The sequence below is a fragment of the Biomphalaria glabrata genome, chromosome 2 (assembly GCF_947242115.1).
Source record: "Biomphalaria glabrata chromosome 2, xgBioGlab47.1, whole genome shotgun sequence".
NCBI lineage: Eukaryota > Metazoa > Mollusca > Gastropoda > Planorbidae > Biomphalaria > Biomphalaria glabrata.
In genome coordinates, this window is record NC_074712.1 from 5,397,809 (window position 1) to 5,541,987 (window position 144,179).

General features: G+C 37.5%; 3 protein-coding genes across 3 annotated transcripts; 1 reads left to right on the forward strand and 2 right to left on the reverse strand.

Moving 5' to 3' along the window:
- Window positions 1–10,011: 10,011 nt before the first annotated feature.
- LOC129924378 (basic proline-rich protein-like) lies at window positions 10,012–11,845 on the reverse strand. The gene is made up of 2 exons (XM_056018589.1): window positions 11,804–11,845; window positions 10,012–11,667 (listed from the first exon to the last, which is right to left on the reverse strand). Exons 1-2 carry the CDS (start codon window positions 11,843–11,845, stop codon window positions 10,012–10,014), a joined length of 1,698 nt encoding a protein of 565 aa, XP_055874564.1.
- Window positions 11,846–59,876: 48,031 nt separating this feature from the next.
- LOC106053413 (pituitary homeobox 2) lies at window positions 59,877–110,768 on the reverse strand. Its single transcript, XM_013208959.2, has 4 exons — window positions 110,350–110,768; window positions 107,338–107,939; window positions 73,108–73,310; window positions 59,877–63,576 (listed from the first exon to the last, which is right to left on the reverse strand). The coding sequence occupies exons 2-4, from the start codon at window positions 107,618–107,620 to the stop codon at window positions 63,034–63,036; spliced, it is 1,029 nt and encodes a 342-aa protein (XP_013064413.1). The 5' UTR covers window positions 107,621–107,939; window positions 110,350–110,768; the 3' UTR covers window positions 59,877–63,033.
- LOC129924445 (uncharacterized) lies at window positions 90,810–94,263 on the forward strand. Its single transcript, XM_056018831.1, has 2 exons — window positions 90,810–92,680; window positions 92,832–94,263. The coding sequence occupies exons 1-2, from the start codon at window positions 91,756–91,758 to the stop codon at window positions 93,770–93,772; spliced, it is 1,866 nt and encodes a 621-aa protein (XP_055874806.1). The 5' UTR covers window positions 90,810–91,755; the 3' UTR covers window positions 93,773–94,263.
- Window positions 110,769–144,179: the final 33,411 nt, after the last annotated feature.

Below are 144,179 nucleotides of genomic sequence, written 5' to 3' on the forward strand. Positions count from 1 at the left end.
TTAAAAGATTCTTAAGTTTCGGAGCAAAACGTTTACAAATAGCTTCAGCGTACTCTGGAAGAATATCTCTTGTTCGCCCTGCTTTCGAATTTATGGTACGAGACGTCGACGCCATCTATGCTAATTATTATTATAGCTTTTATATAGCGCTACTTTCATGCTTATAGCATGCCCAGAGCGCTTTGGTCCAATCTCATTTGTGGACCAGTGGGGGGGAGGGGGTATCTAGGAGTTGGTTTTCCGTGCTGCCTTTAGGTGCTCAGTAAACACAGCTCAGCCCGAGTCGGGTGTCGAACCTCGAGCCCCCTTCTAGGTAGCCAAGACAAGCAAAGTTCAAGCGCACTTAGCCTCTCGACCACCTCAAGACGTCAGCTGCTATTTAACCAGGCGTCCACTGTTATTTAACCAGACGCCCTACGCTAATTAACCAGGCGTCTACTGTAATTTAACCAGGTACCCTACGCTATTTAACCAGGCGTCCACTGTCATTTAACCAGGCGCCCTATGCTAATTAACCAGGCGTCCACTATTATTTAACAAGGCGCACAGTGTTTAAGAAAACAAAACAACAGCTTAATAAGCATTTATCTAAAACAAACTTAAATCTCATTGAAATGAAGTAGGCGACTACATAGACTTGAGTTACTTGTGAATTCCGTAAGGACCAACTGTATATACTACAACACATACAAGGAACGGGCGCACCGAGACCCAAGCTTATTACAGCATATTAAAAGATTATCACCTTATCGCAACAAAACGAAATTAGCGTGGCGGGAAGGGAGGTGACTGTTGTAGAAGCGATTGTGAAATAGGCCCGGGGGGGGGGGGGTCACATTGGGGTGTATCTGCGAAGCGAAGATTCTGCAATAATTATTCTTTCCCCTACAAACAAAGAATTTTATATTTTTTTCCAATATTTTGTCTGAAATTAGGTTGTCGGCGGTGTTGTTTTTTTTTGTTCTTTTTTTTTAAAGTTTTATTTCGTCTGAGACACTGATACACTCTTATTGTTAGCACGATACACTAGATTGATACTCTAATAATGTCAGTTGCTGTCTGAGATACGACGCTAAAGTTCAATTATCTCCCCCAAAAGCGGTCTCCTGGTGGAGTAGGGCTATATCTTATCTCTAGACTCTAAATTTCCTGGGACAAGGGAGGAGAGAGTTAGAAGGGCGGCCGGGCTATCTGTGGTCAGAAGTAGACTGGTCAGAGTCATATTCCTGTCGACAAGTGACCATCTCGAGACCGTGATGGCAACGGAATGGGGCTAATGGAATGTATGGGGCACCACTAGAGATCTTGTCTGAACTTTATCCTCTATTTCTTGCAGTGGAAACACGAGACATGGAATTTGAAAGAAATTGTAAATAGGCTCTAGTGAGATTTGTCCTCGTGGGGCATCACCAGATACTGCCAACCATTTCCTTCAAAGCTCCATACTCTCTCTCGAGGCCTGAACAAGACATTGCTCCCAAAGCACCCCCATAGAATACAAACTATATTGAAAGTTGCCAGATCTGGAAACCTTTGCGCAGTTTATCTCAGGACTGCTAGTTTGAACTGTCTAATACATAAATGAACTGTCTAATACATAAATGAACTGTCTAATACATAAATAAACTAATACTAAAGGAACTGGGAACTGTCTAATACATAAATGAACTGTCTAATACATAAATAAACTGTCTAATACATAAATGAACTGTCTAATACATAAATAAACTGTCTAATACATAAATGAACTGGGAAGTGTCTAATACATAAATGAACTGTTTAATACGTTAATGAACTGTCTAATACATAAATGAACTCTAATACATAAATGAACTGTCTAATACATCAATGAACTAATACATAAAGGAACTGGGAACTGTCTAATACATAAATGAACTGTCTAATACATAAATAAACTGTCTAATACATAAATGAACTGGGAACTGTCTAATACATAAATGAACTGTTTAATACATTAATGAACTGTCTAATACATAAATGAACTGTTTAATATATAAATGAAATGTCTAATACATCAATGAACTATCTAATACATAAATAAACTAATACATAAAGGAACTGGGAACAGTCTAATACATAAATAAACTGTCTAATACATAAATAAACTAATACATAAAGGAACTGGGAACTGTCTAATACATAAATGAACTGTCTAATACATAAATAAACTGTCTAATACATAAATGAACTGGGAACTGTCTAATACATAAATGAACTGTTTAATACATTAATGAACTGTCTAATACATAAATGAACTGTTTAATACATAAATGAAATGTCTAATACATCAATGAACTATCTAATACATAAATAAACTAATACATAAAGGAACTGGGAACAGTCTAATACATAAATAAACTGTCTAATACATAAATAAACTAATACATAAAGGAACTGGGAACTGTCTAATACATAAATGAACTGTCTAATACATAAATAAACTGTCTAATACATAAATGAACTGGGAACTGTCTAATACATAAATGAACTGTTTAATACATTAATGAACTGTCTAATACATAAATGAACTGTTTAATACATAAATGAAATGTCTAATACATCAATGAACTATCTAATACATAAATAAACTAATACATAAATAAACTAATACATAAAGGAACTGGGAACAGTCTAATACATAAATAAACTGTCTAATACATCAATGAACTCTAATACATCAATGAACTCTAATACATCAATGAACTATCTAATACATAAATGCACTGTCTAATACGTACGTAGTGCCGGTGGTGTGTAAATGAGAACTAAGAAGAAGATTTAAAAAAAAAATTTTTGTTTGTTTTGTGTTAGCTTCACGCTACGTGTAGGTTAAGGAGGTTAAAACCAAACACTATTAAGCTCAATGTTTATCTACCTTTGAGTTTTTAAACCAATATTTGGGTTGATTTGCAGGGTTTGACATAGACTGGCGCGTTTTATTTTTATTTTCTGAATGTGTGCAAACTAAATGGTACCATAGCATGTAGCCGTCTTCAAAGCGTTAGTTTTCAGGGAAAGAGGGTACCTCTTCCTCTGGGGCACCAATGTGTATGTGCAAAAGCTACAGCAATGGTTTTTGTGACCACAAACACAGAGATGTCATAGATGTTATAATAGATGTTATAATAGGTGTCATAGATGTTATAATAGAGGTCATAGACATATAAAAGATGTCATAGATGTTATAATAGATGTTATAATAGGTGTCATAGATGTTATAATAGGTGTCATAGATGTTATAATAGAGGTCATAGACATATAATAGATGTCATAGATGTTATAATAGAGGTCATAGACATATAATAGATGTCATAGATGTTATAATAGAGGTCATAGACTTATAATAGATGTCATAGATGTTATAATAGATACATATATGTTATAATAGATGTCATAGATATTATAACAGATGCCACAGATGTTATAATAGATGTCACAGATGATATAATAAATGCCATAGATGTAAAGAAGCTGTGACCTAAGACAAGCAAAACTAAATGTTGTCTCAACCAAAGTTACGCTATTTTTAAAAAGACACCATTTCAATAAATAGAACACCTACACATTCCGTCTGTTACATAAATAAGTCTACATGCTTGCTACATCTAGTCTGAAGAGGTCACCGGTTAAATAATGTATTGTGTAACATTTGTCGAGTCGACATTTAAAAAAAAAAAAAAAAAAGTCGCGTACCTTCCGTCAAGAAGAGATACGACTTGAAACTATTTGAGTTATCTTAAAACTATAAGAGATACGACTTAAACCGCGAAAGTTGATGTAATTAATGGCCGAAGTTTTCCGGGCACATCCGGGTCTTAACAGGTAAAAGTTACAACGAACTAAAGGGAGTGATGAAAAAGATTAACAGACATATAAAATCTATGGAACAAACCAATAAAATGTTAACATTCTTTGTTTCATTGTATTTTTTGTGTCATCGCTTTAGTTTTTTTTATATAACCACAGGGACTTTGAGAACAAAGATAAGTCTACATACCTGAAACGTGGCCAGTTACTTGACTAGTTTATTAAGACAGTTTATGAAGTCAATGAAGATGGGCGGTGGCTTTGAGAAGCGAGTGTCAAGGTTGGTAGGGCAATGTCAAGGGGGCAGGGGCTGCTGACATCTTTCGTTCTTTTTCTTCTTTCTCATTTTTTATGTCGGAGGGTTCAGATCAGTAATCCTATATCCGAGATGAACCGCGCGGTGGTTTCCAGATCAAGCAGTTCTCCGTATAGTTTTTGTTTTATAGGAGGGTTTTGGGGCCAGAGTTGTGTTCGGGCCTCTTGATATAGTATGCAGCTTTCAATCTTTGACGGACATTGTAAATAAAATAAATGAGAAATGGACGAGCTCTCATCCAAATCACAAGAAAGATGACGCTTACTATAAGGTATCCCGAAAAAACACAACGTCTAATCTTTCGACTCAGGACCGGACACAACAGAATGAGACAACACATGTACCGGAAGTTCAAAATTGGAACCAGTGAAATCTGCCCATGTGGAGTATCACCAGAGAATGCCGACCACGTCCTCCAAAACTGCTCTCTTTACCAAGAGGCCCGTATAAGACACTGGCCCCAAAACACCCCAATAGAAAGAGAACTATATGGAGAGCTCCCTGATTAGGAAACCACTGCGCAGTTCATCTCATGTATTGGTCTAGTCATCTGAACACTCCAACATAACAATGAGAACGAAGGAGAAGAAGAAGGTCATGGTCAGCATTCTCTGGCGATGCTCCCCACAAGGGCAAGTTTCACCAGCTTCAGGAAGTTCAGAAAACATATTTTAAAAAAAACAACAACACATAGTGCTATAAATATATGCGAAACACAAACTGACCTAATTAAACTACACCATGTAACTATTGTATAGAAGTCTTTCGACCGACAAAACGTATTGCTTTGATACCCCGCTCCGTCATTGAAGAGTTACTTTTTAATACATTAAAAAAAACAAACAAGCAAAGCAAAAAAAAAAATCCTTTTAAAAAAACAACAAAGCTTCTATAAAGGAAAGTGATCCACACTTACAACTATATCTCTCAATAATGTAGATGTCATTTCCCTTATCTAAATTCAAACAAAATAATTAATTACTAAAAATTAATTGTCTAACGATTAATTCTTTAATAGATTCATGTTTTATTAAGAACAATAAATAATCGTTGGAATTTTCAACCTGATCCGAGAATGGTTGTGGGAGAAATAATGTGTACAAACTTTTTTTACAAGACAGACAGACAGAGATAATGGGTCACTAACACAAAGGAGGCCATAGCCTGGTTGCGTGGTATTCGCTCTGGATTCTCGTCTCGATGCTCTTGGGGTCGAACCCTGTCCAATGCCATACCAGATGGTCCAGCAGGAGGTATGGGGTAGGACGTAATGATTTTCAATTTGAATGAGAGTGTGAAAACAAACAAACAGATATCGACTTGGCTAAAAGACAGTTTGAGTTCGTTATTTTATTGGTTAATATGCTATCGAATTCGATTGTTTAAAAAACATAATAGTCGTTAATGATTAATAAAAACACGCATTTTTAAACTTCACATATCGAAAGGCCAAAAAAAAAAAAAAAAAAAAAAGCAAAAACAACAACACATGATTGACCAGTCTGTCTCCCTCGCCATCTATATATGTATATGCGAAAACAGGATTTTAATTTGAATGTCAATTTTTAGAATGGGTCAATTAAAAACTGTTTGTCTATTAAAAGAAGAAATTTAAATATGTCATTCTGATTCAAATCATTCTGTTTCAAGTCATTTTTATGTCATCCCGTCATTCTGTTTCACGCCAATCTGTTAGGAGTAATTTTTCATGACATTTTGTTTCAAGTAATTTTTCATGACATTCTGTTTCAAGTCATTTTTCATGACATTCCGTCATTCTGTTTCCAGTCATTCTGTTTCACGTCATTCCGTTTCAGGTCAATCTGTTATAGTTATTCTTTTCCAAATCATTCTGTTTCAAGACATTCTGTTTCAAGTCATTCTGTTTCAAGTCATTTTTTATGACATTTAGTTTCAAGTCATTTTTCATATCATTCCGCCATTCTGTTTTGCGTCATTCTGTTTAAGATCATTCTGTTTGATGCCATTTTGTTTCAAGTCAAAACAGTTATTTTAAATCATTCTGTTTTAAGTCAAAACAACGTTTCAAGTCAAAACAACGTTTCAAGTCAAAACAACGTTTCAAGTCATTCTGTTTCAAGTCATTCTGTTTCAAGTTATTCGCTTAAGTTTCACGTCAATTTGCAGACGTCCAAAGTTTACCGTGTTGTCCTAATCCTGCTACACAATTAATATTTGGCTGGCTTTGGCTTTGATTTTGGCTGGCTTTATTTTGGCTTATCAATGTACATAACAACGTCAGTGCCAGGAGTTAATTTCACCCTAATCCGAAACATAAGCTCTCCACACCGCTGCAAGATTCTCAACCATTTCGCACCAGAAGTCACAGCGGTCCATTAGCAACACGAGAGACACAGAGCCCAACACAAATAAACAACAACAATAATGTCAAACATAATAATTATCGCGGATTTTGGGCGGATTATGAGCCAAATCCCGTGGAATACGAAAAAAATGAACCGTTTCTCTGGTAATTTGCACGAAATGCACTCTGGGAAGGGTTATAGGTCAAAGAGTGAATAAGAACATCCTAGCTACCTGGTTCTTGGCCAGTACCATGGTGACTTATGTCCCTAAGAGGGTCCACATAGTTTACCAAGCAAGTACCCAAAATGTCAGGAACAATTGAGTTATGGCGGGTCACACAGTACGCCTGATAATCCAGATGGCCTAAATCTCTCGCCAACGTAATGGTTTGACTTGAGTCACTAATCCATGCAGGGCTAGACCATGTGCTGGATTGTTGACCTACACTGCAAAGTCCTTCAGTACGTCATGGATAAAAAAAAATGTATCCGATTTATGACTTTGGGATATTTGTTTTAATGTTCTACCTATTTCTTTTTCATTTTTTTTTTTTGGTTATAGTCAAAACCAGAACTTGATGACAACTGAAACTAAGATTCTATAATCTATTTTATTTCTGTATTTAGACAATGGGAAACGCATAGACATAAATGGATATAGACTGGCCGATTAAAGAGTTTTATGAAACGAAAATTTGTGACTTGCAATTTTGTGTACTTTATTATACAGCATTTATGAGCCTATATATATTGTTGATAAGGAGGCAGTGTAGTTTTGTTTAATCTCTAAGAATGAAGATCATGCAATTTTTCATAATTCGGAAATCCGAATACAATAGATATACATGTTTTCAAGTTACATGAAGTTACTTCCTTCGGGCCAGTCTATATTTATTTATGTCTATGGGGAAATGATTTGAAATGTGTCTTTGACAATACTGTTACGACCCTGCATTGCACACAAGGGCACACTAGTGCACACAGTTACAAAGCGAGAACTAACGCACCATTCACAAAGAATCCTTAACACCATGTTATGACATAGAAATTGAATGAGTTCAGTCCTGGAGTAAAAATACTAGAACAAAGACTAGAAATAAAGAGTGTGTCCAACTCCGGCCAGTAGAGAAAAGACAAGAGACTATCGCCACTAGACATGCCAGATGAGAAAAAAAGACATGGGGCTATTACCGGTGGACATGCCAGAGAAAAACAAGGCACGAGACTTTCGTCAGTGGATATATCAGAAGAAAACAAGACACAAGAGACTATCTAAAGTAAAGTAGCAATCATACATAAAACACTGAACCATAATCTTCAAATACAAAAACAAAATTTAATAAAATACTCTGAAAGACACAAAGATAAAGGCACATTCCTCGTCCCATATGCTAGGACAAATTTGTACAAATACTCTTTCTTCCCTAGTGCTATTAGAGCATGGAATGGGTTGCCTGAGCTAGCTAGGAAAACCAGTGACTTGGCAGAATTTAAGTCATTGGTTAATATGCATGACTAAATGCATGACGCGTAGGACGTAATCATCTTTTTTTTTTTAAGTAACGTCTGTATTATATAAGATAAGATAAGATCTACAGTGGACAGATCAGTAAAAGGATGCTAGATCTGATTACGTAGGATCATGGAAGCCAATAGAGCTTGACTTGTAAGATCATTTATAGTAAGCGGAAGACGATCCAGGGATTTGTTTGAATGCAATATAAATGGAGTTAAATAAACATACAACATTTCGAAAACATCTAAACACTTGAAAATATTTAATGAACACAAGGAAACGTATCGTTTTGAATGCGATGTCATGGCGTCAGGTGTGCGGAGAAAGGGGCAGAAATACCTCTTGCTGGAGGAAGCCCTCTCCTTTAAAACATATCTTATTATAAAATCGTTAATGTGATCGTTCGGTAGTGGAATTTGTTTTCGTTATCCGGTGCAAACTTAAAAAAAAAATTCGATTGTTATCCGAAATGTATGCTTATTGAAGATGTTTGCTAGTCAATGTTCCACTGTAGAAAGTTTTGATGCTGAATGTTAATAAATTGATTTTCCAAAGAACAGCTTCCTTTCTTTTATCGATAAAGCTTAAGTACTTACACCTTCCACCCCTCCACCATATAAAAACATTTACAAAATTAACCCATTAGTATAAAACATTTTGGAGGTGCGATTGCTGCGTGGTCAAGTGCTTGGCTTTCGAACCGGAGAGTCCCGGATTCGAATCCTGGTGAAGACTGGGAATTTTCATTTCGGAATTTTTAAGGTACCTGATATTAGTTGGGGAAAAGTAAAAGCGGTTGGTCGTTGTGCTGGCCATATGATACCATAGGCCACAGAACAGATGACCATTACATCATCTACCCTATAGACCGCATGACATTAGAAGGGAACTTTTTACATAACATTTTATCCTTTGTTACTACAGGGAAAAAAACCTTGTTAAGCAATGTCCATGTTTCCGCCGTTGCCTATTGTATTTGTATCACACATAAGGTATTAATTCTTCCTTAATACTTTAATAATACTTCGTTAATCGGGTATTAAAACTTCATCTATTTTCTTTTCAATACTTCTTAAATACTTCATTAATACTGACTCTATTTTTTTTTCGCTTCACACATTAAAAAATTAACAAAAGTCCCAGCTACGCTCTTGACTCGGGCGCGTGTTCAAGTAGATGGTACCAGGTCCATGTTAGAACTTGTTAAATATTCCAGACACGTGTCTAAAAGATAAATAAAATTTAACAATGACAGATCCCTAACTCAATTTAACAATGACTGATCCTCAATAAAATTTAACAATGACAGATCCTTAAACTTCTGAATATGACTACGAGAAATAAAAATGAATCAAAGAAATCAGCGTCACAATATCCCCAATTAGAGGAGACCCCTGCTGAATGCTGGGTACGTGCTGGACTTAAACACGTGACCTATCTCTGTTGACATTTGATCTGAGACTCGTGACCTATCGTCAGTGAAAGTCGGGACATAATGAAATCTATTCTATCCACCCCCTCCCTTTTTTTCCCCACACTTTATTCTGTGTGTGTCTTCTAGTACTTTAGAATTGTTTTGTTATTAATTGTATCTATGTATCAAACAAAACAAAACGGAATGTCAACGAACGGCGCTAAAACAGACCAAGAGACCCGTGGCCTGCATGCGAATGATAAATCACGAAACACAGATTGATTGATTTCCCAATGTTTACACTAGGGCTCCTTGTATTAAGTCATTATTTGGATATGTGAAGGAAATTGTTATTTAAAATAACGGCAATAGTATTTCTAAAAAAATAACTATGGTATTTTTATAAGATAAACTAAATCATGTCAAGGACTCTAATAGAACTGCAATGCTGCCAACTAAATTTTAAAAAAGAAAATGAGCTAAAAGCAAAAGAGCTTAGAGAATTTGATTTTAGAGCTAACAAGTGCAAAAAAAAAAAAATAATAATAATTCAACTTGAAAATGAAAAGCTTTTTAACAATTCCTTTTTTTTTCCTTTGCACTGGATACACTAAGAAGTAAGTTGTTTATACTTTTTCCGCCATGGATGAGTCTCTAATAAAAAGGTGAGTGGTCTAGGAAGTTGTCTAGGAAGTGGTCTAGACTGTGGTCTAAGAAGTGGTCTAGGAATGGGTCTAGGAAGTGGTCTAGACTGTGGTCTAGGAAGTGGTCTAGACTGTGGTCTAGGAAGTGGTCTAGACTGTGGTCTAAGAAGTGGTCTAGGAATGGGTCTAGGAAGTGGTCTAGACTGTGGTCTAGGAAGTGGTCTAGACTGTGGTCTAGGAAGTGGTCTAGACTGTGGTCTAGGAATGGGTCTAGGAAGTGGTTTTGGAAGTGGTCTAGGAAGTGGTCTAGGAAGTGGTTTTGGAAGTGGTCTAGACTGTGGTCTAGGAAGTGGTCTAGACTGTGGTCTAGGAAGTGGTCTAGGAATGGGTCTAGGAAGTGGTCTAGACTGTGGTCTAGGAAGTGGTCTAGACTGTGGTCTAGGAAGTGGTCTAGGAAGTGGTCTAGACTGTGGTCTAGGAAGTGGTCTAGACTGTGGTCTAGGAAGTGGTCTAGGAAGTGGTTTTCGAAGTGGTCTAGACTGTGGTCTAGGAAGTGGTCTAGGAAGTGGTTTTGGAAGTGGTCTAGGAAGTGGTCTAGGAAGTGGTCTAGGAAGTGGTCTAGGAATGGGTCTAGGAAGTGGTCTAGGAAGTGGTCTAGACTGTGGTCTAGGAAGTGGTCTAGGAATGGGTCTAGGAAGTGGTTTTGGAAGTGGTCTAGGAATGGGTCTAGGAAGTGGTTTTGGAAGTGGTCTAGGAAGTGGTCCAGGAGGTGGTCTAGGAAGTGGTCTAGGAAGTGGTCTAGGAAGTGGTTTTGGAAGTGGTCTAGGAAGTGGTCTAGGAAGTGGTTTTGGAAGTGGTCTAGGAAGTGGTCTAGACTGTGGTCTAAGAAGTGGTCTAGGAATGGGTCTAGGAAGTGGTCTAGGAAGTGGTTTTGGAAGTGGTCTAGGAAGTGGTCTAGGAAGTGGTCTAGGAGGTGGTCTAGGAAGTGGTCTAGGAAGTGGTCTAGGAAGTGGTCTAGGAAGTAGTTTTGGAAGTGGTCTAGGAAGTGGTCTAGGAGGTGGTCTAGGAAGTGGTCTAGGAAGTGGTCTAGGAAGTGGTCTAGGAAGTAGTCTAGGAAGTGGTCTAGGAGGTGGTCTAGGAAGTGGTCTAGGAAGTGGTCTAGGAAGTGGTCTAGGAGGTGGTCTAGGAAGTGGTCTAGGAAGTGGTCTAGGAAGTGGTCTAGGAAGTGGTTTTGGAAGTGGTCTAGGAAGTGGTCTAGGAAGTGGTCTAGGAGGTGGTCTAGGAAGTGGTCTAGGAAGTGGTCTAGGAAGTGGTCTAGGAAGTGGTTTTGGAAGTGGTTTTGGAAGTGGTCTAGGAAGTGGTCTAGGAGGTGGTCTAGGAAGTGGTCTAGGAAGTGGTCTAGGAAGTGGTCTAGGAAGTGGTCTAGGAGGTGGTCTAGGAAGTGGTCTAGGAAGTGGTCTAGGAAGTGGTTTTGGAAGTGGTCTAGGAAGTGGTCTAGGAAGTGGTCTAGGAAGTGGTCTAGGAATGGGTCTAGGAAGTGGTCTAGGAAGTGGTCTAGGAAGTGGTCTAGGAATGGGTCTAGGAAGATGAACCAGACTGTCATGATGTTTGGTAAATTGTTTCTGAAGTTCAAGTGATTAATTTAGTTTCAAGTTCTATGTGTGGGTGCCTGTTGCGTATGGTTGGAATTTTTTTTTCGATTTAAAATCGTATGATCACACACAAAAACCACAGAATTACTCACATATAACCCCTCACGCGTCCACACTCACGCATTCCAATCTCATACACTCCACACATATTAACACTCACACAACACCGCTAAAACACCCAGACACACATAATCTCCCCACATGATATATACAGCCCACACTCGCAGGCCTACAGCAACCCCTTCACACTCATTCACATCACACGCACGAAGACTCTCACACACCCTAGACACATCCACACAAAATTTCTGACACACACTCACACACACACACGCATGCATCGACCTTACCTTTTACCTTTACCTATCCCTTAGTCTGTTGGACCGTTGGGGCACCATGCAAGACTCGTGGACCGTCTTTCTCCATTCCTCCCTGTCTTTTGCCTTGTTTAGAACCTTTTTCAATTTCAGGCCCGTCCATTCTTTAATGTTGTCCTCCCATAGCCTTCTCTGTCAGCCTCTTCTTCTTTTTCCTGGTACTGTTCCCTGAAGGGAGGTCTTTGCGAGCCCCAAAGATCTTGTAATATGGCTATAGATTTTAAGCTTGCGTTTTTTTACTATAGTTTGCAGGTCGTCATGGGGTTCGATCGCTGCAGTAACCCAGTCTCTAATCTCTTCGTTTGCGATCCTGTCTTTAAATGTGATACTTAGGATCCTTCTGTAGCATCTCAGTTCCATTGCTAGGATCCTCCGCTCTAGCTCTGCAATCAGCGTCCAAGACTCACAAGCATATAAAAATGTGGCCATGACCAGGGAGCGCATCAGTCTGATTTTGGTGCTGAGGGCTAAGCCTTTATCTTTCCATATTATTTTAAGTTTTGAAAGGGCTGCTGTGGACTGTGCAATTCGGGCCAATAGTTCTCATCTGAGACAATAGCTCCGAGGTACTTAAAGCTGCTAACACTAGTCAGTCATGCATCGACAGCCACCTATAAAAAAAAATATTTTTAAAAAAGAAGTTGTAGTGAATAAGATACTTCAATCACATTCAGTTGCTTGTTAGCTCAATAGCTCATAGATGAAGATACTTCAATCACATTCAGTTGCTTGTTAGCTCAATAGCTCATAGATGAAGATACTTCAATCACATTCAGTTGCTTGTTAGCTCAATAGCTCATAGATGAAGATACTTCAATCACATTCAGTTGCTTGTTAGCTCAATAGCTCATAGATGAAGATACTTCAATCACATTCAGTTGCTTGTTAGCTCAATAGCTCATAGATGAAGATACTTCAATCACATTCAGTTGCTTGTTAGCTCAATAGCTCATAGATGAAGATACTTCAATCACATTCAGTTGCTTGTTAGCTCAATAGCTCATAGATGAAGATACTTCAATCACATTCAGTTGCTTGTTAGCTCAATAGCTCATAGATGAAGATACTTCAATCACATTCAGTTGCTTGTTAGCTCAATAGCTCATAGATGCTGATACCAGAGTTCCGAGTTCGATTCTTCGACAGCATCGATGCGGTTCTGTCTAACGATCTGAAGTCTACATTTGAAATCATTTGGGATAGAAATTAGCTTACTATGGACTTCACGAAATCAGCTTCAAAGATCGCTAGGAATTGTTGCTAGTTAGCGAGTAGAGCGAGCAGGCAGCGGAATTGAGTTGACTTTTTCCAAAGTCGGTTTTAGATAGCGACGAAATGACCAGTTTTTAGACAGTGTAGTCGGCACTAGGGCGTGATCAGTGATACAGGCGGGCACTCTGTAACCATATCGCTTCCACTGAACTTTGTTGCCTGTACAATTACAAAAGTTTGTTCATTCCGGACACCTGAAGAAAGTCCAAGATCCGGACACCTGGAGAAGTCCAAGATCCGGACACCTGGAGAAAGTCCAAGATCCGGACACCTGGAGAAAGTCCAAGATCTAAATGTTGCGTTTCAGTAATTCACTAATGAAACCAGACCATACACTTTTGTGGGGGGTAGGGGAGGGGATAGGAGTAATGTTCATTTTTATTCGACTGGACACCTACGCTGCTAGGGGAGGGTGAGATTGGGTGGAGTGTTTTTTTGCATTGCTCCGACGCCTTCCTGACAAGACTATATATACTGGACAGCCCTTCTTGGCCACAGAAAGACACTGTTGATGAATAGCCAGAGAAACGAGCAATGGCTCGCTGGAGAGATTTATTAGACCTTCTGCTGAGTTTTGTTTCGTTAAATGTTAAAACTTGTTCACTTTAGCTTTTAATTTTGATGTTGGTGGGTGCGGGAGTTGGAGGAGGGGACAAGACTTGACCAGGCGGGGGGTTAACCCACAGCAGCTGAATCGGAAGTAACTTTATTTATTTTAATTTTATTTATTAATTTTAATTTAAAAAAAAAAAAAAACGGTTGCACCAGAGTTTATTCAGTGTGGACAATGAGATAGATAGTAATTTTTGTTTTCCCAAAAGATATACATGAGCTGTCAAATTTCTAGGAAAATCGTTGGTGCCGTTTTCGATATCCGTGTCCACTTAGGTATTACGTATGTTATACATGAAGAGTTTGCATGGTAAAACAACAAAAATAATACAAACTGAAAGTATATTCTTGTATATAAAACTCCATAATTAAAATCAAAGAATTAAGAAAAACATTTATACATTTTCAATTAAAACTAAATTTGAAAAATTTACTCCAATCCAGTGGCTGGGGGTGCGGGGGTGCACTGGGTGGCACCCATCCTAGTCACGCCACTGCTTCAATCATTTAAATACGTGAACATCTAAAAACTATATTTCCAGATTCGACTCATTATATGATACATACTGAATAATTTGGAGTAGAAGACATGAGTTGACATTGAACAAATCAGCAAGGTTTTTGGTCTGTTATAAATATCACTGTGACAAAAAACTAATCAGGAGATTAATCATTAAGTCAATACATAGTGAAACAAGACCAGGTAAGACTCGGGGTGCCAGTGACAGTAACCACATCTCACCCCACACACACAGACCAGTGGCGTAACTAGGGTGGAAGGGGTCCAATTTCGAGAGTCCCCCGGGCCCCCAACTGAGGTTCCCCCAAAATGAATGTCATAAATTTATTTTGCATTAAATATTAAATATTACGCAACTGCCATGCAATTTAGCTATTCACTTTAAGTCGAACATACTAGACAGCATTGATCTAGATCAGCGGTTCTCAACCTTTTATGCTCGGCGACCCCTTTTTACAATCCCCCACTTAGCCGCGACCCCCCACCTCCCCCGCACACACACAGCAATTGAAGAATAGACAATAACAATCCATTTTTTCAATGGTCTTTGGCGACCCCTGGCAAATTGTCAATCGACCCCCAAGGGGGGTCGCGACCCACAGGTTGAGAACCCCTGATCTAGATAATGTTATAGATGTCTTGGCTGCACGGAAAGCATCACGTGAGGCGATGTGAAATTGAGACTTTGTCACGTGTGCATTATCTCGCCAATGTACAGTGGTATTACTCCTTAAAAGAGTCTTAATGATTACTTTTTCTTAAATTTACTTATATAGTGTACATATTGGAATTTCTAGACTTATATATTTATTAAGTACATTATTTTATGAATGTCGCAATGCAGGGGGCCCCTCAAAAAGGCCAAGCCCCTCTCCGGGCCCCCTAATCCTTAGCTACAACACTGACAAACACACCATGCAGAAAAAAACAAAATAACACACACACAAAAAAAAATCGCGTCCAAAAAAATAAATCCTAATATTAAATCTACATGACAGTTAAGCGAAGACTGTCCAATCTGGCCTAAACAATGCGATTCTAACACGAAATCAAAGCGGAATCACACCTTTTGTTTTGTTTTTAGTTATGCATCATCAGTTTTTTTTTTTTTTGTTGTTTTTTGTTTGTCACACATTCTGAATACGTTTTCTAAAGTCTATTTCTAAATTTTCTCTTTTTTTTTTTTTCCCTTTCTTTAAAAGTTGACAACGCTTGTTCAGTCATTCTGTCCCAAGGATTAGAGAAATAACTTTGAAAGAGAGGACAAAAAAAAAAAACGCCTGATTTGGCACATTTCTTGGCACATGACAACTTAGAGACTTTAACGCTGATTGTTCTGCATAGTTAATATTCATGACAGTCTTAACAGTAAGCGCTAAGTCTGGAGTTTTAAAATGAATATATTGGCGTTACGTTTGGCAGGATTTCTTTCCCGCGCTGAGTAGTTAGATTATCTTTATAATTATTTTCAGTATTGTCTGTGCTTAGCGAAAAATTGTGAATTTTTTTTATTTTCGTAGTATGATGCATAGAAAGATTAATCGTGACATGCGCCGTTGATTAAGATGTACATGGCTTGAATTAACATGTCTAGAGTAAAAAAAAAAATGTATTAAACGGTCAAATAACTTCTAATCGCGAGGTGCAAAGCAATCAGACATATAAAGAAGCAGAATTATTTTGAAATAGTGTTGATAAAAATAAAAATAATGACAGATTTCAATCGACAAGATCTACTTTTTTTTTTTTATTGATAAACAGGGAAAAAAAATCCTCCAATAATCATTAACATCACGATGTCATGATGTCACTATATCATAACGTAATAAAAAAACAACAACTGAAAAACATAATAAAAATGAAACAAAAAGTTTTAGAAAAATCATTTTCTCATTTATGAATCTGATAGAAGTTTACAATCCTCATTCTAGTTATTTCTCGTAATGCTTCACTCTTGCAAGGGTCTTACTAGTGAGCTTTGTACAGTTAAGATATTAACAGTTCAGCTAGTAGTTTTTACATGAGAAATTCTATTAACAGGTCAGCTAGTAGTTTTTACATGAGATATTCTATTAACAAATAGTTCAGATAGTAGTTTTTACATAAGATATTTTTTATAAACAGTCCAGCTATTGGATTTTACGTAAAACGTTGCGAAAAATGTTTCATTAACTTGTATTTATATGTTGACATCTTTACTTACTATCATGGAACATTTGAGTCGAGTGCGGGAATTTCCGATTAATTCATGTTAAATGTAAAAAGACGTATTTATTTAATTTTTAGATGAGTCTATTTTGAAAAATTATATCGTCAAACCTGAGTTTTTACCGTAGACCAATGACAGAATTATACTTTTTTTCCAAAAAAATATACATTAATTGGCAAATTAGTTTTACGTTGTATATTAATTGTTGCAAATTCGATAAGTATAAAACTTGACGATGTTTATATAACAGTACAAATAATAGTAAACCAACAAACAATAGAATATATTGAACTCTGCGGGCTCAGTTATAAAAGAGTTTTAGAACACCAGTTCGATATAACTATTGTTTTTTTTTCTTCTAATTATTTAATAAATAGAGTGACAACATTAATTTTAATTAATTGATGAAAAATTTGCACTAAAAAAATATTTATATAAACTATTTCACTATTAACAGTAAACTAACATATAAATGACCTTCTCCGACATGATCGTATGTAAGATAATATATTTGTATAATTTTCAACCTGCTTTGATGGTATGTATAGACCAGTGGTTCTCAAACTATTTCTCTAACGGACTACTTCCCACATTCTGAGTATTTATCGGAACACATCTTTTAGAGAGATAAGTTCACTTGGTGGCCTACTAGTTAAATATTCCAGTATTTCGTGGAACACCTATTCAGGCCTTGTGGAACACTAGGGTTCCGCAGATCAGAGTTTTTGGAAACACTGGTCTAGGACTCTAGGCCAGTGATGCCCAAGCTACGGTTCCAATCCGTCCAGCCGAAATGCCAGCACAAAGTGTAGAAAACACCCTATACAAAAAAAAAAATAAAAATAAATGACAAATTGACAAAAAAAAAATGTTTCCCTACTTTAGGGTAAATGGATTAGTACAGCTAACCCAACAAGTTTGTTTTATATTCACATTTGACTAGAGTAACACTTTGAGAAAAATCACTAAATTTAGAAAGCCTTCAGGACAGAAGACTCAAAAGTAAAGTAGCAATAATACATAAAACACTGAACCATAATCTTCAAATACAAAAACAAAACCTTAAAAAAAATACTCTGTAAGACACAAAGATAAAGGCACATTCCTCGCCCCGTATGTTAGGACAAATTTGTACAAATGCTCCTTCTTCCCTGGTGCTATTAGAGCATGGAATGGGTTGCCTGAGCTAGCCAGGAAAACCAATGACTTGGCAGAATTTAAGTTTAAGTCATTGGTTAACATGCATGACTAAATGCATGACGCGTACGACGTATTTATCTTCTTTTTTTGAAGTAACGTCTGTATTTTATAAGATAAGATAAACCCTTATAAAAGGTTTTAAACAGCTTTAGGAAGTTAAAGAATTAATGTAAGAACTAGATCCATGGGCTTTTAATAAAATTGATTTAAAGTCAATTTTGTTTTTTACCTTTTTGTTGGTGTGGCCCTCGACACAAGTGTTGGAAATTAAAATGGCCCGCCGGCCGAATAAGATTGAGCAACAATGGTCTAGACTCTAGACAATATTTAAGGGGAGTAAGGCGACACTACATCAATAGTTATTACATCAGAGAGAGAAGAAGAAGAATGACTTTCAGCCTTTACTTCTGTTAATGCATTTTCCACTCAGGAGTCTTTGATCATTCAAGCGTGTCTACCTGGTAAGTCTTGATTACAGGTAGTCAAGAAATCGCCAGCCCGTCGAAACACGAGTTCCACTTATTGGGGCCGCCAGGCGTGGTCAGGAATCACAGAAATAGATCTGGATATATAGGTGTTGTAAATTGTTTAAGAGTCGACACTTTCTCTTTTCTCTTCTTTTCTCTTTCTCTCTACTCTCTTCTCTCTCTATACATCAAAAGTACACACAGTTGGAGAGGAAAGAGTGACTCCTGCAGTATTACTAGCTGCCAGAGAGACCTACCGCCGTTGTGACTTGCACAACTGTAGGTCACTTTAATAAAAATTACACCAATCGACTTCACCTATTGTTATGGAGTGTGCGCTTGTGTTTCTATGGTGACGGTGGGAAGAGGTTAGCGATTGGTTGTGAATGATGCAAGATAGGTGGCTCTGTCGTCACTTGGTCTTAGTTAGGGGGAGACGATTCCAGAACGTGAGACTGAAAGGTTGTGTTATTGTAGTGAGTTCGATTTTATTAAAATATATTATTACTAGAGTCTGCTACAATTATTTCATTTATCAAAAGTAGATTTTGTCTATGTTATAAAGTTATATTTAGTTTTGTTCACAAGGAAGTTATTCAAGTTATTTTAAGTTTCGTTAGTTAAGATATATTACGCCTACAGCGGTTTAGTTGTCTACCAGCAGGTTGGTGCTACAAATCAACGACCGTCAACAGCACCTATCCTTTAGTCTTTCAGACTGTTGGGGCACCACACAAGATTCGTCAACCGTCTTTTCCCATTCCTCTTTGTCCTTTGCCATGATCAGAATTTCATTCAATGACAGGCCTGTTCATTCTTTGATGTTGTCTTCCCATCACTTCCTCTGTCTTCCTCCTCTTCTCTTCCTGGTACTGTTTCCTGAAGGAAGGTCTTTGCGAGCCCTGAGGACCTTGCGATGTGGCCACAGACCAATAGAGCTACCAATTTATTAGCTTTCTTCAACAAGATTCATCTCAACACTAACACTTCGAATGGTTTCCAATTTGAGTCTACGACTTAAGGGAACGCTGGCCTCATTCTTCAGTCGTGAGAGACACGGAAGTTAGACAGTTTTCACCAATGAATGTGGTCATTATGACATAGTTCCCCCCGCCCACCAAGTGCAATGTCCTCGGTTCCAAAAAGCTTGTTCACGAGACAAAGGGTTCAAGATCCAGTCGAGTAAATCCAAGTGAAGAATGTCTTCAAAATCTTCCATTTATATTGTCATAGAATAGTACTTAAGATACATATTAACTCTATCTCTCCGTAATTATTTACCACATTCTAGTGGAATCAACGTTGGTATCGTCAGTTAGGAGAGAAAGAGTTAAACAGTAGTGATGGATGAGTTGATTAGTATTCTATATATACGATCGGATCAACTGTATTTCAATTTTAATTGTATACAAATTTTATCTTTCTGCGGACCCCTTTTCGTTCGTCTCACGGACCTCAGTTTGAGAAACACTGCCATAGACGGTTCCTTTTTTTTTTTATCAGTAAGTCTCAATATTTCCACCCAAAAGTTGGGTGGACGCTTTACAAGGTGTCTGGGTTTTTATATGAGACAAATGTTTTATAGGGTGGTCACGTGATGTACGCGTCAAGGTTGTTTTATTTGTAGAAGTGATAATCAAAACGTGTTTACATTTCAGGAAACAGCAATTGAACTAAAAATAGCACAGAGGTTAAAGGAAGAAGACATCTTTTCAGTAGGAGATTCAAATTCAAAATCACAATCTTCAACGAGATTCGAACCCGAGACTCCCTGGTTCGGAAGCCAAGCGATTTACAACTCAGCCAATACGACCCCATTTTAAAAGAGACATTGGAGTCCATTATTATAAAAAATGTCTTACCTTCGCCAGCATTTTATTTCGCCATCAAAAATAATGTTTGATGATAAGTGCAATAGTTTGGGCGCCAACTTATCCGCTCTAAATAGTGTCAAGGACGGTCTATTAATAGCTCACTGTTGCCAACTAAAGAATACAAAATATTTAGTCGTATAAGTAAAAGAGACTAGAACTTTGACACAACAGTATTAGAAAAAAGTATACCATATGTAGGCCCTATTGTCTACCATCTGGGTTACATTGCTAATCAAAGCTTCCTATTATCTGTTTAACCCTATACACCAAAAAAAAACTAATTTTGTTTTAATTATCCACTATAAACGGGGGCATTCAATAAAGTAGACGGCTTAAGGAAATTAGAGCGCATAATTGAGTCTTTACATAATTATTATAGCTTTTATATTGCGCTACTTTCATGCTTATAGCATGCTAAGAGCGCTTTGGTCCAATCTCATTTGTGGAGGGGAGGGGGTATCTACAAGTTGGTTTTCGTGCTGCCTTTCGGCGCTCAGTAAACGCAACTCTGCCCGAGTCGGGTGTCGAACCTCGAGCCCCCTTCTAGGTAGCCAAGACAAGCCAAGTTCAAGCGCACTTAGCCTCTCGACCACGCTTCTAACCAAGAAAAAAGATTTGTCTATAACATTAAAATAATTTATTGAGTTTTGATCTCTGTTGCGAAGTGGAAAGAATAATTATGCAAGAACATTAAAAGTTAATTAAAAACAAGAAATTATTATCTTCGGTTAGTGTCTATGAAGAGAGGAAAACAATGGAGGAAATTCCATAACGCACCAATCCTAAACTTAACCCCTCCTTTAAATACATACATCTCCGCCCATGTTAATTCTCCAATTACGGAAATTCTCTGAAACAATCCCAGAATTCTCAATTCTGTTTCGGGTCAACTTGGCGTCAAATTTCAGAAATGCCAGTTAATTAATTCCCCCTGCATTACCCCGCAACCCCCCCCCCGCCCCCCCCCCTTTTTATTTTTAAATGCTTGGGAAATCATCGGCACGGAAGCACTGAAGCGTGAAACATGACGGCAGACTTTTCGGACCAAAAAGACGTAAGCCAATACTCAATACTGACGTCAGGAATCTGACAAGTCGATAGCAGCGGCTCACGGGTAGACAACTTGTCTTATCTCCTGGCGTCTTTATCGTCTAACAGTTGTACGCTAAGGGAGCTAGTCTGCAGGCCGAAGACCAGGAGGGAGAAGCCGCCAACGAGCGAGTTTGTTTTTGGGGGTATACGAAACTTTTAAGACAATGAAACAGCGTTGAACGGGAAAAGTAGTCAGGGCGCCGAAGGTTAGGAAAGTTTGGGATTGGTGTGTGTGTGGGGGGGGGGGGGGGGGCGCCGAGAGTTTTTTTTTAAAAAGGGGGGGGGGGGAAGTAATACACCGGCATGAGCACAAAGACTAAGAACAAATAATTAATTAAAATAAGTTTAAAGTAATGGTGAGTGTGTGTGTGTGTGAGAGAGAGAGAGAGAGAGGGGTAAGGAGAAAACAAAAGGGGGGAGGGGAGTGTGTAAAAATGGGGAGGAAGTTATGAGCAGCAGACAAATTTCCCCCAGGCCGGAGAGTCTTTTTAACTACAACTGTAAAAGTCAGAACGCCTTGATGTATGGTCGTCATCACAGCTTCCTGTTGGAACAGGTCCGTCGTGTTGGCGACACCTCTCTCTGTCTGTCTCTCTCTTTCTCTCTCTCTTTATTTGACACACACACACACACACACTTGCACACACAAACACACTGCTATTGACGCACATTTTCATAAACCACATCAAAAAAAAATGTACATATTTTTTTTTGGGGGGGGGGGGGGTTACAGACATATTAAAACATATTAAGTAAAAAAAAATAATATAAGATGACTTTAATACACTTAATGAGTAGAGAAAGAGCGCGGGGCAGGAGACAGTGAGAAAAGTGAGAGATCAAGGAGTAGCAGAGAGAGAGAGAGAGAGTATAGAGAGGAAGATAGAGGAAGAGAAAGAGGGTAACTGTAAAAGAAAAAAGAGAGAGAGAGGGAAGCCAAGACAACTAGATCTATGTGTTGCACAACTGAATCGGAAAATGAAATGGCAACAACTAAGAGGACACCAAAGTAGGCAACTAAACTAACCATTGAACGGGCACCTCAATATGCAGCTTAAAGGGCAACTAAATTTATAACTAAATGGGCACCTAAGTAGGCAAATAAAATGGCGCCTAAATGAGAAACTTAAAGGGCACCTAAATTGGCAGCTAAAACTATAACAAAATTAGCAGCTAAAAGGGCACCTTAGTAGACGAATAAAAGGGCAACTAAATAAGCAGCTAATTGGAGCTATTTCTACCCCCCCCCCCCCTCCTTCTCTAACGGGAAGCTACAAAAAAAAAAGAAAAAAGAAAACGAAAGTCCAAACACGTCATCTTGTCCAGCTCTTATCTCTGAGACGGCCACACTCCATCTGTTTCTCTCTTCCTGCTTGGTCATCCGAGACCTTGGACTACCCGCTGGTCGCTGACCAGAACGTCCATTTCTCATGTACAGGCTAATTTTATTTTGTCTTCCTTTATCGCTTCTGGAAGCAGGGAGCTTTTCATGCATGTCTCACTCCAGGGCATGTCAAGTTGATTTGAGGCGCCCCCTCGACTCCCATCACGCCCTCGGCTACTTCTCTCAAAGGCTTCTGTTGTTACAGCAGAAGTGAAGACAGCAAACGTCTGATTTTGGGAATTTGTATTGTCACCTTCTGCCTGCTTCCGGTTTACTCTTTTGCAGCTAAAAAAACAAAACTTGTAATATCTTCAAAAATTTTACATAAAATAACTATAAGATTTAGCGCTATGTACAAGTCATTTCTCCTTAATCGCAATACAAAAATGAATTTTGTAAATCTGTTGTTTTCTTTCTTGATCGTCATTAAAATAGCACTAGCAGGATTTGTTTTATTCAGACTCGTCTTTCTTACCCTCCTCTTTGTTGTAGATTTATTGTTTCTGCTTATGTTTGTGTTAAGCTACATTACCAGTTACCTGTTAAATATCTGCTATCAGTCCTAAGGAAACAACCCAGAAACTCCCATAGAATTAGAAGTCAGAAAACGTAAATAGGGCCTGGATTGGGTATACATTGCGAAGATCGAGATAGAATATTGCAAAGCATGATCTGGACTTAAACTGAGACCAGTCGGATGTGACGGTGCAGGTCAGTGTTCAGGCCTACTATCACCATTGGTCCCGCCTCAACACAGACACGTGACGTGGCAACGAGCTATTGGTCTAAATTGCCACAGGTTCTGACGTCGCAGGTTACTGTTGAGGGCTGGGCTCTCTGGAAACAACAGGGTACAAGAATTATTGGCAGACCAAAAGCAAACAAGGAAGAAATCTGTGAGCCAAGAAGACTGCAGGAGGGGCAAGGACCCAGCGGAGGGGAATTGAAAAGAAGACTGCAGGAGGGGCAAGGACCCAGCGGAGGGGAATTGAAAAGAAGACTGCAGGAGGGGCAAGGACCCAGCGGAGGGGAATTGAAAAGAAGACTGCAGGAGGGGCAAGGACCCAGCGGAGGGGAATTGAAAAGAATCCGATAGCGAGGTACTGTTGGAGTCTCGGAGTCAAAAGGATGAACTGATTTGAACTGACTCCGCGGTGGACAGTAATGATCTTAAAATAGCGCGTAATTCGGGTCAATTCACGTCAATATGGTAATCGCATAACTTGAAAACTAGAAACTCAAGATCGCCAATTTAGTCAAAGTAAAGTGCGACTTCCCAGAATCATTTGACGTCCTTTTTGTTTTTCTCGCTGCTGAAAAAAGATATGAACATGAAATTTGTACCAGAAAACTGTTTCCGTGTCCAGTGTAGCTCTGTAGATCTAATATATATATAGATATATAAAGAAAGATAGATAGATAGATAGATAGATAGATAGATAGATAGATAGATAGATAGATAGATAGATAGATAGATAGATAGATAGATAGATAGATACATACATACATACATACATACATACATACATACATACATACATACATATCTGTGTTACAACATCACTAAGAGAAACACACTGCTGCACTAATCCAAGAGACGAAACATTGTTTACACCCGGTCCTGCATCAGTAGTTTGAAGAACTGTCGGTGTCAGAAGTACTTACAGACAGACAAGCTAATTAGACACTCTATGTTAAGTCTGCAGAGCCGCCACTGGAATTTGAGGAGCTCAGAAAAAAAATTTGATGATGTAGTTAGTTGGCAACATTCAAGAGAGCAACAAAATGTTATTCATTAGTGTTTTGAAGAAGGAAAGAGAGAGAGAGAGAGAGAGAGAGAAGGGGAGAGAGAGAGTGAGAGAGAGAGACAGAGAGAGACAGACAGAGAGAGAGACAGAGAGAGAGTGACAGAGGGAGAGACAGAGAGAGACAGAGAGAGAGAGACAGTGAGAGACAGTGAGAGAGAGAGAGAGAGAACGATAGAGGGAGAGACAGAGAGAGACAGATAGAGACAGATAGAGAGAGAGAAAAAGACAGAGAGAGACATATATATATAGAGAGAGAGACAGACAGACAGAGTGAGAAACAGACAGACAGAGATAGAGAGTGACAGAGAGACAGAGAGAGAAAGGAAGAGACAAACAGAAAAATAAAGAAAAAAATTGTTCTTCCAATTTCATTCCTCCTCACTTTCCCCCTGACAAATCCCCCCCCCTTTTTTTCTTCCTAACCTCCACTTTTCCTCACTCACAAACACCTCCTCTCCCCCCCCCCCCCACCCAATCACAACCATCACTTGTTCATGTCCTGCATTCCAAGCTTTTAAAACACAAGTCAAACCTGAACTGACAATATTAATCTACGCCTCCCGTTCAAAGTGACAGAGGCAGCTTTTTTTTTAGGGCAGAAAAACGTAGATGTATAGACACAGAATAATAATAATAATAATAATAATAATAATAATAATAAAAAGTATAAAACTCTGAAAGAAAAAAAACGATCCATGGGTGGAATCCTGAGAGAGGAGGAGGTAGAAACTGTCTTCTCTGGGCTTGCCTCCAAAATGCGTTAATTGCCCCGTATAGATGGTAAAATGATACTATACTTCTGGCAGTGAGCGCTCTGACACGGATTGGGACTTTTTGAAAACTGTCAAAAATGTGTGTGTGGGGGGGGGGGATACCTAAATGGCACTAATTACAACATGGAAGCCCTCGCGCGCGGTGCTCGTAATTGAATTAACCTCTTACTGCTCGCGAGCACTTTTTAGCTCAGCTCCTAGGACCATTAAGAAAAGGTAGTTGACTTTTAGAAAAAAACAACTCTTTTGTTCATCCTTAAAATGTTTTTGTCACAGGCCTTTAAGAGAGATGGAGAGAGTGAGAGAGAGAGAGAGAGAGAGAGAGAGAGAGTGAAAGAAAAAGAGAGAAGAAAAAGAGAGAAAGATAAAGAGAGAGAGAAAGAAAGAGTGAAAGAAAGAGAGTGAAAGAAAGAGAGTGAAAGAAAGTGAGAGAGAAAGAAAGAAAGAGTGAAAGAAAGAGAGTGAAAGAAAGAGACAAAGAGAGTGAAAGAAAGAGAGAGAGAGAAAGAAAGAGTGAAAGAAAGAGAGTGAAAGAAAGAGAGTGAAAGAAAGAGAGTGAAAGAAAGTGAGAGAGAAAGAAAGAAAGAAAGAGTGAAAGAAAGAGAGAGAAAGAGACAAGACAGTGAAAGAAAGAGAGTGAAAGAAAGAGAGAGAGAGAGAGAGAAAGAAAGAGAGTGAAAGAAAGAGAGTGAAAGAAAGAGAAAGAGAGAGAGAGAGAAAGAGAGTGAAAGAAAGAGAGAGAAAGAGAGAGAGAGAGAGAAAGAGAGTGAAAGAAAGAGAGTGAAAGAAAGAGAGTGAAAGAGAGACTAAATAGAGGTCATATATAGATCTACATTTAGATTTAAATGTATTAAACAATTTGAACAAAATTTACTTTCATATCTATTATGGGAAAATCTTATCTTCTAGCAGCTTGGGTGTAGATTTATTTATTATGTAAACAGTAGTAGGCTATCACATTAAGAAGTGAGTCTAGATTCTAGCTCTAGTTTAGATCTGGAGGCGGGATACGTTTTCGTGCGCTACCAGCCCAATAAAGCATGCGACAATGAAGCATGCGACAATGAAGCATGCGACAATGAAGCACGCGACAATGAAGCACGCGACAATGAAGCATGCGACAATGAAGCATGCGACAATGAAGCACGAGACAATGAAGCATGCGACAATGAAGCATGCGACAATGAAGCACGAGACAATGAAGCACGAGACAATGAAGCATGCGACAATGAAGCATGCGACAATGAAGCATGCGACAATGAAGCACGAGACAATGAAGCATGCGACAATGAAGCATGCGACAATGAAGCATGCGACAATGAAGCACGAGACAATGAAGCATGCGACAATGAAGCATGCGACAATGAAGCACGAGACAATGAAGCATGCGACAATGAAGCATGTGACAATGAAGAACGCGACAATGAACCATACGAAAATGAAGCATGCGACAATAAAGCATGCGACAATGAAGCATGCGACAATGAAGCATGCGACAATGAAGCATGCGACAATGGAGCACGCGACAATGAACCATACGACAATGAAGCATGTGACAATGAAGCATGCGAGAATGAAGCATGCGACAATGAAGCATGCGACAATGAAGCATGCGACAATGAAGCACGCGACAATGAAGCACGCGACAATGAAGCAGCGATTAAAGAACTTCATAGAGTAGAACTAGTATGAAACAAGAATAGTTTGTTGAAATAATACTTTATTTGCGTTTTAGTCGAGCCATCAATATGCCCTTTTTTTAAACAATCTATTCAGAACTTAAGAATGTGAAGCGAGTCTCTACATTTTATACAAAGGGCCCCTAAATAAGACTACTGTTGTATCCAGTACAATCGACAATCTTTAGCTGCAGACCTGGTTCTATGTCTGGTGCACATTATTCTGAGTGAATGCAGGGCAGACCTTAGATATTTGATGGCTTCAAATGAAATAGAAAAATACAAAATATACAGTAAAAAAAAAAATTAAAAAATTATGCAATTTTTAAAAAACCAAGTTTACTACAACAATATTATTGAGGACGAGTTTTGCTATTTCTTCTCTAATAGAGGCATAAAACTTAACCCCATACCATACCCCTACCAATCGGAGGCCTCCCAGACGTCGTCTGCTGATTATGATCTATGCTGTTTAAAGTATTAAACACAGTTTGAAAAAAACGCATAAGATTCTTAAGATCATCAGAGAAGCCGTGGGATGTATAAAAACCTCGCCACCACACATAGAGGATTTGGCCGTACTTTGGCGAGGGGTAACTTTAAAAAAATAATTTTTTGATTTGTATTGTCTAGAAATGCAAGAGAATGTTGGCTAGATCAAGATCTGAACACAAGTGAACCGGAACTTTGGGTCAGTGTTATACTAAAAAAAAACGCAATATGCAATCATAAGGCACTTTTTTATCTGTTGCTCTTTTTCATGGTAATAAGGCGCTCGCTGTTGTTAAAATGCTAAGCAAATGGAAAAATTTATTTTCTAAACATAGAACTTTAGTGCTTAACAATGTCATAAACGAGATAGCGTGTGACAAGTGTATACGATTGTGTGCTCCGAAACCTTTTGTTATTCATTTAGTGACCTCATTTCGAGCACAAGCTTAATTCTGCCTATTCTTCTCTGTCTATTTGTTGTTTAGTTTTTGATATGTTTAGGAGCTCGTCAACCTTGCGTGCTACCCACCTAGGAGAAGGTAAACTCTGAATTAAAACTCCTGCTTCCTTGCAGCTATGCTCAAACATGGAAAAGGCTTCGGAAGTCAATCTTGAGAAAAAAAAACAGGAGCTGGCGATCTTTAGGCAGCTTGCAACACACTGTGCTACATCCTGAAAAAGCCATCCATACTGCTGACCCCAAGCTGTATCGGCACTTGCCGTTCCTGCTCGGAAATGGAGGAACTGTTGTGTTGGCGACATAGTTCAGACCATACCTTATGCCCAGGCATTCATCTCGTTTCTATGAGCTGATAGTCGTTTCGCGACAGAAGATGTCCAAAACATACATGTCTAATTGTATGTAAGGACCAGCTTTTACAACATTCTTAAACATTGGTGCACAAAGTGTGAGTCAAGTTTGGTGCTCCGAGATCAGTCTCAACAGTAGCCTCTGGGTGTATCCAATTTGAGACAAAAGGAGTCATCCAGCCACACGTACCAAAGTGTTAATATATTTTACATCCTTCTAATACATAAACTTAAATAATAATATACAACATAAGTTCATGAACAAATATTGTCTAATTGCAAGGTTCCTGGCGTTGAATGATTGCTACAGCTGCCTTGTGTAGCCATTGTTGCCCGAAACTGCCCATATTGCCCCGTGTAGCTGCAACTAACTAGAAGACTCATGTAGCTCCGTCGTGTAGCCATTTTTTGCCACCACTGAGCAGTTTAGCTGCTATTGCCACATCTCTTTCGTGTAGCCTATCTAAGAGTGCAACACCTGACTCGTGAAGCTAATAAAGCCACAGTTGCCTCGTCTTGCAGCCATTACCAAAGCTGCCCCACGAACTAAAAATTCTTCCGTGAGACATTGATAAACACTACTTTCACATGTGTATGTCTTATGAAAGTTTGTCGTCTTTCTTCAGACACTCGTGGTATTGAATCCATCCCAAGGAAGTCCACTTTGGTCCATACATTTCTATGTCAGTCATGCTTTTAATAGTCAGTAACTAAGTCATCAATATACACTGCAGCAGTGTCTAAATGGAAGTGCATACTCAAACAATAAGCCTATAGATATTGGGGGATTTTCATCAATGGAGGATAACTATAAATATCTAGCTATCTGGTGTATCCGGTGTGCAGGTTGAATGAAGTGTTAATTAGCTATGCCATCTAGAAAGTAAACGCTAATTCTTTTTGCTCTTTTTCGGGGACTGTAAAAATGTATAAAGCTCTTTCGCTTGGAGCGCATAACTCTTTTTTTCAATCTTTAGATTGCACCAATGATCTTTTAATATAGGATTTACAATGGAAATGAAAGGTCCTTGTAGACAGACACAGAAGATATTCTGGCTGCCTCTCTCTAAAATCGTCATCTGATTCTGTGGCTATGGTTTACGAGGGTGTCATGTGGCAAGCACAGCGACCAACCGCCTTTACTTTCCCCAACTTATGTCAGGTACCCATAAGAGCTAGGTGGACTCAGAGGCGCCCAAAGATCCCGAAATTAAAAATCCCAGGATTCGAACCGGTGATCCACGGTTCAGAAGCCAAGCGCTTTACCGCCCGGCCACCGCGCCTCCTTATCTGCATGAGGAGTGGGAAAATATGCAGCTCACAACTGGGTCTGAGTGGTCATGTGAAACACCGGAGTCATTCTTAATCTTCAGAATCGAAGACGATTTTATTCATTCATTCAGAATGGAACATTAATTGTGAAAATCTCCAAAAAGTCAAAGACATTGAATTGAATGAATGAATGACAATATTTCAAACTCAAAGAAGATCCTAGATTATTTTTATTGCCCGAATATGCAAAATCTGATAACATATGGAATAGCTTATTGGCGAGGCAACGCTTCATCTAATATGTTGCGCATAAAACATCTCATGGACAACACCATCATATTTAAATTAATTTTTTGAACAAAAATGTCTCAAAAAAATCTGAAAAATCTTGAAAAAAAAACAGTCACCCGCTGTATAATAACTAAGTCAAGTCGTCATGAAATGAACGACTTCTGTCAATCAAGACTTGAACCGAGAGGTACAAAAACTAATTTGTTCCTTACTCACTATATCAACGCCATTCGTTGATCAAGAAACATGAAAAGGATCAAAATATTGGTGTGTAGTCAAATATTTATCAGAATGTTTCTGTTATGTTGTTTTATATGAGAAAAGAGTCCTTGTAATCACAACAAATTTCCATGAGGATCCATAAAGCAGTTTTAGTCTTAGTCTTAATTTCTCTTAACATTTGTTAATCCTGGATACTAGAGTGAGACACCACTGATGGTCTGTGTTCTACTCTTTACGTTCCTGGCAAGGGCAGAGAATGCTGTAATGACGTTCGGCCTTATTCAAAACTTACACTAATGATAAGAACACAGTTGCTGTCTCTCGCTCGAAGCCTTCACGTTGGCACCAAATCATCCTAGTTGTCATTAATATTTTGTTTGCCAACTTTGCTTGACAAATGAAGGAACTTAAACTGCCAAATTTCTCGAAGATCTGTTCTAAGCTTTTGGAAATATATTACCCGCTTGACGATATAACACTTCCCCAACCCCCCCCCCCCACCCCCACCCCACCCCCGGTCTCTCTGCTGTGCAAACCTTTCACTCGCCTTGTTAACCAACAACAAACTAAATTCTGAAATAATACGTACACAAGTCATAACTAGGCGATTCTCAAACCATATTTCAAAGTACCCATTATAATAATAATAAAAAAAAAAGTAACTCCAAATGTTATTTATGTACGTGTGTGTTTGTGGTCAGGGGAGTACAACAGTGTCACACATGAAACACCTGGCGCCCACGACGTTTACGCTACGAAGAGGAGTTTTCCTTAAGGTTCCAGAGTTAGGAATCACTTGCCTGGATTGACGCCGTGTTGAATTCGGCGCCCAGACGCCACGCCTTGTACGGGCCAGAGCGTTTACTACATGACCGCCCTGCGCTTAAGTCGCCTTAGAAGGAAAACAACAACATTTGGAAACCCGCGCGACACAGCTAGCAGACGTGGAGATAACATTGTTGTCGCGCGCTTCTCCTTTTCCAAATGGAGCGAAAAAATCGTTTTGAGAACCGCCGGGTTCAGATAAAGTCTCCCAGCCAGGAGAAGCCAGCGCAAAAATCAAAACAGAGAACGTGGAAAATTAAATAAACTTGTGGAAAGCCTCATCGGCGTCGTACAGGGGGGCAAGATGATCGCTTGTACAACTAACCTACAGCCACACTGCAACACTAGCCGAGTTGGGGGCGCAGGGGAGGGAGGGGGGTAGATGAGCACCCCCCCGCGCCTATTTTACGACCCCCATCTTTTAAGCTACTTTGTCTATCAGTTGCAATTCACTTCCGAAAATACGCTTTTTTTTTTTTTTCATTCCCTGGGTTGCACACTTCTGTCTCTGGCGTCTTTCACGTCTGCTTCACTCTATTTCCCGCCCCCCCCTTTTTTTTCCCGCTTTTTTTTTTTAAATATAGAAATAGAACAGTTTGGGGGAGAGAGAGAGGGGGGGGGGCGCTCATCGTTGTTTGTAGATGTCATGGCGATGTCACAATAAACGTTTGGATGTTTTGGCAACAGACGAGCGTGAGTGCCGAGAGAGCAGCGCATGCAGTGGCGGATGGGGGGGGGGGGGGAGAATGCCTCTCCCCTTTCACCGAGGGAATGGAACAGGAGCCCCCTGGCATGAAGCCGACAATTTCATCTATAGTTACCGCGCTGTTCTCTTATTTCTTCTTATCCCATTAGCTGTCTGTCTGTCTGTCACTCTGTCAACGGTTTCTCCTTCTTTTGAGAAAGTTTTTGGAGTTTTTCTGAATGTCTTATTCTGTTGCAGATTTAAAGAGTGTAGCCCATCCTTAGTTTTAGTCGAAGTTTTGGTGTTTTGTTTTAAATTATACATTTTACAATGTGGCTTTTGGCTTATAATTCTTTCTTAATTCTTTACACGTATGTTTGATATTGGCCTTTACCTTTATCTTATCTTATATAATACAGGCGTTACTTCAAAAAAAGAAGATGATTACGTCCTACGCGTCATGCATTTAGTCATGCATATTAACCAATGACTTAAATTCTGCCAAGTCACTAGTTTTCCTGGCTAGCTCAGGCAACCCATTCCATGCTATAATAGCACTAGGGAAGAAGGAATATTTGTACAACTTTGTCCTAGCATATGGGACGAGGAATGTGCCGTTATCTTTGTGTCTTTCAGAGTATTTTATTAGGTTTTGTTTTTGTATTTGAAGATTATGGTTCAGTGTTTTATGTATAATTACTACTTTACTTGTGAGTCTTCTGTTTCAGCACCAACTGGAATTATTTTATCATCAGATAACTAAATTACGCCCTGTGCATATGCAGGTGTTAATCTGGTCACGGATGTTAATTAGAAACTTTAACTCTGCGAATTCATTGGCTTTCTTGGCTGATTTAGTCGACTAATAAGTAGAAAGAAAAGTTATAGAGGTTGTAAAATGTGTTTGAATGTCGATTCGAACAACATAAAATGTTCTAAATATTGGACAAATACTTTATCTTAACACTATGGTGAACTACTAGGTCTAAGGCAATGTATTATGCAGATCAAGTCAAACGGAGCTAACACTGAAATAACGAAATCAAATAACAGGCGAAAGGCCACCAATATTAAGTTAGTCGACGCTGATAGTTAATGTCGAATAAGTTTAATGATAACAAAGGGAACCTTCAGATGTCATCAAGCTAAACCTCTACGTTTAGACATGGCTGCCTCTCTCTAAAACTGTCAATCCTAATCATTTTACATTTCGCTATTCTTCCACAAATCCGAGTCTTGTTTTTACAAGTCTTTGTCTGTAAATCAAAACTTTGCCCTAATTACGAAATAAATAACTAGTTCCTAATGGTGCCATAACAACTTGTTAACTGCCCGTCAAAAAGTACTTATTGTATAGAGCGTATTTCATGTTGTAGCATGCTTCTTGCTATAAGGTCCAAAGTCTTTGGCGAACTTTTGGGGGAGAAGGTTTCCGTGCTGCCTTTAGTTGCTCAGAAAACAAGGCTTCTGGAATCAGGATTTGAACCCCGTACAAAAGTCATAAATGGACCTCATTCACCGATCGTAAACAAACAACATTTAGCCACGTGGTTCTCTATCTCTTCTATACAAATTACGCAATCCATAAAGGCTGTCACGTGATACGTTTTTTTCATTGTTTTATCAATATTATCTTCTTTTCTCTCTCTCTCTCTCTCTTTCTCTCTCTGTTTTTTCTAGGTAAAGTAATTCAGGATTATTCTTTTTTTTCTTTCTCTCTTACTCTCTCTCTCTTTCTCTCTTTTTCTCTCTCTCTTTCTCTCACTTCCTCCCTTAGTCTACTTCTCTGGCATCATAATAACTGAAGAAATCAATTTCTTTTCACTCTCTTTTTGAAAACTTTAATCAAAGTTTCTTTCATTTAGATCGTTTTTTTTCTTCTTCTGCACTCCCCCCCCCTCTCTCTCTCTCTCTCTCTCTCTCTCTCTCTGTCTATATGAGGACGCCCTCTACCTATCTACAATCGTCTGTTACAGATTTAACTAACAAGTTGTTACAATTTCTCTCCCCCCCCCCCCCCACGGCCCCAATCTGTTCCAAAAGTTTATCCAGGTGTAAGGAGACATAACCTCCGCGATCTTTTACCACCTCCCACACACCCCCTCTCCCATTTCTACCGACTCCTCCAGGTGTCTGTCACTCTGTAACGACGTGCGTGGGGGAGGGGGTGGGGTGGTAGAAGGCATGGGGATACAGCAAGATAACTCACACACTTATCAGTTGCCTTGTGGACGGCAGGCACACACACACACACAAAATACCTTATCGTCACCACCCAGCAAATCCCACGCACGCACCCAGAAGAACTACACCCACAGATATATACGCACGAAGAAAAGAAATGAAATAATTTCAGTGTTAAGGCAAATATCAAATTTTATCTGTTGAATCCGCACACGGGCCACGTCTCAATGTCTGAAAGTTTCTGAAAGCTGCAGCTGTTTTGTCGACATTCTACTGCCAGGCGACAAAACAGCAAGAAATGAGTTTTAATGCAATGCACCAATCAACAGCAGAATACAGCAAGACATTCCAGGCCCTTTGCTATTTACATGAGGAGGCCTGGCACACAAAGAGTGTAGGAAGAAACCCTCCGCCGGACAGAGTGGTCATCAGCGACTACGTCTGACAAAAGAACACAATTCAACTGTCAAAGTAACCAATGAGATTAAAAGTAAAGAACCCCTTTCAGACCTTGCAGTTAGATAATTTAAAGCTTATCTGTTTGATGGCCAACTGATAACTAGGGTATTGTGTGCCCAGTACAACTACTAAATACAAATCCCATTTCTTCATCGAGGTTCAAACTTGGGACTCCTCAGTTAGGAAGCCAAGTGCTTTACCAGTCAGCCACCGTGCCATATGTAAGCCTCCATGCGCTAAGGCTCCCTGCTGCGATGAATCCCTCTTAGCACGGTCCAGGTATCTGTAGGGTTTGCCTGTCTCCGTACAGGGCAAGGCCCCCGCATGCACCAGTTCTATCGGTTACAAGACTAGTCGTAACTTCGAATGTGTTTCTGAGCACCCTGCAGTCGTAAAGGATCGTGGTTCGCTCGGATCCTAGCGAAGTAGGCTCCTTTCGGACAGTGTCGACATCTAGTTTCGTGGTTCGCTCGGATCCTAGCGAGGTAAGCTCCTTTCGGACAGTGTCGACATCTAGTTTCGTGGTTCTCTCGAATCCTAGCGAAGCAGGCTACTATCGGGCAGTGTCGACATCTAGTTTCGTGGTTCTCTCGGATCCTAGCGAAGTAGGCTCCTTTCGGACAGTGTCGACATCTAGTTTCGTGGTTCTCTCGAATCCTAGCGAAGCAGGCTCCTATCGGACAGTGTCGACATCTAGTTTCGTGGTTCTCTCGGATCCTAGCGAAGTGGACAAACAAAATGTAGGCCCAAGGCGCTGTGATTAAGAGTAATCGTTTATGGAAGTTATCCAAAATAACAATATACCACATTGTTATATCAACCGAAGGGATAATAACAACTGACCTCACAGATACATTCAAGGCCCTTAACATGCCTAAGAACATCCTCGTTGCCTGTCAGAGAGCGGTACTGCTTCAGATCTGCCACATCACCGCCAGCGTCAGAGAATGAACACTCTTTCGTTTCTTTCATAATAGTAATAATAATAATAAAAAAGAAAAAACCGCTACCATTATCGATATCGCCGTACCACTGTCTCATAATTTAAGAAAAACTGAGATAGAAAAACAAAGAAAATATGGGAACCTAGGCTTGGAGATTAAGCGTCTATGGAAATTGTCCAAAATAACAATATACCCCATTGTTATATCAACCGAGGGGATAATAACAACTGACCTCACAGACACCTTCAAGGCCCTTAACATTCCTAGGAACATCTTCGTTGCCTGTCAGAGGGCGGTACTGCTGCAGACCTGCCACATCACCAGAAGATTCCTCAGTGGAAACTGTTAAAGGGACTACGATGAATTTTGTTTCTCTTTAGCGAAACTCGACCCTGGCAGCGCCAGAGAATGACTACTCGTTCATTTCTAACATAATAATAATAATAATAATAATAATAGACATTTGTCCTAGCATTCTACAATAAAAAGAAAACACTTTGTTTTTTTGTCTCCATTTCCTCTGAGTGTTTATCTTTTAGTGTTTTCCAAATTCTTTCCCTAACGGAACAGTTCGCACATTCTGAGTATTTAGCGGAACACTTCGCACATTCTGAGTATTTAGCGGAACACTTCGCACATTCTGAGTATTTAGCAGAACACTTCGCACATTCTGAGTATTTAGCGGAACACTTCGCACATTCTGAGTATTTAGCGGAACACTTCGCACATTCTGAGTATTTAGCGGAACACTTTGCTTATTTTTTTTTCCATGGAGATTAACTCCCCTGGTAGGCTACTAGTTAATTATTCCAGTAGTTTGTGGAACACCTATTCAGGCCTCGCAAAATGCATCAAGTCTTAATTCATAAAAATTAAAAATTAATATCCCAAGTTTCAAACCGTAGTTAGAGCTGGAATTTTTAACATTATAAAGGAAATTGTTATTTTTAATTATTGCACTCAGCATATGGAGGGTCGGATTGAACCTTTCCGAGGGCCGGACTTGGCCCGCGGGCCGTAGATTGCTCACCACTGGTCTAAACGATACTTTTCGTCTTTTTAGTTATTACTTTTTTTTTCTCTTTCCTTCCATTTTTTTTTTCTTCCAGAAAAGTCTCTGATGCTCCTATTGGGTTTAAAATGAACCAATGTTTGAGGCACGTTAATTAAGATTAAGGACTTTGTATTTGGTGCTTCCTGTATTTGATAGCAGCATCCGGTGACATTTTTTTCTCCTTCCCGTCACTTAACCGGAAGTGAGATACGGAGGTCGGGAAGGCACCCCGAGACGTCGTAGCATGAAGGACATCCAGAGACCCGGTGTTTGCAGACCAGCACCATCTGTCCGAAAATTAGTAGCCTCAATGTTGACCTTGAGAGCGGGCGCATTGTTTGACCTTGAGTGCAAGTGGTCATAACGCAGGTATCAACCATTACCACGTAAGATAATACAATCAATGCAGATTTTATGGAATTGGTTGCTAAGAAGACTTCAATCAATCAGTGGCGTAGCTAGAAATTAGCCATCATTTCGGGGCTGGGGTGGGGAGGGGGGGCTTGACCTTTCTGGGGTCCCTGCATTTTGCGTAATATTTAATGTAAAAAACAAACAAACACTCATTTGGGGGGCCCGCTCAAGTTTAGACCCGAGGGGATTTTCGAATTCTCTCTATCCCTCTCCCAAACCACCTAGCTACGCCACTGCAATCAATATGAAGTAGTGTGTGTGGCCACTCAAACTAATTCCTACATACAGACATACAGCTGCCTCTGTAATTTAAAAGAAACAATAATAGAAGGAGCTGAGGGGTGATACCTCCCTTTTATAATAGTTACAAAAAACTAGTGCTGTAGCAATAGTAGCTACATTAGCGATTAGCAGCTTTCGTAGTTACAAGAGTCAGATGTAGCAATATCAGCTTCATGAGCCACAGGACCGGCCTTATGAATTGCGGGGCCCAATTCAATGGCCTGCTTGCAAGGCCCTTCTTCTAAATTGTTTCACAATAACAGCTATTACTATTAATTAGTTTATTCTATCAACATTTATTATACAACATGCATCGGAAGCAAGTCAAACACAATAAGCGCCAGTGGCTTAATTAAAGTTACGTCAGTTGTATGATACACTAAATATGTTAACCCTTCAAGCCCTACGACTGTCGTATGATACACTAAATATGTTAACCCTTCAAGCCCTACAACAGCCCAATTTGGAGCAATCGGTTAAATCGGTCTATGGCTGGACCTGATCAGCTAGTTGTTGCTTTCGTAATAGCAATATTATCTACATAAAGCGGTGGTGGCAATAGTAGCTAGATGAGGCAGCTGTAGTTTGGCAGTTTCTCAAAGCTTTTAAAGTATTTCTTCATCAAACTGAAGAATTTGAAAATAAATTTTTTAGGGGGTAATAGTAATATTACACAAATGTGTGTTTTTGAGAGAGTGTGTGTGTATGTATGCATGTGTGAGTGTGTGCATGTGTCTGTGTGAGAAAGAGAGAGAGAGAGAGAGAGAGAGCAATTTGACTGACCGACGGCGCGTTTCCGTCTGGACATCATCCATCTTGAAGACGTCTAAGGGAGGTAAACTTTGGTAGAGTTACACGACAGCTACGGCAGACGACAAGCTTGCAGCGTGTTCTACAAACAGCGACGTTACAGCAGATAGATAGATATATTTTTAAACTTTATAATGACCTATATATAAAAAGGCTTTTAGTCACGAAGTTCTATATTTTTTTTAAAGGAATTTAAAAATATATAAATGTATGATATTGATATCTTTGAATGTATATTGTATTGTTAAAAATATTAAAATTTATTTAAAACTAAATGTTGTACATATGAAGGCACAATTCCATTAAATGTATTCATTAGATGATTTTTGAGATTAGATACTTTTACTTACAAAAAAAAAAAAAAATAACAAAATCTAGTGAATTCTTATAAAATATGAGAATTCTTTTTTTTTTTTAGTGTCTAGGCAATAATTATTGAAAGATGTATTTTGTTATATACGTTGCAATTATGTGATTTGTTATTAAAGGTTCACTTCTATTTTCAATTTCTTTATTTAAAACATTCAAGACATCTTGGGAACAAAATTGCAGAAGTTCAGATCAGTTCAAACAGTTGCCAGATTTTAAAGAAAACTATCGCCTTCCTGTAACAATCATTGTCAGTAAAAAACATTACTGACCCAATATATATATATATATATACATGGGCGTTCTCAATGGGGTCCAAGGGGGTGCACTTGCACGCCCCTGGATTCTGGGCAGCCAAATTCTAGCCATATTTTGTACCATCAAATCAATCAAAATCTAATTAGCAACTGAACAAGCAAGTAGTGCTTCCACTGGTAACTGAAGTACAGTTGTAGTAGACCAGCCTCAGGCTTATCAGGAATTGGTGGCTGACCACGTACATGCACCCCTCTGAATTCTGAGTAACCAAATTTTAGCCAGTTTTTTACACCTTCAAATCAATTAACTTCTGATAGGAAGCAACTTAACATGTAGTGCATCCACTGAAATAAAGTTAATAAGGATAAGCTATTATTGTAATAAACTAGAATAGGCTAATCTGTAGTTCATGTCCGACCTTGTGCGCCTTATTATAGACTTGCGATTCAATATTCTATAGCATGTTAGTCGTGACGATTTGTTTTCATTTGCACACTATTATAGTTATCATTATATTTAATAAAGGCCTAGAATATGATAAAAGTTGTGTTTTTTTTTTTTTTTGTCATGAGGGGAAAATCCTTGCCAGCTATCTTTCGATTTGTTATATGGGAAAGTTTCTTTAAACAAGATTTGTCCATAGCGATTCAGTAGTAAATTTATTGACAGTTTTGACAGCGTTTGCATTTTTTTTGTTTGATCGACCGTCGGGATGCACGGGCCGCACGGATAAACAGTAAATAGTTTGTTGACGTTAGTTTTATTTCACTTACAGTGAACTTAATATCACATATGTAAGGGGGGGGGGGCGAGGGGGCACCAATTCTTTTCTTTAATATTCTCTGTAATAAAAAAAGTTGAAGCTGTGACCTTGACCCATAGGTGGCAACTTGATCCCCCCCCTGCAAAAAATCCTGTGGTCGCCCATGTATATATATATATATATATATATATATATATATATATATACAAAGAATATTCCCGTTTTTTTTTCTTCTCTACTAAGTGGCACTCTGGGAAGTACACTGATGACTTCCTGAAAGGTTTGATGCCTCGACATGAGCTTCCCCGGCATGGGATGACCTGACATGTGTCTGCCGACAGCGATGTCACAAAGCTGACATTTAGTGTGATGCATGTCGCTGTAGCGTCGTAACAGTGCTGTGCGTCCAGCCGCGACACAATAGTCTGAGTTTTAGAACTGAACCAGGTTGCCAGGCATTGACTTATTTGTCAGGACTATTTGAGCGCCTTAAAACGTTGGTAAATCCGCCAGGTCCTTAAACTTTTTTTTATTAGTTCCATATGGGTCTGTCATTATCCGCTTGATGAATTAGAGTGGGGCCTTGAGTTCGAATCCAGATAGGATTCTAAATTGAGTTCTTGGTATATAAGGTCAACTGTCATCTGTTTGTTTGGCCGACGGTTTACGAGCAGGGTGTCATGTGGCCAGCACAACGATCACTAAAGTTAGGTACCCATAGAAGTTAGGAGGACTCAGGGAAGACCTGAAAATCCAGAAATTCTTAATCACAGTCTTCACAGAGATTCGAACCCAGTGAAGCGTTTAACCCCTCAGCCACCTCGCCGCCAGGTATATAAGGATTGATTCATTATGTGGGACGCGTTGCTGAGTGCTAAGTGACGCAGCTGCCATAGCTTAGTGTTGGAATGAAAAAAAAATTGGAATTTTAAATTGGGGTTTAAGTCTAGCCAAAATGTGTCTGCAGAGCACCCAAAGGCATCAACATTCTTCCAGATGGCACTCCTCTTGGTCTTTAAAAGTGTTCGTTTTTTGTTTGATATGTGGCTGAGGGATATAAACGGTTAGGATGCCTGACAATAGGAATTGAGTTTGGATCATGATTTGATTCCAAGTTGAGTTCTAGGTCTACAAGAAGTTACATATGTAGGGTGTGTGGCTGAGTAGTTGGCGCTATCTAACTACCGGATTCTCAAGTTCAAATCTCTATAAAGTATATGAACGTAAAGATGATTGACATTAACAGACACACATAGCTGTTGGCAAGCCATGGGTTTACTTCCAGCCCACAAAGTCCAGTTCTAGAGTTCACCTGTCACTCATAGCCTCAAAGGAGTCCCCATCTTCCAGGTCCATGTAGGTAGACTCTATAAGCTGCCAGGCAGGACGAAGGAAGCTTCTTTCCTCTTGTGCAGAAAGCCAGAATTCCCTTGCACTTGGGCGACAGAAAGCTGCTCCTCTCTATCTGAACATTCCGTTTTTGTGCTGTGCTGAACAGTGCGCAATATCTTCTGGGATGTCAGTGCGCAATATCGTCTGGGATGTCAGTGCGCAATATCGTCTGGGATGTCAGTGCGCAATATCGTCTGGGATGTCAGTGCGCAATATCGTCTGGGATGTCAGTGCGCAATATCGTCTGGGATGTCAGTGCGCAATATCGTCTGGGATGTCAGTGCGCAATATCGTCTGGGATGTCAGTGCGCAATATCGTTTGGGATGTCAGTGCGCAATATCGTCTGGGATGTTAGTGCGCAATATCGTCTGGGATGTCAGTGCGCAATTATATTTTAACACTCCCTTCCACAACCATGTACTTTAAAGAGTTCTTCAATTTGGCAAGATTGCGTCAACATAAATTGGTTATTGTATGGTATATTTTCTCAACACCTCGTCACCTTCCAACATCTTGTATCGTCTGCAGAACCTGGCTGCTAGGAAATCTTGGATGCATGTCTTCCGTCGACTGAAATTAGAAGACTTTAAAAAATGTTCATACAATGTTCTTTCAAAAGAAACACTAGAATAGTCTAATCGTTGTTCATGCACTCATAGAAAATGTGAACATACAAAGACCTTGATATGAATTTTTATTTTTAAATCTATCATTTAACTATTAAACTGTAATTAAATATCATGCAGAAATACATTTGATCTGATCAACCCGGATGTATTTGAAAAGGTCAAGATTCGATGACCTAGTCACCAGAACAGTCCCTCCCACATCTTGATTACTGCTCTGTCCTCCGCCACCACTCTCCCTCTCATGCCTCTTCTTTTCTTCTTACCTATGTTCAAATTTATTATAATTTTATATATTATATATACTCTTACCATCGCTTACCCCTCACAACCTGGCGCCCCCCCTCCCTCCTCCCGCCCTCCACGATCTTGTCACCCTACGGTAGCGAGCTATCTAGCTAGCGGGCACGACGTGTTTCGGTTGGCGCCACGGTCCTTCCTTTCACACGGGCTCTGCTCTTTATTGGACCGCCTGCTCGAGATTCAGTCAGATACGCTCCGACTTGACCGCGGCCCGTCTCGCCAGGCTGTCTAGAGACGAGTCACACGCCAGTCAACCGAAGTCCTCTCCCCCCCCCCTCACCTTGTCAACCATGTACTGGGGGGCCAAAATAAAAATAGTGTATGAGGAGGTGGAGTGGATGGCGCCCCCCCCCCCTTTCTTTTCATACACAGTCGAATAAAAAAAAATGACTTCAGATGCTCAACTCTTAAGTGCAAGTAAAAATGTCTACAAATGAAAAAGACTTAAACAAAAAAAAAACAACAAAGCTTTATATTGGTTGAAATAGCATCAATTATTTTGAATCAATCTTATGGGATTGGACAATTTTTAAAAAAATTGTTTTGTTCAAAGAAACTTTCATGCTCGTTGCGCTATCGAGACTTCGGTTATACAAGGCCTTAACACTGGGGTGCAACGTCACAACCTAGGGGCAGTTTTAACCAATAGCTCGTTTTCAAGTCGTACAGACTGTGACGTGGCAACGAGCTAATTTTGGTCTAAACTGACCACAGGCTGTGACGCTGCAGGTCAGAGTTGAGTCCTTCTATTATGAATGATCTTGGCGATAGGGTCCAATCACTTTTGTGGATCAGTAGGTGATTGGGTGGGGATACCTGAGAGAAGGCTTCCGTGCTGCCTTTTCAAAAACACTTTTTACAAAAAATGTTTTCGAATGTAAATTCGAAATCCAGGATGGAAGACACACTTTTTAGCCACTGAGCTATCAGGTACTTATAAAAGTAGAAACTTTTATTGTTAATTAAAAGTTTTAACGAACAACCTGATTCTCTATACAAGGCTTATCTCCCTTTGCCGTAGAAAGCCATACTATCTCTATATTAAACAAAATCAATTGATTATGACTAATTGATTAACTAATTGTTGACTTTTATTGATTATTGTGTAGTCATCGACAAAGTATAATTGGGCAAAGTTTCAACTTAATTCGAAATCGGGAAGTGTGTAAAATACCGACACAGCCACTGAGTGGTTTGATACTCTGAACTCGTACTGGAGTCTCGAGCCTGGAGTCATTACGTCCTAGCCACTGAACTATTCAAGTGCTTATAAAAATAGAAGGATTTATAGACGGTATAGACCATTGTTACTTAAAAATTTCTAGCGAACAATCTAATTCTCTACACAAGGCTTATCTCCACTAAGCTTAGTACATTTTCTACTTTAAATAAAAAAGTTATTAACGATTGATTGATTAACTAATTGATTAATTTTGGTTGATTCATGTGTTGTCATCGACGATGAATAATTACGAAAGGTTTTAACTTGATCCGAAAATCGGAATTGGGGGAAATAGCGTGTAAAAGATTCCACCAAGAAAGACAGACTGACAGAAAGAGTGAATATTATCTTTGTAATATAGCATAGACTCCACATTTTTTTTTGCAAGCTTAACATACAGTCAAGAGTCTCCACTGGTAATCTATTACATAAGCTGAAATCAAACGTACTAGCCCACTCCCTCCCGAGTACTTCACGAATACTTATACCTTGTAAAAGTACAAAAGTTCACATTTCAGACCTTGAGATCTATAGGGCAGATAATGAACAGTTGATCCGTTTCTATGGACGAAGGTTAACGATGGAGTCATATGGCCAGCACAAAGACCAACCCGCCTTTCCCCAACTAATATCAAGAACTCATCAGAGTTGGGTGCGCTCAGGAAAATCCTAAAAAATCCATTAATAAAAAAAAACACCAGTCCTCATGGATTCAAACCCAAAATTCCTCGGTTTTAGCTCCAAACGCTTTATTACTCAGCCACCACGCCGCCCTCTAACGTCTTAAATAGTCTAGATTTGGCTGCAATGTCCAGTAATGGATCAAGAAGGTGAGTCCGGTTCGAAGACGTGTCAAACCCATTGCATATGAGTCGAATTATTTCTTGCCTAGTGGTTTTCCTTTCTACCATAGAGTGTATGTGAAATAAGCTTTACCTCATGCCTTTAGAAGCTCATAATTTCCATTCGGGTTTGAATTTAATGTTGTTCAGTTCATGACAATCTACTGCAAAGATAGAAGCAGCAGTTTTAAAAATGGACTAACAGGGATTCAAACCGCGGACATTAGATGTAGAAGCACAAGACCACTTTAGAAGAGGGTGGTATTAAGGGATGGCAGCCTGGTCGTGTGGTTTGATTTCCGGGATGTCGTCACGATGGTATCGGATTTGAACCCTGTCCTTCTCCTGCATGATGTTTTTGCTAGGATGTAGTCAACTTCATATCTAAAGTAACGCAAGCTCAAGGTCGGCCCCCGAAGCGGTCCACCCAGGCAAGAAAAAAGGGCAGGTCTCAATATTTTCAGAAAGAACATCAGAATGAAATTCTATCAAAGACAAATGAGAGAGAAGAATGGAGAAAGAAGGTTGACAGATTTGCGTGGTGACCCAGCGGTCCAGCAGACTGAAGGATAGGTTAAAGTGAATGTAAAGTCTGATGTGAACCTGGCCTAACTGATATCTTATAATGAATATATAATTGATCTAATTGTTTTGTAAAGGGTCAATGTGTTATTCAAATACTCAATTAAAAAAAACATTTCCGTAAACAAAATCCTTTAGTTTAGTGTTCTATATGTAGACTGCAGTGCTGCAGTTCACGCGATAATATGAAAAACTACTTATTAATTATTGTTTTAAATTATGTCCAACTTATATGCATACTAAATAGATTTTTTCTCTTTAAAAAAAGTAAACATTTTTTTTTAAATGTAGTAGTTAGTATGATAGTGGTTACTGCACATAACAATATAATGTCTGTTACTGCTATTAATAATGAATAGTTGAAAAAGTGGTGTAGGCTATTATTATGAAAACAATGCTTCCATAGGTGATTTTAAAAAATTAGATTTTTTGCTTTCAAAAAAGAAAAAAAGCCGTTGCATCAGAACTTTGAATGGTCTAAAATATTATGATGTCAGATTTTCAGTATCTTTTCTAGTTAACGAGGTCTAAACGGGACAGACGAACGGAAGGACGGACAGACATTCCACACAAATATAAAAGCGTCTTTTCCCCTTTCGGGGGCCGCTTAAAAAAAAAAATTCAAAGGGAAATAACTCCACATTTATATCCTTACATCTGTAAGATTTATTTCCCTTTTCGACACCAAACTAATTAATTAATTACCACTATTTAGAATTTTTTTTTTTTTATTGATTCATGTGTTGTTTGGAAAAATGAATATTTGTGCAAAGTTTCCATTTGATCCGTGAATGAAAAGTGGAGGAACAAAAGTGTTCCAAATTTGTACCAGACAGACAGAGAGACAGACAGAGTAAGTTGATATAAGCTTTAGGCCTACAATAACCTTAAAAGCTATAGGAAAACATCGGACCTATCAATTAGATAGAATACATCTTCAAGTTCAAATTCGTTAGATGACCTGGAACTAGGGTCCCCCCCCCCCCCCAATGGCATACACAAACATCCTCCGGACAGTACGTACTTTACCATCAGAGCGCTAAGCTTATTAACTAGGCTCTCTGAGTCTCAACGTCTTATCACCTGTATAGGCTCATTGCTCCTAAATTATCTCTCCGCCCCATCCCCCCCCCCACCTCACATACGCCGTCCCTTCGGTCACAGGTAAAGAGCTGGTGAGGAGATGTCCCCCTGAGAGGTCAACGACTTTCTTTTTTTCTCTTCGTCAGTAAGATGTTTCCCCCGAGCTAATCAAGTCACTAATTGTGAAGAGGCGAGCCTTAAATATTCTTTTTCCAAGCAAAGAATGAAAATAAAAGATGGAGCTTCATAAGGCGTAACATCGTAATCTAGAACAAGGGGTTTGATTTTTATCATCTTCACCATCCCTTATTCTGTGGGACCATTTGGGCACCACACTAGATCTGTTGACCGTTTTCCTCCGTCTCTCTCTGTCTTTTGCCTTGGATAGAATCTCTTTCATTGGCATTATTTTATTGTTTTATGCTGTCTTCCCCTCACTTTCTCTGTCTGCCTCTTCTTCTTTTGCCTGGTGCAGTTCCTTGAAGGAAGGTCTTTGCGAGCCCTGAGGGCCTGGTAGTATGGCCATATATTTTTAGTTTCCGTTTTTTGATAATTGTTAGCAGGTCATCATGGGGTGAAGTTGCTGTACCAATCCTGTCTCTAATCTTTTGGTTTGTGATGTTTAGGATCTTCCTCTAGCTCTGAAGTCGGCAGCCAAGACTTGCAAGCATGTAAGACTGTGGCCATGAAATGATTGTGTATAAAAGAACAAATATTTCTAGACTAAAATATGGTTAAGTCATCTTATCTTATCTTATATAATACTGAAATTACGTCCAACGCATCATGCATGTAGCCATGTTAACCACTGACTTAAACTCTGCCAAGTCATTGGTTTTCCTGGCAAGCTCAGGCAACCCATTCCATGCTCTAATAGCACTAGGGAGAAAGGAGCATTAGTGCTAATTTGTCTTAGCATATGGGACGAGGAATGTACTTTTATCTTTGTGTCTTTCTAAGTATTTTATTACATGTTGTTTTTGTATTTAAAGATTATGGTTCAGTATAATTGCTACTTTACTTTTGAGTCTTCTGTCCTGAAGGCTTTCTAAATTTAGTGACTTTACTAAAGGTGTTACTCTAGTCAAATGTGAATATTCGTTTGTCATGAATCTCACTGCTCTATTTTGTGTCTGTTCCAGTTTCTTAATGTTTTCTTCAGTTGAGTTTGGACAAACATACTTAATAAAGAGGGCTGAAGTCGGACTAGGATGTTTGACTTTGGACTTGTCCGTTTTTTGGACTTTTCTTACTGTTTGAATATTATTTAGTCCTAGTCTAAAACTCCCGAAGGACAGCAGGAGTGGCAGCGGGAAGGATTTGAACCCTGGACCATTAAGACGACAGTATGGAGCGCATACTGTTATACGACAAATAAAGGTGATCAGAAAGGTCATGACATTAACTTATTGACATTATTAGTTAAGTGTATTTATAGGAGGACTTTCGAAAGAAGGCAGTGGCTTTCACAAAAAATCATATCCAGAACCCTCACTTACCTAAACTCCGGCCCTGGTATTAATTAATTTAGTTGGGTACCCGTACTACAATTTTCAGATGCACAAGGCATCATACGACTTTGATCCGGCCCTGATTGAGCCCACTTTTTCTTAAAATACATCAACTGTGTTATGTAAAGCCATATTTGTAGATTGATTTTTTTTTTTCTTTTCGGTTCAAATAAAGTGATTCAAGATATGCATCTGCACATCAGCCCACAATTAAAAGTCCGTGATACACTAAGGGCGAGGTCAGGACCTTCAATTTGATAGACATAAATGATAAGGTCTGACCTATATAGAGTCACTAATCCCAAGACATTACATCGCAATGCGCTGGTCGAGAGACTGCATTATGTCTTGTTATTCGATTGACGTGGAGGCGGTAACTTTTTTTTTTTACAAAGCTGATATCAACTCACTCTGTCTGTTTGTCTGTCTGTCTGGTAAAAAGTTTGTACACGTTGTTTCTCCGACACCCAATCTCGGATCAAGCTGAAATTTTGCACAATTATTTCTTTGACCTGACCACGCAAGAATCAAGAAAAAAAAATCAACCAATTGGTTAAATAACTATTGGTAATTAATTATTTTGTTTGATAACTCAAACAAGGGAAATAAATTGTACTTTATTGAAGAGGCAGTACAAGACGAATTAATCTCCTTTGTAGGTCGACAATCTAAATTGAAATAAACAATATATATAACATTACAAGCTTCTCTAGTTATAAATATAAGCTTGAGCTACGACTTTGAATTAAGGTCGTTGCTTTTTTTTTTTTTGTAGATGATGTAAAAAAAAAAAAAAACAATTCTGGTTAAATCCACCCAGATATCCCTTTCTTTCTCCCCCCCCCTTTCCCGCCATTTCACCACTGTTCCAGATAAGTGATAGGATCCTAGCGTATTGAGAAAGCTAAAAGCATAAAGTAGCGCTAAACAAAAACAATTGGTACAAAATATTATTAATCGCACAGATTTATTGTTGTTGGTCTGGAACCATTACAAATTTCATGACATGACTAATCAGTACCATCGGTTATAGTATCACTTTGTGTTTTTTGTTTTTTTTTCTTTCCATTCATTGTTAACATCGAGTCTATTGTTTATTGTTAGCACGAAGGTGCCTGTTGAATGTCAGGGGCCCGGGCCAACGAACTAAGCCTTAAACAGAACCCTGACACTCACCATTTCTAAAATATCACAGTAGCTATTACATATAGAAACCAAATTCAACATTCTCAATTTATCTATTACATTCTTCGGAAATATAATAAAACATTATATACAGAGGTATAGATACAGACAATAGTAAGTTTTTAGTTTTATTGCGTGATAAAGTTAAAAAGTTGAGTAAAATAAGGAGATTTATACATTATTTATATAAAAAGTTTGTATATATTTAAGAGAAATATACCACGCCAGAAAATAAAGAAAACTTTGCAAATGGCCCCCAGATAGAAGGAGAGAGAGAGAGAAACACAGAGAGAGAGAGAGAGAGAGAGACAACGCTTGGGCGATAGAGACAGAGATAAATAAAAAGAAACAGAGAGATTGAGATAGAGAGAAAAAGACAGAGCGAGAGAAAGAGTGAGAGACAAATAGAAAAAGGGAACAGAAAGAGAGAGACAAGGATACACAAAGAAAAAGAGAAAGGGATAGACAGAAAGAAACAGAGACAGAGAGAGAGAGAGACAAAGAGAAACATGGCGAAAGAGACAGTGTGATAGAGAGAAATATAAAGAGATAGAGAGAGAGGCAATGGGAAACAGAGAAAAGAGAAAAGGAAAGACAGAAAGCGTCAGAGAGAAAGAGAGAGAGAGAGAGAGACGGCGCCGCAGAAGAACTAGATCTCAAACTCCCACAAAGAACGCATACTTTTTTAATGCATTTTTTTTTCATCCGTAAGTAACCGATCAATCGTCTGCAGTTAATTATTCTCCTTTTTCCCCCCTATTGATGACTTGACAAGAAAATGGCGCGACATTACGTCTGCCGGCAGACATTAAAAACTAAAAACTGTAAGATGCGAATCGTTTTTTTTTTTTCTTATCGCTTCCGGCCAAGTTTTTACAAGGAGTTGGGGGACTAGATGTGTTGGCGGAAGAATATCTTTTTTTTTTTACCACCCACCAAATGTAGATATCTAAAAAGACTTATACCCAATGTTGGACATAAGGAAGGGGGACGCTACTAAAAAAAAAGGGGGGGGGGGTATTGTGTATATGTGTTTAAAAATAATGGGGAATTTCAGATTGTTAAGGGTAAGGGGGAAACTGCAATGAGGTAGCCCGAATGATGTTGAAAAAACTAATCCCTAACCCTAATCTCAAAGATTGTCAGAGGCGGAGTTAGGGTGAGAACAATGAAAGAACAGATAGAAAAAGGCGATGAAAACGAGTTTTTTTTTTTAATTGGGGGGGGGGAGGTGTTCAATAACGTCAAAGCTAAACATTTGACATTTTTTATCCGAAGATTTGACATATGATGGGTCAACATCCTCGACACCTAAACGCAAAGCAATATATATATATATGTATCTATGCCCCACTCTCTTTTCCACATTTACATTTCCGCCTTTAGCTAAACATGAGGTTTTAAAAAGAGGAAGATGTTCATAACTGTTGCCCTGAGGAGGTTGAAAAGAAATAGAAGGTTCGTGGTGGTGGTGGGGGGGGGGGAAACCTTTTACAACGGCGCCCCGATATATTTGCATGTGTGTGATCATGTTCTATGTGTGTCAGATAGGTCAGGTCACAACAGGTCAAAAGTGTCAAGGGAGAGATGACGCAGAAAGTGCAGCCATTAATAATTCGATCAGTTGTCAAGGACGATCATTAACTCGCCATTCCCCCCCCCCCTCCTCCTCCCACTAGCCCGTACTTTGAAAAGAAAAAAAAAACTCCCTTCAATAAAGATCAAACTGTAATTTAAAGACATAAAATCACCGTTTCAAAGTCTATCTTTAGATTCCTCCGCAAAAAAATTAATAAAATAAAACCCTTACAATGTTATACTGAGATAGAAAAATAGTGCAGGTAAGAAGCTCGATATTGATACGCGCTCAGTAAAGTAATTGTGAGTTTTGTAATATAATTTCATCAATCAAAGGAAGATAAGTGGAGCAACAGGAATAAATTATTGTATACCAGCAACTACCAGCAGGCAGGCGACCCAAAGGCAGACCCTGAATGCGATGGATTGACGATGTGAAGGCAGATCTACAACATGGAGACGAAAGGCCCAGCAGAGATCTGAATGAAGGCATGTGTTGAGGCAGGACACAGACCTCCATTGGCTGTAACGCCACTGGTATGAATGGAAGGAGGATAGGTGCCTAATTTTCAGACCTTTAGATTTATAGGGAGGGGGGCTAATGATTTAAAACCTGTTTCTATGTTTCAGAGACATCCTTTTTTTCTTTTTTTTTTAGGGCGGGAGGGGGGAGAGGTTAACGTTCAAGTCATGTGACATGTCCGACGCATAATTTTTCGACTCATAACCAGACACGATGGAATGAGACAAAATATGTTCCGGAAGCTAAAAGTCGGGACTAACGAAACCTGCCATTGTGGAGAATCAGCAGAGAATGCTGACCATGTCCTTCAAAGCTGCATACTTTATCGAGAGGCCCGAACAAGACTCTGGCCCCAAAACCTTCCTAAAAAAAAAAACAATACGGAGAACTGCCTGATCTGGAAACCACTGCGCGGTACATCTCATATATAGGATTACAGATCTGAACTTCCTGATCTGGAAACCACTGCGCGGTACAACTCAGATAAAGGATTACTGATCTGAACCCTCCGACTTGTAATGTGAGAACGAAGAACAAGACGCAATGTGCTATTAGAAGCAGGCAGATTTCCAAACAACTCAAGAAATGAGTTTAATATAACACTCGTCCAAGCTGGCAAAAAAAAACGTACGTCCTGGGCAAAAGTTTTATTTGAATACTCGACTAGATTAATGAAAAGTCCAATATCATAACCTTTTACCTGTCCACTACTTTGTTGCACAGTTGGGTCACCACAAAGAGATCTAACTTGTTTCTTCTATAACTATCTGCCATCCTCAAAGTCTACTGTGTGAGACACATTACATTTTTTGATGCTGTCTTCTGCTAGCTTCTTAATGAAAAGACCGCAATGCAAGAAGACAAAAAAAAAAAAAAGTGACAATTATAAACAAAAGACTCCAATGAATGTCTAAAATTTCTAGTCACGTGTCGTCTGCTGTCTTTCGACTCATAAATAAATTGGCTCAATTAAAATTGGACTGATCCTTTGTGACAATGACATGTCATCGTCTGGCGTGTGGCAGCTTTGTCTCTGGCATGATGTCACAGTGTATTGAACAGTTTTTTTTTGTGTTGTTCGCTGAGTCCATACCGCCCCCCCCCCCACCCCTTCTTAAGTTCACTCTTCTCTCAAACCCTATTTGTTAGTATTTCAAACACATTTAGTGTTCTATTTCTAATTATTAATTATTTCTAATTGTGTCTTGTCATTAGGTCAGATAGGTCAAGTGCAAGTGTGCGTGTGTGTCTCTGCTTGGGGTAGATATGTTTCGGTTTTTGCGTGATTAGCGCCCACGAGTTCTTAACCGTCATTGCTTTGTGGCTTTTTACATTAGTTGAAGATTTGTTTCTTTGGTTGTAGGTTAATAGGTTATTTATTACTCTGGTTATACGTTGTTAGGTTATTTATTTATTTGCTTATGTGTTGGTAAGCCATAAGTTGCTAGTTCATTTGTTTTTTGGTTGTAGGTTGTTAGGTCATTTGTGTCCTCCGATATAAATTAAAGGCTTATGTATTTCTTTATCATTCGTTGCAAAGTCATTTTTTTAATTTTATAGAGAAAAAAGAAAGAAAAGAAAGAAAGAAATGAAAGAAAGAAAAGAAAGAATGAAGAAAAGAAAGATTGAAAGATTGCTTTAGCAAGAACATATAAATCCACAGTATCCAAACGAACAGTAAGTTTGACTTTACCTGGTGTTGCCCAAAGGTAACTGAGGCATTTGGAAATACATTATACATAAAATTTATATTTATAATAATTATGTCCACATGTCCGTCTGGATGTCTGTCTGTCTGTCACTTCAGAGGTGTCCCCCTAGAGGCAGTGGACTCGCGAGGAGGTTAAAACAAAATGATTTCCCCGTAGGCTGTTGACCTATTCAAGACGTCTTACACCTGAAACGATAACATTAAAAAGAGAATTAATGTAGACTACAATTATAATCAACAGAGGGGCTACTGGTGCCGCAGAGACAGCGAAGTAAATTACCACTATGTCAAGGACAAATCAAGAAATTTTGCTTGGAAGTCATTCTTGAAAAAAAAAAAACACAGAAAAAAAAAACATTCAGCCTAAACCTGGCGTTTCTCAAAATCTTTTCAATTAACATTGTTAATATAAATCCATATTTAAGTATTAATGATATAATACCGCATTATTCACTATCACCTTCACCTGTTCTTAGTCCAATGGTTCTCAAACTGTGGTACACGTACTCCCATGGGTCCGCGAGATGACAAGAGACGGTTAAACGCTAGTTTATCTGATCGGATAATTTGAATAATAATCCATACGTGCCTCCTTTACTGCATTGCGAATAGCGCAGGATAGCACGCACTGTAGTGGAGGCTTTAAATATGCCACCGGCTTTAAAAATATGCAATTCGGCCAGACAAATCAGTCTGCTTTGGGGGTCTGCTGATATAAAGGGGTCCCTGAACAGCAAAAGTTTGAGTACCCCTTCCTTAGTGGGCTATAGACTTATTGGACCGTCGGGTATCACACATGATCTGTCGACTGCATCTCACCATTTCTCACCGTCTTGTGTTAAATTTGAGTCTATTTCATTTAACAGGGCCGTCTATTCCTCCATATTCTCTTCCCAAAGTTGAATTAAAATATTAAATTAAGTGACGTCATTTCACCCCCTAAGAAGGACTTTCTTATTGTTTTCACGACGTTTGTAACAAGATCGATTCAAAGCGTTCCTTTAAAGAAGACATTTCAATAAGTTTTCACCATTGCGATTCCAGAATGGTGACTTACCATTGTTCTGATGACGCCTTTTGCGTGAACAAAACAGGACCACTACAAGCCGTCTTGCTGAACTCTAGGACCATCTTACGACGATTGCTCATGTACTTGCTCTGCTGCCTCGATCATCTATTAAACTGTATGTAGCGCCACTTCCAACGCTTCTTGATTTATCTTTAATTCCACTCCCTCTTCTAAGACAAATAGGGTCAGGAGAAGGAATTTTTCCTTACTCAGAATGCTAATAAACGCTTGGTGAGCCCTACCCCACGCCCCCACCTCTCTAGCAGAGTAAGGGAGTAGGGCGAATGTTTTTTTTTAAATCTAGGAAGTGTCACTAGTAAAAGTTTGAGAAACCCTGCCTTAACGCGATATATATATATATACTATATATATTACAAATGTCCAACCCGTGAACGCAGAAATATAGATAGGATAGGTCTTCACAAAAGAAGTTGCAAAAGGGAAAATATGGTCTATCGAGACGCAAGAACGCCATTGAGCTGTGACTTAGCTTGGGATTTGCTGGCCCTGGGGAGGGGGGGGGGGCTTGGCCTCTTTAGTGGCCCCTGTATTTTGACATTCGGCATCATGACATGAGATAATGGCTTAATTTTTAATATTTAATGAAAAAACAATTTAAAGACATTCATTCGAGGGCCTCCAATAGGGGCCCGGTGGATTTTAAAATTTAGTTTTAAACAATTTCGAACTGTACATATGTACAGGTAGTCTCTCTGTGTAGGGATATTATAGTTTATAGGATGTATAAAGCTCTACAAACAGGGCCGGCCTTGGATCGGCCATAGACGAAGTGAATATGGTGGCCCCCAAATGAAATAAAACATCGAAAAAATACAATTTATTAAATACCTGCCCGTCAATAATTTAAAAAATCGACAAAATCGACAAATAAATAAATGTATCTAAAGTTTCCGTAGTAGAGCCAGAGTTAGACTAGTAACATAATGTCATAGTGCTCTACTATGTTGGAGATCTGATCCAAGTTTTGCAATGTTTTCTCCAAATTTTTTCATTGTCCTGTGCAAGTTAGAATTAGATGAAACATGGTTGTCTTTATTGTAGTGGTCTAATATTAACACTAAAACATTTGAGACCAAAAGAAAATCCACTGACGAGGACAGATGTGGAAAAGAGAATCTAAATCGACCACCGGAGGACAATGGTTATGTCTGCGTTGGTTGTGGCTGAATAAGTAGGTCGCAGCTGGGGGCTGCGTTGCCACGTGAAACACTGCACTCCTCGTTAATCTTCCAACTCGCAGACTATTATTATTAATATTCAAAATTAGTTTGCAAGACTGGGAACTGAAATAATTTCACAAATGGATGTCCCCTGGGTCTTGTTATTGACAATGTCACTGTCGAGAAATGACATGTAGAGATGTCATCTTTGACAAAGATCATGACAGCGAACGCAGTTGGGTGCTGGATATGTCACACAGGGTGGGCTGCTGATAATTTTTTTTTAAATTTCCTTCAGCTTTCTCCCTTCTCCCTCTCTTTCTCCCCACCCCTAGATACCCTTCACTGCTCTATCGTCACCGGGATTCGAACTCGATTAACCGCCAGACCACAACGCCAATGTTAGTCCATATCTGTCTCTTAGTGTCTTTGTAGAAAATGTCTTAATTTAATGATAAGATTTTTTATGAATTCCTTGTTGCTGTAACGAATGTAAACACACAGGGTGTCTGGATCTCCTAGGTAAATTGCTACAGTTTTCAAACATCCTAGAAGACAGAGTAAGTATATAGTACTTCTACATGTTCTATGGATGATGGAGCTTATGAATGATGGAGCTAAAGAATGATGGAGCTAAGGAATGATGGAGCTAAGGAATGATGGAGCTAAAGAATGATGCAGCTAAAGAATGATGGAGCTAAGGAATGATGGAGCTAAGGAATGATAAAGCTAAGGAATGATAAAGCTAAAGAATGATGGAGCTAAAGAATGATAGATCTTAGGAATGATGGAGCTAAAGAAAGATGGAGCTAAGGAATTATGGAGCTATAGAATAATGGAACTATGGAACTGATGGAGCTAAGGAATGATGGAGATAACGAATGATGGAGCTAAGGAAGGAAGATGAAGCTAAGGAATGATGGAACTAATGAATGATGGAGCTAAGGATAGATGAAGATGAGGGATAACAGAGTAAAATATTTAAAAGATTCTCTTTATCGCACCACCCTCCCCCTCCCCCAAATCCACGGGGCCCGGGGCGATTGCCCCACTCATCACCCTCTAAGGCCGCCTCTGGTAGAACCCCAAATACCAGTTTTTGAGAGCCCTATTTCTACATGCAGAGGCATTGCTGCTAAAGAACATGCCAAAGAAGAACTATCTAGATCTTGTAACAAAACTCCACTACTTTTTATTTTTAAACGAATTTTAACAGTAAAAGAAGAAAAGAGATTTAATCTTAGTTTATTGAACGTCATAGGAGCTTTGATGAATTATGTAATAAATCGTCACTTGGTGTCGCCACTATCTCTTATTTCATCTTTCCAGTGCATAACATTAGAAGACCTTGACCTCTAACCTTGACACAAAATTTGATTTTGACTGCTAGCAATAAAATTACCAATTGTAATGATTATTGTCTATCTCATTAGTATTTCCCTTTCTATTTTTTTTCTTATCTTTTTTTCTTTCTTTGCCTTAATTCTCTTTTTGTCTTCTCTATATCTTTTTAACTCATTTATTTCTTCAGTTTTTATATCTCTTTTTCTTTCGTTCTATTGCACTCTTTCTTTCCTTTCTCCCTCTTTCGTTTTCATTTCTTTCCGATTTTCTTTCTTCTGTTCTTTTATTTTCTTTCTTCTTTTTATTTTTCTTGATTTCCCTCTCATTTTAATATTTATATCTCTTTCACCTTTTTTTTCCTTTTTTTTTCTTTTTTTTCTCTTTCTCTCAGTTTTTCTTTTTTTCTCTTTTTTGCTCTTTTTCTTTCTTTTTCTTCTTACTCTCCTTCTCTCTTTTTTTCTGTCTTTATTTTTATATACACAACATATTGACACGTAACAATCATGTAGAAAGAAAAAAAAAGACAACAACAAGGAACGAACCCAGGCCATTTGCACAAACGAATTGAAGTAGATCTATGCCTTGGAGTTACATCTCCTCCCATTCGTCACAGAAGAGGAACATTTGAACCCAAATCACTTTGGACCTTTTTATTTTAAGACGTCAAAACTCGTCATTATTTTAATACGTCTACGCCACATCAAAGAGAAACCTTTTTTTTTCTTCAGGCGTAAAACCATAACCTAAATAGCAGAGAAAAAAAAATTCAGCTGGCTTGCAGGTTTACATTTTTGTTGCTAAATCATGATACACAATAATTTTAGATTTAGGTTTTATTTATAGCATGCTATTGCGAAAAGGAAAGGCAAAGGTGTAAAAATATGTATGTCTAATAAAACAGTTTATTTATAGGTATGATGCATTTGCATAAGAAAAATAAATGTGTTCTTCGATGAACTAGAAAAAGGACATGAAATTGTGAAGTAATTAGATAGTGAGGTAATAAGAAAGTGAGTTAGTAAAGAGAGCGAGGTACCGGCAGTGAGATCTCAAGAAAGTGAAAACGTCAGGTTGTCAATAAGTGGGGTGATCGGAAAGGTTGTGAGAGGTTGATCAAGTGAGAAAGTAAGGTAGTGAGAATGTGAGGTGTTGATATCTTATGGTGGTAGAAAGTGAAGTATAAGGATTTAGATGTATTGAAAAAAGTAAGAGAGTGATATGGTAAGTAAGATAGGTATCTAGATGGTAAGTTAGTGAAAAAAGTAAGGTAGTGAAAAAAGTAAGGTAGTGAAATGTCGTAAAGAGAAGAGTGTAGACGTTTCCAAAGGAGAAGTAGTGTTTTTTTTTTTGTTTTCTTTTTTCTTCTTGCCTTGTGTTTGAGACATGTTTCAGTAAAGTTCCCCTTTTAAACCTTACGATCTATGGGGCAGATGATATAAAGTTCATCAGTTTCTGTGGCCCACGGTTCACAAGAGTGCCAGCACAACGACCAACGCCCTTTCTTTTTCCCTAACTAATGTCAGGCACCCATTAGAGATGGGTGGGCTCAGAGGCGTGGTCACATGGTTATATGGTTTAAATAATTTTACATTATTATAAAGGGAATATATTAATGCGTTTCTTGCAAATGATTTGCTCTTTTTTTTTAGCAACTGAAATGAGACATTCATTTGGCAATAAATGTACCGTGCTTGCAATTTCATGGATCTAGACCATGTTTACATGAGACAAGATCGAAAGGATCTAGATGTAATTTTAGAAACTACACTTTGCACAGATAGTTTTTTACTTTGACACATGAGAATACAAAATATAGTCTACGGATTTCATTATTTAATAAAATTAACCTTCAATTTTGTGTTTCAAAAGCATTCTGATATAAATTCCTTCCATATATCTGCGAATTTAAACGTTCTGACGTACTTTATAATCCCATTCGTTTTAATAAATCGGGAAAACCCGTTTTAATTGTATTTTATATCACATTCATCTCGCGCTTCTTTCATTTTAATGGCTAAATTTATCTCTATTTACCCTTAAAGTGCTAAGCTGTTTTACAGCGAGTGCATAGAAAAGGGAATTACAATTCTGATGTTTAGTGGTTAAACTACCACACGCTTTTTAAGGGTTAAATGAGCTTTTAACCAATCGGGTAAACCCGTTTCCATAGTATTGTATATCTGATATGCATGTAAACCCGTTTTTTTCAAGACTACTTTTATTTTCGTGGCGAAATAGAAAAACTTGAAAGGAACATTAGCTAGGTTTGACATAAATATAAATCCAATCCACAAGGTTAGTAATAAACAAACTAATTTTAAATATTAATATTGAAAAGCTTTTGACGCTATCCACATTTCCAAATCAAAAGGACATCGTTCTAAATAGGACATACACAGGACATGTTGAAAGACAATGAGCTTTTGAATTAAGAAACTGGGTGTTCATTTGAACATAGCAACGTTAAGGAATAAATACATGAAGTGATGAGGAGACGAACTGGTTTTCAATAGACCACAAAACTATAGGCCAGTTCGTTGTTTTTTTCGGACTATTTAAACTTTTCCTAAAGAATTCTTTAGACTTATAAAAATAAATGCATATATATTTTTTAAACGTTATCTATATATGTATTGACCTTTTCACTATGCATTCTTTCAAAGACCTATTCAAGACATGTTCTTAGACTCTTATTCATCTGTTGTATTAGAGCATTGTCAGGATCTGCATACGTATTTCTGTTTGAGTAGGTTTATTATGACTGTTTGTCTGGATGACTCCAATTGACCTCTGTTGTGAATGACTTCTCATGACCAGTGTGTAATGTGTGTATAGATTGGAGGTAGCCCTTGTCCACTTTTAGTGGGTAAGTTCACTGTATTTTTTTGTCTTACATTGATGTAATTGTGGAGGATATTGTTTAACCGTTAGAGCAAGACTATATGGATTGTTACAATATTATTGTTTTATTGTCAGTGTGGCTTGAAACCCTGTACTTGCACTATGACAGTATGGTCGAGAAGATAGAGAGAGAGAGAGAGTTGGTATGAGTCAAGAAGTGAGGAACCAGAGATTGTAGCGTGAGAGGCAGTTGATGAGTTGAACCACATGTACAGCCGTAGACTTCCAGAAGATCATTGAGCTACTATATCACCAAAGACAAATTTTTGGATATTAAGTTGAATACATAGATTCTATGTCTTATTCTGTTCTCTATTCAAGTAGACATTTTTTTTAAATATCTGTTTGAACTAATTCATATTGCTTTTTATAGGGTATATTTAAGTTTCTTATAATTTAATTGTATATAAATAAACTTATAGCTAAATGTCAAAGAAACACCCCTGGGCCTCAGCTGTCACTACAGTAATTTAATTCTATATTCTGACAAACATGAAATATTTCTTTTTTTCTTTCGAATAAAATATTAAATAAAATATAAATGAAATACAAATGACCATAAGATCTTGCTCAGTATCAAGCATATGAAAATACAGGAGTCTCGTATCTTAAAACGTGAAGGGAATGACAAGTAGTTCATCTCATGGAATGCTTTGGTCTGCGACACAGTGAGAGCAGCCAAGATCTCCGTGAAGAGTTATTCAGCTCTAGTTCAAGTCCTGGGAACAAGTCTCTTATTGTTGGTCGTCTGCAATGCCTACACGTTTTTCTTCTTGTTTAAGTTTTATCAAACAATTTTCAAGTTCAAATGTTTGGTTTTATTTTTAAATTGTCAGTTAAGAGTTGAATAAATAATGAGAAAAACAAAACAAAATTTATTTTTTTTTAAATCAAAGCTTATATTATATTAAGTGTGATTGTATCAATTAGTTTTGATCTGTAATTTATTTTGTAACACTATAGACCTAGACATAATAAATCTGTGCGATAAGAAATATTTTTACTGGTTTTTTTTAGCTTTTAGCTTCCTGAATGCGCTATGATCCTATCACTTTGTCTAAACCAGTTGTGAAAGAAAGAGATGTTGTCAGGTAAATAGTAGGGCAAAATTTCAACTTGATCCAAGATTGGGTTTGTGAGAAATAACTTGTACAAACTTTTTACCCGACAGACAGACAGACAGACAGACAATGTGAGTTGACATAACATTTGTAAAATAGTAAATAAACTACATGACTTGCTGTATAATTCACACATGAACAAAGTCAAAGAGAATAAACCAACGTTTCTTTTATTTCATTTTCTGCTATGTCTTGATCATGGTCTTGGTTCAATGAAACAAAAAAAAACAAACACAATCGTATTCATTAGTGTATACAATCAAATCATTCAAATGAAAATACAATAGACAAAAACGATTTTTTAAAATAGTTTTAATGAGTTAAAGTCATATTAATTTAATCACTGTTATATCTCAAAAGGAAGAGAGAGAGAGAGAGAGAGAAAAAAAATTGTTTACATATGTACAGAATGTTTCCATGGCAACATTTAATGTATGGCAATAGGATCATTGAATGATCAGAGACTGCGGGAACACAGCGAGGAGGGGAGGGGGGAAGTACTTGCACACACACATAAGCAATATGTTACTGTTGAACTCTGGGAACGAAAGCTGGGATTGTTATGATAGGCTAGTGGCAATGGCATAGCTAACACTTGTACCCTTTTTGTTTTGTTCGTTAGTGTATAGGTTTCAATATAGTTGTGACTAATACTCCATACATGAACTTTCTCATTCTTGAACTATGAACTTTAAAGTTAAACAAAATTTAGTTTTGATTTCCTTTAGATATTGATATGTTACCTGTATTATATATCTCTCTACCCTCAAATATGCTTCTCGAATTACCTCACCCTTTTTTTTTATAAAGCTAGATTTAAAAATGGTTTACAAAATTTGACTGGGAATTTGTTGGTTTCTAATGTACAAAACATGCATAATAAGTTGTATGTTGTAAAAACACTGTCTAGAGACAAAAAAAATATTTTCACTCCACGATTTCATCATTCTGAAAGTATTTTATATTATGTTCAATATCAGTGTGTTGAAGGCGAAGTTCAATTAATTAAAAAAAAAAACACTTTTCAAAAAATTCTAAAAGGGTTTAAATAAAAAGGATAAATGTCCCCCCCCCACCCAATGCGATCTATGGAGCAGTTGATATAAAGGTAATCTGTATCTGCGGCCCACGGTTAACGAGGGTGTCATGTGGCCAGCACAACGACCAACCGACTTTACTTTTCCCCAACTAATGTCAGGTACCCATTAGAGCTGGGTGGACTCAGAGGCGCCCCAAAGATTCCGAAATTGAAAATTCCAGGATTCGAACACGGGACCCTCGATTTAGAAGTCAAGCGCTTTACCATTCAACCACTGCTCCTAAAAAGGGTGAATGCCATTTCAAAAACAATTCAGAGATTTCAAGGTTTTGTATGTTTCGGATATTCCTTCAGAATTGAAGTTAACAACATCATATTTCTTTCTAGACTAAACCCCTCGCAGGACGGCGAGTAATGCCAGCGGACAGGGTTTGAACCCGGGACTACCGAGACGACAGTCCAGACCGTCTATCACACTACACAGACAAGCAGCAATTCAAACTCAAAGACTAAAAATTTTGACATTGTTAATTACATGAAACAAAACGAGATCGTCCCATCAGGTTCAAATGTAAACATATTTATAAGAGGTGGCAAAACAAATATTCAAAGAGGCTTCAGATCACATTCTATATATTAGGACTCTGTATAAGAATTGATTAATAATCTTATCTTATTTTTATCATAAAAAAGGGTTCTTAAAAGGTTTCTAAACAATTTGTTATATCAATATCAAAAATACAATAGTAATTGAATCGGGTTAAATATCTATTAAATCAAATTTCCAGAACTTCATGTTAAAAGAAGGTCAAAATAGTTGTTATAATTAATAGACATTAGGAACTCTCACTGAGGGAATACAGTACGATTGAGGATAAGAAACATACAATAACATATAGTGAACAGCAATATTGATATGATTGGATCTCAGAAATGTGTTTTTTTTGCCAATAAAGGACAGCTGCGATAGAGTCCACACGGCTCTTCTCAAGCACAGGTGTCGAGATACAAGTGGCCGTCTCAACACATCTCCAAAACGGCTTCAGATCCCAAAGACAATCAATGCGTCTTGTAAGCGACATTTGTATCCGAGAAATATTGACTTTCAAAGCATGAAACATTCACAATGATATGTACACAGAGCGTGGATAAACACAGTTTCAAAGTTTGTTAAGGTTCATTATTAGTTTGTTTGTACAAACATTGTTCAGTTTGTTTAATTGTTTTAGAAGTCTTTATATACCTCATTACCCTATCCTTCAGGTCGAAAAAATTGGTCGTAAGCTCACAAGAGTTTAAGAGTTTAAACTCCAGTTGAAGCCACGACAGTGCAGTGTGAAAGTGTTCAGATCAAATGCCCGGGAGTGGTTTGGTTTTGTTGTGTTTGAATATTAGTGAATATTATATTCAAAGTGGTCCTAACCTTTCTCAAGTTGCTTTAGACTTGCAGACTATTGTTTTGTTTCCAAATTTTTTTTCACTGCTACTTTACTTATTCATTCGCTTGATTTAGAGTTCAATAATAAAAAAAAATAAAGTTTACTAATATAAGTTCTTACAGAAAAAATTTATTTTTAAAGATACTCCCGAGGTATTGGTAGATGAAACTATTGACAAATCTCAATACGAATATCTCAAAATTTCGATAGCAAGGTCTACTTTTGATCATAACGCATGTATATTGTAGATATTATCTAAACTAAATGACGATTTTAAAGAAATGGCTAAGTTGTTTGGTCATAAAACTATCTGTCGATACTGACCTCTCCTTAGTATTTTGTTTATTTCAGATGCTAACAATTCATTATTGATTTCAACATTTACTCATTTTTTTTCTATGATGTTTTTTGCTTCATCCATCCGTTTGTTAAATTGACAACTGACTTCACAGCAGATTCCAGCAACTAACATTTCTTCATTTCTTCTTTGTGTGCGCGCGTTTCCTTTAATGGAGCGCTGAAAACTTTCAAGCTTTTGGCAGTTATGGTCGCGATATTTTTAATTTCAACTTCCTGGCCTAAAGAATACACTAGCGAACGTTGTATCATGACTTAACATTACATATAAAATATGTGGAGCTCACTATTTATACTTAAAAAAAATATATTTCCTTTAAGTCATGCAGTTTATTGAGTTCAAGAAGACCTATATTTCATTTCGGATTTATTTCACTTTGTCATGTAGGATTGTAGTGATGTTCAACAGACTGATATTAGAGCCCTAAGTAGTCATATCGACACTTCAACTTAGACTAAAATGTCTGAACTAGATTTTTTAAAAATGTGACTGTAATCAAATGCTACTGTAATCCCCGCCTCATGTTTAAATGCCTTTGAATTATACAGAAAAAACTTAAAAGTTAGACTTTGAAAAAACCCAGAAAAGAACGTTGTATTGTTAACTTGTATTCATTCAAGCATTAGCCAAGTTTTATATTTCTTTGTGTTGTTTTGAATAAAGAAGCCGAATTTATGTTTCAAGGTGTGGTTACGTGGCAGTGTTTGGGCATGATCTGACACTTCAGCTACTGCATTGTGGATGTTCACATGTTACAGCGTTTGGTGTGCACTTTTGAGTTTACAGAAAGCTCAGCTCTCGGCTTAAGCTCAGCGGGTCTGAGAGCTTGGAGATGCTGCTGCTGGACTCTTCGTGGGCTGTGAGTGCCGAGGACGACACGGGGTAGGTGGTGTGTGCCGGGGAAGGATAGGGCTGAGGGGCATGTCATACCGCCGCGCTGTTGCCCACTGTGGCGTACTGGCAGGCGGACAGCGTGGGCTGTCGAGACGGCATCGAGGGGTAGAACGGGGAAGAGTGAGCCTTGGCCTTCAACCTCAGCGCCGCGATGCTGTTCGTGCACTGGTCTCTGTTGTAGATGTAAGGCGGGGCTGGTGGCCCGTAAGGGCACGGGGCCCCCGGAGAGTTCATGCTCCCGGGGACGCTGCCCGAGCCCATCATGGACGAGTTGATGCTGCTGATGGGCCCCGGGGAGGAAGAGAAACCTCCGAGGGACTGCGTGGAGACCACAGAAGAGAGGTGGGGGTTCACAGAGCTGTTCATATTCATGTTTAAGCCCCACGGGAAGGTTTTGGAGCTGAGCGGAGACGGCACCTTGGCGGCCCAGTTCTGGTAAGGGTACCCGGTGTACAGGCCGTCATCGAAAGGAGGCTGCATCAAACCGTTGAACTGTGGGCCAAATCCGGTCTTAAATGTTTCCATGTTTCTTTCCCGCTTGCGCCACTTCGCTCGTCTATTTTTAAACCAAACCTGGAAGGAAAACAAAATACGAAATTAATAAATTAATACTAAAAGTTTTTGTTGATTTTAATGTATTTAAATGTTTCATTAATGTTTTAGATCCTTCACAAACAATATATGTCCACATTATTGTAAAGAAAATTTAAATATTTACAAGGTTTAATCTATACATCTAGTTCTAATAGAAGATTAATTCTTTTTTATGTATATAGACTACATTGAAATAAATAATGTTCCGAAGTGCCGAAGATTCACTTAATAGCATATAATAATAACAATGTATAAATTTTCATCTTCGAACCGGATATAACAGAATGAGTTAGCACATGTTCCGAATGCTGATGTCACTAGAAAATGCCGAGCACGTCCTTCAAAGCTGCAATCTTTATCGAGAGGCCCGAACAAAGCACTGGCCCCCAAAACCCTCAATATAGAAGATAAACTATATGCAGAGCTGTCTAATCCAAAACCACATTACGCATTTCATTTCAGATTATTGGCCTCCTTCAGTCGTAGAACGACTATGGTTCATCTCGAACAAGCGAAATGATTGCCTGGGCATTGTCTATGGTCGGAAAGATGTCGCCCACACAGCAGCCCCCCCCCCCTTTTCTCCGCTCAGATATACGGCTGGTTATCTAAACCATCCAACTTAATAGTATGAACACAGAAGAATTGCATATGAGCCTTGAGCTGTCCACAGATATAGCGTATGGTATAGTCCTTTAAATTATTTTAAACTCAAGATATAGAATCCAACAGTCAGTCTCGTCATATCGAGTCTTCGAAAAAAGCCTAGCACTCCTTAAAGGATTACATTTGCAACACCTCTTCCCATTAAATATTCCTCTCTACAAGAAGTCACAAACAAAAGACGGGTATAAAAAAAAAACAACACTGCAAAATATAAGCTCTTCAACAAAAGACGGCTCGATATATCGATTTCTATTTAAAGTTACAACAGAGGGTTATCCCAGGCAGTTAGACTCAGGTTATCCTGCAGGGGAGTTAATTAAATATAACCTTTTGTTTAACTATTGTAGCGACAACAATAAAAGAGTCAGCGACTATTACACACAATAAAAAAAACAAAACAGGATGAGGAATATTGAAAGCATCACACACATGCTCAGACACCTCAGATCAATATAGAAAGACAGGGTCATCTAAACGTGTGTTGTAAACACAAGACCACTAGATTTTACTTACAGGACACTATATGTTAAAGAGACTTATATCATAGAGAAAGTACAATTATGTAAATGCAAATGATGGAATAGTAAACTATACCCAGGGCCGGCCCCAACATTTGCCGGGCCCTATGCGAAACGGATTGCGCGGAGGCCAGTCTGGGTAGGGATAAGACATTCGTCTTTGCAAAAAAATTTTACGAAATGAAAGCTGACAATGCCTTTTAGCTTAATCGTGCTTACGATTGAAGCCCCAAAATTCCATTTTTGTCTACTTTTCAGGAGATTTTATAATTTCAGGAGATTTCCATGAGGCCCTGAAAAATCAAGAAGACGCGGAAACCCTGTAATTATGTATAAGTTATAATGGTTTAATTTAGTAATTTAAGCCTAGAATTAGCGCGAGACCTATAAAAGTTTAGAGCCCACTGCGGTAGCATAGATTGCAGTGGCCTAAGGTTCGTAACATTTAATTTAATATTGGTAGTAAAAAGGGTAAGTAAAACCCCCTATTATACCTTGTAATAGGGCAGATAATGTAAATGGCATCTGTTTCTGTGACCTGCCATTAACCAGGGTGTCTTGTGGCCAGCACAACGACCAACCGCCTTTACTTTTCCCCAACCAATGTCAGAAACCCATTAGACTCAGAGGCGCCCGAAGATCCCGTAATTAAAATCCCAGTCTTCACCAGTATTCGATCCCCGGACCACGGTTCGGAAGCCAAGCGCTTTACCGCACAGCCACCGCGCATTATTGGTTGCATTCTGCAGAAAATAGTTTTCTTTTGACATGTACAGATATTAGGAAAAGAAAGAAAGAAAACTGACTCGGTAGAATTGTTTTTAACCGATGACATATTCCAAAAAAACAAGACCATTCTCAAAACATCGAATCATTCTGTTTAGGTATAGTGTACCCGGAATAAGAAGTGGAGATGGACAGTGTAAGCGATTGGAAGACCACATCAAAGAAGGGTCAGGCCTGTTAGTGAATGAAATTATATCCAAGGCAAAGGACAGAGATGAATGGAGAAAGACGGTTGACAGATCTTGTGTGGTGCCCCAACGGTCAAACACACTAAGGGATAGGTGTAGTCTCAAAAGTGCCACCTCGTCTGCCAACATTAATAAACACGCGCGATTCTTTTCTTTTTGCTAACAGACGACAGGTGACCTTTAGATAAAGGTGAAGGACGCTCCTTAGTACCATTTATTATTTCGTCCACCCAGAATTTGAACCAAAGACGCTACTTGGGTAGGCGTGAGATCTACCACCTCGACACTGTATCCCAGAACATACTAGATACATAAAGACCAAGACTTTGTTTTCAATGAGCAGTATGAAAATACTGACACAAGAACAACGTAAAGACAATTTTATCTGTTGCATAAATTGACGTCAAGGTGTCACTAAAACTCACACTCTGAGAACCGTTGTCCGAGTTTCCAATTTTGTCTTCTCCCCAATTCTATTATTGACAGCGTGGTGAAGCTCTGACCAGGCCCTAACAGGACTCATTTAGATGGAGCAGAGATAGGGAAACATGGTCATACAGAGGCGCCCCTTCCCTCGAAACCTCACTCACTCCAACGCTCTAAACGGCGCCCTCCAACGCCCTAAAAGACACCCTCTCATTTATCAACAATCTCATATACCTAAGGTATCAAACCTAATTTCGCTCCTGTCATGATAGCTGTGATTTGGATGTTCAAAAGAGTTGATTAGACAAGTTCGAAACATGTTTTTTGTTTTGTAGGTTTTTTAGTCAGAGGTTTTAGTTTTTAATATTTTGAAAATCAGTGTAAGTGGAAGAGTGGGGAAGAGGGTGGGTGGGAGAGAGAGAAGGGAGGGGAGGGGGGAGTATCTGTTTTCTGAGCTCCGAATCTCCATCAATCTCGCAGGCTCGTGTCTGTGGGGGATGCGCTTCGGTGAGCACCGCGAGGTCGGGTGAGGTCCCTTCGGAGTCAGGTTGTTTTTTAATGATTTAAAGATGACCTCAATATGTTGAGTTAGAAATCTTGATTCCTCCATGTGTGGGCGACTCAGAAGAGAGAGACAGAGAGAGAGAGGGAGAGAGAGAGAAAGAGGAAATAAAAATTTTGTTTGGAAGGAGTGATGATAAGGTCTTTAAATGGAAGAGAGTATATCATAAGAGACGGGTAGAGGCTAGTATTGATATAAATGTATAAATAAAATCTATCGTCTGCGTGTCAGCCTCGGTGTTTGCTAAAACTAAACTGGGTGCACTGCAATCTCAATTAGATCAACACCAGCCTCCGTCATCCACACGATGGATCTCAATCTGTAGTGGCTCTATGCTAAAATGGATCCCAGCGTCCCTTTAGTACAGAATGCGATATAAACGGCAGTGATGATTGCAAAGCTTATATCAACTCACTCTGTCAGCATGTCAGGTGCGAGAACTGTACATAACTCATTTCCCATACTCGGATCAAGTGGAAACTTTGCGCAGTTGTCTTCTTATTAGTTTTTAACAATTAATTTTATTTTCATGTAATACAGAAAAAGGGAGATAAATATAGTATTGGCAGATTTGGTAGGAAAAGTGTGGTTATTTTCCTTATGTAAGCTTTGCCTTTAAAAAAAAAGGTATGTTTTAAATACATATATTTCGACAAATCCATAAATAGCAAAGTGTTCTTGGTGTATCCGCTGTGAAAACTTGAAGAAATGTCCACAAGCTAGACTTTTTTTTTTAAAAGGTCGATGATAATTTTTTTTATGAACTCTTTAGCATTGCGAAATTAAATTATGCAAGCTCTTCTATTTTTAGCTTTATTTCATTGGCAACAGTGACGTTTATCTAAGTGTCCTTGACATTGCTTAGCTAATCGTGAAGATATCCAATATTCTTAAACTTCAAACGCAAGAGAACAGAATTGAAGGCAATGAAAGAAATACGATTTTTTCAACCAAATGTTCCATGTCTCAAATAGATATAAACCGGAAGCAGGGAGCCCCTTTGTTTTGTGGTCATCATAAATTTACAACACAGTGATCCCTCTTTGTTGACGTTTCCATTTATTTTTTTTTATCCTCTTATAGGATAGGTTATACAAAGAAGGCAAGCGATATGGAGAGATACGGAGGACACGTGAGATAATCTGAAGAGTTTCGTAAGAACATAAAAGAAGAGGATTTTGGGAACGGCTTTGAAATAAAATATTTTTTGCACCAGAAACATCAGAATAGCGAACTATTTATAATCATCCGACAGTGATGCACATTTCCAAATGAGTTGATTTTTTAAGCCAAAATTTGAGTTGTGCTTTGTTCAATTTTTCTCAACTGGTCTAGAAAGTTAAAACTTTATTAATTAGTAGAAAGAGATATAAATGTACGATTTAATAATATAACCTTGCAGCTCCATTTTATCTTTTAATTTTTTTTTTAAACTTCATTAAAAATCATATTTATAATCATTTCATGATGATAATAATAATAATAATAATAATCTTTATAGTGCCAACATACCATTACATTTTGCGGTTGTAAAATCCGTAATTATATTTCTTCATCTAATTATTTTTTATGGATATTATTGGGTGGAGGTTGCAATACATTTTTATTTCCCCTCTATAAATATTGATCCTATCAGTGTCAGCGCATGACTATAGAGTTTTCAATAATAATAATAGTAATCTTAATAAAATAATAATAATTATTATTATTATAAGTCTAGTAATAACACTATTTTTCTTCAAAATATATAGATGTGTATATAGAAGTAGAGCTAGTAATAAGTAATGGTAATTGTGTCAAAGTTCAAATAATAATTTGCAACTATACAGTTGATAAGATCCTGAATTATATATATATATATATATATATATTATATTGGGTGGAGATGGCAATACATCCTATTTCCCTTTTATGAAAATTGATCTTATTAGTGTCAGTGCATGACTATGAATTTATGTTTTGAATAATAATAATAATAGTCTAATAGTAATGTTAATAATAATTAATAATATTAATTTTTATTATTGTTTTTAGTCTAGTAATAACGAAATGTTTCTTAAAAACTAGATAGATGTATAAATAGAAGCAGTGCTAATAACAAATAAAAGATACATTTGAAATATTGAAAACTTGTGTTGAGAAGAGGAAAACTACTGACAGAGCTCAGAGGCCAAAGTGTTTATTTACAGTTAGAAGGGAAATCTACTCATTTCCCTTGATAGTTTAATTATGATTGTTACATTAATCTATACTAAACCGTTGTGCTTTCCATAATATTATAGCCTATCCTACCCAATCTATACGGTTTATTCTTAGGGGGGCCCCGCGATAAGGAGAATCTTTTGTCACTGGCAGCCCATCGTACAAAAATTGATATGGCACTCACCCAGGGCCCCTCTAAGGGCCGCCTTTGCAGAATGAATGTCTGTACCCAATCTATTTCATCTATTTATTGGTTGGTTTAAGTGCACTTTTTGTACCGGATAATGGTTCTATTTATGGTTTTAAACATTTGCTTGTCCATTAGCGACGCCCACGTAATAGAAGAATGAGTCCGTACTGACTTTTATCTATCATAGTCCATTGCTAATGGCTAGTCTATGCTCAACAAAGCATCTATCACAGCCTCAAAAGCTACGGTCTGCGGGCTTTTTCAGTGCACTGGACCAAAGTTTGGAACTCACTTTCCATTGATCTCAGACCGACAACTTGCTACACTACCTTCAAGAAGAACATTAAGACCTACATGTTTAAAACTTTTTTAGATTAGTTTGTCATTTTAGCTCTCGTGTTTGTGTTTGTAATGTTATTACAGCGCCTTGAGCCTACATTTTGTTTGTTAACAGCGCTTTATAAATGAAATTATTATTATTGCTGGAATCTAGTCCAATCTCTGTTATGTATCTATCATTGCCTATTACTAATGCCTAGCCTAAATCTGTGTAATGGGTATCTGCCATTGCCTATTGCTAAAGGGTAGATGTCCGCTGTGTTTCTCCTACAGACAATCTACCACGGGTTGGTCCCATCTGTGTGTATGAGGCAAGGACTGTGTGTATTTAAGGTATCGCCTACCCGGAAGATACACAATCAGAGCGGACATGTTTAGAGAGGCCAATAGGTCCTAGGTATACAGTTTTGTTTGCTCTTAACGGAAGGCTAGGTCAGGACTTGGAACTAGCCACCGAATACATTTTGTTTTTGAAAGAACCAGTTCACGAAGGCTAAATGAAAGATTGATTTCAAATGATCTTTCTGCCATCTCCCCTTAATTAACGATATCTGTTGTTTTGTTCCTTCTATTATTATTTAATTTTGATAAAAATTAATATTCAACAACATAGAACTGTAAATATAATTTTAAAATATGTTTTCTTAAATTTAGTTTTCAAGGTATATATATATATATTTAAGTATTGAAGTGAAATATATGGCTTGCAATGAATAGAAACCAAATAACAATATAATGTTTTTAGAACATTTTGAACTAATCGTCCTGGTGCTACCATATATATATATATATATATATATATATATATATATATATATATATATATATATATATATATTCATAATTTAAGTCATACTGTATATAATATCCCTATATTTTAAGATAAGAAAGTTGAAAAAGTTAATAATTTACAACAATTCAAGAAATGGATAATTCGAAATGTTGATCATTCAAAAATGTTAATAAATTTCTAAAGTTGATAATTTAGCATATTGATATTCCAGAACAGACTAAAAAAAAAATAATAGAATTTAGAAGATCAAAATGTAATTCATGTCTCATTTTGTTCCTTATAACTGAACTGCATTCGACTGTTCTTTTTCATTATGACTTACGTCTGGGATAATACGCGCTATTATCTTACATTCTACCAAACTTACTAATTGGAAACGTTTCAGTCTAACAGACTCTCTTAGCAAACTAATAACTCTTCTTTATAGCTAACCATAGAGCCCAGATTTCTGGTCTGACAGAATCAAGGCATTACCATGAGACAGTGTATGCTAATTGGCGGCTTAACGGAGTACGGACAGTGGGCGGTACATCGATATCTTTTATTAATGCTATAAATATGTATTACTTCCCCGTTTGGGTCTCTTTTTTAGGTCTCAATGAAGTGAATCGTGGACTAGTCACCGGACTCTGCTCATGTCTATACAGTGCGGGGGGGGGGGGGCGGGGCGGGGGGTTTCACTAGTCCCAGAACTCTGGTCAGACTTCAAGAACACCATACGACACTCCGCGCGCAATCTACACACCATTTGCATCTTGTTCGGGGTTCCAGATATCACTAAAATATAATAAATTACGTTTAATAGGAATTTCATGGAAAGTTAAAGTAAAATACTCCCTTTAGACCTTGCGATCTATAGGGCTGATGATGTAAAGGTCATCTGTGACCCACGGTTAACTAGGGTGTCATGTGGCCAGTACAACGGCTAACCACCGTTACTTTTCCCCAACTAATGTCAGTTACCCATTAGAGCTGGGTGGGATTATAAGCGCCCAAAAATTGCCGAAATTTTTAAAAAAATCCTAGTCTTCACCAGGATTCGAACCCGGGATCCCACGGCTCGGAAGCCAAGCGATCTACCACTCAGCTACCGCGCCTATTAATATTAACATGTGGAACTAAAATGTCTTGTCCTTGAAGTACATGGCCTATCTCTCAGCAATATTGCTGCATTTCATTGACTAGCTGAAAGCTGAAAACATTGAAAGCTGGTCTTGTTGGTAGCCTAGGCTACCTGTAAATCTGATATAATTCTTAAGTTCACATTTATAAAGCTGCCATTTATAAGATTTTTCTCCTAAGATATGGCATGCTTTTAGACATAAGTATTATGAATAATAAATGGATTAAAAAAAAAAAGAAAAGGAAATTGTGTACGGGGCTCCACAAAAATCCTGCCAAGGGCCTCCATTTACCCATAACCGGCCCTGCCTGAATTGTGCTAAAAATATGTGCATCAGTTAATTTAATTTTGGTTATCCAAACGTGAATAGTTATGTTTATGAAATTGAAAGTATGAACTTGTGTTTTTAAAAACTAAGTATGCACATACCTATAAACCATTATTTTGAACAAGATCTAAAAGTTAGTTTCATGTTAATTAGCAACTATTTCATTCACATGATTGAAAGCACAAACAGTAAAGTGTGAGAACTTCTGACTCACAGTGGTATTCAATAAGTTAGCGTACAGCTCAAGCTCTTTTTGTTGTCATTTTATTGTTTACATATTTAGGGCGCAGTTGTCAGACTCGAAAGTGCCTCATCCAGTAGACTCGAACCCAGGTTATACGAAAGACGAGCCCAACCACTGTCATTCCAATCGTAGAATCGATTTGAGGACTCCACCAAATGGTCGACCAATGCAAACACAACGTTGTCAACAGTGAAGGTACACCGGGGCTAGTCCCCTTATGGTGTTGACCCTAGGTTTACACCCAGTTAGTTTTACCACGGATTCAAATCTGATGGAATTTATCTACAGACCTACAGATCTCGTCCCTACCCGCCCCGTTCCTGTGTGTAAATAATCTATTTTCGTACACTGTAAAGTATAGACCATCTCTGGTCGGAATGTTTCCTCTATCTCTTTCAGAAGAGCTGGCTTGTCGTCTGCAAAAGATAGACGGTGAGAGTCCAGGGAAAGTCAAAACAAAGGTGGCGACTGTTTCTGGATTAATAGAATAATCCTAGACTGCTCGCCAAATAATTGGGCAGTTGAGACAACTACTTTCCAAGAATTCAAAGATGCAATATTTAATTTCAGATGTTTTCTCAATAAAATTTAGGTAGTATTTTCCTTAGTGATAAATTAGCTCACCAGATGGCGTAGTTTCAATATCAAAAGTAATACAGCCTATATTTTCTTTTGTACTCCTCGGGCCTACAGTACGTTTGTTACAAAGCTTATAAAAACTCATTCCGTCTGTCTGTCTGTCCCGAAGGATTCTTTTACACGTTTTTTTTCCTCCCACTTCCCATTCTCGGATCAAGTTAAAACTTTGCACGATTATTCATTGTTGATGACAACACATGAGTCATTCAAATTGTCAACCATTTAATCAGTGATAATAAATTAATAAATTTAGTTGAATATTATTCTTCTTCTATCAAGCTTTTTGCTGCTGAGCTGTCAGCTCTTTTGCAGACTTTGCCAAGGAAAAATAGTGTGCTGTTTTCTTCAGTTCTTGAATATAGAAAATGAGTGGTAACTCTTGTTGTTTTAAGAGATATGACAGTAATTGTACTATTCTTTCTTTCATATGAGCTTTTTTATATTTTTAAAGTAATTTTTATATTTTGCTTGTTTAATTATGTAAATCAAAACGCAGTATAACTCACCCTAACTCTAGCTTCTGTTAAGTTAGTCCAGGCGGAGATTTCCTCACGGGTGGCCATATCCGGGTAACGATTCCTGGCAAAGGTGGCCTCTAGCTCCTGGAGCTGTTGGCTGGTAAAGTGAGTCCTCTGACGCCTCTGCCTTTTCTTCTTTTTGTCGTCATCGCCTCCATCGTCCGACTTGTTTTTGGAGGCGTCGTTGGAATCTGCGAATAGAGGAAAAACCAGTTCAATCTTTATTATTATTATAGCTTTTATAAAGTGCTACTTTCATGCTTATAGCATGCTCAGAGCGCTTTGGTCCAATCTCATTTGTGGACCAGTGGGGGTATCTAGGAGTAAACGCAAGGTGTCGAACCTAGAACCCCCTTCTATGTAGCCAAGCCAAGTTCAAGCGCATTTAGCCTCTCGACCACGCTTCCCACAGTAACATTTATTTAAAATTGATATCTAATGAGGTTTACATCTAAATGTCTTCTATTGCATTTGACGTTATGTTCAGTGATTCAACCATGACATGTAGGAAGAGCACTTTGAAGTTTTTGTTGTTTTTCTAATTGTTCATACACTCCTCAATGTTAATAAGTGAACTTAAATGTCAGATTAATCCAATGAATGGATATATTCATCGTGTTGAGATAACATTCTAGAAGGCAGGAGAGCCGTCTCTCGCCTACGTTTAAGATATACTAATGTATGCAAACCCAACATAGAGCTCTTCAAAATCGACACTAACAGTTGGGAAAAAAAAAGTGGCACTGGATAGATCCACATGGAGAGCGAGGGTTAAGGAAGGGTCCTAGACTGAAGATGCCATGGATACCAAAAATGGTAAGAAGGGTGGACAGCGCCTGGTTGATTGATTGATTGATTGTTGATTTGAGGCACATCGGCACAATTTAGGCCATGACGTGCCTGCAGTCCCTTAAGGACTACTCTCTCTCTAAACAACAAGGGCCAGATTCTATACAGTCATATAATTAAAATTAAAATTAAGGTCTATTCACAGTCAGCGCCTGGTGATTTCAGATGCCCAACCTGTGACCGCAGCTGTGTATCAAAGATCGGCTTCTTTAGTCACATGAGACGTTGCAAAGGGAAAGCGTTACTCCTCGAGGCGTAAAATTGCCACAGAAGTTGCAAAAGGAAAATATTGTCCGTCGACGCATATAAATGCCACAGAAGTTGCAAATTGTTAAGTATAATTAAGACGCGTAATTCTAAACCATGTTTAAAGCACCAAATTAGTACATCGATCTGATTAGCATGTATTTGGCTCTAATAATAGTTAATACTAAATATTTTGGTTTTAAAATATTAAACATTAGTTAGATTTGGCCTACACCCAACTTTTTAAATACTAAGCTTTGGCTTCAAAGACTTTTCCATTATCAATAATAAGCATTGCCACTCAATTGATTTCAGAGTTAAATTGGACTTTTACGGTCACGTGACTTTCATCTTGTTATGAAATATCAAGCGTCTTCTATGCTATTATGTTAATTAAAAAAATATGTTTTTATTGGGTTTTTTTACAAGAACAAAAAAGTTTTCGAAGAAATTTGTACCTAAAAAATGAAGGATAATGTCATCAAGACAGACAAGGGACATAATCTTACAAGGGACATAATCTTACAAGGGACATAATCTTACAAGGGACATAAGGGGGGAAGGCAGGTTCATGCTTTGGAAATGTTTTTAAATAGACGCCCATGAATGCCGTCAAGTTTGCGATCCTCCCCCCCCCCCCTTTTTCCAACCACTATTGTTTTCCACAGCTTCCAGTAACATTTTAAAACATACTTCTGAAAAAAAGACACTTTTATGTTAGCCAAACCAATTCAAGGGATGCAACCGCGATCCGCGCAAAACAAGGGGACATTATTCGAAAGTCAATATAATACATGAATACACCTTTTTTTTTCTTCTTTTCTAATATTTTTCTCGGCATTTGTTACTTGGGTCGGTGATCAAGAGGAGGAACACAAGGACTGCTCAAGGAGGGCGGGGGGGGGGGGGTGCTGGCCAAAGAAGATCACACAGGCGTCGCTGTCGTCGCTAGCATCATGTCGCCTACATCGGTGACGCCGGCGATGCAATCGTTTCGCAAGTCCATGTGGAAGGCGAGATTATTCTTCAGAGATTAAACAGAGGCTCGCCTCCACTTTTCATACGTACAGCTCGCCGTAATCTAGACACAAGGGACACAATTAAACAATGTCTAAAAAAAAACTCGGAGGAACAGAATACAACATTAATCAAAGGCTCGTAGAGCAAGCGGTTCAGTCGAGTGATCAATTGCCAACAATAGATGTAGATGTCGCATTTACGAAATTTAGTTAAATACGTGATGAGTTATAAATTGAGTAAAATAGTACGTTTGAATGTGTGTCATTTCTCTAAATTGTAAACCTGTTTTATAACGAATGAGTCTAATATATAAGTGGGAAAAAAAAGTACACTGTACTTAGATGGAATTTATACAAATTCAAATTATAAATTAACAATGACTATAAAATAAATGAAAGCTTCCGGTCAGAAATAATTTAAAAGGGAAAAATAGAGATATAAATTTTAACTTAAAGAGAAAAATACAAAATATTAAATATAACAAAAAAAAACAACAGACAGACGGACAGATAGTATTTCTCGCTTATCACAAAGGCGAGAAGTCGAAGCGCGAAAAGCGACTTCCAAGTGAGAGAACGCTCATTCAAAGAAACACACGTGGTCAGGTCCAAGATCTTAATGAGATCAGAATGCACATGTATTGAAAAATACGTATTGAGAGGCTTCACAGTTAGTCACGTGTTATTACAATCAACGAGGCAAATGCTGACAAGAAAAACAGAAGTGTGGCATTCATTCTACCAAAGCCCAGCGGAAGGAGGGGGCAAGATTAAAATTGGAATCATCTCATGAAGACTAGCAGAAATTTACAAGTTTAGTGATGAGAAACCCGAACCCGCACTCATTTCCATTGGCTAGATGTAAAACAAAGTAAATAACAGCATATTGCTTATGGGGCATGCATAAATCAAAAGACGCAAACGAGGGCCAATTGGGCATACAATGCCCTTAACGCCACTGAGAGTCAAAATGATTTAGTCAAGTCATGAGTCACGTAAAACATAATTTTGTTATGGTAGATTAAGACGTTGTGGTTTTTTTTTTTGCATAACATAACATTCTAAAACGATCCCGAAAAAAACAACACACCAATAGGATACGAACTTAAAATCTTGAATTTAATTTATTACTGAGACATCACGCCTACCACCGCTCAGCTGTAACACCTCTCACCCACAATGTCAAGGGCACATGCCATGTACACTAGCTATGATTCTTATATTACTCACAGCTTGCCCTATTTATCTCTATTATACTCACGTTCACACCCGTTGGCTTCATCCTGACCCACGGGGGGGGGGGGGGGGGGTGTCGCTCATCTTTCTAGTGAAACCCAAATGCCTCAATATTAAATGGCCCTCACCTCACCTGGAGTGCTCATAATATTTCATATCCCACTACCCCCTCTCCTTTTAAGTCAACATGCACAGCCTGGACACACGCAATGAGGTAACCCCCGACACGATTCGCACCCCCCTCCCTATGCTATAACCACGTTGAGTCTCACTAACCAGTCAAAAGACGCCACTGTTAGGCTCACGCCCAGAAACCACCTCGGTCAACCTTTTATATGGTTTGACGGTAAGCTATATGTGTCAGATGTGTCAGGTGTAGTGGATATGAAACTATAGCTCATTGTCCAACGTCTACTATCCTGACAATAGACATCTTTTCTCATCCTTTTTGCGTTACGTGTTCATGGGCAAATAAAAAAAAATAGTCCCTACATGACCTAAATGGGGATTTTCACGATAAACTTAAGGTCAAGGACACTAAATTGACCTTAACATTGATAATTAAAGAACGAGAAACAAATGAGATGCAGACGGAAAAACATTGAAAATGTGATTATTAGCTTATCACTCAACAGTGTCTTCATTCTGTACACAGGTTACGCCAAAAAGCTATTTATACATTTTTCCTTCATATATCAAGATTTCTGATATGAATTTACTATCACCCTGATTTTATAGTGTTAAAAAATCTGTTGTTTTTTTTTATCTATGCTCTGCATATTTGTGAATTTATGAATTGTAAGTCCTTACTGCTTGCCCTAGAGTCTAGACTGTTCACGTTATGCTCCTGGTTCGAACCCCCCTCTCGATGCCATACTTTGTCATTTTTCAGCCGGTTAGGCGAAGGACATTATCATGTTTATATACGAACACATTCCAAAGCATTTTAATCAGGAATAAAATTCAGATCTCGATAAAGTTTTAGATGTTCTGCACATCAATATTTTAAATTAGATCAATTAAAACATGGGGGAGATGAGGGGGGGGGGGTTTGACATTGCCTTGTCCACACACTCTTCTGTTACATGATGGCTACATCATTAGTTGAGCACCTTACACGATTCACGGCTCCCCCGTGCATTTCCTTGTTAAAATACGAAGTGTAATGTAAGGACGGAGCAAGAGTCACCTAGCCCTAATACACCAGGGCGTCACTGCTTTGGGACCCCCTACTCTCATAAATTTCACCCTAAATGTCCAGACACATCCAAGAAAGTGCCACTACCCATTAGAATGAATGAAAAAAAATCTCATTTTTCAAATATATATATATATATATATATATATAGTAACTACAGTGGGGAAGACACAGAACAGCAGAACAGACGACACACTGTCTGACAGTCTGACAGACACACTGGCGGCACACGTGACTTCAAAAGCTCGTGCACAAAATAAAAAAAAAAAAAAAAGAACCATATACACATTCATCTTCGCTATTGTCGTCTGCAGTTCTCCTTTTGACTTAGCGCCATGTTTCGTTTACCGCCAAAATGAACAGGTCGCAAACAAAACGAGAGCTAAAAAAAAAAGAAAGAAAGAAAGAATAGAGAAGACAGCGGTAATGACGAATAAAATATATCAACACTCCATTGACAACTTTTTTTTTGTACATATCTATAACAAAAACTAAAAACTTATTGTTAATATAGCTCGGCGTTGTTATAATTTGTAGACTTTATCTTGTGTTGTTTTTTTTTAAACCATCGGCGTGTGTCAATGGGGGGGAATAAAGGCGGACACTGAAGCATGAAAGACGTGACTTCTTATTTTATAGGTAAGGGGGAAAATGGGGGGGGGGGCATTAAGTCTGGGAAGTAGAGGGGGTAGATTTTTCAGAGGATGGGGGCGTGGACGTATGGAGTAGGGTGGTAGGGAAAAAATTCTGATCGATGAATCGCCTTTGCTTGTTGAACCATATCGCAATGATTTCCGGCCCGCATCGTGACGTTAAAACACTGGTTTACTTTAATGAAGAGTGTCTGGATAGAGTGGAGCTGGTTCCCCTTGAAGTCCTGGGTTGGGGTTTAGATAAAAAATCACTTACATAAAATATGCAATATTTAATTTACATAATGATAATATAATGTATTTAATTTATTTTGTTGTTTTTTTTTAATTGTGGAAAATATATCTTGGAAAAAATGTTCCAAGTTTTTTTTTTAATAGAAAATTTATGGGTTCGAGAATTTTTTTTAAATAAATGTTTTGGTTTGAAAATGTCTTGGTTTGAAAATGTCTTGGTCCGAAAATGTCTTGGTTTGAAAATGTTTTAGTTTGAAAATGTCTTAGTTTCGAAATGTCTTGATTTGAAAATGTCTTGGTTTGAAAATATCTAGGGAAATGTCTTAACTAAAATTTCTAACTAAACAATCATCCTTTCTCTCCACTTCTTCCCATGTCTGCAAAACATTTTTTTTTTAAATCAAATTATTTCAAAAGATAAAATTAGAAGCAGAGAATCTGCAGACCGAGCAATAAAACAAAACAAAAAAAAAGTTTCGCCCAATTAAATATAATTACAATGTTTTCTTAACTTCAATCCTTAACATGGATCAACAAAACGTGATAGAACTTAATTACGAATGGTTCTGTGTGTCTGTGTGTGTGTGTGAGTGTGTGTGTGTTGTGGGAGATAAATTAATCTCCGTGTTAAATGTCTGCCTGATCTCTGTGGGAGGTGCATTATTGTTTGTCTGCTTTGTGTATGTCCGTATAGAAAGCCGGAAAGTCGAAACTCGTATAATTGTAGAGAGAATAAAAACAAAAAAAAAAAAAGATTAGCTTTCTTTGAGATCTGTTCAACCTTTGCAGCCAAAATCTGTAGGTAATGAAATTGCGTGTATTGGTAACTTATTTTATAATAATAATATTTATTTTTAGTGTCATTATAATAAATTAAATTTTTTGTTAATGACATTAATACGAATTAGTAAGAAAAGAATTGTTAGAACTATGAAGGGAGTTAACTTCATTGAAAGATAACTCCATAGCGTTAGAATCTTAGTATTGTGTTCAATCTCTGTAGATAGCGAGCATGGCATAGTTATTGCATTAAATTGTAATAGGAGATATGAGTTTATATAAGGAGTTACATATTGCAATAGATCTCCAAGTATATAGAAGATACTGGAGTATTATGTCTGTTATATGTGACTAGATCACATATATATATATATAGCTCCTCCTTCGTGGTCAAAGATGAGCGTATTTTCATTTGCTATGTACTCGAAGGTGGCAGTAAAGTCCAATCCTCGATTTAAAAAGCCAGCCGTATACGTGGCATGAGTGGGTTATGTCATTTGCAAATAGGCCTGCTTCTTCTCAACTTTTTGTTGGTTCGGCGCTCTATCGCCCTGGCCACTCTTCTTGCTTCAAATCTTGAGACTCCGAGACTCACAGCTTCACGCCATGAGGAGCGATCGAGAGCAAGTGCTTCCCAGCCGTGAATGTCGATATCGCATTCCTTGAAGGAGCTCTTGAGAGTGTCTTTGTAGCGCTTGTATTGACCTCCCTGGGAGCACTTTCCTGCACACAACTCCCCGTACAGAAGTCTGGCATGCGGACTACATGTCCCGCCAATCGAAGTTGACTCGATCACATGAAAAGCTTATATTAAACCACTCAGCCCATTTGTTGCCCGTCTGGGAGAATCCATTTATTTGTGGTACGTTTCACTTCCCATTCTGGGGTCAATTTAAAATTCTGCACATTTAGCCATAGTCAATGACAATACGCAATCATTAAAAAAAACAATTAGTTAATTAATTAGCGGTAATTAATCAGTTTTGTTAATATAGAAAAATGGGGCGTTAAACCTTGCAGTATTGAGAGATATGGCAGTGGTTGAGCGTTTAAAAAAAATCTTTCTTGTTGCCAATACCAGTGCTTAAAGAATCCACGGCGGAGTGCTTGGTGTTTTAAGTTGCAGTTGGAAGTCATCAAACTGTTAAGTCATGAGTGCGCGCGGTCGTGTGTGTGTGTGTGTGTGTGTGTGTATGTGTGTAATCGATCACATCAATTCAGTCGCCACTTAAATTATGCCACACGGATCGATACGTTCCAAGCGAGTATCGATGCGATTATCTGTAACGGTCGGGTGCTGTATTCCTTTTTTTTTTTTAAAGATTTAAAGATGTACAAATGGAAAAACAAAACGAACGAGAAGTGTGTGAGACGGACTGACAGACAGACACAAGTTACAAAGAGAGAAACTAGAGGGGAAGACGTAGAGACAGGGCTACAGAGAGAGGCCCAGACAGACATACACACAGAATATATAAACATTTCTTAAAGACTCATCTAATAAAAATAATCAAGCGCATTCTGTCACTAAAAAGACAATCTGAAGGTCGCAGGCATCTCATATGGTAAAATAGGTTTACTGCGTATAGTGTGCATCTACAAAGAGAGAATACGTTTTCGATAGATTATACAATATTATTTCCGAATGACTCTGTATTAAAGTTATAGTTAATATTCATTGTTTTTTTTTGTGTAACGGATGCATTTGTGATCAAATGTAGCTGAAGTATTTCTAGAAGATGCTTAATTAAACTAAGTGGGTGCGTACCTTGTTTGGTGTATTTCAATCGTGAGTTCTTGAAATCATGCACAGCGTTACAAATATAGATAAGGTAGTAACAGGAACACAGACTCAATGACCAAGTTGACTCAAGGTGAACTTCAAACAAACGTTTATTACAGAATGGGCCACAGTCTAGTCTGTCACTATAGAACGATGTTGTCCCCTCAAGAGTCTAGCAGTAACTGATTTCTATAAGTCAATCTTGTCCTCTAACCCCAAAGTCCATGTGTGCATTTTAGAATAGCAGTTCACTGTCTGTACATTAAAGTGCGCCACCCAACTAACTAAACTAGCTATCTAAAATTTGTTATCACCATTTAAAGTGTTGTGTAATTAAAGAGCAAGATTACAATTTCTTGAATAAATTCTTATTTTTTCTCCTTCTTTATTTAGAAATAATAATTTTAAAAAGTCCAAAAGATAGAAATAGTAGTTCTTAAAAGGAAAAGAAAAAGTCAAAGTGTTCTGTACTCAAATTCTCTCCCTTCTTTTGACTTTCTTGGACGAACTAGGTCACAAGTCTGCTTCCGGCTTTATTGAATTGGCTTGCAATTTTGTTGGAGACGAACGGGGTCATGGCGAGGCGCCATTTTAGAACATAGGACATCGAAATGAGACATCTCAGAAAACAAAGACAAGCGGAGGATATGATCTGAGACGATACAGTAACCTCTCTCTTTCTCTCTCTCTGTCTCTCTTTTAATAATGCTAAACTAATATGATCTACACATTTTTCATTGCTCAGTGCTGAATTGTTACAGAGTAGACTATTTGCTCGATGTCAAGTTTGAATGTCAGTTAGTGTTGACATTTAATTTGGGGCAAACTCAAAGTGTGTGGTGACTAACATGATAATCCTTTAATGAGAATTTTCTGGAAGCCAGACCTGACTACAGGGTTCAACAAGACAATTAACTTCTTATCACCAGCTGGGGGGAGACTGTATCACTTGACTGCGTGTGGGTTGTTACAATACTATATCTCGACTCACAGAGGGCGCCACTGCCAGAGGGGCAAGGATTCAAACATAAGCCTTCTTGTCTAATTTTGATGGGATTTCTCCTCCCCCCTTCCCTTTTTTTCTTACACCTTGATACAATCATCTATTAGAGATTGAAAGGTTTTTAAAAAAAGTAAAACAATCATAAATATTATAATAATACGTGCGTCTGTGTGATCCCCCCCCCCACTAACACAGTTTAATTAAATCTATCTATACATCAGCTCTCGCGGCATATATTATGTATTTTCTAACATTATGTATACCAAATAGCTTTTAAGATAAGATTAAAGTTTTATTGAGCTCCAAGTGACAATGTTCCATTGTGTGTCGGTTGTTAAGTGTTTCATTTACTAGTGAAATGACAGCTTTGTGTAAACACGAGTAAACAATTAATTAATTCGTTTGTATTTTTTTATATATATTCCACCATTTATGTGTATGAGGTCATTGAGGATAACTTATACCTCCCCGAAGCTAATTAGGAACAATTAATATCGGCGGTAGGTGTCAAAATCCAAAAATAAAAATAGTACTTTAAAAAAAAATCATATCAGAATCAGACTTAAGATTTGTAGTTATCTGCTGGTAAGAGGCTGTGGATATCGCTTGTGAATGGTCTAGGTCTAATGGGACATTTAGATGTGCAAACAAGAACCTTATAGTGTACAGTGTAAAGAACCGTACAGTGTACAGTACCTTACAGTGTACAGTGTAAAGGGACAAAAAAGGGAGAGAACTGAAAATGCGTTACAAATAGGAAGACGCAGTGGTCTGGACAAAATGAGGGGCGAGGTGTCACTAGATTGATATATTTAAATGTGTCCCTCCCTGGAGCTCACACACACACACACACAAACACACATTTCCATTTAGAAAATAGACACACCTAACTGGTCTAGTAGACGCAAATATGGGTGGGTGGGGGGGGGGGAGAGAGAGACTAGGGGAGAGAATTGTAAGATAACTCTAAACGTTGCCAATCACTAGTTCTGTGATTTCTCCTGGTTCATCCAGTATCTGCCAGACATCAATAGAACACTTAACCCAATCAACTGTCTCACACACACACTCTTCCTCTCTCTCTCTTTTTCTCTTTTATTCTTGAACATACACTCTCTCCCTCTCTCCCTCTCTCTGTGTTTTTGTCTGTGTTTTTTTTAGTCCCTCATGGAGATTAACCAACACTCTTTAAAACCATAGACATGGCATCTATCAAAAAATAAACAAATAAATAAAACCACATATAAACAATACACATACGTTATAAATTGTTTGCATATTGTTCCATATCATACACGACACTCAAATGTCAATCTTCAAAACATTCTGACCATTTACAATCGTGTACAAGTCAAATTAGCATATTGACTGTAAGGCGCAAACAATGATCTTTCTAAATACGACTAATCACAATCAAGAGTGATTGATCAATGTACCGGAAACACTATGCACGTTTACACGATACCGTCAGGAGTTCGAATCTCTGTGAAGACTGGGATTTTCACTTCAGGAATTTTTAGGACACCTCTGAGTCCACCTATCTCTATTGCAGGGGTTCTCGACTTGTGGGGGGGGGCGACCCCCTTGGGGGGTCGATGGACGATTTGCCAGCGGTCGCCAAAGAGTCGAGGCAGAGAGGGGGATTGTAAAAGGTTGAGAACCACTGCTCTAAAGGTATCTGACATTAGTTGGGGAAAGTAAAGGCAGTTTGTCGTTGTGCTGGCTACATGACAGCTTCATTATCCATTGGTCACAGAAACAGATGACCTTTACGTCATCTGCCCTATAGATCGCAAGGTCTGAAAGGGAAACTTTACTTTTACTTATGACACTGTCTTATCTGTCTATGCTTGTAGTAAGTACACCTTTAGAGGCCAATCATGGATGGAGAAAAGAAAGACAGGAAGTAGATTGCTGGCAAAAGGCGGGAAAGCGTCATGAGAAAGGAACTCTTCAGACACAACCGAGTTAGATCGAGCTGTTTCGATTCAATCTGAACCTGTGTGGCCTATTACAAATTAGACAGAAACTCAAAACCAATTTCTTCTTGCATCTATACTGTCTGGTCTTTCTTTCTTTTTTTTTTCTCTTTGTTAATTTGTTTTCTTTATAGCACCCTTGTGACTCCACGAGAAAGGCAGAGTAGGGTGGGTGAGGTGGTGTGGGGTGGGAACTGACATGATGGACAATTACCTGGCAATGTGTAGCACTTCAAAACTTTGGAAGCGGAGCAGACTGCTCCGTAAAAGCCGCAGACGATAGACAGGAGAGGTAACTCTATACCTCAGATGAGTCAAAAGTCTGCCAATAGTTCAGGCACCCAGCCAAGCGTTGATGTCTATACAGAGAAACGCGAGAGTTTTTTTTTTTAACAGCTATTCAAATGATTTAGTGTTTGTCTGTGTGGAGTGACTTGATTGCACAGAAACGTATGTGATCAGGGGGATTGATTTTATTTCACATAAGTTCGTGTAGGTTGATTTTATTTCACACAAGTTTGTGGGGGTTGATTTTATTTCACACAAGTGTGTAGGGGTTGATTTTATTTCACACATGTTTGTGGGGGTTGATTTTATTTCACACAAGTTTGTGGGGATTGATTTTTATTTCACATAAGTTCGTGTAGGTTGATTTTATTTCACATAAGTTCGTGTGGGTTGATTTTATTTCACATAAGTTCATGTGGGTTGATTTTATTTCACACATGTTTGTGGGGGTTGATTTTATTTTACACAAGTTTGTAGGGGTTGTTTTTATTTCACACAAGTTTGTAGGGGTTGTTTTTATTTCACACAAGTTCGTAGGGGTTGATTTTATTTTACACAAGTTTGTGGGGGTTGATTTTATTTCAAATAAGTTCGAGTGGGTTGATTTTTTTTTCACACAGGTTTGTGGGGGTTGATCACAGACATATATCATTCCTAGACTAGACATAGAACATTAACTCTACAAACACATTTCGTGAAAAACTTTTAAAAGCTGAAACAAAGTGTTGTTTGTAAAGGAGTTTAAAAAAAAAGTAAGTTTAAAATAAAACCATAACCTATGAAACATATAATTGTTTAGATCTAAATCTAGTTATTAAAAATCGAAAATAAGAGCACTCTCGTCTCATAAATATTACTTTGCAATTTTTAGATACATAATCTAGAAAGATCTAGGTAATCAATCTGTTTAAATGTGCATAAAATGATTTAAATCAACAGACGTGAATTTTTTTTATCTAGAATTTTCGAAATATAATCTCAATGGAAACTAAAAGGAAAGCGCTTTATTTCATAGATTTGAGTAAATATAATTAACAGCCCATTCTATTTAAAATCCTCAAAATGATATTGTATTATTTCTAAACTTTGAAAACCAAAGATCAATATTTTTCTAAGACAGACAAGATCGATTTTCTTAGATTCGGGGCGACTTACCTTACAGTTTAAAAAAAGAGTTAAATACAATCTATATAATATATAGGTCTGTGATCTGATCATTGTCGGATAATAATATGTCTCCGTTGTCCAGTCTAGGTATAATATATATATAGGTCTGTGGTGTTGATTTTATTTCACATATTTTCAATGTATTATCTAGATCTAGGTTTTTACACCTAGCCCTCTTTCTCACAGTTTAATACCTCAGTAAAAGACACACAACTTTCATGCTGCTATTTTGCATTTTTCAAGGAGAAAATATCATTGAAAAAAAAAACTTCTTTTAGATTACTTTAACTTAGACAGAGAAAGCCATGGGAAGACAACATCAAAGAATGAACAAGCCTACCATTGAATGAGATCATATCCAAGGCAAAAGACAGAGAGGAATGGAGAAAGACGGTTAACAGATCTTGTGTGGTGCCCCAACTGTCCAACAGACTAAAGCTAGCAACTTGTGTCCATTTGTTTTTTAACTCTTTCTCTCCTAACTGACGATACCAACGTTGATTCCACCAGAATGTGAGAGATAATTACGGAGAGAAAGAGTTAATACATTTCAAGTCAGTGAGTGTAAGTCTAAGGGGCTGCCTTCGTAATAAAATTATTTTGTCCAACAATACTGAAGAGCTTAGGTATATGTCATATACCTTTTAAGAAAACAAAGCTCCTTCACACGTCCTTTAGTTCGTACACTGGATACACTACACTAAGCACTAGCTACTAATGAAAATCTCTTATTTAAAACGTGACGGAAAAAAAAAATTAGACATGAAAAATTGACCAATATTCGTTTCGATTGTAAAGTCGCTTAGTTGAAAGTTCAAGGTAAGTAATTACAGATTCAAATTTCATATTTAGAAACAGCGCCTAAGTCGGAGAACTAATAATCAGCATATGGGACAGATAATTGGGTCATTGGTGGGGTCTGACCCGTTGCTTACTTCTGGAAAACAAAATTGTAAGCGTTTTTGCAATTATTTTATTTTAAAACATCATTTTTTTTTAAATCAAATCTACAAGTTGCAAGTATCACTATTTACTGAAACATCAATAACAGCCTTTCTGTGTCTCAGTGTTAGCGCAGGAATAATTAATTTACAAGATTTAATAACTGTATTCCCTCCCTTTTCCACCATCATTTGAAAACCTGATTCTCTTTCCGTAGATTCTGGGATTCTTTTGAGCCAAGCACTCTGTTGATAAAAGGGCCTATATAACAGACTCGAGATATTTGTTAGATAAAAATTGCATTTAATTGATGCGCCAACTCAGCCACTGCTCTAACCCATTGATGTTTGTAAGCGGTTCACTTGGCACATATCACGCACTCATACGGAGACACAGTACAACCTAGACAGCATAGACGTGGACACACTGACAGTAGCTCTCACACACACACACAGCACAGGCACGCACGCTCACAGCCCCCTCATTACGATCACTGGTCGCCATTACGCCACGGCCCCCCGGAGGCATTGCATGAATATTGCAGAGACAACTGGGTGTCTAGGTTTGTCGACAGTGACGTCACAGCAGGCTAAAAGGTAGACTGATTTTTTTTTTGTATAGGGAGGGTAGCAGGGGAGGGGGGGGGGGGAGGTTTATAAAAGTTAGGCTACATACGACTTTAGATTCAAACATAATTTATGTATATATTTAAGGCGCCTTCTGTCCTATTTTGGCTCCGTATACTCTATCATTCTTTACTTATCTCGGGGCTCTAATGTGTATAAATGAAACATTTCAACTCTTAAGGGTTAGTGAACTGTAGCCACCATCATCTACTGCCCTAAGGGCAGTATTAAGATTGCGACGCCTTTCTTCTTGAAGCTACTCAAAATGGTCGTAAAAAAATATAAGAGCTTTTCAATACATTTTAATATTATTATATAAAAAGCTATCAACGTTTCTTGAAAACCTAAAAAAAAACAACAATCTACTGTGTAAAATAAAACTTAAACTTGTTTCAAAGTATACACTAAACAAGCTATATTTTATGTGTGTGTATATATCCGCATGAAATTTCGTACACAGGTTCCTTTTAGGATTTAAATATTAAACTGACTAGAGATTAAATAAGACTAATTGTTAAATTAATTGATTTTTATTCCTCACACTAAATACCAGAAAGGTGATATAACAAAGAAAATGTATTATAACATAAATTATGAAAGATACTGACTATCAATACTATTGCTTATGCCTCGTTTAAGGGGGCTTATGCCTCTTTTTGGGCGGCTTCGTGCCTCTTTTTGGTTATTTCGGCCTCACAGCTTTTTGTTTGGTGGACACCTACCGCTAATATTAATTGTTTCCAATTAATAACGGGGAGTTTAAGGTCATTTTAAATCTGATAGTAACCACAATGCACTACGTGGCCATTAGATTTGTCAGAAATACTGCAGATATAGACGCAATTTTAAACGTAGGTAAAGTCTAGTCTTCTGCTGTGCTGTAAAAACTGTGGATGAACGCCCTTGCCCCTATATGTCGAGACTAAGTTTTAACCTTAAAAAAAAAAAAAAGCATGTTAAAATCTACTGTGTAGGGGGTTAGCTGACACTTGTTCGAATACCAAATAAGAATAATACCTATCCCCCCCCCTCCTGTGTCACCTCTCACCCGACCATACCCCCCCCCCTCACCTGGCATAGGTAACTTAGAAAGCTCAATATGCAGATGCAATTCACATTGGGGCCCCAAATGAAACGGGCGCTGTCTGGGTGGCTTTCATTATAACCGCGGGACATCAGGCTGCCATTCTGTCCTCCACCAACGCATTTTCTAAACCACTACAGAAGTGACACCATTGTTTTATATGCAGATCTACACGTATTCAAAAAAAAACAAGACCAAACAAACAAAAAACAACAAATACAAATTTAGAAATACAAACTAGATCTATTTCTTTCTCTTATGAGTAATGTAGTAGAGTACATTATAACTATAGAGTCCATAAATGGATCATTGCATTCTATATATAAGAAGAGGGTATGACAAAGTCTTCATAATCCAATTCTATTCTCAAAAGAGATGCTTGCAAATGTATTTTGTTTAATATTCTCGATTTAAAGGAATACTTTTCATAGGTTAGGGACTTAGAAAAAGTTCAATTTAATATGGGAATGCCGTATTATTATATTTCTAGGGAGTTCAATTTAATATGGGAATGCCGTATTGTAATATTTCTAAATATAACGCAAACTTTAAAATAATGCACATAATTAAAAACCTGGTATAAAATGATTGAAACCTTTTCAAAAGACAAGTTTAACCAAGCTCTTTGTGTGGCTCAGGTCTATACGTGTAAAGAAAAAAGAAAAAAAGCAACCACAAGTGTTGCTCATTATATTTAACAAATATTTTTTTTTTGGTAATATAATCTTGTTGAAAACTGAATTTAAAAAAAAATAGTTTTCCCTTAATGATTATTGACATTGACTTCAGCAATAAACGGAAGTTTAAAGACATTTTGGGATGTGTTGAACAATTCGGAAGCGTTAGATCTTTTGTTATGCCATTCATATGCGGTTGTTTTTTGTGTGTTTTTGTTGTTGTTTTTGTTGTTAGTTTTACATTTGTTTCTTGGTAAATGCTCTTTTAAATATATAACAAATATAGTTCGAAAACAGACAAGCTAACAAAGATAGTTTGTGTGGAATCACAAACTCAAAATTGGACTCCAAAGTGATCTACTGAGGCAGCTAGAAGGCAGGTTTCAATATTTTTTGTAAGAATATCAGTAACTATGAACAACAAGCTATCAACAACTACAACCCATCGATACAAACAGAAGAGAAGTGTGTTGGGATAGTGTGTATTGTTAGTCGGACTAACGACATGATAACATAGGATATAGAGATTTATTAATGTTAATATTAATAGTTGTTTATTATTATTCAAATGTATTCAATGAACTGATAGTTATGAAGTTATGGTTCATCGTGACCTGGATAGAGGTTACCGATTATGTAATTAATGGTCTTCTTATCTAAAGTACATATTGTTGTAGATGTTAATTAGATAACGGATTGATTATATGACATACAGTAATACTTATTGATTGTTGTTTTAAATTATATTCGACTTTTATACATACTAAATATATTCTCTCCCCTTTAAAACAAAGATAAATACTTTATTCAAAATAAAAGTTGTTTATATAACGGAAAACCCTTAAGTAAGTAGTACTAAGATTTTTTTATATTTTTGTTTTTAGATTTATTGAGAAAATGACAAAAACCACTTGCTTAGGAGGCGCGGTGGCTGAGCGGTAAAGCGCTTGGCTTCTTAACCGGGGTCCCGGGTTCGAATCCTGATGAAAACTGGGGTTTTTATTTCGGGATCATTGGGCGCCTCTGAGTCTACCCAGCTATAAAGGGTACCTGACATTAGTTGGGGAAAAGTAAAGGCGGTTGGTCGTTGTGCTGGCTACATGACACCCTCGTTAACCGTAGGTCACAGAATCAGATGACCTTTACATCATCTGCCCTATAGAGGTCTGAAAGGGGAACTTTTTTTAACTTGCTTAAATAGTTTTAAAAATATTTTTAAAATATTATTACAAAATTGCCTTCCTTATTAATATAGTCTCCCTTGTTTTTCTTTTTTTTTTTGTTTTTCTTGGCTGTTCCATTATTTTTTTGTTTGTTATTGTTTTCTTTTACTATTAATAATCACTAGTTGTAGAAATGGTGTATTCTTTATGATTAAACTGCTTGCATAGTAAAATTTCAAAATTTAACCAAAAAAAAAAAAAAACAGAAAAGAAGCCGTGCATTGTAAATGTGTAACATCTAAAATATGATATCGGATTTTCAAAATCTTTTCTAGTTTATGAGATATAAACGGGTACGGACAGACGGATGGACGGACCACACAAACCTAATAGCGGGCCAGCTAAAAACTAATAGCGGGCCACACAAAACTAATAGCGGACCACACAAAACTAATAGCGGGCCACACAAACCTAATAGCGGGCCACACAAACCTAATAGCGGACCACACAAAACTAATAGCGGGCCACACAAAACTAATAGCGGGCCAGCTAAAAACCAGTGAAACTTACACAGAACGGCTTTTATCTTCAGCGGAATGACCTGCTAGAAATACCTCACACTAACTCAAAACATTCGAATTAATCAGCTGAAAAGAAACAACAAAAAAAGAAAAACAAGTAAAATTTCCCACCTTCTCTCTCCCTATCCCCGCACGCCTCGTTCCCTCTCCCTCATGCTAATTAGCTCTACCAGTAAATTAAGGGGAGGATTACCTTTGGAAATCTAAATTTTGGACCCAAAAATCGATTTTTAGATTTAAACATATTTAGATAGCTTATCCATTTATTTACTTGATAAGTACTTTAATTTTTTTAAAATAATGCTTTAAAACATATTTTTTTACATTTTTCGGGTGTATATTAATGACGATTTTATAAGAAAATGCAAAAATTCTCCATAGTTACAGGTTTAATAATTTTTGTGCATTGAAAATAAAATAGTCATATTTGGTATCAATTTGTTCAGCGTCCAAAGGTCTTTTAAGATTTGGCATCACTTCCTAATCTTTTATTAGCACATTTTCGCTATATTTAGAAACTTACGTACTCTTTTTGATTAGTTTTGGTGTAAATATAGACCCGCTTATAAATGCTGCGTTCTGATTGGTCTATCCCAGGAAAGCCCTAGCGACCTTGTGTACGTCAGGTTATCGAGAATAAATGGCTGAACTGCCTACATACAGCGTGTTGAAATTATCGTATGTGAAAAACTAACATTTACTTTCTAAACAGTTTTAGTATCTTAAAATAAACGTTTTATATGTTCTGTGCTTGCTTTTCTTACATCTTGTAAGTAGAATTATCAACATTTTACAGTTGACTGAGTTGTAGATCTAATACTATAACTAGTCAGACTAGTCTCTCTGGCGAATCTGCTGGTTTGCCTGGATATATCATATTATTCTTGTCTAGATTTATCTAGATTCTATATATATATATAAAATATATAGTCTAGATCTAGATCTATATTGATCATATTCTAGAGCTTAGACTTCTACGATTGTGACTTATTCAGTGATTGTTTTCAAGTTCATTCTTATTTGAGCTTGACTAGATCTAATCTAAGTCTTATCCATAATTATCATCACATCTACTATCATCTAGCTTTACTGCTCTAGACATTCTAGATTCTAGCTCTAGTGCTAGCCATGGGAAGATTAAAAAAAAGAAGTAAACAACTTCTAGAGGCTCGCAAGATTGCCAAGATGAAGAACACTGTTCGAAAAGATCATGAACTAGATCTAGACAAAGTAACACCAGCTCCTTCAACTCCAACTAACTCGTCAGTGTTGTTGTCTATGCAAACAAGTTCCAAAAAAAAAACTGTTGATATTCCTGCTATGGACATTGGAAGCTCTAGCTCTCTATTTAATGATCAGTCAGCTAAACAAGCATATAGAACAATCATTGACATTAGTCAAATTGAAAAATTGCTTTCACCTCTTCTGTGTCCTTATTGTAATGCTGATGGTCTAACTTTGCATTCAGATGACAACAGTCGTTTCGGACTTGTATTAAAACTGAAACTTTACTGCGATAATTGTGGCACTGTGGTGAATGATGTTTTTACATCTGAACGCTCACTCAATGATAAAAAATTTTCCATCAACACATCTGCCGTTGTTGCCTCCTCATTGTGTGGACTAGGACCATTAACGTTCAACAATTTTTGTGAACATTTAGACCTACCGGGTCTATCAGCCAAAAATTTCTACAACAGGACAAAGTCTATTTATAAGGATGCTGAAGATGTTCGTCAGGCTTTGCGTAGTAAAACTATTCGACTTGTAAGAAAGGAACATGCAAAAAATAGCAATTCAGCTCTAAGTGATGATGACATTTTGGACATTGCCGTTTCATTTGATGGTACTTGGATGACCAGAGGACACAAATCAATGATAGGTGTTAGCTGTGTCATAGATGTATTGACAGGCTATGTCATTGATTTTGAAGTACTATCTAGCTTTTGCCAAACTTGTAGCACAACTGGTACTAGACTAAAAGCACAATCTCCTGCACTCTACAAAGAATGGTTTGAATCTCACAAACCTGATTGTGATATCAACTATACAGGTGAGATATTTTTCTATTGTTTTAAAACCTTTTACAGTAATTAAAATCTAGATTCATTTTTATACTGACATGTTTTTATTTAAATTATTTAAAAACAGCATACAAAACAGTTTATTGTCTTTCCGTTAACTTTTTGTTTTATATTTTTCAGGATCGTCTGGAATGATGGAAACACATGCAGCCGAGATCTTGTGGAGGAGATCCATTGAGAAGTTCAAATTGCGCTACACCACTATGTTGTCAGATGGTGATTCTAAAGCCTTTAATAAAGTCTGTGAAATAAAACCCTATGGAGATGTACCTATAACAAAAGAAGAGTGTGTCAACCATGTGGGGAAAAGGATGGGCACTGCACTCCGTAATTTGGTTACAGATTGTAGCAAGAAAGGAATTTCACTTGGAGGTAATGGTGTAGGAAAACTTACACAACAAACAATAAAAAAACTGTCCAAGTATTACACCAGAGCGATACGGAAACACAATGATGCTAAGCAAATGAGAAATGCTATACTTGCGAGCATGTATCACAATTTTTCGACTGATAAGAGGCCGATGCATCATCTGTGTCCTTCAGGTGCAGATTCTTGGTGTTTTTATAAGTCTTGTGAGGCAAAAAATGTAAAGCCTGGTAAACACAGTCTCCATATACATACGCCTCTCAATTATGACTTACTAGCAGAACATCTGAAACCTATATACAAAAGATTGTCAGAGCCTCAACTTCTACAACGATGTTTGCTTGGCTCAACTCAAAATGCTAATGAGTCTTTTCATTCATGTATTTGGAATATTTGCAGCAAATCAAGATTTTCTTCACTAAAAAAAGTTAACTTTTCTGTTTTAGCTGCAGTAGGACAATTCAATTTTGGCTTTTCTTTTGGTAGTGAAATAAAAAGTTTTTTCGACTGCCAGGTAAGCAAAAGCAGCCAGCGACTTGGATTATTGAGACTTAAGAAACGCTTGAAAAATGCAGCTTATAAAAAACAACAAGTTGTAAAAAGAAGACTGTTATTAAGAAAGGAGGCTAAGGCACGTAAAGAATTGCAGTTTATTGAAGCTGAAGGAGTTTCATATTCATCTGGACATTTTTAAATTTTTTATGTAAGTTCTCAATTTTTGCTTTTTTTTCTCATTTCTGTTTTTTCTTAATTAGTCTTCTTAAAAGTCTTATAATTTAAGAACTAGTTGGTTTAATGATGTGAAATTTTGAATAACACTAGTTTACATGCTGTTCTTTAACTTACAAGTGTTATATATTCAAATATAGTTAGTTAACTTAGTTTTACAAACATCATTTTATTTAAAATCAGTTTTTCTCAAAATGGCCGTTTTCCAAAAATGCATTCACTAAAATTTATAAATCTTTAGAACCATTAAAGATATTTACATGAAATTTGAAACACTTATAGATCTATTGTAATACTTTCATGTGACATCTTGATTTTTTAAATATATTGTTTGGTTTTCATTTTCTATTGACATGAATGTAAAAAATATATATTTTTCTTTAAAAAAATGAATGATCAACTTTACTCTTATATGTTAAAAACAAATATTAAATTATAATAAATTTTGAGATGTCACTTTATTCTTTGTTGTTTTCTTTTTCAAATGAAAAAGATTTGACTCATATTTGTCTATTAGTTAAAGAGAAATAGCATTTTAAAAATCATATACAAAAAACAAGATGGCGGCCGTTTCCATGGCAACCACAAAAGTCAAACACATTTTTTCTATGTTTTTAAAATCAGGATGAGTTACTGTATCAACCATACAAGTTTGATAAATTTCTGATAAATATTAACGAAAATAGATTTTTTAGGTGTACCTCCCCTTAACTCACTGCCTATCTGGACTTTTTCTTAGAGTGTGCAAAATGGAAGACATTCGATTTCTATTAACCTCCTCCTCCTCCTACAAAGACACTCACACAAACATGCACACATACACACACCGATCCCCTACACAGTCACACACACACACGTACACATACACACACTTGTTTAATAATCTAACTTTTCCACGTCAATTTAATGCTGGAAAACTAAAAACTCCTCTTCGTGGGTTTCGACATGAAAGTTTGGGAGATCGGGTTACCCATAGGCGTCTCCGTTATCGTGTTGGATGGTGCCGCCTTCGCGCGCCGAGAAGGCAGTGTTTTTGTTTACAAATAGCTCATCGCCTTTTTTTTTTGTCAGTACGAAGAAAGAGAAAAAAAAAAGGGGCGCCTGTATACGCGATTGCTGTATTTGGTATGGAATGGATAGCAAGACATTTAGTTAGTATTTTATCTTATTTTGAATTTTCTAAAGCCATTTGAACAATGTATACATCCTAATGTGCTATTCCTTATGTGTTATTCCTGATGTGCTATTCCTGGTGTGCTATTCCTGATGAGCTATTCTTGATGGGCTACTCCTGATGAGCTATTCTCTGCCCCCACACGATGATCTCATTGCCCAGCATATGATACAAGTGCCCAAAATGTGATACAACTGCCCACCATCAGGGCCGGTGTGAGATAGTTGGAGGCCCTAGACGAAGTGAACTTGGTGGCCCCAAATTAAAATAGAAAAACAAGAAAAAAAAATAAAACAATAACACTGAGGGCAACTTTCGCTATTTCTTCTTAGAGTCCTGTGCGAGGCCCTCAATTATCTGAGGCCCTATGCGGCCTGCCACCACGTGACTCTACTGCCCAATTGTGATGCTACTGCCCACAATACGACGTTACTGTCAAACATAGGATGCTGTTGCAAACCAAAGGACGTTACTGACCATCATAGGATGCTATCTACCATACTCGTTACTGCCCACAATACGACGTTACTGACCATCATAGGATGCTACTGCCCATTAATTGCTGAAACTGCCCACAGGAGTGCAATGTATATGTTCTTAAAACTTTTACTATCTAACGCTGTTCTGTGGTACAGTTTGATACTTTCACCTTGCAGTATAAGTACACAGACACAATACGCTAGAAGGACTTTAATTTTTAAAAAATCTTATTCAAAATTATGACAATAGAGTTATTTAGTTAAAATTATGTGTAAGCAAAATACACACAAACCATTTTTTTTGTACAATTTCTTTTACAAAATATATTGTTAGTATTTTACTAAGATACACCAGCAGGTATGGGCAAATTAGAATGAAGAAATTTTATTTTTGATGTAATTAGCACTGACGCCGTTTTTAGCGCCCACAAAAAGGAAAAGCCACTCTAAAGTTTTGTGTGGTCTGTCTATCCGTTCGTCTGTCACGCTAGATCGCAAAAAAAAAAATAAAAAAAAAAAAAAATACTAAGAAGTATACTGAAAAACCGATTTCATGATATTTTAAATCTTGCAAACTTCTCTCACAGCGGCTACTTTTTATCTTATGAAGCCAACAGTTTTGTTTTTAAAATTAAATATTCATTCTTTTTCTTTACACCATTTTTAAAACCGCATACCGGTACTATTCATAGTGCTGCTTTCATCTTCTGAGTATAGAGGAGGTGCCATAGAAACACATTATCCTAATTTATAATTTAATGGTTGTGAAATGTGAGAACTTACAAATAAAAATAAATAAATAAATAAAAAGAGGCTGGAGGGCAAAAAAAAAGAGGCCCAAGTCCCAAGGATTCCTATGGTGACAAAGCTAAAATTGAATAACGCAAATTCTGAGGTTTCCTATAAAAAAAAAAAAATATTAACTAAGCATAAAAAAAAAAAAACTAAGCATGATATAAATATATGTAAAAGAATTCCTTATTTAGAGATGTTGGTAGAATATCGAATCCTAAGTAGAATTTAAGTGTAAAAAAAAAGTAGAGTAAGAGAAATCTAAGGTTTTATTTTTGAAAGCCATTGCTCCTGTATTAAGAATGATGGCTACATCCCTCTAATCAGAAATAATCATCTTCACTCCGTTAGCACTCGCTACCTATTGCTAGGCACCAAATTTTATAGAATTTTGAGCTTTTCATTCAACATATCTACATCTTTAGAACACAGGATCACATTGATAAAATACAATATCTAGATATATTACTTTATAAATAGTAATGATAATGTTTATTACAGTGGCATGGCTAGATGAGGGGGAGGAGGGAGAATTCGAAAATCCCCCCAGACCCCAACTTGAGGGGGCCTCCAAATGAGTGTGTTTTACATTAAATACTACACAAAATGCAGGGGCCCCCAAATGATGGAAAGATCTTACATGCGCCCCTGATTTTTTAACAGGAAATGTGTCATACAATTGTGCATTTCTTTATGGAAAAGTTTGAAGCATCCCTAAATCTACTATATTTATAGATAGTTATAAACATTCCCTAACTCTACTGTATTTATAGAAAGGTAGATCTGCTTCTATATTATTGATAGTAATTCCTAAATCTATGTATATACATGTTAATAGATCTATTACACAATTCATTTGCGCTTCTGCCTTATTTGGAGATTTTCACAAAGTCAAGGACGCTCAATTTAACGTCACAGTTATCAACAACTTAATACAAAAGAACTCGAGCTATAAGTTTAACAATGTCTTAATGCGTGGCAAGTGATTTTTGTATCAAATCTCATTTCTAAGTGCTAGTCAGTTCAACTTTAGTTTTTGAATACGAGTAAAGCCATGCAGTGAGATCCTAAGGCTTTCTCTATAGTGACATTCGTTTGTGCTATACATGGAAGAGCTTAGGAAACAAATCCTCACATGCTTACACACACTCCTATACTTTACACCACATTCACCACACACACAAACACATCACACACAAACACATCACACTCAAGCATTCACACAAACTCACACAAACACACCACACACAAACTTAAAAAGTAAAGCCCGAAACTCGCACGAACAAAAAGCAACAAATTGTCCAGCTTCTAATAAACCAGAGTGTACACTGTCCATTGATTCCAGCCAGTGTCAGACTACTGGAGACATTTTTATTGGCCATTACTGGACACGAACTTCGATTTCTATTTTCTTTATAGACTTAGAGAAAAGTGATCAAACTATCACAGAACTATTACCAAACTTCGGGATTTCTTTCAAATTTTCACGTTTTTATAATGCTATTTTTTTTTTGGGTGGGGTTAGGGGATGGGTGGGGGTGGGTGGGGAGGTTTGCAATAATTCTTTAAGGCTGGTGACTATATACTTATTAATACGTTTTGTTACAGATTTTATTCAAATAACGAGTGTTTCTGTATTACTATGGTATTGTGTGGACAGGTCAAATGTATGAAAAATAGCCCAAGACATTTTTAAGCTAAAAGCTTTTTTTTTGGTCAGAAATAAAACAATGATTACGTCTCCTGGAGCAAACCTATTGTAGGGCGGGAGGGGAAATAATGGTGGGCAGGGTCGGTTCTCAGGACTATCGCGGTGACGATCCGGAACACTTACCGCACGACCACCCTGCCTTCCGCTGTATGACTCACTGTCTCAAGTCATCCTTTCATGGTGCAGTGGAGGGAGCACGAAGGAAGGGTCATCCAAAGAAAAACTGGCTGGACAATGTAATAGACTGGACCTGCCTATCCCTTTATATCTTCTAGGATATTTGGAGGGATTTGGTAACGCGACCTGTCACAGCAGCCCTACGACTGATGACAAAGGGCATGTGATGATGAAAATGTTGAAGGATACAGAGTATTATAGTGTAAAAAACTTTTATGAAACGTAATGGGGAGAGACTTATAGTGCCCTTAAATACGAGTATAATAAGATGTTCTTAAAAGAACCGATTCTTTTAAAGCGGTACATTTTATAGGGGCCCACACCGGCCCATTATTGAGATCGGCTCAAAAGGCATCTTCCAGATTGTCCATCTAGTCCGTCCGCCCCCTGCTTCACATTATAGTTTTTTTGTGTGTGTGCAAAAGGCCTTAAGTTTCTATTGTTTAAACAGGTTGTCTTTTTAAATGAAAGTAATTAATAAAGAAAATTATACTTAAAACACACACACACACACAAACACAAAAAAACATTAATAGAAAGTGAAAACAAATATTTTGGATGATCTGAATTTGATTACAGCGTCTTAAGCCTACATTTTGTTTGTTAACAGCGCTTTATAAATAAAATTATTATTATTATTATTATCAGTAATTTCAGACAGCAATTACAGTAATTAAACGTTATATTCGATGTGTATAATGTATGTATTTAATATGTTTAATTTAATATTTCCTATCTAATATGTTCAATTTATTGTGTTGAATTAAATGTATTTTTGTTATATTTAATGTGTTGAATTTAATTTGTTTCATTTAAAACCATCCACTTTGTGTTTTTCATATAACCAGTTTTAAATGCACTTCATTTAATATTTTCATGTGTACTGTGTTCAGGTTAATGAATCTAGATTAATGCTTTTAATTTAATGTGTATCAATTATGTGTAGTTAGTACAGGGGTGTTAATTTAATGTAAACTAATTGCGAAAATGGTTAATGTTCTTCATTTGATGTATTGAATAGATCAGTTCAACTGAAGGCGTTTCATTTGTTGTGTAAATTTGAATGTTTAATGCAAGACAAAAAAAATGTTCTTTTAGATGTAAATACACAACGGGGTGAATCAGCTGGATTCGAACCTTCAACGCTTCAACTAACAGTGGAGTGCTCTATCGGCATGCAAAAAAAAAAAAAAAGAAAATTTTAATCGAAATTAAAGCCAGGTGCGCAATCGGGAACAGAAGATTGCCAGATTGGGCAGTGCATTCATCTTGTACGTTTCCCCCCTCCCCCACTCTTATAACCAGCGCTCCCAACGCACTCCCCCAACGCCACTAGAGCCTCGGGGTCAGAAGTCTGATTGCGTGCGACCACAACGACCAACACAAAAAACAAAAAAAATAATTGCTGCCTATGTGACGTCATTGGTCCTGGGATGTTCGATCAGAGAGGGCAGGTGAACACACTAGGTGTGCACACATTATGTGTTAGCGTGTAGGAGGGTAAAAATCTGGGCGAAGCAGCACCGAGGTTGAATGGTATATGTGTTGTGATTGGGGCCATTCCGGGCACCTGTATGTACAGATAATATGTTGCCTACCGTTTAAAGTCTCATTACCCTCTCTAAACATTTGAATGTAAATACTTTTTTTTTTATACAAATGTATGTGTGCTAATGGAAACTGTGGAATATTGGGATATAATAAAAACAGAATAAATCAAATTACGACAATCAAATACGGAATCTTTAACAAAAAAATCAAAAGGGGAGACCATCGAATAAAAGTTAAATAATCTATTTTTAGAATTGAGGTAACAAATGAATTTAATTTCAATAGCTAGCTTAGGTCATTTTTAGCTAGAATGTACATAATGAATAAATAATAAGAATAAGAAGCGAGTTTTCAAAATAAGATCACTGAACCTGGATGATAATTATGTTGGTATATGAATGACTAAAGGCAGGAGATTCAATGCATTTACTACTCTTTTGTAAACAAGTCTCCGATGTGAATTCAGAACTATATGATACTTCTTCATAGCCCATGAATAACGCAGGACGGCGGGGGACAGTGGTAAGCAGTGTTTGAATCCAGGGCAATCGAGACGACAGACCGGAACAAATACACGACACAGACATCCACCGATTCGCATTCTGACTCAAAGTTTTGACTTTAATAATAACTACATCAAATCCTAATGGCCCACCAGTCCTGAGTATAGAAATATTTAGAAGTGGTGGAAAAAAATATATTAAAAGAGGCTTCAGTGCATAATTAAAATATGGGGGCTGAAAACAAATGTACAGTCAAGGGCGTATACCACGATACCAGGCAGATCTAGGATTAGTCTTAGATTTATATTTTTTTAATATATATTTTTTATTCGGCGTTGCCTAGACTCCTCTATATTCTTCTACATTTTTAAGGCCATTCAATGTGAACAGTAAGATCCATATTTGTTTAATCTCTGTATTTATTATATTTTAAAGTATTGTAGTATTAACGTGTACTGCTATTTTATAATAAATACAACGCATGTGCTATATAGCGGATAGAGTGTTGGAAAAGTTTTAATGAAGGATTATAGGACAAATATATCATGCTTCTTTTCCTGGTATATTTAATTCCAATATTTTTACACGAGAAATTAACATTCTGAAGATTCCTACTTTTTAAATGTTTTTTGAATGTTTGACATGTTGCCATGGTAAACGAGAAACAATGAAGTCTTTGTCCTGAAGTAAACCAATCAACTATAAGATTTCTATATGCTATTCTAACTACAAGTAAAGTAAAGCTCCCATTTTAGACTTTGCGATCTATAGGGCAGATGATGTAAAGGGTGTGGACCACGGTTATCGAGGGTGTCATGTGGCCAGCACAATGACCAACCGTCTTTACTTTTCCCCCAACTAATGTCAGGTACCCATTAGCGATGGGTGGACTTAGAGGCGCCCAACTAGACGTGTAGTTTACTCTCAACTCTCAATCAGCGTAAACTTAAGAAATGTACTGCTGAGGTATGATATTTGAACTAGTTCTAAACACTGCTCTCTCTCTCTCTCTCTCTCTCTCTCTCTCAATGTAAACCAATCAAACCTATGTCTTTGTCTCTAACTCAACATAATGTAAATTATTGCAGAAATTGGTTAACTTTCTTCATTTAATGTGTTTACTAGATCATTTCAATTCATTTGTTGTGTAATTTAAATGCTTACGTCTTGTTTATGATTTACAAATATATTAATAGAAAATAAACGAAACAATGGCCGAGTTTGCATTATAGAGTAGCCTTTTAAATACTAGTTTTCAGCATGGCGCGTTCAATCACCCGGACAGAGGTAGAATTGGGCGCAAAAAAAAACACAGCCACACACACACACACTCCCTTGACTTAAAAGTCTACACATTTAGCCTCAGCACACGGGATAGAACACAGGGGGAGCGTGTCAGACTAGAACAAAACAAATTAAACATGGCGTCGTGGGAGCCAGTATCAAACAATGTCACAGATCCCAGATCAGTTGCAGTGAAATAGACCGGTGTACAGCAAATGAATGAATCCAAAAATACAGCGCGTGGTGTAATTTTTTTTTCTTCAAACATCTAGTTAGTCAAATTGAGTCCATTACTACAGTAACACCCCGCAGCACAGAAGACTAATTTTGCATTAAATAACTTTAAGTAAAGTAAAGTTCCCCCTTGTCAGACCTTGAGATCTAATGGATCAGATGTTTTAAAGGTCATCTGTTTCTGTGGCCCACGGTTAACGAGGGTGTCATGTGCCCAGCGCAATGACCAACCGCCTTTACTTTTCCCCTAATAATGTCAGGTAGCTGGGTGGACTCCGAGGCGCCCTAAACATCCCGAAATTCAAAATCTCAGTCTTCACCGAGGACCCTCGGTCCGGAAGATAGCGCTTCACAACTCAGCCGCCGCACCACCAAAAAACGGCAATAAATGACACTAAACCAAATACTACAAGTAATGTATGTGTCTGTATGTCTACATTTTTACCAGTGCTGACAGATATACAAGGGAAAGTACTATATCCGAAGGGAAAGTACTATAAGTTGAAACTTAACATTCGATAGATTTCGAAATAGGCCTAGGAAAGCCAACATGGACATCCTTAAAAAAACAAAAAAACACAAAAAAAAACAAACAAGATATTAAATGTAAAGACATTCTAACAGAGTTTGCAGTGTCTATACAGCAAAGTGAGCAAATGTAGGCCTTATTAATTCTTCACAAAAAAAAAGTATTTTTTTACATCTCTGTTTGTTAGGCTACGTGTAGCAATGTGTAACAGTAAGACGTATAGCTATTCAGGAGACGACCAAGAAATGGATGGATGGATGACTTAAAGAAAGCCTTACGTGTCATAGGACCTCACACCTTGCACCTGACCGTCTTCTACATCTGTCCGCGACACCTTACCCTAACCCTAACCCTAACCCTAACCCCAGGTATCTATGGTAATAATCAGTATTGTCTTTTTGTTTCAAATCTGCGTCTTTGTTTGTTGGTGACACAGGTCAACCTATATGACCATCGCCAATGGCCTGGGGGTGGGGGTGGTGGGAGATATGAGGAGTGGGATGAAGTTAAAAAAGGCAATTACAGAATTATTGATCTCGGCTTGTTGCAAAAAAAAAACAAAAAAAAAAACGGCCCAGCGATCAGGTCGCATGATAGTGTTTTATGATGTTTTGTATGACTATGGTTTAAGTTGCAAGCGAGAAATGGCAAGTATGAGTATATTATGTCCCTTTCTGTTAATGTACCAGCCTTTTTATAGCTATGTTGTTAGTGATGCTGGTAAATTTCTGTAGGTAACTAGTTTAAACCCAGGAGTGTTGGTTTGATCAGCAGACGGAGAGTCATGACAAAGAGCACATGCACCGTCACAATCCATTTTGCTTCATTTTTATTTTTACAATACCTCTATTCAAGTCACTACTTCATGGAGGGTGGGCGGACGCTGATCTAAAAAAATGGGTCTTACGATTTTCCAAGACATTTAACAGTTGATATGTGTCGCTGAGAAAAAAATTACTAGCTCGTTGGCCACATGAGAAAGACTCTAATTTGACAATTATAATTTTTCAAATTAAAAATAAACGTAAATTTGGCTAGAGACTAAATCTAGGTCTAGATCCTACATTGGTTTTGAAAAAATGTTTTTAAATCTAACATTCGTTATTAAGAGAAACACAATCGCTCAATAATTTGCATAAAGGAGGTATTGTATTATTTTTTTTTTATTTTGTATTTTTTTTATTTTAACAACTCAAATTTTCAGTTTTCATTAAGATTCGAATTAAAGTCCTTATGTCAAGCATTTAAGCCCAATTCATATTTTCGCTATTCAAATGATCTAATGATAGTTACAAAATACCCATATTGGGCTTTCATTCTGGTACTTGAGAAACAAAACAAAAGCCCATAGTCGTTATACCGTACATCTTTTAAATGAAATATTTATTTAAATACCACAATCCCTTGCTGTCCGACATTATAGTATGTTATTATAATTAATGAGTGTAAAATTTCGTCTTAACAAAACAAAAAATAATAGGTTCAACTATTCATCATATTCAGAACAAGGCAGTCGCGTATGAAGACAAAGCACAAAACATTTCTCAGCAGACGACTTAACAAATTAGTCCCATCTCTAATGATAGCGAAAACAAAACTTAGCGCTTACATAGTAAACTTATTTTTTTTTATTTCTGCAATATATTTGCGTTAGCTGCCTTTTTTTTTTACATAGAGAAAACGTGATGAAACTGTCTAAGATCTATATTTTTAATTGTGTAATTAGGCTGACAACATACGCGATACGCGCATTGATATCTCAGTTTATTGCAGAAGTTTTTGTAACTAATTGTTCCTATTTTCGGCTAAAACATTGTTTACGCTAATCATTCCGCAACAAAAGTATTATTTTCTCGCAAATCGTCACTTTCTAAATGATTATTCCTGCCAACATTTATTTCATTTAATTTATTACTCTAACGAAATGTAGAATTCGCCAGTGTAGTATTGCATAGTAACAGATTTCATGTACTTTGGTTGAAAATATTAATGGATAAAATGGGTTCACCCTGCTAACTGATAATCCAATCAACTCATGGCTTTCATTACATTCATAATCTTACACTGTTTAATAATTTGCAATTAAACTTTGAGCCTCGTTCTCGAAACGAGTATTGTTCTTAATGTTCTTATATAAACATAGTGTACAATTTCCTTACCCAGTTAGGAAAATCAAGATTTGTGACTATAAAAAGGCGAAGATTTACAGATATAAAGTGGTGGTCAAACGTATGAATAAACGAATTTATTTTCGCCTAGTGTAATAGAACGGTCTACAATAAACAGACAAAGTGATCGCCTTGTTTTAACTCTTGTACTTTTCCTGTTTCTCCCAACTCCGTCTGTGTACTATACAAAGGGAGAGTTTGAGTTTTGAGTTTTTGGCACATCGGCACAATTTAGGCCATGCCGTGCCCGTAATTCTTCTAAGGATTACTCTCCCTTCATATCACCAGAGCTAAATTCCCATACAGTTAAGTCATTAAAAGCAAGGTCTAGTCACAGTTAAAATAGTAAAGTTAGTAAAAATTTAAAAATTTACAAAGGTATATCCTCCGTTAACGTATAAGGATAAACAAGATTTGACTTACAAGATTTAAAAAGTAAAGTGGTGGAATAGATTGTCGAAACACTTTATCTACCTGAATACTAAATGCTGTCCACAGCTCATGAGCCTGCATCGTTACGTTCTAGTTAAGTGAAGCCTCTTGTAACCAATTTACATGTAATAAGTTACGATGAATATGAATATTTTAAACGCCATGTGTACTTCTCAATAACTTGCATATACATTCCCTTGTCCTGAGTATAGGACTTTCCACGAGTTAGCGCACTGGAAACATTGTTTAAACAATCATAGATCTAATAGTTTTACAGTCAAATGATATATGGAATTTAAATATATATATTTTGTATCCCATAATATATATTATATATATATATATAATCGTAAATCATAATATATAGGGATACTTATATTGTTTATTTAAACACTATATCTTTGACTATATTATTTACATTTAATAACTTTAATTCGTCGATTATGTTATTTTCTGATGACTAAATCACGCTCTCTCGCGCGCGCACACACACACATAATAACTTTATTTTTGCATTGTCTGTTTGTTTGCTTAGTCTTATTTTAAATGTCTGTATTTGAGTATTTTAAGTTTAAAATCTTTAAGAAAACTAAAACAAGACTTTAAAAGATGTTCAACATCTAATACACCCCATGGGGTGATGACTGTAACATACTGCCATTCAAAGAAAAGATTGAAAACATATATCACAAAAATCAGACAATCAAATGATTGAATCCAATCCAACTTTCTGATGCAAACGTCACATGTAGCTAGGAGTGAAACTCGGGTATGATCGTATAGTTTTGTATGTTATCGATGTTATGTTTTGTTATGTGTAATGCTCAATCAATTATTAATGCTATATTTATTTTTACTATTGTTATAGGATGTAATGAATAGATTTAACTTTATAGTTCTTTTCGTCATTGTATTTGAAATGCTAATATAAAATTTAATTGTTGAGACTGGAAAAGTATATCAAACATTTTTGTCATAATTTGGGGTATTTACATCAGCAATGTATGTATTATATGTGGTGAGAGAGAGAAGCATATTAAAAAGAATGTGGTGAGAGAGAGAGTAGCGAGATAGTGGGGCCATCTAAGAAACTACTTGTTTAAACAAATGAAATAAATCTACTATATCCTGTATTGTAAAACATCCGATACATTGAACTGAACGTGACCTCATATATATATATACATATTCATATTTAAGGTCTTCAAACATTACATAATTAATTAAACTTCATTTCTAATTTACCAAGAATACTAGGCTAAACTCGGTTTAGTCTATACTTCTTGTATGTCACAGTGTATGTTAATTCGGTGTCTACATTTTAACTATTAAACTAATACTATAAAGATATATAACTAACCATTAATCTGTCCAATAATACCGACTGTTGTATAGCGTAGGGATATAGTGTCGGCCTGTGGCTGGTAAAATGGTTGGTAGGCCTACTTTTTTTTATTTTACACGTTTGTGAGAATGTGTTCACAACACTGAGGTACGTAGTGTGTTAGTGTGTCCGAATGTGTTTATCACTTGATACATTGTTTAAAAATAAAAAAATTAGAATATTATTTTGTTTTCTATGACTTGTTCATCGTGTGCTAGTTATTACATTATGTCTACATGTAAGCAAGGTATAATGCATACTCTCCAATACGCGTGTGTATAAATATTTCGTAGTATGAAACTAAATTATACTATAAATATACTCCTTTAATACATTTTTATTATCATTAGAGAATTTTTTTTTATCTTGAAATGATCAAAGCAAGTTGAATGAAGGTTAGGCGTGTCCATTAAGTTATCTGTATTTTTAATGTCCGAGAGGTTATTGTACAGATCTAATATAAGGAACATGCAGATAAAGCAGGGAACTAGACCCAGAACTTTTGAAATAGTACTAAAACATCTCGAATATAAATAGAACATTTGATATAGTACTAGAACAAAGAAAAATGTCTGTTTAAATGACATTAAGCATGCCATCTTGCTTTGACCTTCTGACCATCGTGTCCGTTTGAACATCTTTGTGTGTGATATACAAATATATAGTGTTACATTTAATATATATTATACAAAAAGGGGGTTGTAAAGAAAATTATAGATAGGGAAATTAAGAATGGGCCGTATAGGGTGACCAGTTGGAGATGGGCGCCCTATGTCCCGCGCCTAATGCTAGTATAGATGGGCTTCACGTCTGTTAGGGCCGGCCCTGAAGCAGACCCGCGGCCAGGAAGGGGGGCAAGTCTCTTGTCTGGTACTTCCATTTGAAGGATTTGGCATCGGGAGGGGAGTGGGGGCATTTGGGCCCACATGTACCCAGTTGTCTAGGGCCCAAACATTTGTGGCTGCGGCCTCTCTGAGAGCTTGGTGAAATAAGTATAATACTTTGCTAATTGTTTAGTAGTTAATCTATAAGATTCTCTTTTTGCTAAATCTACTGCGCGGCAAGTTAGTAAAATGTTAAACTAATAAAGAAGAAAATAGTAATCGACCTACCGGACCTGTCCGAGGCGGCGTCACTGGGCGTGAGAGTCCGGTGCACTGTTGTGGTGTGATGTCCGGACCCGCCGTGGGGAGGCGACGATAATGCCGACTCCGAACCGGACGGCAAAGGGTTGGAGTCACTAAGATGATGGTGCAGGTGGTGATGGTGCATGGTCATGCCTCCGTGGTGGTGATGAAGGTGGTGTCCGCCCCCGATGTGGTGTCCGCCTCCGATGTGGTGTCCGCCAACTACGAGCTCGTCTAGGCACAGAGACGCATTCAATGCCGAGTTCATCTATACGGACTGTCCGGGATGATATTTTCTCGTCCGGGTGTATGCCCAAAAAAAAAACGTAGATGACCCCTGCCTCTCAGGAATGTCCTCCCTGGCACTGTTCCTGGCAGTTCCCGAGAATTAGCTTGCTGAACCAGTTCCCTCCAAAATACTTTTCAATTTTTCAGCGGTGTGTCAACCAGTAGAAAACAATGTCGATCCGCTAGTTGTCGAAGACGCTTTCGACACTTATTCTAGCCTCTGAATAAAATGTTCATCTTGTAAGAATGTTACGATCCCATCCCATAATTTCCACCGTTTCGGTGTAGCATCCTCTTAGCTAAATAAAATAATAAACGTCTGTAAAATCATGAATACAAACTGGCCAATATTCAATCACGCTACACAAGACAAAAAAAGCTCCTAATTTAGGTCTAGATCTAGGCGCTTTGGGGAATCCATTTGAAATAAATCAAAGAGATAGTAAAAAAATGTCACTTATTAATTACATACGTCTGCTTTAATCATAGTATTATTTTTCTGTAGTCTGTTTCAATGGTTTGTTTTATTTGTTTTGAAGTCTGTTATTCATACATTTTTTTGTAGTCTATATATTTTATTTAATTTATGAATTTTGTTTTGTCGTCTGCTTTAGTCACTCTATACATTGACACTAATTACTTGGATGTTTGGTTAATCAGACGCTGCGGTTACAGTTACAGACAAAATCTAGACATTTTTTTAAATCAGCATTTAATGTTTATTAAAGAGTACCAACATCCTAGATTTCTGAACATGCATAAATCTGAGACTTCATTGGCAATTTTGTGTTTCTTCTTCTAGTTTAACCATTTTTATTTCATAATGATGAAAATTGTAGACATGGTAAATCCACTTATGGATTTAAATTAAATCTGTTTATTTAACATAAATACTTGAAATTATTTTGGTCAAAACTATTTAGAATAAATGAGGCGTAGTGAGCAAAAATATGCGCCCGGGGCAAGGTACATTATTGGCGCCCCCCCCCCCCCTCATTTTCCATTAAACATCACATAGAAATAAAAGCTGCGTGTGGCGCCCCCCTAAGGGTGGCGCCCGAGGCATCGTGCCCCCCCCCCCTGCACTACGCCTCTTAAGAATGAGATGGCTTATCAAAAGTAATATTGAATCCTTTTCTAGTTAAGAAGTTAAGATATAAATTTAGTAGGTCTGGTTCAAAACTTCCTAACCTACTATCTTTTTCTCGACTGATCTGGTTAGAATTGGAAGAAATTTTGTTATCATTCAACACTGATCGTGATATATACTATCCATTAAAATACTCTAAAAGAGACAAAGATAAAGGCACATTTCTTGTTGTGTATACTAGGACAAATTTGTACAAGTACTCCTTCCCTAGTGATATCAGAACATGGAATGGGCTGCCTGAATCAGCCAGGAAAACCAACGACTTGCAGAGTTGAAGTCATTGATTTAACAAGCATGACTAGATTGGCCTAGGGACACGCGTAGGGCGTAAGCCTCTTTTTAAAAAAAACAATGTCCGTGTTTTATAAGATAAAATAAGAATTATAATTATTGTATAAAAACTTTTATAACAGATCTTTGATCACTATATTGTTTAGTACAGCAGAAAGTGGTAGAAAGTATGGTGTCTTCTAGAACTAGACCATTATTCTAGAACTAGACCATTACTCTAGAACTAGACCATTAATCTAGAACTAGACCATTATGCTAGAACTAGACCATTACGCTAGAACTAGACCATTATTCTAGAAATAGACCATTACGCTAGAACTAGACCATTATTCTAGAAATAGACCATTACGCTAGAACTAGATCATTACTCCTCATGTAGAGTCCGAATGTGAAGATAAGAAAAACGCTGAATTGTACAATACAGTGCATAAATGTAACACTACAAACAGTGCCAGATATTACTAAGTTGAGGCCCTGTGCAGAATTTTTCTTCAAGACTTTTCCCTGTGCAATCTTAAATATAACCGCATTCAATAAACTAAAACATTTAAAAATTCTTGTTATATTAGTGAACAAACAAATAGAGTACTTGTACTATTCGCATATTTTCTTATCTTTAAGTTGCCTGTTTTGTAAAAACATGTACATTTTGTTCAGTGTAAATGCTCCCTTTAAGGGTGAGTCCCTGTGCCGTTCTCACAGTGTTGAACTGTCGCAAATCCAATCCTGTTTGCAAAGCAACTATTGATCCTAACCCTAACCCAAAGCAACTATTCACCCTAACCCTAACCAACTATTGGTTTAAATCTTTTCAACTTGCGTACGAAATAGTTGGATACATGATATGAAATCAACGGCATGCGATTCATTTATCGAATGAATGCCTTAATTATGCGAACTTAATTATTTGTGTAGACTTAATGTCCCAAATTCAAGAGTGTTAGTCCTACTAGATCTAGATAGATATATATCAATATGTAATGTGAAAGTACTACACACGACTCATATATTGGCACCCAGGTCCACTTATAAACATAGTTAATTAACAGTCTTAAAAAACTCTAGATGTCAACTAAATACGCAATGATTTTTTTAAATAAATAACTAGATCTAATCAGTTTGAAAGTCTTCTAGACCTAGACCATTTCATATAATTTTCACTCTCTGGCCCAGAGTTTGTAAAGTTAGTATATAAGTAGTATTAAACAGAACTATATAGAAACATTTATTACTAAGACTATCTAGATTTAGTTAGATGATCTATTTACCGTGTGACTGAGAGATAAACCGTTCAAGAGGAAAAAAACACGACTCCGCAGTGAACACACACCAGATAGGAAAATAAAAAAATAAAAAGTTGTTTGGTCTCAAAAATCACTGACGAATAAGCGAATGTAGTCCGAATGGTCTTAATGGCGTGACTCAAAAAGCTTAGCTAGCCAGTGGCTACTAAGGACATGCACACACAATCAGAAGTTGATGCGGTAAGCAGTTCAAAGCCCAGGACTCGAGGTTTTTGGGCTCAGCTCTGGCTTTCAAGTCGAGGCTCCGTCTTTGCAACGGTAGGGGGAATAACTCTTTTTCAAATGTTTACCACTGTGGTACGGCCTCGGAGGGGGAGAAGGAGAAAAAAAAAAGGGAGAGAGAGAGAGAGAGAACGCTGGACGAGCGGAGAGCGAGAGACACGCCAAAACAGAGGCTAGACGGGTCTGGTACACGGGGCGACTACCGCTGTGTTCTCCGAATCTGAAAGTGGGCGGGATCTCACGCTGGAGTTTTTCTCTCCCCCTTTGCCCTTTTTTCCCCCCTCCTTTCATCGCGTCTATGCGGCGCGAGGAGGCGTGGCCAAAAATGGGCGTGGCCTATTTTTATCCCCGCGAGTCATTAGCCGTCAGCTAAAAAGGGGGCGAAGCTTCAAATTGTCATACGTCTGCCCGTTAGCATCTAGGAGAGGTTTTTTTTTTCTCTCCTTGTATCTCTCTCTCTCCCCCTCTCTCTCTCTTTCTCTCCTTCCTTCTTACTAAAAAAATCCAGAACGACTTTGTTTCATCCTCTGACAAGCTCACACCTTGCAGCTCCCCCCACTACCTCCCTCCCCCAATCCTCTCTCTACTCACAAACAGCCTCGAACATTTTTTTGTTATGCCAAGGGTGAGGAAGTAAGCCAGATAGACGGGAGGAGGTTAGCTCCCCCCCCCCCTCAGTATGAACAAGTCTCGACACCAGGGGTCTTCCTTTCACGCTCAACACCCTAGTGCTATTATTACATAATCCGGCGCCCCAGGGCGCGTGATATAGGGAACTATTTCACCTCAGCCACTCTCAAAACCCTTCACACACTTTTTTTTTGGTCAGATTTTACGTCGTTTCAATAATTCCTTTCAAAAAATTAAAAAAAAATCTGAAGTCATCAAAACAGTTTTAATTAGAAATTATCACAAATCTACAAAAATAATCCTTATATTAAAATTCTTCTATTGTCCAAGAGCAGAAAATGGAACCAATACAAAACTAAATTACCAATTCAGACTAAAGGGTCCATACAGTGCCGGTGCTAAAATAAGGCATGGAAGACTTATAGGAAATTAGTTTCGGTGTCTTTTGTTAGGCGCCTCCGCGCTGTGTCTTTTGCCGATACGTCTAACCGGAGGTAACACTCACATAAGCAAACCATTAACCCAGGCGAGAGTCCAACACTATATAGGTACTCAACGCTGATAAATGAAGTCGAACAAGTAGATGAACTCTATCTCTCCTAACTGACGATACCAGCGTTGATTCCACCAGAATGTGGTAAATAATTACGGAGAGAAAGAGTTAATGCGTAATGAACGGAACCGTCTTTTGTTGAGGGTCGTTGACTTGTAGCACCAAACTGCTGGTATACAACTAAACCGCTGTAGGCGTATTATATTTTAAGTTTTGGAACTTAAAATAATTTGAATCACTTCTTTGAGAACAAGACTAAATATGACTTTTAGTATAATTTAGAAAAAAATCAAGTTGATATGAGATAATATATATAAATGTACTAGACTTAAGGTGATAATACTTTTTAACAAAATCTCACTACAATAACACAGCATTTCAGTCTCACGTTCTAGAGTCGTCTGTCCTAAGACCAAATGACGACAACGCCACCTATTTTGCATCATTCAGAACCAATCGCTAACCTCTTCCCACCGTCACCATAGAAACACCCAAACACACACACACACATACCCCATAGCACCGTCAAATATCGCTAAGTAAAATATCTACTTCAAAACCCAAAGCCGACCTCTCTCTAAAGCTGCTAAAAGTCTTCCGTATTTACTTCCGTTCCACATCAAAACCTGGTCTTGTTTTTTAATAATCAACTCACTGTCTGTCAAACTTTCCCGTTTTATGAAACGAATAATTGTCCGCGCCAAACTCCTACTCATGTCATAGCACTATGGGTGCAGGCCCGACACACTACGCCCACTGTGCAAGTAAAAAAAGTTCCCCTCTAGACCTTGCGATGTATAGAGCAGATGATGTTAAGGTCATCTTGTTTTTTTGGCCAACTGTTAACAAGGGTGTCATGTGGCCAGCGCAACGACCAACCGCCTTTACTTTCCCCAACTAAAGTCAGGCACCTATTTAGAGTTGGGTGGACTCAGAAGCGCCCTAAAAAACTTGATTTTCAAAATCCCTGTCTTCATTGAGATTTGAACCCAGGACCCCAGGTCATAAGCCAAGCACTTACCACTCAGCCGCCGCCCCCTCCCAACTCTACAAAAGGTACTTAATTTCGATCCACGAGAAGGCAGTGTCTTTGGTCCGTCGTTTCATTTCACCATTTACCATCAGGGCCCGCAGAGACCTTCCTTCAGGGAACAGTACCAGGCAAGATAGGAAGACGCAGAAGGAGAAAGCGGAGAGAACATAACATCAAAGAAAGAACAGGCCTGTCATTGAAGCAGATTCTATTCAAGCAAAAGACAGAGCGGAATGGAGAAGGACGGCCAACAGATCGTTTGTGGTGTCCCAGCGTCCACCGGAGGAAGAGATATGTGAAGGGTAAGAACCACATCCGTATTGTGGTCAATAAGTTACAAGTAAGAGGGGTAGCCTAAACAGCAACTTTCAAAATTTAATTGATTAGAAACAGTCCGTTAATATGATTCTAGATGTGCAGTAGGGGAAGTGGTGTTTATAAAATGCTGAAAAAAGAGTGTTACCTCCCATGTACGAGATCTCGGATTGGAGGACAAAACAAAACAAATAGAAATGTGTATGTGTTTATGTAGCCCAGGGCTTATGTTTTTAGAACTACCTCCCTCCTCCTCCTACACAGACACACCAGGAAAAAAAATGGCCTTATAAGTTTTTGATGTTTCTTCTGAAATGAAGCTATTTATATCCGGTGGGAGGGCAGCGGTCGGGGTTGAAACCCAGGACCATTGAGACGGACGGCAGGGGGGTGGAGGCTGACAAGGTTGGAACTCGGAATCATTGTGCTGCTAATCGGAAGCGCATACTACAGAACCAGAAAGCCAGTACTACTAAAATTGTGTATATATAGTATGTGGTATCCCTTAGTTTCGAGATTATTTCTCAAATTAAAGAAATTATTATGTATTTACGTTCGGTCATCGGTCATATGAAAATAATTTTTTTTTTTTCACAATAAGAAACACATTGTTATATCAACATTTCTACTGGACCTTGTCTCCTTTAATGCATTTGACACATCTACCTTCACTTTCACATATCCTTTATTCTGATGAATAGTTGGGGCACCACACAAGATCTGTTTACTGTCTTTCCCTATTAACCTGTCTTTTGCGACAAAATTTATTTTTCAATGACAGACCTGTTCATTCTTTTGCTTTGCGTTCCCAGCGCTTTCTTTTTGATATATCAAGAAATTAAATATGTTTATTAGCTCATTAATCATACCACATAACTTGGTAGTTATAAGTATAACTTCTATGCCCACATAACTTGATAGTTATAAGTATGACTTATATGCCCACATAACTTGATAGTTATAAGTATGACTTATATGCCCACATAACTTGATAGTTATAAGTATGACTTATATGCCCACATAGCTTGATAGTTATAAGTATAACTTATATGCCCACATAGCTTGATAGTTATAAGTATAACTTACATGCCCACATAGCTTGATAGTTATAAGTATGACTTATATGCCCACATAACTTGATAGTTATAAGTATAACTTATATGTCCACATAACTTGATAGTTATAAGTATAACTTATATGCCCACATAACTTGATAGTTATAAGTATAACTTCTATGCCCGCCACTCGCTAGGGGTCTAACATGTTCAGCCTGTTCTTTACTTTTCTTCTCTTGCCTGTCACAACAATCAGCCTGATACTGTTCCCTGTAGGAATGTCTTTATATGCACAGAGACCTTGTGGCAGCACCAAAAGGTCCATCTAACTTTAAATCAAGATCAATAGGTCCTTTAACACATGTACCGGAAGCACAAAATTGGAACCAGTGAAATCTGCCCATGTGGAGTATCACCAGAGAATGCCGACCGCGTCCTCCAAAACTGCTCTCTTTACCAAGAGGCTCGTATAAGACACTAGCCCAAATCACCCCAATAGAAAGAAAACTATATGGAGAGCTCTCTGATTTGGAAACCACTGCGCAGTTCATCTCATGTATTGGTCTAGTCATCTGAACGTTCCAACATAACAATGAGAACGAGGAAGAAGTATAGATCCTTTGACCGTGGTAGCGAGAGAGAGTAACTAAAGTGATTCTAAGTGCTAGACCTATAACTATAGTATAAGTAATACTATTTCTAAAACTTTAGAATGTAGTGATAGTTACATATTATATATTACGAACTTTTGAATGTAGCGATATCATATAACAAAGTAATAAAGCAAGATAATGTAACGATATAGTGTGCAAATAATAATCTTTTCAGAAATTGACTTTATTTTTGTATGATGGCCTGATGGAGCTAATAATATTTAATCGGCGTGAATCTATTGAAAAATTTATATTACATTCATCTAGTCATAGATCATAGTTTTCTAGTCGTGACAGGCAATTCTGGTTTATTATATTCGAATTTATGTAACACGGCTTTTATAAATAACTTAATGGTCTCATAAATCTTAATTATTTTTATTTTTTGAGGGGGGGGGGGTGTGTTTAAACTCTTGATAGAAGATACAATTTGTTAAAACAAGGCGTATACCGTCATAAATCATTCAGTAGAGATGGCAGACATTATTGAACTATTCTGAGAATGATAACACTATCATAGTACTATGTACAACTTGTACTGCACTGTACTGCGTAGAGTCCAAGATATAATTGTTATAAAAGATATCTTAAATAGTAGAATTTTGTGTGATCGACCTATCTGTCTGTCCCCCGCATGTCTCTGTCTCTCTCTCTCTCTCTCAATATATATATATATATTATGTATAAGTATAACACACACAATATATATTTATCAAACCAACACAGAATGAACAGTTCGCAAATAAAAACCTAGACCAAGGGACATAACCCGTTTAATAGATTCACCTTACCTTTACGGTAGATCCCCATGGCTGAAAAAAGCTTGCTCAAAGCTTGTTAGTGATTGGTCCACCGGACGGGGGGGAACCCACGCGTCAATCAAGCAGACTTCTTTCGCATTAAGGTAAACTCTTACCGCTAAACCTGACAAATCGCTTCTACCCCCCCCCCTCCCCTCTCCCAGTCACCTCACGTCAATTCTTCTCTTTCCTATATCTACGCCTCCTTTCCGCGGGGGCCGACAGCGTTTCCCAGAATGCATTGTTTACATTTTTTTTTGTCCCCTTTACTTTCCACGTCTACACATGTAGGCCTGCTCATAATCGTCTGCGTTTGTGCGCGCGCGCGCGCGTGTGTGTGTGTGTGTGAGTGTAAACACGCCTAGTTACGCTAATTGACAGTTTAGAATGTAGCCTCGGGAGTCAAGTGCTAAGACCGGATTCTGTTTTAATGACCAGAGGATACGGCATTGGATAAAGTAGCCTCCCGGCACATGACTTAGGAGGATGTTGTCAGAGGTGGAGCTGGCCAAAATGGAGGCTACGTCCTGAAGATATTTGGGTGACAGCGGGGTTAGTAGAGATAGGAGAGGGCTGGGACTCGAACTCATCCCTGGCATAAAGCCATAACCAGGGCCGGCCCTAACTATTGCGGGGCCCTATGCGAACCGGTTTGCCCGCGCCCAGTCTGGGTAGGGATAAGGATAATAAGTAAAAAATAAGATTTTGTATTAGAAAATAAATTTGTCCATGCATTACATTTTTTATTAAATGAAAGCTGGCAATGCCGTTTTTATCACGTGTAAGATTGGGATTTACCATATTGATGGACTCCCCAAAATGACAACTTCGTCTGTTTCTTAAAGAAGATTTTTATGAGTTTCTGGAAATTTTTGAATAATTTCCGGAGATTTCCAAAAGCTCCTGGAAAATCAGGAGGCCGGCGGAACCCTGTTATAAGTTAAAGTGGTTTAATTTAATTATTTACACCTAAAATTAGCGCGGGGCTGATGAAAGTGCGGGGCCCACCGCGGCCTCATAGGTTGCAGTGGCCTAAGGCCGACCCTGGCCATAACCTCCTCCCCCCTCCCCCAACGTAATCTGGTCGGGAGGTAAAAGGAAGTTATCATTTATTGCAGTGGACCGTTATAGATGTAACCTAGTATATACGTTTTAACTTAAAGATGTCAAAAATAAAATACGAAAAATACGACGCAGTGCTGAGCGTCCCCACGAAGCTTGTGCTCTTGGTGCATAACCAAGCCAAAGAGGTTCGGATCCAATGTTGGACTTTTAACTGCCTCCTTCAAACCCCCCCCCCCCCCCCAGCCGAAAAATGTTTGGTTCTATTGTACTAAAAACAAAGTGCGGTTAAGTTCCCCTTTCAGTGCTTGCAATCTATATGGGAGATGATGTAAAGGTCATCTGTTTAAGTGGCCCACGGTTAACGAGGGTGTCATGTGTCCAGCACAACGACCAATAGTCTTTACTTTTCCCCGACTAATGTCAGGTACTAATAGAGCTGGATGGGCTAAAAAAAAAAATCCCGAAACATCCCATTTGATTTGAACTCGAGAACATTCGTAAGCCAAACGCGTAGCCACTCAGCCACCGAGGCCACACTAGTGTAGTAACTTAGCAAGTGTTCTTTTACTAGATGAAACAAAGGCCTTAAGTCCGCAGATACTCAGTATAGATGGAAAGAAAAGATGGGACTAACTGAATGCAAGCATGTCAGCGACATAGCGTCTTAGAAGACCTCGCATCTTGCTACAGAACCTCCGCTCTATCTCCCCACGACGCCTCTTTGGTAGAAGCAGAAAGGATACAAATAACTAAAGTAAATCATCTTTTGTTATATCTCAGCATCAGGTGATCTATCAGGATCGAATTACTTACAGAAGTAAAGCGAACTATCACCACAAAGTCTCGACCTGTAATGTGACATACATGCTATACGCACAACAGCAGCGTTTTTGTCCAGGGCTTTTGCAAGAGAGGATTTGAACCTTTGAAGCCCCCACTCATGACATGATGACGAGCAATATAATTAATCCGAAACTAACAGTTTGAATGTTTGAATGTTTTTGAAAGTTTAAACTGTGTTAGTAAAAGCCCTGTTGGTAAAAGCCATGCTAGTAAAATCCCTGTTAGTAAAAGCCCTGTTAGTAAAAGCCCTGTTGGTAAAATCCCTGTTAGTAAAATCCCAGTTAGTAAAATCCCTGTTAGTAAATGCCCTGTTAGTAAAAGCTCTTTTAATATAAGCTCTGTTAATAAAAACCCTGTTAGTAAAAGCCCTTTCAGTAAAAGCCATGTTAGTAAAATCCCTGTTAGTAAAAGCCCTGTTAGTAAAAGCCCTGTTAGTAAAAGTCCTGTTAGTAAAAGCTCTTTTAATAAAAGCTCTGTTAATAAAAACCCTGTTAGTAAAAGCCCTGTTAGTAAAAGCCCTGTTAGTAAAATCCCTGTTAGTAAAAGCCCTGTTAGTAAAAGCCCTGTTAGTAAAATCCCTGTTTGTAAAAGTCCTGTTAGTAAAAGCTCTTTTAATAAAAGCTCTGTTAATAAAAACCCTGTTAGTAAAAGCCCTGTTAGTAAAAGCCCTGTTAGTAAAATCCCTGTTAGTAAAAGCCCTGTTAGTAAAAGCCCTGTTAGTAAAAGCCCTGTTAGTAAAAGCTCTGTTAATAAAAGTCATGTTACTTAAAACCCTGTTAGTAAAAGCCCTGTTAGTAAAAAGCCCTGTTAGTTAAAGACTTAGTATTCTTAGGTATAGTGTAACCCTAGAGTATGTTCAGTCACATTGGTAACTTGAAAATCGAAGCCTATATTTCCCTATTTCGTTCTATAATAATTTAAACAAACAAAAGTAATGTTTACAAACAGCGACAGTAAATAACTGTACTTGTCACGTTTTGTAATGATACCCCCCCCCCCCCAGTTATCTATGTTGTTGTCACGTGGTATAAATGAGATAATGAAGGGTTCAAAGGTTACATGACAAAAGGAGGAAAGGGGGGGGGTTTACAAAATATGGTAGGTCTATATGTGAAGGATACATAGAAGAATAAAGTTGGTAGTAACATTGACATGAACAAAACTGTTTGTTCGTGTAATGATGGGATTGTGTGTTCAAGGCAGTGTTGGAAATAGATCTGTAGTAGTTGCTCCTCCATTATTAATATTATAATTCAAACACCGTCGTAATGCCGGAGATACTAGTTTAAAGTGTAAAGTCAAACATAAATACTTTCTAAATAAGTACAAAGCATCTATTCTAGAACTTAAAATCACTTTAATGATAAACACACTATATAAATAAACAATACGATTTATACGTATTTCATTTACAACAGCCACTGAGGCCCCGAAACAGTTAATACATCTCCTTGTATGTATAGTCTCTATAGCCTACATCTTTTTCTCTAGCCGGAACCATCAAAGCTATTTTTGGCACTATGGAAAATTCTAATGTCGTCTTAATTTGACCTAAATGATGTAAACATCTTCTTGTAACACAATTCCTTTAAATCAGTGGTTCCCAAACTTTTTTCTCTCGTAGACCCCTTGCCTTGTTTTCTGGTTTTCGGTAGACCCCCTGTTTAACTTGCACATTTTTTTCAAATTCATCAACATTGTTTTACAACTAATTTCTATCTGTAGTAAGTTGAAAAGTGAAGAAGTAATTTAAAGCTACAGATTCAATTATAGAGATCTATCTTTTTTTTTTTATTGATAAAATTCAAATTGAAACCAATTAAAATAAAAATTAATATGTACTGCTGGAATCACCAAACAAACTGGGAATGTCTTTTTGCAGGCTTATCATCCGTTGCTACAGATGTTATGTTTCAAATAGGAATTTGTTGTTCTATGAAGTAGTGCTTCAAACATTAAATATTAATTAATTAATAAAGTTTTCGCAAAGAGCAGTTTCTGGCGTATTTCTTGATCTTTCAAGATATATATTGAGTCCGCAAACATGTTATCACTAACAGGAGAAGGGGCGAAGCCAGTAAGCGTCAAGCATGAAGGGCGCATTAGCCTTGGCTGGCTACCCACCTAGCCTTAAGTAAAACTGAATTCAAAACTCTCCTGCCTTGCAACTATATTCAAACATGGGAAAGGTTTTGTGGGTCAATCCTGAGTAAAAATAAGGAGACGGCGACCCTAATGCAGTTTGCAACACACATCACTACACCCTGTCATGGCCTATGACACCGCAGATCCCAAACTGTATATATGTCGTTTGCAAATAATAATAAGCTTTTAATATTTTATAACTCATGCCACCGACGTGTCCTTGAACTGTAGTGTTGCTTAAAGCAGTTCTTTTAATAATACCAGGTGTAGGTTTGTGTAAAACAGTGTTTACTACTACAACGGCGAGTAAAATCAATGTTTTACCTTTAATGTTTTACGTGTTTTGTCATAAAAAAGTGAAGTTTCCATTTCAGACCTTGTGATGTTGTTAAGATTATATGTTTCTGTGGCCAACGGTTAACGAGCAGGGTGTCATGTGGGCAGCACAACGACCAACCGCCTTTACTTTTCCTAACTTAAGTCAGGTACCCATTAGAGTTGGGTGGACCCAGGGGAGCCTTAAAAATCATGAAATTAAAAATTCACAAAGATTCGAATCCAGGAGCCCAGGTTCGGTAGTCAAGCGCCTATTTTGCTATAAGTAAACAGATAGTGTAAGACACCCACAAACCATCATCTTCTCTATATGATGTCGAAGAGATTTTGTGGGTCTATTCTGAACTTTATCTTTAAATTTGAATGTTCGAAAGTTTTTCTAATTTTTTTTTTATCAGGGTGACATTGTCTTAGTTGATTCTCAAGCGTAATTAATTTCATATCGTCATAAAAAGGCAATGGCATGTTTGATAAGGAAGGAATGAACAATTTTAAATAATCAACGCTATACAGTTTACATTTCTTTTTGCTAAACATTACTTACATGTAGACAAAATTAAGTTATTTAAATAATTATTGAAATTAAATACACAACAATTTTTCGTTTGAATAGCAGGATAAATATTTAAAGGATTAACTTATGCACACATTATATGTTAGTGTGAAGAATTAAATTAATATGTAAATATTAAAGTCACAACGTGCTTAAAATACTTAAATGAAATCTATTATCGTAGACCCCCGTGGACATCTCATAGACCCCCAATTTGTTTTTTCACTTTCGTAGACCCCTTGGAAGTCTTCGTAGACCCCTGGGGGTCTATATAGACCACTTTGGGAATCACTGCTTTAAATGTTCTCAAAATACACCATTATTTGACACTTACTGTATTCAAACTTCTATTACCAAGAATATAACTCAAATATAAAAAATACGTTTTGAGTTTTAAGACTAAGGGGAGTCCTTTACACACATACAGACAGTAAGGAAAGCTGGAGACCACTGAAGTGACCAGACACCTCAAGTGCAACAAGAAGCAAGTCATTCGTCGATTGTTATCAGGGTGGTATCGGTTATCTCGTGGTCACTACATCCTGCCGGACCATCCCAAACTAATGACAGGGTCAATTGGAGTAGCGGCGTATGTACGGGCACAGGAGAAGGTGTTATTGACCAGAAGTTGAAGCGAGCTGTCCATGACTGACCACCGGTAATGATGCGCGCAATCTTGTCGCCCGCAAAGAAAATTGTCAACAGATCGCTCCAAATAAAAAGAATGTTAATGGGGGGGGGGAGTGATTTGTACGAATCAAGACTAGATCGAATCAATGATGTTAATGACCGATGAAAAGGGAGTAAGAGAGAGAGAGCGAGAGAGGGAGAACTTGATAGAGGGAGAAAAAGTATCAAGAGAATGAGACAGAGAGCAACATAGAGAAAAAATGATAAACTTTGGGGAGGAAAGAAAGAGGAAGGGAGAAAAAGCGAGATAGAGAGAGAGAGAGTGATAGAGAGAGAGAGAGAGAGAGCAAAAAAAAATGGAATAGAGAAATAGAGGGATAGAGATTTGAATACAAGAACATAAAAAACGAGAGAACTATATAGATAGATAATTAGAGACAAAATGAGAAGAAATAGGAGAGCTAAAAAAAAGAGAGAAAAAGAGTAAGAAAAAGAAAGAGAGAAAGAGAGAGAGAGAGAGAGAGAGAGAAAGAGAGAAAGAGAGAGAGAGAGAAAAAAGAGAGAAAAAAGAGAGAAAGAAACTGAGTGAAAAAGTTGGAGAAAAAGAGAGAAAGAGAGATGAAGAAATAAAGACAGAAAGAGAGAGAAAGCAAGTGACAGAAAAAAGGAAAGAGAAAGAAACAGAGATAAAGACAGAGATAGAGAGAGAGAAAGAAAAAGAAAGAAAATTGATTTTCTATTCAAAAAATCTACTCTTAAAAATACCAAAAACCCACTATGTTTACGTTGCAGCTTTTGATTTTTTTTGTAAATAACATTTTTTCTAAATCTCTACGCTCTACATACATATACATAGATCTAGTAGCGCTAGTTCCGATGTATTAATAAATCCAATGTATTGATAGATCCGATGTACAGGACATAAAAGAGAACAAAAGGAAAGATATTGATAAAAGACAGGCGTGGATGGGGAACACAGAACTTACACCTACTACAAGCAGACCTAGGGTTAATCTACGTTGAATGTGGCAAAATATTAAGGTCACAGTTAGGACTGCGTCGCCACGTGAAGCACTAAACTGCACCGCATCTTGTCATATTTAACAGGCCTATGTTAATAGATCTAGTATATCGAAAGGTGTGGGGGGGTGGGGGGGAATCAGAGACGATGTGTGTGAAGGGAAGCATTGTGTGTGTGTGTGTGAGTGTGTGTGTGTGTGTGTGTGTTTGTGTGAGTACAGAGTATAAGACAGACACAACTTACTGAGACGTCAACATGAATGATCAAACTGCCGGGCGTAGCCAGAGGGTAAAAACTAGCTAAACGATTGAATACACCCCCCACACCCACCCCTTCTCTATCTACTATCTCCCAACTGGGAGTTTTCTTTTAATGTTGAGTGTATTTAGTCAAGCGTTGTATACTGAATTTAGTTTTCTGATCTACATCCTGGTACTAAAGACTTTCGCAGTTAAGCAGTAAGCATAATTAGTAAAAGAAATTAATTGACGATGCAGTCTTGTACGTCCATTTGTAAGATTATACAGTGCCTTCGCTCTTTGACTCTGGCAAATATATATATATATAATACAATAATCATTATAAAATCATGTATTTAACATGCAACACATTGGCAAACTGTATTCTATATAACATATCTATATGAATTATATACATATATATTCTTTGTATTCATACGTATTATAAGTAAGAGTTATTATTAATAATTAGTACCCCATTCTCCTCGTATCACTTTCTCAAACAGCCAAATTATATGTGCAACCATCAAAGTAGAGTAGTGTTTCCCAAACTGTGTTCCGCGGAACCCCAGTGTTCCGCGTGGGCCTGATTAGGTGTTCCATGAACTATTGGAATAATTAATTAGTAGGCCGCCACGTGAATTAATCTCCATAGAAAATAAGCACAAAGTGTTCCGCTAAAAACTCAGAAGTGTTCCGTTACGGAGAAAGTTTGGGAAACACTGCTGTAGAGATTGGTCTGAAACTATAGAAGTCTATCTTACGACTGGTTAAAGAGAGATAATCCAATATTTTGTTTTGATTTTTCATACACGTAACAAGCTGTTATTCTAAACAGCTCACAGGTCGTGACGTCACAAGTCAGTGTTGAGGCCTGCTATAACGACTGGTCTGGCTTAGACAAACGTAATGACAACATTTAAAACCCGACACACTGGCCGAGAAGAAATATTATACCGAGAAACGTTTGTGTTCATATTCAAATAAGTAGATTAGCATTGCACAATGTCCTGAGGCAGTTCTAGTCATTCTATGGAATGGTTAACTAGACCTACATTAATGTATCACCCATGGGCTACCCTGGTACACTAGACTGTCGTTCGGTTGTCTCGAAGGTCCTTACATCCCCCGTCGTCCTGCGGGAGGTTTGGACTGCGAAATAGGTTATTTTCAACTCTGAAGGAACATCCAAAACATGTAAAACATTTGACAAACATCCGAAACGTGTTAAACATTTGACAAACATCCCAGATTTTTAATGAAATAATTGAAAAGTTGAGCTGTTTTTTTGTTTTAAAAAAAATAAATAAATTTCTACGAATCATCAAGACTTAAAGTATTCACAAATGTTAATTTGATGATCATTAGTTTATAAAAAGTAGCCTACGTTTAAAATAAATGTTTTCTAAACAATGTGCTAGAAAAGACATTTCTCATCTTAGGATTTCATTCCAAATTTGATGGCCTCGCTTTTCTTGTTAAAAAACATTTTATTATAATCTTAAAAACTAATTATAAGTAAGGGGCCTACATTATTATTGTCCGGCCGCCTCTTTCTATCTCCGGTCAAGTGGCCTCACATCTGATCAGACACAACGCCACCCACTTCCCCGTTAAGAAAAAAGAAAGATGACTAAAAGATGACCAATTGGCCTTAAATTATACTTGACCTCAAGCGCTGTCCAGTGTCTTCGTAGAGTATAGCGGAACAAATGTCCGGCCAGGTCCATCGTATCACTGCCATGTCCAGTTATTGTTCTTTTCAGTTCTTCCTGGTCGGTACGGAAGGGGGCGGGTGTTGTTAAAAAAAGAAAAGGGGGGGGGGGACACGGAGCCATCTAAATTGCATTTAAAGGAAAGTCTGGGTGTCTCGTGTGGGCCCCGATGTCTCATGGGCCCCAGTGTTTCACGGGCGTACTGGCCTAGATAGCCAAATAGCTGATCAAAGTTTAAAAGTCATTTGTTTTGAATAGAGACTTGGCTGTCCCTGTGATTAAGTCTAATACGATTAGGAACGCGATATACTGAGATAGAGACATGGGGGGGTGTTTTAACTTTTTAAATTTTAATCCCTTGGATGTCGGATGAAGGGGGGGGGGTGAGAAGGAAGTCAATCATTTTAAACCAAGTGGGGGGGGGGAGGGAGATTGGGTGAGTAGGGAGGGGGAGGTGAGGGTAGACATTGAGTTGATGCCATAGCGCATTTCAAATTTTTGTCAAATGTAAATTAGAACTAAACTTGTTAACTGTGAGATTTAGCTTGCTCCACTATTTTGGTAGCTCATTATTATCATCATCCTCATCATCATCAGCAGCAGCAGCAGCAGCATCGTCATCATCTTCATCTTCATCTTCGTCTTCATCTTCATCTTCATTATCATTATCATCAACATTTTCATCTTCTTCTTCATCTTCATCATCATCTTCATTATCATCATCATCATCATCACATCATCATCATTATTATTATCATCATCATCATTATCATCATCATCATTATCATCGTTATTATCATCTTTATGATCATCATCATCACTACCATCATCATCATCATTATCATTAAACTTCATGTGATTAAGGGCTTGACAGGCTCAAACTCTTTCTTGCATTTACTCTAGGCCCTAGACGAACCCCCTGCAGATGTTCGCTATGTACGTAAGTCACCGTACAGGTCAAGAGCTTCCAGCTTGCCTGACCTGCCTTGAAGCAGTTAGCATCGTTCGAATAAAACTGGAACTAGAAAAAAATATGCTAACAAATAAAACAAAAACTGTAAAAATATTTCACCTATAAAACTTGTAGCCTATTAAACATTAAGCTTTGTTTAATATAAGCGTTATGAGGTTTTGGTCATCATTCACTGTCTGTGCGACTTGATCTCTGAAAAACTATGTAGGCCAGAGCTGGTCTTCGTAGTCACGTACATTTATTCACTCTATCTTCATTCTTCTATTATAGTACCTATAGAACTGACGTCATATCAGTCAGACTGACACACACCCACACACACACACACTCTAGGTGTTGAGTGTATTAGGTAGAGATCTTGTTCCATCAAAACATGCAGTTACGTAAGAAATCTCTGATTCCTTGTTTTTTTTTTTATGATTTCTGGGTTTATTTTTTTTCTTTCATCTCTAAATATCTTAAAGACCTACAGATAAACCTGGCAGACGACGATTGTGTGTACTGTTATGGTTCTTCCGCAGTGTCGAATGTAATCAATGCAAGGATCATGAGGTAACCTTCAACTAAATCAGATCATGAGGTCACCTTCAACTAAATCAGATCATGAGGTCACCTTCAACTAAATCAGATCATGAGGTCACCTTCAACTAAATCAGGAACACCGGCGAAAGGCCAAACAATCAATATAAGTAGTCGACGCTAGTATCAAACAATCAATATAAGTAGTCGACGCTAGTATCAAACAATCAATATAAGTAGTCGACGCTAGTATCAAACAATCAATATAAGTAGTCGACGCTAGTATCAAACAATCAATATAAGTAGTCGACGTTAGTATCAAACAATCAATATAAGTAGTCGACGCTAGTATCAAACAATCAATATAAGTAGTCGACGCTAGTATCAAACAATCAATATAAGTAGTCGACGCTAGTATCAAACAATCAATATAAGTAGTCGACGCTAGTATCAAACAATCAATATAAGTAGTCGACGCTAGTATCAAACAATCAATATAAGTAGTCGACGCTAGTATCAAACAATCAATATAAGTAGTCGACGCTAGTATCAAACAATCATAAATACTTTAATACTTAAGAAAGGGATCCGTCCAATGTCTTTCCGTAAAGCCGTATATCTATTATTGGTTACTTCTACTGCTCTACACAAAGCGTCTTGTTTGTAGCGTCACTTAGAGCGTTCTTGTTTTTTAAAGATATGTCACGTCACTTGTCACTAAGTAAAACTTTTCCCTTATTCTCGAAACAAATACTAAATTCTAATCATGTCATAACACTACACAATATAACGAAGGAGACCACCACTACGAGCTCACGTCTTTACTTTCTTATGATTTGAGATGACTGGACTCAGGGATGACCTAATGTCCTGCACTGAACATTCCTTGAATTCACAATGACTTGATCTCGAGACCATCGGTTAGGAGGCCTATCGTCCTACCTCTCTCAAAACGACTAACCGCCTTTTACTGTCCCCAAAGTTGTTACCGGTCGTTGACTTGTAGCACCAAACAGCTGGTAGACAACTAAACCGTTATGGCGTAATGTATCCTAACTAATCAAACTTCAAATAAATTGAATAATTCCTTTTGTGAACAAACTAAATAAACACTTTAATATAAACAAAATTAACTTGTGAGCAAATGAAATAAATAAAATCTACTTCACTACAACAACACAACCTTTCAGTCTCACGTTCTGGAGTTGTCTCCCCTAACTAAGACCAAGTGACGACAATGTCACCCATGTTGCATCATTCACAACCAATCGCTAACCTCTTTCCGCCGTCACTATATAAACACACACACACACACACACTCCATAACACCCAGCTACTGTCAAGAGCCTATTAGAGTTGGGTGGACTCAGGGCGTGCTAAAAATCCCGAAGTCTAAACTCCCAGATTCGAACCCAAGACTCCTCGATTTGGAAGAACAGTGCTTTACCTCAGCCACCATGCCCCTTTGCTATCGTAATATTGGTTTGTTACTTGTACAAATTGGAAGACAAATTTCTTCAAGGATACCACAGATGTTATTTTTATTTTAATGATACTTATTATTATTAAATCACTTCACAATTTTTACTGTATTGGCTACGTCTAATACTGTCAAATAAGTTTATACTGGATTATGCATATATCTCGTACTAGTTAAATATTTGAGAAAAAAATATACAGAAAATTTAACATTTATTATATCTTTCACTTGTCATATAACTGTAAAAAGTAGATTGAATAATATGAATAAGAGATCAAAATGGAGGGGTAGAGTCTCGTAGACTTAAAACCTCTGAGCACAAAGATACTGAACAAACCTGAAGGACAATAAATATATAGGTCAAATAGCTCACTGACATAGATACAAATCACCTATTTGTTGGTGACACCTTTATGTCCGACTATTATCATAACCGCCTGAAGACTGAAATCTACCACTGGACAAAAAAAAGGGGGGGGGGGGGTTGAGAGGAGGGAAGAAGGCAATACGACTTTGCAATAGTTGTCCCTACCCCCACCCCCAAACCTTTCCCCCCTTGCGCTCTGTAACCCCTCCCAGCCCTTTTTAAAAAAAAAGTGACCATTCCGTTATCTTATCTGTTGGTGACAGGCGCACACGATGCAGTGTCCAAGCGATGACTGACTATTATGGGCTTGCGGACGGTTCTATTGGCGTAGGATGACTCGAAGCGATGCTGATTGAGAGGATACACATAGGCGTCTCTCGTTTGAAACAAACTTATCCATTCTCGCACACATTTAGACAAAATCAAACACACACATTGTTTTTTTTTTAATTCGCCTCCGCTTCATTAAGGCTAGAATGGAAAGATTTTAAGACTCCGTTATTCCAACCAGAAAGATTTTAAGACTCCGTTATTTCAACCAGAGGCGTAGCGAGTGGGGGGGGGCAAGGGGGGGAGCTCGATGCCCTGGGCGCCACCCTCAGGGGGGCGTCACACGCAATCTATATTTCTATGTGATGTTCATGGGAAACGGAGGAGGGGGAGGGGTGATAATAATGTACCTTGCCTCGGGCTCACGTTTCGCTCGCTACGCCTCTGATTCCGTGAGACAGTCTGTTAATAAGCCCATTCGTAGTTCGTCCCCACGGAGAAGTAACACGGAAACCGAATTCTGGTTGTGTGTATGTGTGTGTGTGACTTGTGTGTATGTGTGTGTGTGTGTGTCACTTGTTTATATGTGTGTGTGTGAATGTTGTTCGTATTGGCAATTTATGTCCTTATTGTAAAAGTAGTAATGCTGATGTCAACAATTGAAATCAAACTGAATTTCTATTTGTTTGGACTAATAAAATTGTCTTATCTTATCTTATCCCGAAAGAGACGAAGCCATACAATAAATGAGATGAGACAATTTCGAATCACTAAACAATATTAAAGAGTTCGTAATTTCATTTGAAACTTACACATTTTTTTTTCATTCCTTAAGCTTAAGTCGAGTTCAGAAATATCACAGTCATAAGTTCTTCAAATTATAAGATAAGATAATAATGGGGCTAATAATGAAGAGAAAAAGCAGCATTGCTATGACCGTTTAGTTGGGAGACAAACTAAAATATAAAAGAATAAGACTTCTAAAAAAATAAAATAAAATAATATAAAGTAATATGATTTCTTATCTTATATATCAAAGACGTTACTCCAAAAAAGAAAATAATTACTTCCTACGCATTTCATGTGTCAACCTAGTCATGCATGTTATTCAATGTCTTAAACTCTGCTAATGGTTTTCCTGACTGATTCATGCAACCCATTCCATTCTCTAAAGGGAAGAAGGAGCACTTGTACGAATTTGCTCTAGCATGAGGATTTAAGAACAAAAAAATGTGTCTCTATCTTTGTGTCTTTCTGAATATTTCATTGGGTTTTGTTTTTCTATTTGTAAATAATGGTTTAGTGTTTTATGTGTTATAGCTACTATACTTTTTATTCTTCTGTCCTGAAGTGTCTCTGAGTTTAATGATTTTACTAATGGTACTAATGTAATCAAATTATAGTATTCGTTACATACTAATCTCACTGCTCTATTTTGTATGTGTTCTAGTTTCTTTATGTTTTCTTTAGTTGAGGGATCCCAAACAGAGGATATACTATACTATACTATACTATACTATACTATACTATACTATACTATACTATACTATACTATACTATACTATACTATATTATACTATACTATACTATACTATAATAAAATATAATATAATATAATGGACCTATAATAAAATAAAATAAAATATAATATAATATAATGGACCTATAATAAAATAAAATAAAATAAAATAAAATATAATATAATATAATATAATATAATATAATATAATATAATATAATATAATATAATATAATATATTAATATAATATAATATAATATAATATAATATAATATAATATAATATAATATAATATAATATAATATAATATAATATAATATAATATAATATAATATAATATAATATAATATAATATAACATAATATAATGACGACTTTGTTACTGGTCGGAACCTATATCTGCTCTATTGTCTACTATAGACACTTGGCTAGACCTGCGCATTCGCCTTTGTCTTCGCTGTTTTCTCTGGCCCTAACATTCGAAAAACAAATGATCATCGCCCTATTCATCATGTTTTCCCATCTCTATGTTATGTTTGGCACGCCTATGATGGAGATGCGCCCCTGGGGGGTCAGTTTGACGTTTTACAGTCCACGCTGTTTACATAATGAAATCCCCCTTCAAACTGGACGACGCGGGGGGTGTGCGGATCTATCTCTCTCAATGAGCAGCAGAAGTCATTGATAACGGTCTTTTATTGACCATATAACTGACCACGGGTCCCGTTGAAAGGTTGGCGAGCCATACCTCTCGCAGCCCTGTCCCGTTTTTTCTCCTTTCTCGTCCAGCGCCAGTGATGACCAAGGGCTACTTGTCCAGACCTGTGCCCTGTCGTTTGTTTGATCGTCACACATAGACAAGATCAGATCGAACCGATACAGGTTCTTACCAGTTCTTTGCCGAACAAGATCAGCGGAGAAACAAGGGAAGACAATCGACTTTCAAACAAAAAGAAATCTCACCGATTATCGGACCTGCTGATAGCGTTCCCACTTCTATTTTTCGCCACCATATTTTTTGTAAACCATGCCGTCCCTTTCCTTACATGTAAACTCTAAAAAGACACACAGAGATCAATAGAGACTAATAAAACGTTGAAAAATACTAAGAGTTTATTATAAGATAAGAAAACCTGATTAATTATATTTGCACACAACAAAAGAAACAATTACAGTACACTAGGGACATACCTGGCAATATAATGTCTAAGCGGTAAAGCGCTTGGTTTCTGAACGGGGGTCCCGGGTTCGAATCTTGGTGAAGACTGGGGTTTAGAATTTCGGGATCCTTGGGCGCCTCTGAGTACACCCAGCTCTAATGGGTACCTGACATTAGTTGGGGAAAAGTAAAGGCGGTTGGTCGTTGTGCTTGCCGCATGACACCCTCATTAGCCATAGGCCACAGAAACAGATGACCTTTAAATCATCTGCCCTATAGACCGCAAACTCTGAAAGGGGAACGTTCACTTATATATTTTAAATTTACGGGTCTGTTATTAGTTTATATAGTAGAATACTGCGTTACTATTCTAGTTAAAATTATTGTACATGCTTTTTCTCCGACACCCAATCTCGGATGAAGCTGAATATTTGCTCAATTATTTCTTTTACTGGACAACACAAGAATCAATTTTTTTTTAAAAAAGTAACCAATTAGTTAATTAACTATTGGTAATTAATTATTTTGTTTGGTATCCCGAACAAGGGAAAGAAATAGTACTCGACGGAACTTAATTGTATAAGCTGAATTATTCCCCTTTTTTATGAAAGTAAGTTTGAAACAAACAATATATAATTTTACAATCTTAATAATAATAATAATAATCTTTATTATCCGTACGGAAATTTGTCTTACAATTTGTGCATTACCAAACAAAAAACATTATAACTATAAGAAACCAAAGTGTACATTCACACCAGACTCACTCAAAATTTACATGTGACAAAGTTTATACCAGATTTGATGATTTGATTGCCAGGGGAACAAAAGAGTGTTTGTGTCTGTTTGTATTTGCTATCGGTGTCTTGCATCTTCTATAGTCATAAGCAGTTCAGTAGCAGAGTGGTTAGAATCGGCGCGAGGTGGCCTACTGATACTGAGAAAGCTAAAAGTATGAATTAGCGCTAAACGAAGTATTTGCACAGATGTATTGTTGTTGGTCTAATTTTAGTCCAAATTTAATGGCGTGTCTGATCCAAACTAATTGATACAATAGCACTGCGTATAATCTTCTGTTGTTGTTTTTTTTAAAGCATTTCTTTACATTTTTCACGTTTCACATATAGAATTGCCAGTTTAATACTTAAGCTTGGCTTCCGAACCGAAAGTCCTGGGTTCCAATCCTGGTGAAGACAGGCTCTTTTAATTTCGAGATCTTTAGGCGTCCCTGAGTACACCCAGCTCTAATGGGTAGGCTACATGACAATAGTTGGGGAAAAGTAAAGGCAGTTGGTCGTTGTGCTGTCCACATGACACCCTTGTTTACATCATCTGCCCTATATACCACAAGGTCTGAAAGGGGAACTTTATTATTATTATTTTTTTTTTGGAGAGAGGGAAGGGGGGGGGAGAGAAGTTGAGTGAGAAAAATGAAGGGAGGACATTTTTAACGAAACAAACCTTTTCTTTCAGTTTTTTTTTTTTTTTTTTTTTGCTTTTACAGTATTGAAAAATAAAAACTTCTAAAATGAGAGTTCAGATTTATTCTTTATAATTTATTCCATTTCTATGTGTATCGTATTTCTCTACACACTTTAAGGTCTCCACTTACTATCTAGTAATATATTAAAACAATAAATACTTCGAAATTTGTTAATTATATCTCAATAATTATCTCAATTTCACGTTTTTTTTTTGTTGATTTTTTTGAGCAAATGTAAAAAATGATATAATTTTATTTTTTTTTAAATAAATAAAAATGTAGTTTGGGGGGACAAAATTACAGATGTATCCTGTATTTATGTTTTTCAACTTTTTTTTTTTTCTTTTTATGCCTTCTCCTAAGCCTCACAATTATCTATCAACCAAACAATGAATGATCTGCAAGATTCTGTCTCCCGTGATCTCCAGAAATAACAAAGAAATAACAATCTCATCTCTGCCAGTATTTTCTCTCTCTCTCTTTCCCGGCCAGTGTAGACAAAAGACAAAGTTTTTGATACGACATGTATTCATCGCAGGATTCTTTTAACTTCCCCCCCCTCCCCGCTCGCCTCCACCTCTCCAAATCAAAATAAGATCCGAAATCCCCCGGCATTGTCTTCGGGGGGGCCCAGTTGCTCGAGTGGTTTCAGCTCATCGCGCCTCCGGAGGGACACTATTGAGACGCAGGCTGCACTTGCTGACAGAAGAACGAACATTACAAAAAAAACAACAATAAGCTCAGACATTGGAAAAACAAAACACACACACATCCAAAAAAAAAAAAACCCAGCGAAACAAAATATGTATCTATACAGCTTACAAAGAAGAAAATTGGAAATAGACTTTTTTTGTTTTTTAAAGCGAACAACCCCCTGACAACTAAAGCCTCGGTTTCGTCCAGAAGAAGTCGAAGAAATGCCCAGACCAGAAAGACAACGTGTTTGAAAAAACATTTTCCACTTTTATTTTTCCGTTCCTTCGTCTCTTTATATTTTTACATTTAATAGTTATTGTTATTATTCTTTTATATACACGTATAGCTGCTTTTTTTTTTTTTTTTAATGCTCATTTTTTTCTAGCTGTCTGTCTGTCTGTCCGTCTGTCACTTTTAAATTTCGGGAAACTTCGTTTCTTTCTAGTTGTCTGTCTGTCACTTTTAAATTTCAAAAACTAAGCGCTCGTGAAAATTCCTTTCCTTTTAGCTGTCTGTCTGTCCGTCTGTCACTTTTAAATTTCAAAAACTTAAAGCGCTCCTGAAAATTCGTTTCTTTCTAGCTGTCTGTCGAGTTTAGATCTCAAAAACTAAAAGCGTTTTTGAAAATTCGATTTTACCTTAATCGTTACAAAATAATTGAAACTTTATCTACTATGTTATACGTTGTGTAAGAGAATTCTAAAGAGAATCTTTAAAAAATGTTTTTAAAAATTTAGCAAACATATTGTATGCATAAAAATATATACCCTTATCAAAACAAAGATAAAAATGACAGATTATTTTCAGCAACGCTTGATTCGCACCACGACCAATTATCATAATTATGTGATATAATTATTAAATTAGAATTCGTGTTTGAATTAAGTTCCAGTGCTTTTTATGGCCATCTATATAAGTATACATTCATTTTAAAAATTCAGTATACTTATTTTATGCACGCATATTTAGATTTTTTTTTAAAAACAAGTTGGAAATGGCTGTACAGTTAAATGACATCTAAAGTACAAAATAGTATCAAACATAATGTAAAGATCACAAGGAAGTCGACATAAGTCTTCATATGTCCTAGAAAGTATTTTAAAGATCATAAGGTCAATACCAGTTTGTGAGTTACATATTGTATGAACAAGATTGAACGTAGGGGTCAACTACTAATTTGTGTAATTTGATGGTTCGTCCATCCCAATGTTGTAAAATTGTTACAATTAACAGCACCAATAAAGTTCTATAATCTATAAAAGACATCGAATTTCTTACCGATATGTGGAATAACTGTTTAGAAAAAATTTTGTGAAAATTTGCCTACAAAAAGGTGATTTTAAAAAAATATAGTAAATTCTCACTTTATTCTATTTTCCTCTACCCCCTCCCCCCCCCCCCCCCCACCACTTTTTATTTTTTCATGTCTAAAGCCAGTTATTCACTCGAAAGAAATGTTTAATGGAATTCCTGGTCAAACTGAAAAATATTTTGGTCTCATATCTTTTCTTTTGGCTTCGGTTTGATGAAAAATCCTGGCACATGACTCAAGAACGAACTGTACTGACATTGTGGACAAGCCACATTTTAACAATTATTTCTAAAAAGCCGGTTTTTTTTTTAGGGCTCTATGTTTACGCGTTAGAGATCTCATAACACATGCCGTGGACGCCCTTTCATCCAGTCTGCAACAGGGCGCCCAAAAGCGCCCTCTTCAATGAAGAGAAGAAGGGCAAATAAAAAAGTAATAAGGGCGCAGTCGTCCAAATTGAATGTTTCCCAATATGTCGGAGCCAAAAGTTTTCATTTATATTGTAGAGCCAATGTGAAAGTACATTTTCATGGTCATGTACACTGTTGATTGTAATATACCCGCAGCAGCTGATCAGTTCTAAATTCATCGCAGATGTAGGAGCATAGCACTTCTTTTTTGAAGTAACGTCTGTATTATATAAGATAAGATAAGATAGACTAGTAGTCGAAAACGTCGTAACTTTTGTTTTTTTTTTTCGAGATTCTCCAAAGATATTGAATACAACATCTAACACTTGGCCAGAATGTCACCCCGCCGAATCAAACGCGGTAATGATGAATGTCTAAAACTTCTTTTGTACTAAATAGAAAAATAAAAATGAAATACTCAACAAGGATAAAGGCACATTTCTGTATTCTAGGACTAAATAATTATAGTGACGCTAGAGAATGAAATGGCTTTCCAGAATGATGCTTGATTCAGTCAAGAAAGCCTTTTAAGGTCTTATATACTGGAGGTCATTCATGCATATCAAATGCATATCAGATCAATAAGACTTCAGGATTAACTTGAGGTAATATAATTAATACCTTAAGAATATTCTTAGTTGAAAAAGCAAGGTTATATTTAAAGACATTTAGCTTTAGTAACTAACATAAGATAGATACATTTCCAATCATCTAATAAAAAAAAAATTTCCCTGTGAAATCTAGAGTTAAAGGATTATAATCCTCTACCATCAAGGTTTACAGGAGTCTGATAGAGTTATTATGATTGTAATATGTGAACAGTTTTGCAATATGTACATTCACTTCTTTCTAGTTTTACGGTTACATATTTTTAACTTTGTCATGACACTGAATATTAAAACGTCAGATATGTGTTGAGTTCATTCCATGAGTTGCCTTTTAAACTGCTATCTTTGTATTGTTTAAAATGCAAAGCGAAATTTGTTCAAATGTTAACATTCTTTTCTTGAGTTTTTGATGATGTTACTTTAATGTCGTAACGGTCAAAAAGGGCGTGACCATGGTGCAGATCATCTTTTCTTTTCACTAACGTCTATATGGTCAGCTAGCTTGTCACATAACTTGAAGGCATAACTCGTAAATCCACCGTTTCCAATCTGGTGAGTATGAATGTTATTTTATAAATCCACAGAATTTACACACTTGCTTCAGAAGTTTGCGAAATTTTTTTTTTTTTTTTTTTTTTAAAAAGGAAACCTCAGAATTTGCGCTATTCAGTTTTAGCTTTATCATCATAGGAATCCTTGGGCTTTATGCCTCTTTTCTTTGCCTCTTTTATGGGCCATCTTGCTCCAGAAGTTTGCGAAATTCACAATGAGATGTAAATAAATGGCTTAAATATCCACCATAAATAATATAATATTTAAATTTGGTGCAATAAAATACACACATTTAATTTACACAAAAATGGTTCAAATGTATATGCATAATAAATGTAGACACTTCACTATAAAAAAAGTAAATTTGACCCATTTCTTAAACCTGATACTGGTGACAGGTTGAAACGTTACTAATTAACAAGTTTTGGTAACGAGTATTACGAAATGCACACGTGTGTGTGTGAGTCTGTGTGTGTGAGTACGTGTGTGTATGTGTGTGTGTGAGTACGTGTGTGTGTATATATATATCTAACTAACTGAATGGGATGCCACATCATAGACTTTAGTCTCTATATTTCAGTATTTCTTTAACTTTTACCAGGTGGCGCTCCTGTTAACAAAATTTTTTTTTTTAATTCGCCCATCCCCACCCCCAAGGATGTTAAAGACTTTGGGGAGCGATGTAGTGGGGAGTCCGGAGGAAGAGTCCAGAAAATGGTATGAAAAAGAAAAGAACCTTAAAGACACATAATTATAGGATAATTTTCAATTTTTTTTTTTTTTTTTTTTTTTTTTTGCATCAATATTTACAATATCAGCTTAATAGATTTGGACTCCAAGTTGATGTAGCAAAGATCATTTAAAGTGGGCCTTTGAGACTTTTTTGTTTCGTCAATAATATTTCGTTGATAGTTTTTATATACTAGAAAAGGTTCTGTCTGGAGAAGTCGTATCTCCGGCAACTCGCATGGAGTTTGAGGATTCAGAGAGCATCAGAAGTGCGCCGTATAACCAGCACAATCTCATCGTAGACATCGTGATGTCAGCCTCTAAAGTATATCTAGATTACACTTACGGCTCAAAGGCCTGCGTATGACAACCAACCCGGGCCCTGCGTAATGCTAAGACCGCCTATGAGTCCCCCTCTATCCAGTAAAGGGGTATGAGGGAGTGGTGGAAAGCGGCTCCTGCGTCCTAAGCTTCACTAATTGATCATTCTCCGTGGCTTCTACAACGGAGGCGCGGTGCCTCAGAGGTAAAGCGCTTGGCTTCCGATCCGCGGTCCCGGATTCGACTCCTGGTGAAGACTGGGATTTTGAATTTCGGGATCTTTGGTCATCTCTGAGTCCAGCCAGCTTTAATTGGGGAAAAATAAAGGCGGTTGGTTGTTGTGCTGGCCACATGTCACCCTCGTTACTAGTAGACCACAAGGTCTGAAAGGGGAACTATACTTTTTTTTTTGACTTCTACAACCCATTTTTCTCCTTCTAAAAATAGCGCATGTAAAAAAAAAAGATTTAATTTTAAACGGGGCGGCACTGACCTATACGGATATGTTTTCCTTGCAACTGAGACCGCAATATTAATCATAGTAAAAAGTCTCAGGTAAAATTAAGCCTACTAAAGAAAGCGGCATCACTGGTCAATATTATTATGTGAGGGACATTCGAAATACATAGAGCGCACCTAGGCCTACGTCTATACTAGGCGAGATAGTCGTAAGAACATTTACGTGTTACGTTAGGGCCTCTTGCCTCAGAGCTTTTTTGTTATTTTATTTTTTATTCCCTTTGTTTCCCTTAAGTCGCCAAAATAACAATGTACAGTAGTCGAAAGAATTTCGAGCAGGGCCGGAATAAAGAGAGGGAGGGCCGGTTGGGGGGGGGGGGGTACAGCCCTGGGGAGTCCAGACGTATGGGGCCTCCAGAAAAGAGAAAAAAAAAACAATATACCCGAATTTCGAATGGTCAGAAACTTTTTATTTTTTTATTTATTTTTCGCATTTTTACGGCTACCATATGTGTCGTGATTAAAATGTGTATGCTTGTAACATGCTTGGAATAAGTAAATACAACTCCGGATTTACAACCGTGTGTCTAACTATGGCCTTACCCTCCACAAAACTAAAACACTTTTCAAAACTAAATATGCCTATTAAATATTTTTTTCAAAAAAAGAAAAAAAAATGAGACTAAATGTACAAGAACTCTTATTTCTTATTTCGTTCTTCTAAAGTATGACATGCTTATAGATTTTAGTGTTTTCATTCATAAATTGATTTTTATAAAGATTTTAGGAAAGTGTAGGAGCCTCCACATTCTTAGGTCCGGCCCTAATTTCGAGTAAGAAATTTGAGAGAACCACGTTAGCTGGGGGCTATAAGGTGGTTATTTTGTTTTAAATACTAATTAAGTTATTTAATTGAACTGAACTTATGAGCTATTAAATTTATATCATATTACATGAATGTGTATTTGTTTTATTCCCGTTTGTCATATGTCATTTCATTGTATAAATATCATTGGATTAAATTTGTAGTTTAATTGTAAATCAACATTCACCTCATTTACTAATTTATGTACATCTGAGTGTGTATGGTGTGTCTGCTAGGCTGAACCTTGGGACTGATATATTTATTAAGTAAAAAGAAATTATAGTTAATTATAACACACACACACTCAATGCAATCAAAATTACATTTTTAATACCTAGACAACTTAATAGTTAGTAATTAAATAATCAAAGTCCTGACAAATACATGAGATGAACTACGCAGTGGTTTCCATATCAGGGAGCTCTCCATATAGTTTTCTTTCTATCTGGGTGTTTTGGGGCCAGTGTCTTATACGGGCCTCTTGGTAAAGAGAGCAGTTTTGGAGGGCATGGTCAGCATTCTCTGGTGATACTCCACATGGGAAGATTTCACTGGTTCCAATTTTGAGCTTCCGGTACATGTGTTGTCTCATTCTGTTGTGTCCGGTCCTGATTCGAAAGATTGGACTTAAATCTTGTCGGGATAGCATATAATAGGCATCATCTTTCTTGTGATTTGGATGAGAGCTTGTCCATTTCTCATTTATTTTATTTACTATTAGTTTCTTCATTTCTTCTGGATAGAGTGAAATGTTTAATTGTGAGTTTGTTCTCCCACTCTTGGCGAGTGTTAGCCTTCTCATTTCCGTCGAGATCTATATGTGGAAAGGACGCTGGTTTACTACATTAGACAGAAACATTTTGTTTATTAACGATAGCAATGTCACGTGATATAAATTGTGTCAAAAGCAAAGTTTCCCTTTCAGACCATGCGGTCTATAATGCAGATAATCTCAAGGTCATCTTTTTCTGTGACCCACGGTTAACGAGGGTGGCATGTGGCCAGCACAACGACCAACCGCCAACCAATCATACGATGTTCAAGTACCCATTACACATCCCGAAATTAAATATCCCAGTCTTCACCAGGATTCGAACCAGAAAACGTAAACATACTGTTTTCCTGCATATTTGACTTTGGGTGCTACAAGTCTCAAATACAAAAGCATAACATATCAGGGGAGATAATAAAAACCAAAAAGATTCTTTCCCTAGAGTTCTCTACACCCTTCTACTTCGAACTTAAATTGAGGAAAGTATAATTAGAGTAGACAGACTGTTGGGGCGGTCCACATTTTAAAGATTAATATTGAATCTATTTCTTTGAATTAGTTATTGAAATCAATTAAGTGTTCTTACTTGAAATATTGTTTGCCTTTATTTGAAGGACGGGGTGGCTGAGAGGTAGAGCATTCCACGTCTCAGGCGAGGGTTCCCGAGTTCGGATCTTGGTGAGGGAATTTTCATGACACCCAACTCTAATTAGTATCTGACATTGGGGAAAATAAAGGTGGTTGTCGTTGTGCTGGCCATCCTAATCTACCGTCGGTCAAAGAACCAAATGACCTATACATCATCAGCCCTATAGATCGTAAGGTCAGGCATTGACACCTTATTATATATATACGTATTAAGCTCTTTTATTTTCTTTGTCCATTAATAACAGTTACTATTGATTCAATAGTAGCAGCATAGACGATCAAACTATAAAACAAACATGTCTTGTCAGGAATACTATAAATTTATTATAAAAATTATAACCATTATAAACTTCTATTCAATGTTGTTTATATATCTTGTAGTCTACTATAAGCACTCTCATGTTTGACCCCTCCCATCTCTTCACGATGACCCCCCCCCCTCCCCCTCCTCGTACTCAAAACGTTTCTTTTATCTCTAGCTCGAGTCACATACAATTTCTTCACCGGAAGTTAGACCGCAGTTCGCCAAGCATGCGCAGTTGTGTGCAAGTATGTACGTGGAAAGGGAGCCAATGTTAGCTCAGGGGGTCGCCTCAAACGGAGAGGTCAAATCACTGTCCTGTTAGCAAACCAAGAGTCCCTTTGAAATCCGAAACGACCAAAAGGTTCGCCGTCGGATCTTCAAACAAGTAAAACACATGCAAGATGTTACCTTTGGAAAGCCACCAGACCCCCCCCTCCCACCCCAAACGCTCCCCTCCCCATCTTTGCGCACATTTGCATCCAATTCTTGTCGCATCTGCTCAAACTGATCTGAAATTTTCCCGCGCATTTCTTTTTTTTTTTTTTTTGGGGGGGGGGGATATAAGATTGGTGTTTGTTACTTGATTTAAAACATATTTGGATTAAAATATTTATATTTTGTATGCCCCAGAAAAAAAAATATTTTAAATATAAAAACATAATTTTTCTATGTTCCCGGGTAAGTCGAAGCCACAGCAAACTCTTGTTCATGATGTCTTCTGACCTTGACATTTACACCAAAAAAAAAAAGCTTAGCAGGTCAATGCCACCGTAATGGACATTCAAAAAACAAATTTGAAGAGATCTAAAAAAACAATGTAGCTGTATGTGACGATTACTTGTTTTGGCTCCGTCAAAATCACACGAAATAACGCAAACATCTTTTTTTTTATAATAATAATAATAATAATAATCTTCATTGTCCGTATTTAGCAGTATCTGATTTTCTCCCTATGTCTAAGTGTATCTACCTACATCTACATGTGAATATTTAAAATTAAAAGCTCTATTCGAGTTTGTTTAACAAAAAAGTCTGTTCGAGCTTATCTGAAGCACTACATTAAAGCATACGCTGTCACAGTCTCGGTTGACATTGCCGGTTCTATGTTCACCTCGGGTCAGGAAGGTGAAAGACACGTGAAACCTCTGAGATAGAAAGAGGAAGTAAGAATGACTTAATTGACTTTTAATCAGTAGTATCTTTTGGTCACTTGAAGACAGTAGTAACTTTGAGTTGAATAGAGTCGTCTCTGGGACTTAAGCAGTACATATATTTCTAGTAGTTGTTTTCTGTACTTAGAGCTGGATACATACTATTGAAGTTTATTGTTACCCGCTGTGATGCGGACGTATTCTAGTAGCGAGGTTGTGTTATAAAGGACTTGTATATTTGATACCGCTGTTATGTGGATTTAGTTGTATTTCAAATTGGATATTTTGGTGTACCGACTGGAAGGGCAGTATATTATTATTATTGAATAAACGTTATATTTGTCAGCTGAAGATAGACTCAAGTCTTTGTATACTATTCATGTCTGTTAAGAGTTAGGTGTGACTTCAGGACACACGAACCCAGCATTCTTCAACATTACACGCATTGACAACAACCCCATCATATACATACGTCTACACCGGCTTCATTGTACTAGCTGTTTGGAGCTACAAACCAACGACCAGATATCAACACACCAACTCAGGCGGCGTTGTCCAAGGATGGTGAATGGTGAATGATACTGCGGGGTAGGGAGACCAGTTCGAGTGTCTTAGTGTTACACAGTTTCTGAGTGACTTTCAAGACAGGTTGGAGACATCGCTGGTGGCAAGAATTTCTCTCTTGCTTCGCCTATGTAGTCAAAGACTCACCGACGTACTGTTAAGTGCACAAGACTCTCGTCTTGTAGACCTCTACTTTGATTTTCTTGGCGAGCTTCTGATTTTCTTCCAAACCGGAAATCGTAGCCTAACAAACGTTGACGCAAAATTAACTATGCGCTTTGAACGACCTCAACGGGTTTTTTACAATAAAATACATATGCTATCACAAAAGCTTATATGTAGGAAAGAACTCCACACTTACAGCTATAAATCCCAATACTTCAATACTGTAGAAGTTATTTCCCTTATTCGATAAAAAATTGTTACTAATTTATTTGACTATTGTTTAAATTTAAATAAAAAATGATTCATGTTTTATTAGTTATGTGCAATAAAGAAAAAGTTTCAAATTGATCCGAGAATGGATGTTGGAGAAGAAAAAAAAAACGTGTTCAATTATCTAAGTTTACGAAACTCTAACATATATTTTGCTGTATTTGAGAATAGTTAATAACCTATTTCCCTTGCTGGTATCAAGCAAAATAATTAAATACCAGCAGATAATTGACTAATTGGTTGATTTGTAAGTTGATGTAAGATGTGTGTAAACATTTCTGACTAACCAGCCGACTATAGAATGTAAATTTAAAATCATAGAATGGTGGATACCTTTATTTATGGAGATATTCCAGGACAAGATCTATAATTTCAAAGTGTTTTCGGAACAGGGAAGAAATATTTGTGAACGGATTACGGGCCTTGTAAAGGGGCATTACTTTAGGTATTAACTTAGAAAACTTGATGCAAATACTACGGCACGGCAGCTTAATTGTCGGGGCTTCTTTTAATACCCAGAAAAACCCATTTACATCAATGAACATGTTCAACAGAGGTAGAAGGGGTAGGAGCAGGGAGAATGGTGGAAGGGGAGGGGGATGTAAGCATAACGGGAGTGTAAGAGAAAGTGGAGGGAGAGGTCAGGGGGGAGGCAGAGAGTGAAAAGAGATACCCCGGCAATAATAATACGCGCGTATTTAATCTGAAAAGTAAGCGGAAGTGAATAGCAGACGTGAACAGCAGAAGTGAACAGCAGAAGTAACGTTTGTCCGTGAATGGACAGAAACCGTAGGAGGAGGTATGAAAGAATAGAAAGCGGCAGATATCAGAAGAAGAGAGGGAGAGAGAGAGGGGAGGGGGAGAGAGAGAGGGAGGGAGGAATGCGTCGTGGAAATTGATAGAGAAAAAAAAAGATACATTTATGAGCGTGTGTGTGTACAGACTCGGTGTCTGTCCCTCACTCTTCTGTTGACTCTAGGGGGTACTTGAGGGACCGGGGCCTTTCTTCGGATAAACACGCTCGCCGTCCCCGCTTAACGCAGATCTTTTCAATGCGGCATGAAACGGGCCGTCCCGTGCCATGAATGAGTCTCCGGGACTTCTCGGCATGTTAGGCGTCGCAATGAGGTCAGCCCCCGCACGTGCGGCCACAATGCTGGCCACGGCCGCTGGAGCGTGAGCCCGACTGCGATGGGCAGCAAAGTCCAGTCCCGTAGGGGGGTTCCCCGTAAGGTCCACTCTCTATGATTAAAGACTAGCTGGCCCGTTGTTGTCTTTTTCTGAGCTCACTCTCGACAGACTCGAGATTTTCTCCTCTTTCAAAAAAAAAAAAAAAAAAAAATCTAGCTCCTCCGTAAATGTTATGATAAAGGGGAGGTAACCCAGCACCCACTATTCGAAGCAGACGACAGTGACTGTGACTAGGCGATGCAGCTTAACGTGTAACAACAGTTCAATCCAGAAGCTCAAGTCCGGATATCTTTAGCTGAACAGAGGCTTGCGACAATGTTCTCGCCCTAACACATCGGCCAAAAGGTGCATGAATAGTCCTTAAGTTATTTAACTCTTTCGCACCGTTCCCGGTTGGTTTTATTTAACACGATTATCCAATGCAAATTGATTATCCACATTTAAGATATCGCAGTGTAGACAGAGCAGGAGTGTAGGGTTAAAAGCGATAAGGTTATGGACAAATTGATGCAAAGAGGCTAAAACGTCTCTCTTTTATAAGACGTCTATGTTATAATTTTGTTTATAAAATGTCTCTGTTATAATTTTTTTTTAAATTTTTAATTATTTATTTTTATTTCATGCTTATAGCTTGCTTAGTGCGCTATGGTCCAATCTCTTTTGTGGACCAGTTTCCATGCTGCCTTTAGGCGCTCAGAAAACACAACTCTTCTCGAGTCAAGATTCGAACTCGGGACCCCTTCAATAGTGTTTCCAATAGTATTCAATAGTGTTCTTTTGCCACTCGGCCGCACATGCTTTTAGGCATGCTTGTAGTTGACTGCACAAACAGCAAGTTTTTTGGTTTTCTGAGAATGATGTCGAATTTCCAATTTTTTTATTCGTGTATCAAACAAAACAAAATAAAATTTGACACTGTCAATATTTCAACAGCTTTAAAAAAACAACAACGTCGTGGATGACATTAAGATATTCATGGTTAACACAGGGTTAGCTGTTCAACAGATTTCTACCCCCCATCAAACAGTTCCTGAAGTAGGGACGCCCATGCTGTCGTCTGATTGTTGCTCTTTTTTTTTTCAACCTCCATTTGGCAGACATTTGGCAGACATTTGGCAGACATTGTAAAACGTAATGGTACAACAGTTGGACGTTCATTTTTCTCTTCATTCTAGGACTTTTTTTACACGCATTAAAAT

Coding starts and splice junctions, on each gene's coding strand:
- LOC129924378 (XM_056018589.1), bottom strand. CDS start 11,845: ATGTGTGGAGTGTATGAGATTGGAATGCGTGAGTGTGGACGC. Junction 11,668..11,803: donor GAATGCGTGAGTGTGGACGC/GTGAGGGGTTAT, acceptor CTTGAACTTCAG/AAACAATTTACCAAACATCA.
- LOC106053413 (XM_013208959.2), bottom strand. CDS start 107,620: ATGAACTCGGCATTGAATGCGTCTCTGTGCCTAGACGAGCTCGTAGTT. Junction 73,311..107,337: donor CGCCGCCTCGGACAGGTCCG/GTAGGTCGATTA, acceptor CTCTATTCGCAG/ATTCCAACGACGCCTCCAAA. Junction 63,577..73,107: donor TAACAGAAGCTAGAGTTAGG/GTGAGTTATACT, acceptor TTTTCCTTCCAG/GTTTGGTTTAAAAATAGACG.
- LOC129924445 (XM_056018831.1), top strand. CDS start 91,756: ATGGGAAGATTAAAAAAAAGAAGTAAACAACTTCTAGAGGCTCGCAAG. Junction 92,681..92,831: donor TTGTGATATCAACTATACAG/GTGAGATATTTT, acceptor TATATTTTTCAG/GATCGTCTGGAATGATGGAA.